The sequence below is a fragment of the Oreochromis niloticus genome, linkage group LG12 (genome assembly GCF_001858045.2).
Source record: "Oreochromis niloticus isolate F11D_XX linkage group LG12, O_niloticus_UMD_NMBU, whole genome shotgun sequence".
NCBI classification, from domain to species: domain Eukaryota; kingdom Metazoa; phylum Chordata; class Actinopteri; order Cichliformes; family Cichlidae; genus Oreochromis; species Oreochromis niloticus.
Window position 1 is genome coordinate 30,817,424 of NC_031977.2, and position 121,959 is coordinate 30,939,382.

General features: G+C 40.0%; 5 protein-coding genes and 1 long non-coding RNA gene across 49 annotated transcripts; 3 read left to right on the forward strand and 3 right to left on the reverse strand.

Annotated features, from left to right (window-relative positions):
• The first annotated feature begins 670 nt into the window (after positions 1 to 670).
• Positions 671 to 2,174, forward strand: LOC109204497 (nuclear factor 7, brain-like). The gene has a single exon (XM_019365499.1). It carries the CDS (start codon positions 720 to 722, stop codon positions 2,157 to 2,159), a length of 1,440 nt encoding a protein of 479 aa, XP_019221044.1. The 5' UTR covers positions 671 to 719; the 3' UTR covers positions 2,160 to 2,174.
• Positions 2,175 to 8,171: 5,997 nt separating this feature from the next.
• LOC109204384 (nuclear factor 7, brain-like) lies at positions 8,172 to 10,574 on the forward strand. The gene has a single exon (XM_019365212.2). It carries the CDS (start codon positions 8,394 to 8,396, stop codon positions 9,897 to 9,899), a length of 1,506 nt encoding a protein of 501 aa, XP_019220757.1. The 5' UTR covers positions 8,172 to 8,393; the 3' UTR covers positions 9,900 to 10,574.
• A 1,495-nt stretch (positions 10,575 to 12,069) lies between these two features.
• Positions 12,070 to 15,592, reverse strand: LOC109204518 (uncharacterized). The gene is made up of 3 exons (XR_002064011.2): positions 15,551 to 15,592; positions 12,907 to 13,067; positions 12,070 to 12,712 (listed from the first exon to the last, which is right to left on the reverse strand). It is a non-coding gene; the product is annotated as an uncharacterized LOC109204518 (long non-coding RNA).
• A 211-nt stretch (positions 15,593 to 15,803) lies between these two features.
• On the reverse strand, positions 15,804 to 33,470 carry LOC106096971 (uncharacterized). Of its 6 annotated transcripts, none has more exons than XM_025912042.1 (5): positions 33,186 to 33,470; positions 26,866 to 26,898; positions 16,645 to 16,862; positions 16,343 to 16,430; positions 15,804 to 16,258 (listed from the first exon to the last, which is right to left on the reverse strand). In XM_025912042.1, coding segments are annotated over exons 2-5 (687 nt in total). In that variant the 5' UTR covers positions 26,868 to 26,898; positions 33,186 to 33,470; the 3' UTR covers positions 15,804 to 15,879. The 6 variants fall into 6 exon arrangements, with proteins under 6 accessions (XP_025767827.1, XP_025767831.1, XP_025767829.1 ...); XM_025912046.1 differs by lacking the exon at positions 33,186 to 33,470 and adding an exon at positions 28,470 to 28,675; XM_025912044.1 differs by lacking the exon at positions 33,186 to 33,470 and adding an exon at positions 28,426 to 28,675.
• A 369-nt stretch (positions 33,471 to 33,839) lies between these two features.
• On the forward strand, positions 33,840 to 36,327 carry LOC109204572 (nuclear factor 7, brain). Its single transcript, XM_019365761.2, has one exon. The coding sequence runs from the start codon at positions 33,980 to 33,982 to the stop codon at positions 35,432 to 35,434; it is 1,455 nt and encodes a 484-aa protein (XP_019221306.1). The 5' UTR covers positions 33,840 to 33,979; the 3' UTR covers positions 35,435 to 36,327.
• An 835-nt stretch (positions 36,328 to 37,162) lies between these two features.
• On the reverse strand, positions 37,163 to 117,312 carry camk2b1 (calcium/calmodulin-dependent protein kinase (CaM kinase) II beta 1). 39 transcript variants are annotated; one of them, XM_019365733.2, is made up of 23 exons: positions 117,004 to 117,311; positions 108,250 to 108,344; positions 98,054 to 98,113; positions 97,480 to 97,534; positions 96,975 to 97,040; positions 81,809 to 81,881; positions 78,617 to 78,719; positions 78,128 to 78,211; positions 77,865 to 77,959; positions 75,541 to 75,663; positions 75,257 to 75,340; positions 72,778 to 72,820; positions 69,562 to 69,657; positions 62,678 to 62,712; positions 60,408 to 60,440; positions 56,598 to 56,666; positions 52,742 to 52,786; positions 50,588 to 50,636; positions 46,786 to 46,875; positions 44,372 to 44,447; positions 44,188 to 44,282; positions 43,738 to 43,971; positions 37,163 to 42,094 (listed from the first exon to the last, which is right to left on the reverse strand). In XM_019365733.2, the coding sequence occupies exons 1-22, from the start codon at positions 117,063 to 117,065 to the stop codon at positions 43,739 to 43,741; spliced, it is 1,764 nt and encodes a 587-aa protein (XP_019221278.1). In that variant the 5' UTR covers positions 117,066 to 117,311; the 3' UTR covers positions 37,163 to 42,094; position 43,738. The 39 variants fall into 39 exon arrangements, with proteins under 39 accessions (XP_019221278.1, XP_019221279.1, XP_025767814.1 ...); XM_019365734.2 differs by lacking the exon at positions 81,809 to 81,881 and adding an exon at positions 88,590 to 88,662; XM_019365737.1 differs by lacking the exons at positions 37,163 to 42,094; positions 43,738 to 43,971 and adding exons at positions 45,040 to 45,215; positions 45,987 to 46,130 and having other exon boundaries at positions 117,004 to 117,312.
• Between the last annotated feature and the right edge of the window lie 4,647 nt (positions 117,313 to 121,959).

The window sequence follows — 121,959 nt, forward strand, 5'->3', positions numbered from 1 at the left end:
CCTCACACTTTATAATGTCCTGGGTTCAAATCCATGCTGGGGGCTTTCTTTGTGGAGTTTGCTGTCACCTGTCCAGAGTGTAGCCGACCTTTAAACCTGACTCCTGGGATAGGTTCCAACACTCTGCCCCCAAATATATAAACAACTTCAGTACTACAGCTGTTGTATGAAACATAAAAAATGTGCAAAATACATTTCTTCACCAGTGTGTAGCTGTGGTAGGGTACCACAAGTGTTTTGATTTACAAAGAGTGAAAACTGATAACAAAAAGACCTCACAGTGAAATGTTCAAAGGGGTGAAAATGACACACAGTGAGGATAGGACTGAGGGAATTTTAATAAAAAGAAAATTGTTTATGACTAATTGTTGGCTTGAAAGAGGGGCTTTGAAAAGCTCAGTTAACAAAAATCATACGAGAACACATGTGAATATTATTTCTGCACAACTTAGGAGACACAGAGAAGCTATCAGCATGTCTGATGCAGTATTTCTTTAACACTGTGAGAAACTGCACCATCTAGTCAGGACAGAGTGAAACGGTGGGGTCACTGATTTCAGCTCCACCAGTAACAGAGTAAATGAAACCTACAGAGTCACTTTGTCGCTTTGAGCGGAACACATTACATTAAAGGTTGGGATCTGTACGGACGAATACAAATTAGCTCAAAAGTCAAAGGGACTGTATTTAGGTGAGTCTTGTCCTTTAAGTTATCAGGGATGGCTGAGAAATTGCTTTTAGAAGGTTACCTGAGCTGCCATGTGTGTTCAGAGACTTTCAGAGATCCTGTGTCTCTGAGCTGCAGCCACAACTTCTGTTCAAGCTGCCTGCAGAAATTCTGGGAACAAGCTAAAAACAAAAACTGTCCCATTTGTAAAAGAAAATCTTCAAGAGATGAACCATCTATAAACGTTTCTCTCAAAGAACTTGCTGACTCATTTGCTAAGAGGCACAGTGAGAGCTTACCTCAACAAGAGGAGGAAGAGAAGGAGGAGGTGGTGTGTGATAAATATCCAGACGTCCCTTACTGGTACTGTGAGGATGAAGACAGAGCTGTGTGTCCTGTGTGTGAGTTTTCTCTCCACCAGAGTCACAAAGTGGTTCCTGTAGAAGAAGCTGTCAGTGACCTGAAGGAGCAGCTGAAATCTGACTTAAAGTCTCTGCAGGACAAGAGGAACAAATACAAACAAGTGGAGGAAACATACAATGAAGTGATTCAACACTCCAAGAAGCAGCTGTTGTCCACAGAGAGGCAGATCAGAGCAGAGTTCAACAAGCTCCAGCAGTTCCTGAAAGAGGAAGAGGAGTCCAGACTGGCAGCTCTGAGGGAGGAAGAGGAGCAGAAGGGGAGGACTATCAGCAGAGAGATGAAGATGATTGAGGAGCAGATCTCCTCTCTGTCAGACAGCATCTCTGCTGTTGAAGAAGAGCTGCAGAAACACAGCGTGCCATTCCTCAGCAGTTATAAAGACACTCAGAGCAGAGCCAGAGCCCAGAGCTCAGTGTCAGATCCACAGCTGGTCTCAGGAGCACTGATAGATGTGGCCAAACACCTGGGCAACCTGTCCTTCAGAGTGTGGGAGAAGATGAAGGAGAAGGTCCACTTCAGTCCTGTCATTCTGGACCCAAACACTGCAAGTTGCTGGCTCTATTTGTCTGATGATCTGACCAGTGTGACACAAGGAGACACAAATCAGCAGCTTCCTGATAATCCAGAGAGAAACAATAAGTATGCCAATATTTTTGGCTCTGAGGGTTTCAGCTCAGGGAAACACAGCTGGGAGGTGGAGGTGGGAGACCATCCTGTCTGGGTTATAGGTTTAGCTAAAGAGTCTGTTGAGAGGAAGGGAGAGTTTTTTGTTTCACCAAAATATGGAATCTGGTGTTTATTCCATCGCAGTGGAGAATACAATAATAGTGATGGTAAAACTGTGCGAGTGAAGAAGAGTCTCCAGAGGATCAGAGTCCAGCTGGACTATGACAGGGGGGAGGTGTCCTTCTATGACCCTGAAGACATGACTCTGATCTGCACTCACAGAGACACTTTCACTGAGAAACTCTTCCCATATTTTGGTATTGGAGAGGCAGGAGACGCCAAAACCTCTGATATCAAAATCTGTGAGACTGAGATTTCTTTGAAAACTGCAACGAGGTTGTAAGAGTAATATTTTAGGATTGTAATTTGTACTTAGAAACATATAATCATTTATGTTTAGAGGTATACAATCGTTTGTATATTGATAGAATGTCTCATCCTTAGTAAGACTCTGTGTACCATGAGATTGTAAATCATGCCCCAATCTCAGTATGTTCAGCTGCCTTCCATCGGTTTGAACTGGCTTCGCTCACGACATTAAAAGAATTAATTAATACCCAGAAAAATTCAAACTCTTTGCTTGACACCATCCCTTCGCGCATAATTAAGGAGGCGTTCGATACTATCGGGCCTTGTATCCTAATTTTAATGAACTTATCATTGTCATCTGGCTGTGTTCCGACTGCCTTTAAACATGCAGTCGTGCAACCAGTCATAAAGAGATCCAGCCTTGATCACAATACGCTAGCGAACTACAGACCGATTTCTAAACTTCCTTTTTTGTCAAAAATCCTAGAGAAAATAGTGCTTCAACAACTTCAGACTTATCTAGAGAGAAATGGTCTATATGAAAAATTTCAGTCTGGATTCAGACAGCGCCATAGTACTGAAACTGCTTTATTAAGGGTTTTCAATGACCTGCTCCTAATTACTGACACGGGGTGTCCCGCAATCTTAGTCTTACTGGATTTGACGTCAGCATTTGACGCTGTTGACCATGATATTATCTTGACAAGGCTTGAACAAGTAGTTGACCTTAAAGGAACTGTCCTCACATGGTTTAAATCCTATTTCTCTAATAGGTCATTCTCAGTCATGATAGGAAAATATTCTTCCACACCTGCTCTCCTTCGTTGTGGTGTCCCCCAGGGCTCGGTGTTGGGTCCTGTGTTGTTTTCCTTGTACTTGTTGCCTTTGAGTTCCATATTTGCTAAACATAATGTCTCTTTCCATTGTTATGCTGACGATATTCAAATTTATCTTCATCTGACAGGACTTGCGTCCTCCTCATTACATCTTCTGCTTGATTATTTAAGGGATGTTAAGGAATGGCTATCACAAAATTTTCTTACATTAAACGAGAAGAAGACAGAAATTATTGTCTTTGACAGAGATACATCCCCAGGACGGCTGAATGACATACTTGGTCCTGCTGCTAGTCATCTTACTGACGCTGTTAGGAACCTCGGAGTCATTATGGATAGCTCATTTAAACTAGATAAACAGGTATCCAGTGTGGTTAAATCTAGCTTTCATCAACTACGCCTAATTTCCAAGGCTAAATCTTATATTCCCTACAAGGATTTGGAGAAACTTATTCATGCCTTCATTACTACAAGGCTAGACTACTGTAACTCCTTGTATATGGGTCTACAACTCTCCCTTCTTCAACGGCTGCAGCTAGTTCAAAATGCCGCAGCTCGCCTTTTGACTGGCTCAAAAAAGTACGATTCTATTACCCCTGTTTTGGCAAACTTACACTGGCTTCCCATTAAATTTAGAATTGATTTTAAAGTTTTATTGCTTACTTACAAATTCTAAATAATATGGCACCTGATTACCTAGCTGATCTTCTCTGCCCATATAGCCTCATAAGAGCACTAAGATCATCTGACCAACTGCTCTTAGTGCAACCCAGGTCTCGTTTGAAAACCAGAGGTGATCGTGCCTTCGCCGTTGCAGCACCTAGGTTATGGAATACACTTCCCTTTCATATACGCGCATCGGACTCTATTCAGTCTTTTAAATCACGTTTAAAAACATATATGTTCGATATTGTATTTAAGGTCAATTAGGGTAATTTTGCATCCGGATTGCATTGGATTATGTAACCATTTTATTTTCATATTTATAATTTTTATTATATATTGATTTTATTTGTACTTTGCTCTTATGGAAAGCACTTTGGTGTACTTCGGTCTTTGAAATGTGCTATATAAATAAACTTTGATTTGATTTGATTTGATGAGATGGGGAGACGTTTACTCCCTATAGTGTTCTGGCATAACTCATACACATTCCATATCTGTTCAGTGTCAAGTCTTAGTTGATTGCAGCAAGGAGGACTTCTCCCAGGAGACTCCTGGCATCAGCTCTCAGGAGTCGTTCATAGGGTCATATTTTGACCCACACACACACACACACACACCAGCACACACAGACAGGTACTCTTTGTTCACATATATGCCTGTTTAAGATGTCACATGTTAATGAAACTATACATATTCATGTAACCACATTAAAAAGCAGTGCTACAGGGGAGCTGACCGAGAGTGACGGGGTTCAAGCGGGGTTGGTTTCTCTTGTTTCAAGCATTCTCGCTTTTGTTACAGCTTTTTTGTGGTTATTTGTTTTTCAATTCAGGCAACTCCTGTTGTCATTTTTATGTGAGAAATTGCAGAAAGAAAAATTTAGCACCTGAAGCAATTTATACAATGAGATTGAAATTATTTTCATAGCACAGAGAGCAAAACTGAATCATAAGTGTAATTTTTTTATTTTGTTGCAAATTCAGTTTGAAGGTGTTTAAAATTTTACTTGTTCATCTTTTGTTGATTTTCTGCCTTTTCCCCAAATATACAGTGATTTTAAAGTTATTAGGTGTTCATGAAACTGTTTTCTTTGCTACTGACTGACCCGAAACATTTATTTTATCATTCTTGAACATTTGTACAGTCTGGCTGCATTTTGATTTGTCTCTAAACATCAAAGGAAATTTGATCTCTACACTCTTACTGTATTGAAACTGTCATTTTATTGATAACACACTAACACATCTTCATGAAGTTAGAGAAACATGTGCATCACCTAAGAGAATAAAGCAATAACCTGAAGAATCAGAGAATTTAAGGATTAATATTATTATACAGAAGAAATCCAAAGTGGCAATAAGAGACAAAAGGGAAAGTAAGAGGAGGAAACTTCATGTAGTTTATGTGTAGGGCTGCACAAAAAAACTGTGTTTATTATTTAATCGTTGATAATTCAAACAGAATGATGATTTATTAGAGGCATCAGTGCCATTTTAGTCCCCACTGTGCAGTCCTGATGTTGTTGGTCAGACTGTCACACTGAAGAAGAGTCTCCAGAGGATCAGAGTCCAGCTGAACTATGACAGGGGGGAGGTGTCCTTCTATGACCCTGAAGACATGACTCACATCTGCACTCACAGAGACACTTTCATTGAGAAACATTTAATATTGGAAAAGCAGGAGACGCCAAAACAGTTGATAATAACATGTTTTAGACTTTTAGAACTTTTCATCGTAGTTCAGTGAGATCTCAGTGAATTTCTTTCCTTTGGTTTATTTGAAATTTTTGTGTAAATTATTGTGAATGTATTTGTTTCATCTTTCAATCTTTGATCAATTCCATCAACTTCTTTCTATGTGAGAAAACACTAAAATATCTCTTGGAGTAAAAGAAATGTACAACATGAACTGCTGATGACTGAAACACAGAACAGTCATGTATTCATTTCTTGTCATTTAAGGTCAAGAGCTGTCACTACAGGCCTGCAGGCAGAAATCTGAGAAGCCTGACATGAAACTTTTCTGTTTGTCACTCCAAATCACAGTGACTATGACTGACCAAAAACTATTTAAATAACAATTTGACTTCTTAATCTTTTGGTTGTTTCAGTGGCTGAAACACTAAAAATAACGTTTTTTTCTCCTTCTTTTTTGTACACCTGCTGTATTTGACAGCAATTTGAGTCTTTTTAATTATTATTGTTGCATGGAGGATTTACAAAACTCACTGAAGATGTTATATTGAAAACACTGAACATTTTGAAAGCAGCTGATACTGAGTCTTATGCATATCCAGAGTCCCAATGAAAAACTCATCAGGTAAGTGATGATAACAAATACTGAAGCTGAGGACATTTCCTCTGTATTTTTATTTAATCCTAATTAGTCTTGCCAACTGTGGAGTTCAAGTTTTTCTCCTGATGAACAAATATTGTGAAAATATCAGAAAAACAAGTTCATTAATCTCCTGGTTTTTTTCTGTCAGTAAAATATATCAAAGCCTGGCTGCAGTCTGATGTGTCTGTAAACACAGAAGGACGCTGAACTTTCTATTTAAACTGTCATTTTATTGATAACACCTTAACACATTTTCTTGAAGTTAGAGAAACACGTGAAGCACGGAAGAGAACAGAGCAATAATCAGAAGAATCAGAGAACTAGAGGATTAATATTATTATACAGAAGAAACCCAAAGTGACAAAAAGAGACAAAGGGAAAGTAGAAAGAGCCAACTGCAGAGAAATGATGGAACAAGGTTGGAAACAGAGGGAGTGGGGAAAGAGTGAAAGACACCTTATGAAGAGAAGCCGGCTCAGTGTTGTCAGTGCAGCTCAGTCAGTGACTGTAAAAAGAAGATGGCAGAAGTTCAGAGTGGCTCCAGCTCATCTCAGTGATGCTTCATCTGACTAAATAACAGGAAGGCAGCAGAGCTCACACTGGCCTCAAGAGGAGGACACTTCATGTAGTTTATATGTAGGGCTGCACAATGAATCACTGTTCCTTATTTCACCTTTGATAATTCAAACAGATGATGATTTATTAGAGGCATCAGTGCCATTTTAGTCCTAACTGTGCAGCTCTGATCAATAATCTGAATGGAAGCTGGTTCTTCTTCTACACTGATGAACTGCTGATGTCTCTGACTGGATTGTCTGTTTGATCTAAAGTTATTCTGCAGCTACATTAGAAGCATCAAGCTGCCGTCAGTGTGTGTTTGTGCTTTATTCTGTGTGACAGCGCCCCCTGCTGGAGCATCTTTACTGTTTGAAGCAGCAGTGACTCTTGGTGCTGACGGTCACTCAGCTATGTACAAAAGGCAGCCAGTCTGCACTGGCAACACAGAGCCCCATAGAGAAGCATGCCAAATAATCATCATCACATCATCATCATAACTGTCAACTTCCTCATAGTCATCCTCAGTGCTATAATCTATATATAATATTCCTTATCATTATAATCATCTTCATTATATCATCTTGAGACAAAAATAGTTTTATGCACTTAAAAAGCTGAGAAAATAGAGAGAGAAAGGTCGAGTATACCAGCATTTAGTAGAAAATAAAGCAAAACCAAAGTAAAAACAAGTAAAAACATGTGTCCTGTTGACTGTTTGTTTTAGAGCAGGGTGAAACCAGTTTATGGGACGAGACATGAGTGCAGTACAACATGTCAGCTGCTCAGTGTGAAAAAAATAAAAACATTTATTTAACAAAATTTTCACCATCTCAACAAAATGTGATAAAAGCTGTAAGGTGACAAATGTTCTGCTTTATTAATTCTAATTAAAAGTTACATAAAGTACATTATAAACTGTACATGATACTTATTTAGGTCACAGCAAATATAAAGCCACAGCTTTTTTTCTTTTTTTTTTAAATAGCCTCTTTTTAAAGTTATGTGATTAGGTTCAATCTTGGTTGTTTAACATATTCTCAGAAGAGAGAATGGGATTTTAAAGTGGAGAGTGCTGCATCTTTCCCTATACATAAATTATTGGTCTTTAAATACTAATTTTGATAAACGTCAGTTGGAAAAAACTTCATGTCACCTCACACTTTATAATGTCCTGGGTTCAAATCCATGCTGGGGGCTTTCTTTGTGGAGTTTGCTGTCACCTGTCCAGAGTGTAGCCGACCTTTAAACCTGACTCCTGGGATAGGTTCCAACACTCTGCCCCCAAATATATAAACAACTTCAGTACTACAGCTGTTGTATGAAACATAAAAAATGTGCAAAATACACTTCTTCACCAGTGTGTAGCTGTGGTAGGGTACCACAAGTGTTTTGATTTACAAAGAGTGAAAACTGATAACAAAAAGACCTCACAGTGAAATGTTCAAAGGGGTGAAAATGACACACAGTGAGGATAGGACTGAGGGAATTTTAATAAAAAGAAAATTGTTTATGACTAATTGTTGGCTTGAAAGAGGGGCTTTGAAAAGCTCAGTTAACAAAAATCATACGAGAACACATGTGAATATTATTTCTGCACAACTTAGGAGACACAGAGAAGCTATCAGCATGTCTGATGCAGTATTTCTTTAACACTGTGAGAAACTGCACCATCTAGTCAGGACAGAGTGAAACGGTGGGGTCATTGATTTCAGCTCCACCAGTAACAGAGTAAATGAAACCTAAAGAGTCACTTTGTCGCTTTGAGCGGAACACATTACATTAAAGGTTGGGATCTGTACGGACGAATACAAATTAGCTCAAAAGTCAAAGGGACTGTATTTAGGTGAGTCTTGTCCTTTAAGTTATCAGGGATGGCTGAGAAATTGCTTTTAGAAGGTTACCTGAGCTGCCATGTGTGTTCAGAGACTTTCAGAGATCCTGTGTCTCTGAGCTGCAGCCACAACTTCTGTTCAAGCTGCCTGCAGAAATTCTGGGAACAAGCTAAAAACAAAAACTGTCCCATTTGTAAAAGAAAATCTTCAAGAGATGAACCATCTATAAACGTTTCTCTCAAAGAACTTGCTGACTCATTTGCTAAGAGGCACAGTGAGAGCTTACCTCAACAAGAGGAGGAAGAGAAGGAGGAGGTGGTGTGTGATAAATATCCAGACGTCCCTTACTGGTACTGTGAGGATGAAGACAGAGCTGTGTGTCCTGTGTGTGAGTTTTCTCTCCACCAGAGTCACAAATTGGTTCCTGTAGAAGAAGCAGTCAGTGACCTGAAGGAGCAGCTGAAATCTGACTTAAAGTCTCTGCAGGACAAGAGGAACAAATACAAACAAGTGGAGGAAACATACAATGAAGTGATTCAACACTCCAAGAAGCAGCTGTTGTCCACAGAGAGGCAGATCAGAGCAGAGTTCAACAAGCTCCAGCAGTTCCTGAAAGAGGAAGAGGAGTCCAGACTGGCAGCTCTGAGGGAGGAAGAGGAGCAGAAGGGGAGGACTATCAGCAGAGAGATGAAGATGATTGAGGAGCAGATCTCCTCTCTGTCAGACAGCATCTCTGCTGTTGAAGAAGAGCTGCAGAAACACAGCGTGCCATTCCTCAGCAGTTATAAAGACACTCAGAGCAGAGCCAGAGCCCAGAGCTCAGTGTCAGATCCACAGCTGGTCTCAGGAGCACTGATAGATGTGGCCAAACACCTGGGCAACCTGTCCTTCAGAGTGTGGGAGAAGATGAAGGAGAAGGTCCACTTCAGTCCTGTCATTCTGGACCCAAACACTGCAAGTTGCTGGCTCTATTTGTCTGATGATCTGACCAGTGTGAGACGTGGAGACACAAAACAGCAGCTTCCTGATAATCCAGAGAGAAACACTTATTACATAACTGTTTTTGGCTCTGAGGGTTTCAGCTCAGGGAAACACAGCTGGGAGGTGGAGGTGGGAGACCATCCTAGCTATTTTGTAGGTTTAGCTAAAGAGTCACTTGACAGGAAGGGGATGTGTTTTGGCTCACCAGACTGTGGATTCTGGTGTTTATTGTATTGTAGTGGAAAATACTTTAACCGTGACGGTCAGCCTCTCACACTGAAGAAGAGTCTCCAGAGGATCAGAGTCCAGCTGGACTATGACAGGGGGGAGGTGTCCTTCTATGACCCTGAAGACATGACTCTGATCTACACCCACAGAGACACTTTCACTGAGAAACTCTTCCCATATTTCAGTTTTGGAGAGGATGGAAGTCGAAAAACATTTGATATCAAAATCTGTGAGACTGAGGTTTCGTTGAAAACTTGGAGGTCTAAAATTATTATATATTATATTATATTAAACAAAGTCATGAACGTAGTTTGCCGTAGTTCGTCCAGTTTGTAGTTTTTAAACAGTGCCCAATGAATCAGATAAATATCTGTAACTAATATGATATTTTATCTATCAAGGCCAATGTCTCCCAAATATAGCAGTGCTTTAACAGATTCAAATGGACAGTAATATATTTATATGAAACTCTAATCTCTGTTTTATAGCGTTGGGGAAATTGTGTTATTTTTCTTGTTAAATTTGTAATAACACACTATGTGTTACTGTGCAAAACGAATCCAATTGTGGACTTTAATGCAACACTTATTCTGCTGTAATGCACATCTGTGCAGATTACTGTCTCAAAATCTTCTGTATATTTTTCTGTTTTCTTCATACAAAGTAAATCTGGATCTCTATTTGTCTCTGTTTTAATACAACATAAATGTAACACTGGGAAGCAGAGTTACCTAACTGTGGATGCACATTGATGGCTGAACAGCAACATTTATTTCATAAATCTGTAAAATTTGTACAGTTGGAGCTGTTGTTTGTCCCAGTGTGTTTCTGGAAACTCCCACTTCATATTCCAGATGTGAAACACATCAGCACATTCAGGATTTTGTTGTGTTAACTGTGGATTTCCTGTTTTTTTTTTCTTCTTTTTTTAATGCAGGTATTGCAAATATGATAAAATGTCAAAATCATGAGTTTATTGATCTCTTGAGTTTTCTATCAATAAAAAATATAAACTCCTGGCTATAGTCTGATATTTCTTCAAAAACAGAATTTCATACTGAATTATAATCTGATAAATAACACCACAATAATCAGAAAAAACAGAGACATAGAGGATTAATATTATTGTACTGAAGAAATCCAAAGTGACAAAAAGAGACAAAGGGAAACTAGAAACAGCCACCTGAAGAGAAATGATGGAGTGAGTTTGGAAAGACACCCTGTGAAGAGAAGCCGTCTCAGTGATGTCCGTGCGGCTCAGGCAGTGACTGGAGATAGCAGACAGCAGAAGTTCAGAGTTCAATGATGCTTTATCTGACTAAATGACAGGAAGGCAGCAGAGTTCATGCTCAAATTAAGAGGACAACACTTCATGTAGTTTATGTGTATGACTGGACAGGTAATCAGTAGTTATTCATTCGAGCCCCTTGAAATTTGAATTTTGTTCATTTGTGCAGAGAAGAAAACGCTGACTTCAGCCTAAAACCACAGATCTTTAAAAGTAAATATCATTTTGTCATCCTGGGAAAGAGTGGTGTTTTAAATGTCGTCTTATTTTGCATGTGTAGCCCCAGCCAACATGTATATATGGGCCCCACCTGGTTTTTGCTCGGGCTGGATAAGTATCATGTGGGCATGGGTTCAAACTGGGCTTTTTGTATGGGGCCTACTTGGGTTTTTCACATTAAACCTATATGAGCAATCCCAAGTGGGCACTTTTAGTAGGTCCTAGCTGGGTCAAACATGGGAAACACTTAACTTGGTCCAAAATGGGAAACACACGTAGGACCCACTTGGTTTTTCCACCTGGGATAGACATGGGCAAACACAGTCATTTAAGGATAGGCTGTTGTTGTGTGCCCCAGGTGGGGCAAAGTGAGGTAATCAATATATGTTTTAGTATCGATGATACAGGTGGGGCCCACCTGGTCAAACTATATGGGTCACACATGGGCAAATGCAAGTCAGACCCTGAAAACATGTCTATGTGGGCCCCATATGGGTTATGTTAAGTTAATATGGGCTTATATTTTATGTGGGCTCAAGATTGTTTAGTATATATGGGACCCACTTGGGTTTCTAACATTAAATCCATATGGGTGGGCATCCAATATAGGTCCTAGTCAGCGTTGGGAAGGTTACTTTTAAAAGTGATAGAGCCTTTTATGGAGGCTCTATCACATAGTGTTCTCATTTAGGATTCTTCTTCTGTGAAGAGCCTGAGAAAGTGTTATTTGAATAAAGGAGGACTTATTCGAAACAAGCCCATCACAGATTGCACACAATCCAGGGAGTTGTGAAAGTCAAATTTTAAAAAGAATCTCAAAAGAAAGTAAGAACATAACTCTCTTTTATAACCTGCAGACGGCACCCATGGGGTACCATCCCAGCCAACATTTATATGTGGGGCCCATATGGTTTGGAAATGGGCCCCATATAGGTTGTCCGCGGGTTCCGTAATGGCCCCATGTTAAATGCCCATATAGGTGTTATGTTAGAAAAATTTGGGAACTAAATGGGCCCCAACTGGGCAAAGTACACAGAAACCCACCTAGGCCCCATTTTTCAAGTTCTTAGTGGGTACAACATGAGGAAAACATGAGCTAAAAATTTGGAATGGCATTATCAGTGGGTTCTGTAGTTGCATCTTACTTCTTGTTTGAATTGGCTAATTTCTGGCACTGGGTGGGTCCCATGTAGAAAAACAGCCACAAAATCAATTTAACAGACGGCCAATACGGCTTCTGTGACACAAAGACACTAAATATATTAAAGCTGACTGCAAACAGAAACATCAAGAGGGGACACAAAACACATTTTGTTCACATTTATTTTGTCCAACAACTGTGGGTTTAAGTAACTGTATACCAAGGAGTGTGAACTTAATAAACTAGAAATGTCAAACTACATTCAAATTGCTTAGAGTTGGAACTGTAGCAACATGGGAAAAAATAAGAAGGGAAACTCAGAACCTTGTCTTGAATCAGCAGGGGTGTCTGTTATGTTTTTTTACAGAGCCGTTAGTCTATTTTGTTCCCTTGCAGCCCTCAGTCCTCCTCTGTCTCTAGCTCCAGTGAACCATTTGCAGAGAGCTTTCTCTGTTTCTTGCAGGTTGACTTTTGCTGTCAAAGAATTCTTCTTCAGTGCCTCTGCAAATGAAGACGAAAAATGGGTAAGCCAAAGTAAAGTTAACCTTAGCTTACTTCCTTTGGTGATGATTTACAAAGAACAATGTTTTCACTTTCTTGCCTCAAATATATAAGATGGCACAATAACCAATCTCAGTTACACTTTCAAACACTTTATTAAAAAAGTTCAAGTGTCTCAAGTGAAACTAACTTACCATACACAACATTAAAGAGGCGCAAATCTCAGAACTTTTTTTTCCCCATGTCGACCAAGCAAGTTGTACTCCATGGCCAGCTCAGGTGATATGAGGAATTTCATCATCCTTCTTGTAGCATCGTCTACACTTGTTCCCCCTATATCTGCTACCATGGCAACCTGAGGGGAACATACAAAAAGGACAGATTAGATACTGGCATCTGGGTAGGATGCCTCCCTGGTGAGGTGTTTTGGGCACATCCAACCAGGAAGAGACCCAGAGGAACACCCAGGACATGCTAGAGGGACTATGTTTCTCGGCTGGCCTGGGAATGCCTTGGGATTCCCCTGGAGGAGCAGGGCCAAGTGACTGGAGAGGGCGAAGTCTGGGCCTCTCTACTTAGTACCGGATTGGGTCGCAGGGGGGAGCAGCCTAAGCTTAAGATAATGGACCAGGAATGGAGGATAAATGGATGCTTTACATATTACTTAATGTTAATTGTGTGGTGATAAAAAAAAAAAATACATTAAAAAAAATATGGTAGTAACACAAGCTAAACTGTTAAAAACTGAATTGAAGTTCCTTAATAGGGCTGGGTATGTCACTGATTTCTAGAGTCGATTCGATTCCGATTCACAAGGTCCCGAATCGATTCAATTCGGGGAAATTTTGTCTCAGACAGTCAGAAATACTATAAGTCTGATCACGTATAAGTACATTTCCATATTTTTATATCTATAAAGGAAAGATGACACTTGCGAGACTTGATCAAAGGTGTAAGCATCACAGTAGATGCCTTTGTATCAAAGTAACTGAGGATAAAACACAGAAAAACATGAAGCCGATTTTCTGGCCTGGGATTTTATAGCAGATGACCTTAAAAATATTCTGCAGTAGATCAAAAACGAAAGAAAACCATTAATCAACATCTGAACATTACCTGATGCTGCTGAAGTGAAGCAGAGCAAAGTTACAGAGGTTTTATTAGAGACACAGCTAAGCGTTTTGCAATTTTGCATAATTTTAAAAAGTTTAAATTTGTTCAGCAGGCCTATTGAAAGGCAGAAAGGCTTTCTCTTCGTAAGTGAAAGGGGGAAAAAAAGCGACAGCACTGTAAATGCAGAAAACACTGATTTTTAGATGGGAAACTGTTCTTGAAGAACACAGAGAGAGTGAGAGAGAGACAGCGAGCTCTGCGTGAAGTGTGATTTTACCATGGTGGAAAACCAAAACAGCAAAAGAAAGAGGGAATTCATGATGATGTTTACATGAAGCGAAATTTTCAGTGTAGTTTGGATCTTCTTTTGCTGCTGGTTCAGTCAATATTGTTTGGAGAGAGATAAATAGAATAGAATAGAATAGAATAGAATTCAACTTTATTGTCATTGCACATGCACATGCACAGGTACAGGGCAACGAAATACAGTTTGCATCCATCCAGAAGTGCTTTAGCCATGATATAGATATATTACAATATATATTAGCAATAATATAGATATGTAAGTATATTACAGAAATGGGTCTATTATGGTATGTTATAATGTACACGGTACGAAGTATGTTATGAATATTCTATAACTATAAGTATGTACAGGCTATGAACAGGATATAAATATGAAAAACTATACAGAATATGAAATAAAAAACTATACAGAAATATGAGATATACAGTTATACAGAAATGTGAACTATGCAAGTATAAATAAATAAAAAATATATATAATATAATAATATAAATAAAACCTGCAGCGTCAGAATCTAGCACAAAAAACACAAAGTGCCGTCGGCTGAGAAAGGCCACATCTCACTGATTCTGATCCGTCGGCGGGTCCGCGCTTTGTGTTTACATCTTTGTGCAGAATGCGTGTGCCTGCTCTCATTTACTTTCTCCAAACTAAAATAGGTTTTAATTGATAAATCTATAATCAAAACCCACCCCTATTCCTTACCCCTTTATCATTTACCCATAATGTTAAGCAGGACACCTGGAATTATTTTGTTGTTTTAGCTTTAAAAGTGTCATAAAATCAGCTGTGAGTGTGTGTGCTTTTATCCCTTTTTTCAGGATTACTTCTACTTTCCACATCTGTATACTATAAGAGTGTAATCAGGGATTAATAACAGAAAAGGGCAAAAAACAAACTTGAAGTTTTACTGTTTTTTTAACTGAAAAAGGCACTCAGAATGTACATGTTGGGCCCCTGCTAGAGCTCTGGTTGGAAGAGACAGGTTGGAAAAACCTGTCATCGGCGACGGGTTGGGGGATAAAGGGTTAAAATAAATAGGAACTGGCCAAAATTTGTATAAACTATCATAGCAGAACAAAAATAAGAAATCTATCCGTTATCAAAATCAGAATCAAATGCTTCATTAGAATTAAAAAAATGTAACTTTCTGGAAGGTAAACATCTGGTATAAAAGTAACATCTCAGAAAAAAAACATCATAGCAACAGAAAAACATGGTAGCAGATGTGATGGTCTCTGGCCTGCTTCGCTGCATCAGGACCAGTAAGACTTGCTGTGTTAAATGAAACCAATTATGCTGTATACCAAAAAAAAAATCATGAAGAAGAATGTCTTTCAGAAAATATATCAAAGAATGTTTTCTGACTACTGTATAGAGAACAGTGGCAAGCAGAATGGGGAGGGAAAAAAACTTACTACAGCAGACAGGGCGATCGTGGCTCAAGAGTTGGGAGTTCGCCTTGTAATCGGAAGGTTACCGGTTCGAGCCCCGGCTCGGACAGTCTCGGTCGTTGTGTCCTTGGGCAAGACACTTCACCCGTTGCCTACTGGTGGTGGTCAGAGGGCCCGGTGGCGCCAGTGTCCGGCAGCCTCGCCTCTGTCAGTGCGCCCCAGGGTGGCTGTGGCTACAACGTAGCTTGCCATCACCAGTGTATGAATGTGTGTGTGAATGGGTGAATGACTGGATATGTAAAGCGCTTTGGGGTCCTTAGGGACCATAAAAGCACTATATAAATACAGGCCATTTACATGAGACTGGAGTCCTCCAGTTTTCCATTAAGAGCCTCAACATCGTCTTGGGTTTTAAGAGGTAAAACAACCCCTTCAGGGACCGCCGTAACTGAACCATTTTTCTGCTTCAGCAAGGCATTTAACATCTTGCTATGAACCAGTTGAGTCTCCTTCACTTCCTCTAAAATGGCAAGGACTTTCGAGAACATGGCTCCACAAGTGGGGCTGGCGGCACTCCGGGCAGCGGGGGTGGCAACTACACTATTGTTTTTTCCAGAGGGTTGCTTAAGGAGTTGTTCTGGAGGCGTGGGTGGAAGTTCTTCATCTGAATCAGAAGGCTCACTTGATTCAGTGTGGCTGCTCAGTTGATTCTTCATCAGTTTAACACTTGGCCTAGAAAGGTTAAGCACAGAACATTTATGACACTGTTTCAGAAGGAAATAAACTTCATCTTGTTTGTATGCTAGTACCACTTACTTTCTTTTTCTTATGCCATTCTCATTGTCCGTCAAGTCTGATGAATACTCTGCTTGATGCAACTTTGCCCTGGCATTTGCATAAGTTGCTATAACATAAATTGTACAGAATATCACATGTAAGATACAATGTAAACAAGAAATAAATCTGCAAAAACAATGACAATGAAAAAATGGTTTCCAGTAATACAGGGCCATACATTTACAAAAGCCTCCAAGTAAAAAAAAAAAAAAAAAAGTGCATGTATAAACTTTTAAAGAAAAGGAAATACAGATGTAGTGTACAAATAAAGTCAAACTTACCTGCATTTCCCATGACACGGACATTGCAGAGTATCCAGTTGCTGGTTGGTGGTGTTCCTTCCTTTACAGCCTTTGTCACATTCACCAATGAGGCAGGAGGCCACCAGCATAATTTTCTCTCTGTATCATGGAACCACTCTGATGGAACGATGTCTACCTTCTTGCAGCCATCAGAGTCAACTTCATCCACAAACTCGACCACACTGAATGAAGACATCCTGTAAACACCATTAAGTTACATGCTGTGTAGCTGGGGCAAAGCTACAAATGCATAACGAAAAGGTAACAAAATAATTGGTTTTGTAAATTTAGTTACAGGAGCACTAGCAAGATGACCTGACAGTTTTGACAACACATGTACACCCAGAGATGTTGAATCAATAGGGTCGTTAAAAAACGCTGTTCCAGTCTCAAACAGTTCATACAAAACATGTATTTCTCCGATGAACAGCACAATGTTCCGCACAACTGCAACTTTGCCTTCAAGATCAAAACAATTTGTTCCATTGGAGGTGGAGATTATTTGATTTCCATGTCTGTACTTCTTGTACTGAAAAGAATGATGGACAAAAAATTCAGTCATCATAGGTCCAGATGTATGTGGCTGTGTGAGTTCACCCTCTGGCATTTTGCAAGACCTGTGAGGATACAATTGCTTTTCACAAACTCGTCTGACAATTTGCTGTACAGGATCCTGTGGTCTTCTCACCATCTTTTTTAACTGTCCCAAATAATTCTCAAATGGAAAACATGAAACCAAATCCAGAGGGCCATACTTTTTAGCATCATCTGCTAGGTGCAAAAGACTGTGTGTATTGTTAACTAAGAATTTAGTCCCATAAATCTTAGCAAAGTTGGCAACAAAGCATCTTAATAAATTTTTGGCATAATAACAGTAGTCTTTACACAAAGGAGACAAAAGTATCCTCATAGCAGATGACAAAACCAGGAAGTTCTTGTACTGTGGATTGCACAGTTTCTGGAAAAGCACAACTGGTCCAGTATACAACAAAAATTGTCTTAATTCTGTAGCTTTCCATTGTCTGTACTCCATTAGGGACCGTGGCTTTCTGGAAAACGTGCGTGGCAGACTTTGCCTACACTGTTTTAAGTGATCAGAAATGGCAGACAGAGTAGAAGTAGGAACCCGACACTGCAATGGTCCCTTAATCCACAGGGCAAGTAATTTACGTACAATACCCAAGAAAATTAAATGCATATAGTCTAAGGGAAAGGCTGAAACCATGCCAATGCCTAGCTCTTGAAGAGGTGATTTGGAGTTGTGGTGATCTTCATCTAACATTTCTTCAAACTGAGAATCTGATCTGAGACTTGAATCCATATCTGGAAAAATAACTTTCCCATCAACATAAACACCATACTGTGTACAGCGCTCACAAGAACTGTAGCCACCATGACCTTTGATGCATTTTAAATAAGCTCTAGCTGGGGTGTCACAGATAAAAGCATCTGGAAGGGGTACATTGAAGTGTTTTCCATTGAAAACAATACCAGTTTTTGTGACCTTTTTTAAGTCTTCTATAAAATCATGCGTATAGTCGTTCACCGACTCAGGTTTGCAGGGACCAGCATATATGCCTATCATGAAAACATTTGCTTGTGGTAGTTCAACTATCTTACCTAAAATAGGCCACAGATGCATATTAGAGCTCTTAAAGAGAGGCAAACCATCAACATTCACACCAATGGTTAATGTATCAGCTTTCAGTTCATGTTGAATTATCATTTTCAGTTCTGACAATACTGCACTTTCAAGACCAAAATGGTAGTAACTTGCCCTGCCAATCTGTTTCACTTCACAGTCTTTTAATGTACTGAGCAAAGTTCTGGGATCCTTTGGCAAATCTAGACCAAGCTCCAAAAGTATGGTTAAGAGCTCTGACAACACAGAATGAGACACATTTCGTTTTGCTGCCCATTCAGCAAGTTTCCTCTTAGCATCAGAGTTTGACTCCACATAGAGCTGGGCGATAGAACGATAACGATATGTATTGCGAAATAACTTTTTCTCGATAGAAAAATTAAACTATTGCGATAGGCCTCGTCTCTCTTGTCCTCTTAAAAAAAAAAAAAAGAACAGCCAATCCAAATTAAGTAGCGCAGAGCCGAACCAATCACAGCAGCAGCGTCATGTCACATGACTTGTTGGTTGTGCGCATGCGCCAACCAGTGTGCAGCCTGTTACAGTCGCTCCTGCTTTTTCTCTTAGTTTAGCTGTTTTCTTATGTTTTCTTTTTTTTTCTGACTTGTATTTTCATCCGTTTATTATCTTTTACTCAATCATGTGGATTGAGAGAGTTTTTGTTCTTCTGGTGGCCGTGGAACTATTACTTTTATCAAGGAACGGGACCGCGGCACATCTCCTACACGCGCGGACTGTTTACTCCAGAGATCAGCTGATCGCCCTGATGCCGGCCGGCTCGCTGGCCAGACCCGCAGAAGTACCAGCTGAAATTTGGAGGAAAACACATCGGGGATGGAGAGGTCAAGGACAGAAGAGAAGAAAGAAGGAGACGGTGAGACAGCGGAGGCTCAAAGCGAGGAGGAGGTATAAACCGTGTCTGCCGTCTATCGTAATGGGAAATGTGCGATCGTTATCGAATAAAATCGACGAGCTCTCAGCACTGGTACGGAGTCAGAGGGAATACCAAGAGTGTAGCCTGATGTGTTTCACTGAACCATGGATGCACCGGGACATTCCCAACGAGAATGCTTCCGTGGAAGGCTTCCACACTGTTCGGGCGGACAGGGACAGCATCGCTAGCGGTAAGCGGAAAGGAGGTGGGCTTGCTGTTTTAGTTAACAACCGGTGGTGTAACCCTGCCAACATAACAATCAAAGAAAGGATTTCTTGCCCGGACATTGAACTGTGTGCTGTTGGACTCAGGCCGTATTATTTACCCAGGGAATTATCTCATGTCATCTTGGTGGCTGTTTATGTTCCTCCCTCTGCTAACCCCACAGCTGCATGTGACACTATCCACTCTGCCATAGCCCGGTTACAGACTCAGCACCCGAGTGCCTTTATTGTGATCTCGGGTGACTTCAACCATGTATCACTGGACAACACACTACCAACATTCAGACAATACGTGGACTGTCCGACCAGGGGAGAAAAAATTCTAGACCTACTGTATGCTAATGTCAAGGATGCATACAGCTCCTCCTCCCTTCCCCCACTTGGTAGGTCAGATCATAACCTGATTCACCTCACCCCCCCGCTATGTGCCAATTGTGAGGAGGGAACCTGTGACCACGAGGAGCGTTAGGAGGTGGTTAGAGGAGGCCTTAGCGGAACTACAGGGCTGTTTCGAGGTGACCGACTGGGAAACACTCTGTGAGCCTCACGCCGAGGACATCAATAGGCTTACTGAGTGTATCACAGACTACATAACTTTCTGCACCGACTCCATTGTTCCAGCTCAGACTGTTCATTGTTACCCAAATAACAAGCCGTGGGTGACTAAGGACATCAAAGCCCTCCTCAACAACAAGAAGAGGGCTTTCAGAGGGGGCAATAAAGAGGAGGTGAGGAAGGTCCAGGTGCTACTAAAGGACAAAATCAGAAAGGCTAAGGACAATTACAGGAGGAAGCTGGAGTGGAAACTCCAGCAGAACAGCATGAGAGAGGTGTGGAGAGGCATGAAGACCATCACTGGATTCAGGCCAACCAACAGCAGGGGAGCTGAGGGAGGTGAGAATAGAGCAAACGAGTTGAATCTGTTTTTCAAAAGATTCGACACCACAGTGTCTACTCACACCCCCACAACCTCACCTGTAGTCAGCCTGGAATCCAGAGCCACATCACTGTGCCAGCCTCTCTCTTCACATGGCGCTGTTGCCTCCTGTGAGATTCCTGACACCCCTCCCCCACCCATCACCTTCACTCAATACCAGGTTGAGAGGCAAATGAGGAGACTTCACTCAGGCAAGTCTGCTGGACCAGACAGAGTGAGTCCCCTCGTCCTCAAGACCTGTGCCCCCCAGCTGTGTGGAGTCTTTCATAAACTGTTTATGCTGAGTCTGAGTCTGCAGAGGGTACCAGTGCTGTGGAAGACATCATGCCTCGTCCCTGTACCAAAGACGCCACGTCCCAGTGGCCCCCAGGATTACAGGCCCGTGGCACTGACCTCCCACATCATGAAGACCCTGGAAAGGCTCATCCTGGACCAGCTGCGACCCATAGTAAGACCACATCTGGATCCCCTTCAATTCGCTTATCAGCCTCGTCTCGGAACTGAGGACGCCATCATCTACCTGCTCAATCGTGTCTACACCCATCTGGACCAGCCGGCGAGCACTGTGAGGGTCATGTTTTTTTACTTTTCTAGTGCTTTCAATACCATCAGGCCGACCCCTCCTGGGTGATAAGTTAGCAGCGATGCAGGTGGATGCTTCTCTGGTGTCCTGGATTGTTGATTACCTGACAGGAAGACCACAATATGTACGTCTCCCACAGTGTATGTCTGACAAGGTAATCAGCAACACAGGGGCACCACAGGGGACCGTCCTCTCCCCCTTCCTCTTCACCCTCTACACCACTGACTTCAGCCACTGCACAGAGACCTGCCATCTTCAGAAGTTTTCTGATGACTCTGCGGTGGTTGGATGCATCAGCAGGGATGATGAGTCAGAGTACCGGGCTGTGGTCGACTCCTTTGTCACGTGGTGTGAGCAGAATCATCTGCAGCTCAACGTGGCAAAGACCAAGGAATTGATAGTGGACTTCAGGAAGACCAGGAAACACTTGACCCCTGTTTCAATCCGGGGGGGTCAATGTTGACATTGTGGAGGACTATAAATACCTTGGAGTACACATTGACAATAAACTGGACTGGGCTAAAAACACCACAGCACTTTACAGAAAGGGCCAGAGTCGTCTCTATTTTTTGAGGCGACTGAGGTCCTTCAACATCTGCCAGAAAATGCTGAGGATTTTCTGTGAGTCTGTTGTGGCCAGTGCGATCCTCTATGCTGTTGCATGCTGGGGGAGCAGGCTGAGGGTAGCAGATGCCAACAGACTCAATAAACTGATCCGTAAGGCCAGTAATGTTGTGGGGATGGAGCTGGACTCCCTCAAGGTGGTGTCGGAGAGGCGGATGTTGTCCAAGATAAAGACAATGTTGGATAACACCTCCCACCCACTCCATGACATGCTGGTCAGTCACAGGAGCACGTTCAGTGAGAGACTGAGAGTACCGAAAAGCACCACTGAACGACACAAGAAATCATTCCTGCCTGTGGCCATCTCCCTGTACAACGCATACACTTAACACACTGTTTACTGCTACAGCTACACATGTTTCTTTTTCTTTTTCAGCTATTTATTAATAAGTGACTTTATGTGTGTGTATATATATATATATATATATATATATATACACATTATATATATATGTCTATATTGTACTATTCTTAGTTAGCGTATTGTCTGTCTTGTTAATGTTTGTTAATAATGGAGCACTGTAACAAAAAATAATTTCCCCCAGGGATCAATAAAGTATTTTGATTCTGGTACAGCACAAGTGCCAAGGCGCACATGTGTATTTGTTTGGGAAGCAGCCAGCCGGGCTGCCCAGGTAATGGAGGAAATGAGTGCGCCGACTAGAGAAAAATCAACCGAGAGCATGAGCGAAGGTTACCGAAGAAAAAACAGATGATGGTTCCAATGCCGGAGAGCTTGTCGAACGGAAAGGCCATAGAAGTTCCGTAGTGTGAAGGTATTTTGGCTATTTCAAGTCTGACAAAAAACAGAGTAGCGTGCACTGTAAATTGTGCCGAAAGCAAGTCTGGAAATACAATAAAGCGGTGCATGCTCAATCTCTGACTGAAAGCGCTAATTCGCCATTCGGCTTTTGTCAGACTAAAGTAACTGTTAAAACTGTTTGACAAGCTAAGCTATACAACAAGGAGAGATTGAGAATTTCCTTTTAGTTCTCAGTTTATTTGATACTGACAAAAGTTAGTCAATTTTGTCTGTTCTTCTGTAAAACAAACTAAGATTTATTTTTAGAATTAAAATTTTGTTTCTAAGTGGAATTGACAATTTAGTACTCTGTTTTGTTTGTTCTATTTTGAAACTTAAACGCTTTAGCGGCTGCCCTTTGTGTAGTTTGCAATATTTGCCTTTATTTATCTGAAACTGAAGTCTCATGTTCCTTAAGTACATCTACCCTGTTGAACTTATTATGGGAAATAAATATTTAAATCAAAACAAGCTGCTGATTATTTCACATTTTACTTGTGAGCAACGGCACATTTAAATCTTACAAATATAGTTATTTGGCTTATATCGTGATATATATCGTTATCGCCTGAAATGAAAAAAACATATCGTGATATGAAAAAATCTTATATCGCCCAGCTCTAACTCCACATCAGGAAAGTCACAGTTTGGTTCTTCATCCGCTTCACTATCCATGTAAAAGTCATCACTATTAAAATCCAGAGGTAAATCTTCATCCAAGCTGTTACTCGAATATTCCTCTGCATTGTCCTCTGCCTTGTTGATAGTCTCATCTTTATTTTCTATATCTTCAATATTTTCCACTGTTTCATCCACAATCGAATGTTTGTTCGCCACATCTTCAGTGTATTGCAAAGCCTGGTCCATGGCCTTCTCTGCAAGTTCCACAGCATCTAAAGCAAGGCTCTTTAAATGCTGCTGAACTCTAACTTTAATTCTTCTTCTCCTCGTCCGTGATTTGGCAAGAAGATAACCCATTTCACTAAAATACACAGAAGATTGTGTGCAGAATAGAAGTGTGAGCCATTTTCACACATACTGCAATCCAAAAAATTGCAGAAGATATTCTGAAGAGGAATACAGTGGCTTGCAAAAGTATTCGGCCCCCTTGAACTTTTCCACATTTTGTCACATTACAGCCGCAAACAGGAATCAATTGTATTGGAATTCTACGTGAAAGACCAATACAAAGTGGTGTACACGTGAGAAGTGGAACGAAAATCATACATGATTCCAAACATTTTTTACAAATAGATAACTGCAAAGTGGGGTGTGCATAATTATTCAGCCCCCTTTGGTCTGAGTGCAGTCAGTTGCCCATAGACATTGCCTGATGAGTGCTAATGACTAAATAGAGTGCACCTGTGTGTAATCTAATGTCAGTACAAATACAGCTGCTCTGTGACGGCCTCAGAGGTTGTCTAAGAGAATATTGGGAGCAACAACACCATGAAGTCCAAAGAACACAGCAGACAGTTCAGGGATAAAGTTATTGAGAAATTAAAAGCAGGCTTGGGCTACAAAAAGATTTCCCAAGCCTTGAACATCCCACGGAGCACTGTTCAAGCGATCATTCAGAAATGGAAGGAGTATGGCACAATTGTAAACCTACCAAGACAAAGCCGTCCACCTAAACTCACAGGCCGAACAAGGAGAGCGCTGCAGAGAAAGAGAAAGAGAGAAATGCAGCCAAGAGGCCCATGGTGACTCTGGACGAGCTGCAGAGATCTACAGCTCAGGTGGGGGAATCTGTCCATAGGACAACTATTAGTCGTGCACTGCACAAAGTTGGCCTTTATGGAAGAGTGGCAAGAAGACAACCATTGTTAACAGAAAATCATAAGAAGTCCCGTTTGCAGTTTGCCACAAGCCATGTGGGGGACACAGCAAACATGTGGAAGAAGGTGCTCTGGTCAGATGAGACCAAAATGGAAGTTTTTGGCCAAAATGCAAAACGCTATGTGTGGCGCAAAACTAACACTGCACACACTCTGAACACACTATCCCCACTATTGGTCTTTCGCGTGGGATTCCAATAACATTGATTCATGTTTGTGGCTGTAATGTGACAAAATGTGGAAATGTTCAAGGGGGCCGAATACTTTTGCAAGCCACTGTATGTGGAAACATTGTTTGTAAAAAACACTTCAGCCAGAGTGGAGATTTTCCATCAATCTACACTGTAAAATGTATAAATCAGCAAGTGATAAATTATCACTGTTGCTGGTATTTTCTCAAAGAGTTGTATGTGATAGAAATTGCTGTTTATAGTCCTCCTGTACATCTGCATGTTGCTTCCCGATTAAAATCTATAATTGTGGGGATTCATATTCATGTGATACTTATAACAACAGTTATCAAGTATACCAATTTAACTTTGCTGATGTGCTTGAAGGAAAATTGTTATTTACATGTATTTCCCTGTTCTGCCTTTAATTTTGAGGAGTTCCTTCTAGCTGTTACAGTGCACCTAAAACAAAAAAAATCTGCTGTGATTTACATTTGTTGAATGAGCAATTTTGTAAAATAACAGTATTTTTGTGTGCACAGCTTACAAAACTGTACTGTAAGGCATGCTCTGATTGCATGCTAAAATGTTGTTGCTTAAAAATATAATCTGTAATGCATGATAATTAATAACATCAGCAGAAAGACTTATTAAAAAGTAGATACACAATTTCTATAGAAAAACACCCAGTTGATTTTTGTTCCTATGAATACCAGCATCTTAAACAACTCCAACAACCATGATGAAAAACGCTTTCCTGCTCCCCTCACCATCAGCTGATTAACACTGAGCTGCGCAAAATAACTGCCCATGAACTGAGAAAAGTCAAGCGTGCAGCTGCCAAGATGCCACTTGCCACCAGTTTGGCCATATTTCAGAGCTGCAACATCACTGGAGTGCCCAAAAGCACAAGGTGTGCAATACTCAGAGACATGGCCAAGGTAAGAAAGGCTGAAAGACGACCACCACTGAACAAGACACACAAGCTGAAACGTCAAGACTGGGCCAAGAAATATCTCAAGACTGATTTTTCTAAGGTTTTATGGACTGATGAAATGAGAGTGAGTCTTGATGGGCCAGATGGATGGGCCCGTGGCTGGATTGGTAAAGGGCAGAGAGCTCCAGTCCGACTCAGACGCCAGCAAGGTGGAGGTGGAGTACTGGTTTGGGCTGGTATCATCAAAGATGAGCTTGTGGGGCCTTTTCGGGTTGAGGATGGAGTCAAGCTCAACTCCCAGTTCTACTGCCAGTTTCTGGAAGACACCTTCTTCAAGCAGTGGTACAGGAAGAAGTCTGCATCCTTCAAGAAAAACATGATTTTCATGCAGGACAATGCTCCATCACACGCGTCCAAGTACTCCACAGCGTGGCTGGCAAGAAAGGGTATAAAAGAAGAAAAACTAATGACATGGCCTCCTTGTTCACCTGATCTGAACCCCATTGAGAACCTGTGGTCCATCATCAAATGTGAGATTTACAAGGAGGGAAAACAGTACACCTCTCTGAACAGTGTCTGGGAGGCTGTGGTTGCTGCTGCACGCAATGTTGATGGTGAACAAATCAAAACACTGACAGAATCCATGGATGGCAGGCTTTTGAGTGTCCTTGCAAAGAAAGGTGGCTATATTGGTCGCTGATTTGTTTTTGTTTTGTTTTTGAATGTCAGAAATGTATATTTGTGAATGTGGAGATGTTATATTGGTTTCACTGGTAAAAATAAATAATTGAAATGGGTATATATTTGTTTTTTGTTAAGTTGCCTAATAATTATGCACAGTAATAGTCACCTGCACACACAGATATCCCCCTAAAATAGCTAAAACTAAAAACAAACTAAAAACTACTTCCACAAACATTCAGCTTTGATATTAATGAGTTTTTTGGGTTCATTGAGAACATGGTTGTTGTTCAATAATAAAATTATTCCTCAAAAATACAACTTGCCTAATAATTCTGCACTCCCTGTATCAGTAAAAACCTTCCTATAAAGTATAGATTTCAATTCAATTCACCTTAATGAGCTGCACTACTTACAGTCCTGTGAGCTCTGGTTACTGACAGCAGGTGTGAATGTTTGGAGTCCTAAACTCAGATAGAGATTAGAATAACAAGGGAATGTAAAATGGTTTGATGCACCTGACAGCAGCAGCTCAGAGAGAACTCCAATTGTGAGGGGAGGAGCAAAACTGTCAGAGTTGTGGGACAAGTGAAGAGACCACTGTTGGCATTATTGTTAGCACAAAACATTGAAATTTCAATAGATGTCTAATTATGAAATTGGTCATTGACTCCTGCAGCTAAATAAACATTTATACCGATTACCAGAAAAAAAAATAGTAATGCACTCCTTTCACAGATGTCCCATTAACCATCACTTTTCAAAATAATCTGTGCAAGCTATTGAATATGGCTAATAAGTAGTACAAATAATATGAAAATGACTTACATGTCCAAGATGGTGTTTGAGATCCCAAAGAATCTAAATGTCATAAGGAAATAAAAGAAAGTACATGAGAAAGAAAAAGTTGCAAACATTTCCATTTTTTCCAGGATAATTCAATATGAGAGATTTACTTACTAATGCACAAAATGAACAGTGTAATTATAAGTTTGAAATGCACTGCAAGTGTTTATATGGTAAACTGATCAACTCCAGCAGCAAACACTGGCAGTGCAAAAATGTACCTAACTAGCTGACAGACTTTAAAGTCACAGGAAGATATATATAAATGGTGACATATCCCAGAACAAATCTGAACATAAAAATATTATTAATTGTCTATCTTCAGCAATAACTGCCCTGGCCAAACATTTTTCAGTAACCAATAACTAGATGGAACAGCACAGCACTAAGGTTATGTCCACACGTACACGGGTATTTTTGAAAACGCAGATTTTTCTGTGCGTTTGCACCTTTCGTCCACACGTAAACGGCATTTTCGGTCACTGAAAACGGAGATTTTTTTGAAAATCATGCCAGGGTGGAGATTTTCGAAAACTCTGTTTTTGCATTTACGTGTGGACGAGGGAAACAGAGGAAACGCAGCATCAAAGGTGTGCGCCTTTTTTGACGTCCCACTGTGCGCCAGGGTATTGCTTCGGTGAAATGAATTTCTACAATGGCGGACTTAGACAAAATACCATTACTGTTAATTTTACTCTATGCAGTGTTTCAATGCTTACATAAACACACAGTTACTGTCCCTCCACACATAGGACTCAGTTCTGCTTCTATGCGCCATCTTTGTTTACTCTTTCCCACCCAGGCTCCTAGACTTCTGATTGGCAAACATTTCTACACGGTTAGGAATATATCGCCACCTGCTGCTTTGGCATGTTCCTAGCAGCGTTTTCCTTCGTTTTTGGCTTTTACGCGTGGACGGGATTTTTTCTTTTTTTTAAACGAAGACAGAAAATGTCCGTTTTCAAAATTACCCATGTACGTGTGGACGTAGCCTAAGAGAGTGATCCAGGCAGTGTTTAAGCTGAAAAAGCAGTGTGTTTCTTCCCCCCCCTTTCTTTTTGCACACCATAAATGCATATCTGGTAACATTACCGTAGACGTGACCGGTAGGTTCACGTTCAGATCATGAAACCATTTAAGCTGCAGGCATCTACTGCGGTAATTTAAACAATCATCTCATATTTTACACCCCTATAAAGTGAGCTTGCCACATTGCACATGTAAGATATACTTCACAAAACTAAAAGTGGCCAAACATATTAATATCAATTAAATATGAATATTACTATTTCTTAAGTTGTTTTTTAAATAAAAATGTACACACCAGCTATCATTCGGTCTTACTAGTTCCTCCGTCATGTCTCGCATTTTTTTTTAATTTATTAAGGTTTCATTTTAAAAACTGGAGACATGAAAGGTGTTTGCTTTTAGTGGCATCTAAAGTCCCCTCCAAAAATCAACAAGACAAGAAAAAAGTTTTTGTCTGAATCAGTCTGCACATCTAAGCTAGCTTCATGGCCAGATGTCATCAGTCTGAAATACCGTTCAAACGTCCGGCTCGACTGTGTCACGCCAGCGTATTGTACCTGCTTAATTTGGACTGTTTTCAAAGTATCTGAAAAAATTAAAAACAAAACAAAACAAAATTGTGCATTTCAATCCGGTTGTTAAGTTTGACGTCACTAGCCGTGTCTGGGCCTAAACTCCGCTGCAGGTCCATATATCCAACGATCACTATGGCATTACTGAGAGTTGAAAAACTGTCTAAAGTCATTCATCTTTAATAAAATGATCAGCGTTCTGCTCTACCAGGTGTAACAATTGAGTTTAACATCCAGGCATCCATGAAAACGGAATTTATGACATTTAACGGAGTTAGAAGTTAGCAGGAAGTTAGCTCGCTAGCTTCTATCTAAATACAATACAGCATGTCCTGACTGCGGGGTTTTGGAAACAAATTAAAACGTACAGCTCTGTTATCACTTCCAACATAAATGAAGACAGAAAACTAAACAGCCGTGACGTTTGTAGGGTTACTGAAGTTTGGCTAGCTGGTATATAATGATGTGCTACGTGACCGCTAGCGACACAGCTATGTTAGCATAATATAAACAAGCTAACTTTTTTTCCACTCGATAAAAGTTAACGTGAGTGTTCTCGGTGGTCAGGAACAAATGGCAGGATGCTGTAAAATGGCCAAACTTCAGCCAGGAGAACAACTGAGATAATCCATCCACAATACGAGGTTAGTCATTCATATACTGCTGCATGGGCTGGGCTGTAGTTACATCCTAAGGTTTTAAAAACTGAGCTTAAATAAATGATTAGCGGTAATAAAAGCCGGGGGAGGTCAACAGTGATCACTGACTGTTTTAGGAGCTTTTTAAGGTTAAATAGAAGAAAATACAAAACATTAAACATGTTAACAACACAACAATAATAATGGATTTGATTTCATATAGCGCTTTTCAAGGCACCCAAAGCACTTTACAATGCCACTATTCATTCACTCTCACATTCACACACTGGTGGAGACAAGCTACTGTTGTAACCACAGCTGCCCTGGGGCAGACTGACAGAAGCGAGGCTGCCATATCGCGCCATCGGCCCCTGTGGCCAACACCAGTAGGCAGTAGGGTAAAGTGTCTTGCCCAAGGACACAACGACCAGGACAGAGAGCCCGGGGATTGAACCAGCGACCTTCCGGTTGCAGATACGCTTCCCAACCCCCTGAGCCACGGTCGCCCCTAGCCTTACAAAAGCATTACTAAACGCAGACTACCTTAGGCCCGGAAGTAGGATTCGTCACGTCATCACTTAACAACCGGATGGCCATTATCGGAGCATGCGCAGATTTACGCACAGCTTTCCTTTGATCCTTTGATCCTTTGAGATCAAACAACGCTGACGTCAACGTCGCGGCCACAAAAGTCCATAAATACCTCCTCTTCACCTTTGCAAACACAGTTTCAGTTGGAGCATTTTCAGAAACAGTGAGTTGTAGGTGTAAGGACATGCACGAGAAGAATTTGAAATCTGATGAAAATATGGAAGAGCTTGAAAGAGTGACTCAACAGTCAGAAGACTTCACAGCTCTGCAGGCTAAAATGCAGGAACAAGTGAAAACCATTCAGACGATGCACCATGACTTTCAGCAAAAGCAAGCATCTCTCTTTGAGAAGAACAGCAGCATTGCTGCTCAGTTGTCCCAGATTGAAAGTAAGAGAAACGAACAAAGGAAAGAGATCGCAAATCTCAAGAAAGCTTTAGAGAGTCTTGAGTACCAAGAGGGAGAAGCTCATCATAAAACAACAAAAAAGGATGAGATAATACAAAAACAGAATAGGGGAATAGTACAAAACCAGGAACTGATAGTTGAGCTGAAAAAAGAAACATGTATTCTGAAAGAGCAGCTTAGGCAGAGGGACAGTGAAATCCTGATCCTGAAACAGGAGAAGGACAGTCTGTCTGCCGCGCTCGCAAAGCTTCAGAAACACGAGGCCCCTCTGAAAGAAACTCTGTGGAATCAGAAAACACAGACCGAAAATCTGGAGGAAGAAAAAGACAAAGTCCTGGAAGATCAGAAACTGGTGAAGGACACAAAAGAAATGCAGAACAAACTGGACACGCAGAGAAAAGAATTAGTGGAGGCTGAGACGGAGATAGAAGACACGGCAACCCCAGAGTCCTCCTCATTAGAAATGCAGGAGGTGTATCAGAGCGCCGAGAAGAGCGGAGTCAACACGAAAACACTGAACATGGGGGAAAAGTTGTGTGTCCACAGAGTTATTCAGTTGGTGGTTTCACAGGCCATAGAAAAAGTCTCTTCTAAATACAAGCTCTTCACAGAGCGCCTGACTCCTGACTGCATCAGCGATCGCCTGATTGAGAGAATCTGGCCTGAAATTGAGCTGAAACATTTGGACCTATCCCCAAAATGGCTGAAAAAGATAGACAAGGCCATTCTCAAGGATCTTTGCAAAACACACAACTGCAAGGAAAAATATCTGATTTTTAATCTGAGGGAACAGCTTGATAATATCACTGTCCCAACCTTCACCAAACACCTGTTGGCTTTACCAAGAAGAGTACTCAGTGTCTCTAAAAACAGGGAAGAGTACAAGGAAGTGGTGAAAAATTTCACAGAAGATCTGGTAATGCACATTATAAGCCAAGAAAATGAGACAGCGATATGGCATCCAGGAACATTAGATTTCATTATACAGAGGCTTTCCCATAAGATCTGGAACAAAGTTTTGTCCAAAAACTACAAAATGTCCTTAGAGAACATTGAACAGCTCAGCCTGACGGTGTGCAACGAACTCCATGACAGGTGGCCTTCTCCAGTCTTCTTAATGAAGTTAGACAACCCAGAGTTTGACGAAGCAATCGTCAAAAGCTTCAAAACACATGCCAAACTGAGGAGCCAAAATGTCATCGTTAGGGCTTTCTCATGTGCACGCTAAAATTGAACTGAAACGTGCAGTTTCTCATCCAAACTGCACGAGTGACAAAACTCTTAAATTGGCTTAAAATATGCATTTACATTGGGCAATCTAAATTTCATTTTAAAACCAGAGTGGTTAAAAATAACCACTCTTCTTTTCCCAACTTCCTTCCCTCATCACCAACTGGCCGAGGCAGATGGCCACCCCATCCCAGAGCCTGGTTCTGCCGGAGGTTTCTCACTTTTAAAAGTGAGTTTTTCCTCCCCACTGTCGCCAAAGTGCTTGCTCTAGGGGGTTGGAGTTTTTGTGCATTATTGTAGGGTCTTGACCTTACAATATAAAGCACCATGAGGGAAGTGTTGTTGGGCTTTGGTGCTGTTTCTTAACTCAAAATGTCCAATTACAACAGGACATTTTGAGTTAAGAAACAGCACCAAACCACTAAACAAAAGAAAATAAAAATTAATAATAAAACATCAAAATAAAAAAAAATGAATTTGTGCTTTGTTCTATTTGCTGTAAATTTGCTAAGAATGTCATATCAGATTAGAATTGTGTGTCTCAATATCATGTATCATAGCATCATTGTGTAGGCCAGTTTGAAGTGGATGTCATAGTAATGTCTTTCTGTACGTGTGTACAAACCAGTGGTGAAAAAACACAGGAGCTACGCAAAGAATATTTTCACCGAACTGTCTTTTCTGTCTGCCAGTGTGTCATGCAGTTTTCAACATTAAAGACCTTGGCAAAGAAAAAAGGTTCCCCACTCCAGCTCTTGGGAATCCATATACCCTTCATATCAATATTACTTTCAGACAACAATTAATTATTTACATTTTTAGTAAAAAGCCTTCAACCTGGTTATATTTAAATTTATTTAGATTGTGTTCACCCTCAGACTGACACATCTGAATTCAAACTGATAAACAGGATTTAAAAGGAGGGAGCGATGGACACTGAGCAGCAGATCAGTCCGTGTAAAAACAGGACATAAGTTTAAGGGACAGGGGGGATAATTTGATTGTGATCATTTTTGATCTGACTCAGTGGTGCTGGCTTCTCTCCCGGACACATCTTTCCTTTACATGAAGGTCACTGATATAGAATAGAATAGAATAGAATAGAATAGAATTTTATTAATCTCTATGAGAAGGTCCATTTATTGTTCATTCTTGAGGATGTGGTTTCTGTGTCTGTTCTTTCTATCCTCACATGCAGCTCAACTTTAAAAAGCAGTGCAGCTGCATGGTTGCACATGATTGTTTCCTATTGTGATGGCTGCAGTTACAGCCACAGATTTTGGGTAATATCTGCCAAACATCACAGTGCTACAATAGAGACTTATACATACCACTACACTAATGCAGGGCTGCACAATCAATCATGTAGATTCCTGATCTATTATGTTTAATGACATCAGTGCCATTTCAGTCCTAACTGTGCAGCCCTGATCAATAATCTGAATGGAAACTGGTTCTTCTTTACACTGATTAACTGCTGATGTCTCTGACTGGATTGTCTGTTTGATTTGACACTTAAGTTATTGTGTAGTTACATTAGAACCATCAGTCTGCCACCAGTGTGTGATTGTGCTTTATTTTGTAAATGGACTGGTACTTACATGGTACTTTTGTATTATATTTGCACATTTTAAGTACATTTTACTACAAGCCTCACTTACCCATTCACACTCTATGCCTATGCAGTTTTATCCTAACATGCACACACACACACACACACACACACACACAGTCATCTGGGTAAAATCAGGGTTCAGTATCTTGCAGGAGGAGGAGACAGGATTGAACTGCTGACTCTCTGATTAGTAGATGACTCACTGACACAAAGACTCACCATCCCTTTGAGTAACTGCACCCTTGCTGAAGCTCATTCACTCATTGAAGTGCCTCTGATAAAGTAGGTCTTACAAACGGTGACCATCTGAAGCTGAAAAAAAGAGTAGAAGAACTCAGGTTAGTGATGTGAAAACCTCTAATGTCACAAATCTGTCAAAGAGGTGGTGAATGCTGTGATGCTGTGTAATTCATGGGTCAGACTCATGTAAACTAAAGGAACATCTAAACAATTTAAAGATACAGGGTACACACACACAAAAAAAGTTTTTCTAACACATTACATGATTAAATTCAATGCTATGTTCTAAATATATTTTTACAACAGAGACACATTATGCATAAAAAAGAAGATGTAATTCATATGATTTGTTGTTGTTTGTTTGATTTTTGGTTTACAAGCAATTAACAGAAAAACATTGGACCTCTGAGAAGAGGAGCTAAAAGTTCTTAAATATATATCAGTTTAGCCAAAATTGTAGCATAATTTATATAGTCACACTTAAAATTTCACCACAGTTTCACATGGTTCTTCTTTAGCATGGAATTTTCCTTTAACATTTATAACAAAGAAATAGCAACATCTAGTGGGGACTGAGTCAAATGATAGCTTCATTACTATCAGTTCCACCCATTACAGAGGAAATGAAACTCACTTCTTTATCACAACGGAGACATTTTTGAATGCTGGGATCTGAACTGACAAACTGACAGTGAGTGGATTATAACTGAAAAGGACTTTGTTTTGGTGAGTTTTGTTATAAACTAAACTAAAATATCTGAAAATCAGTGGAAATGACTGAGAAACTTGCAATCGTAGAAAATTTCTTGAGCTGCCACGTGTGTTCAGAGACTTTCAAAGATCCTGTGTCTCTGTGCTGCAGCCACAGCTTCTGTTCAAGCTGCCTGCAGAAATTCTGGGAACAAACTACAAACAAAAACTGTCTGATTTGTAAAAGAAAATCTTCAAAGGATGAAACATCTATAAACGTTTCTCTCAAAGTACTTGCTGACTCCTTTGCTAAGAGGCAGAGTGAGAGCTCACCTGAGACAGAAAAAGAAAAGGAGGAAGAGAAGGAGGAGGTGGTGTGTGATAAACATCCAGACGTCCCTTACTGGTACTGTGAGGATGAAGACAGAGCTGTGTGTCCTGTGTGTGAGTTTTCTCTCCACCAGAGTCACAAAGTGGTTCCTGTAGAAGAAGCAGTCAGTGACCTGAAGGAGCAGCTGAAATCTGACTTAAAGTCTCTGCAGGACAAGAGGAACAAATACAAACAAGTGGAGGAAACATACAATGAAATGAGGGAACACATGAAGAAGCAGCTGTTGTCCACAGAGAGGCAGATCAGAGCAGAGTTCAAGAAGCTCCAGCAGTTCCTGAAAGAGGAAGAGGAGTCCAGACTGGCAGCTCTGAGGGAGGAAGAGGAGCAGAAGGGGAGGACTATCAGCAGAGAGATGAAGATGATTGAGGAGCAGATCTCCTCTCTGTCAGACAGCATCTGTGCTGTTGAAGAAGAGCTGCAGAAACACAGCGTGCCATTCCTCAGCAGTTATAAAGACACTCAGAGCAGAGCCAGAGCCCAGAGCTCAGTGTCAGATCCACAGCTGGTCTCAGGAGCACTGATAGATGTGGCCAAACACCTGGGCAACCTGTCCTTCAGAGTGTGGGAGAAGATGAAGGAGAAGGTCCACTTCAGTCCTGTCATTCTGGACCCAAACACTGCAAACCGCTGGCTCTATCTGTCTGATGATCTGACCAGTGTGAGACAAGGAGACACATGGCAGCAGCTTCCTGATAATCCGGAGAGAAACACTAATTATACCAGTGTTTTTGGCTCTGAGGGCTTCAGCTCAGGGAAACACAGCTGGGAGGTGGAGGTGGGAGACCATCCTGACTGGATAGTGGGTTTAGTTAAAGAGTCAGTTGACAGGAAGGGAGAGTGTTTTGCATCACCAACATGTGGAATCTGGTGTTTAACACATTACAGGGGAAAATACACTAATGGTGATGGTCAGACTGTGACAGTGAAGAAGAGTCTCCAGAGGATCAGAGTCCAGCTGGACTATGACAGGGGGGAGGTGTCCTTCTATGACCCTAAAGACATGACTCTGATCTGCACTCACAGAGACACTTTCACTGAGAAACTCTTCCCATTTTTTAACATTGGAGAGGCAGGAGACGCCAAAACCTCTGATATCAAAATCTGTGAGACGGAGATTTCTTTGAAAACTGCAACGAGGTCTCTGTGAGTTTTTTGTTACAGCTTGTTTTGTGGTTGTTTGCTTTTCAATTTCGGTTACCCCTGTTGTTATTTTTTTATGTGAAAAATTTCAGAAAGAAAAATTTAGTACCTGAAGCTTTTTATACAATAAGATACAAATTATTTTCAAAACACAGAGTAAAACAAAATCATAAATGTAATATTTTCTGTTTTGTTGTAAATTCAGTTTGAAGGTGTTTAAAGTCATTAAGTGTTCATGAAACTGTTTTTAAACATTTCATCAGTATAAAATAGATGTGACATTGATAAACAAGCACTGATAAATGTCACTTTCTTTATCTTTATCAGGTATTTAGATCCATATCAGCTAATAACAGCATCGTGACAATTTGTGCTTCTAATGTCTGCTTTTAATACTTAACTGTCAGTGATTCATTTAAATGTGTTTCTTATAGCATGTTCTCCATTATGTTGCAAAATAAGCCAAACTGTGTACATTGGTGTAATAGTTCAGCCATGTTTTTCTTTAGAACGTGTCATTGCAGAATAATGTTGACTGTCTGACATTTATTCAGTTGTATTCATACAAACTAAAGCTCATTCTTTGTTTTTTAGATTGTTCCTAAGTTCTGTATAAATTGCTTTGTCAGATACAGACACTGTTTTCTTTGTTACTGACTGACCCGAAACATTTATTTCATAATTGTTGAACATTTGTACAGTTGGAGCTGCTGTTTGTTCCAGTGTGTTTCTGTGAACTCTCACTTCATATTCCAGATCACATCAGCACATTCAGGATTTAGTCTTGTTAACTGTGGATTTCCTGTTTTTCACCTGCAGAACAAATCTGATGAAAATGTCGGAAACACGAGTTCACTGACTTCCTGGATTATTTTCTGTCAATAAAAATATCAAAGTCTGGCTGCGTTTTGATTTGTGTATAAACATCGAAGGAAATTTGATCTCTTAATTTTTATTGTTTAATTCTTACTGTATTCAAACGGTCCTTTTATTGGTAACACATTAACACATCTTGTTGAAGTTAGAGAAACACGTGCATCACCTAAGAGAATAAAGCAAAAATCTGAAGAATCACAGAACTTAAGGATTAATATTATTATACAGAAGAAATCCAAAGTGGCAATAAGAGACAAAAGGGAAAGTAAGAGGAGGAAACTTCATGTAGTTTATGTGTAGGGCTGCACAAAAAAACTGTGTTTATTATTTAACTGTTGATAATTCAAACAGAATGCTGATTTATTAGAGGCATCAGTGTCATTTTAGTCCTCACTGTGCAGTCCTGATGTTGTTGGTCAGACTGTGACAGTGAAGAAGAGTCTCCAGAGGATCAGAGTCCAGCTGGACTATGACAGGGGGGAGGTGTCCTTCTATGACCCTGAAGACATGACTCACATCTGCACTCACAGAGACACTTTCACTGAGAAACTCTTCCCATATTTCAGTATTGGGGGGGCAGAAGATGCCAAAACCTCTGATATCAAAATTTGTCAGACTGAGATTTCTCTGAAAACTGCAACGAGGTCTCTGTGAATTTTTCGTTTGTTTTTTTTTTCCGCAGATCACATCAGCACATTCAGGATTTAGTCTCATTAATTGTCTTTTTCACCTGCTGAACAAATATGATGGAAATGTCAGAAACATGAGTTCACTGATTTCCTGGATTATTTCTGTCAGTAAAATATATCAAAGCCTGGCTGCAGTCTGATGTGTCTGTAAACACAGAAGGACGCTGAACTTTCTATTTAAACTGTCATTTTATTGATAACACCTTAACACATTTTCTTGAAGTTAGAGAAACACGTGAAGCACGGAAGAGAACAGAGCAATAATCAGAAGAATCAGAGAACTAGAGGATTAATATTATTATACAGAAGAAACCCAAAGTGACAAAAAGAGACAAAGGGAAAGTAGAAAGAGCCAACTGCAGAGAAATGATGGAACAAGGTTGGAAACAGAGGGAGTGGGGAAAGAGTGAAAGACACCCTATGAAGAGAAGCCGGCTCAGTGTTGTCAGTGCAGCTCAGTCAGTGACTGTAAAAAGAAGATGGCAGAAGTTCAGAGTGGCTCCAGCTCATCTCAGTGATGCTTCATCTGACTAAATAACAGGAAGGCAGCAGAGCTCACACTGGCCTCAAGAGGAGGACACTTCATGTAGTTTATATGTAGGGCTGCACAATGAATCACTGTTCCTTATTTCATCTTTGATAATTCACACAGAATGATGATTTATTAGAGGCATCAGTGCCATTTTAGTCCTAACTGTGCAGCCCTGATCAATAATCTGAATGGAAGCTGGTTCTTCTTCTACACTGATGAACTGCTGATGTCTCTGACTGGATTGTCTGTTTGATCTAAAGTTATTCTGCAGCTACATTAGAAGCATCAAGCTGCCGTCAGTGTGTGTTTGTGCTTTATTCTGTGTGACAGCGCCCCCTGCTGGAGCATCTTTACTCTTTGAAGCAGCAGTGACTCTTGGTGCTGACGGTCACTCAGCTATGTACAAAAGGCAGCCAGTCTGCACTGGCAACACAGAGCCCCATAGAGAAGCATGCCAAATAATCATCATCACATCATCATCATCATAACTGTCAACTTCCTCATAGTCATCCTCAGTGCTATAATCTATATATAATATTCCTTATCATTATAATCATCTTCATTATATCATCTGGAGACAAAAATAGTTATATGCACTTAAAAAGCTGCGAAAATAGAGAGAGAAAGGTCGAGTATACCAACATTCAGTAGAAAATGAACCCAAATAAAAAGAAAAACACCAAAAAAACAAGTAAAAACAAAAACAAGTGTCCTGTTGACTGTCATGCAAAGAAAAAAAGGCCAGCTGCTTGTTAGTTGCAGTTTGTAATACTGTGAACTCCCTCATTTTAAATATGTGAATCTCATCATGATTTTAAAGTTTAGAAACACACAAAGAAGAACAGAAGAACGACACCTTTGTACTGTACATGCTGCTTTTTCTTCTTTTTCTGGAGGGGGTCAGGGTCATGTTAGCACGGTCACGCACATATGTGTGGTCAAAGATAACCTTTGACCTTTGAGTATTAGAACAGGCTGAACTAGATATGAACACGAGTATGATACAACATCTCTGTTGTTCACTGCAGGAAATAAACAAAACGTTAATCTGACAAAATCTTCACCATCCTATCAAAAAGGTGAAGTGTTTGGTGGGAGAGTTCACACAAAATACAGTCCTGCATCATATGAATTTCAAAGCAAACATGTATCCCACTCTGTAAAAGTGGTAATGACATTAAGTAGAAGGAAAAAATGGACAACATAAAACAGCAAAAAATGTAAATCTGCAGAAGAAAAACAGCAGAAAAAGCAAAAGTCATTTCCACCATGTTGGTCGTTACACAAAAACACATGCAGAATGCAGATTGGGTGTACTATCCATTTAAAGCAGTCATGTTTTTGACATGAAGCATCGTCTCTTTAAACAACTGCAGACAGTACTTGTACAAGTGCATGATTTGTACAATAGGAAACGAAAAAAAGAAACAAAGCACAGTAAAAATGTCGACTACAATAAATAAATAAATATTCAAAATAAATTAAAACCTGAGGACTGTTCACCAAGACGACTGAGCGGTCTTTTTCTATCTTGGTCTGACCAATAGGGGCGAGACAAATGTGAAGGCAGCCAATGGTGGATGAGCAAAGTAAAGTGGAGCTGATGAAAAGTCAAACCTCCACAAAATCAGTTTTCAGTGCTGCAAAGTCCATCCGCTCAGTCCTGCCACCTCTGGCACAAGCACTTTATGTCATAAAAAGCTGATAACACTTTACTGTAACACAAACAAACCAAACTAACAGAGTAAAAGCATGAAAAAAAGAAAAAAAAAACACATTAAAGAAAGCAGATGAAAACAGAGTCCTGGGCTGAAGGCAGGGGACTGATGTGTCCTCCGAAAAATAAAGCCTTCTCATTTCATCATCCACACTGCACACACTTTCAAAATATCCTCCCAGGCTTGTAAAGAATACACACTGAAAGCAACCAATGTACATGCGTGCAGACACACTCACACAAATATTGCACCTGTGGCAAAAGACTAGCGAAATGCACACGCCCAACCAAACGCAGCCTTCATTCTTCATCGCTGATATGGGCGTTAAGCGCCTGTAATCTGCGTGTGCTTCGTTTAGACAAAGCTGCAGCACCAGCTTGCTGTGCTGTGGCTCTGGAAGTGAGAAAGGTCAAACATCTACCGGGATCCTTTCTTCAATGTGCTGACTGCTTTTGTCATTTTGAGTGGGGAAAAAAGGACTTGCTGTTTTTCACTGAGATTTTTGGAACTTAAAAATACCTCACATGTTCAGAAAAGACCACAGAGCTCTGGTATTCAGCTGTCGCCTAGCAAACAGCAGGACTCGCCAAACACCTTTTTTGCACCACTGACCAGAAAATAAAACCATCTCCAGGTGGGGTGAAGGCTGAACCAGCATTCACAGAGATTCGTGAGAGAGGCAAGGTTTAGGAAACAGCACGTCAAAGCAACTCTGACCAGACTGTTTCAGAACAAATTATCTGTACGCTATAATATTCTGCATATCTGATTCATTATTGGTTATAACAAAACACATTCACCTTCACAAGATGGTCACTGTAAGATGAAATACATATATCTGATATCGTTTAATAAATTGTGGTCCTTTCTAATCTGTTTGAAAGTCTTGAAATCCATTAATAATTTAATTTAGTACAGCACTTTGTTCCAATTCACATTGAGTTGCTTGTTGTGAGTTATTCTCCTGAAACTCTACAAGCGTTTCTTCAACACTATAAAGTTTCAGTCGCAGGAACATTATTATTATTTGTCGTGCAGCAAATTAATATTTTTTTTAATTTGGAGCTTTTTGGGGCAAGCATCTCACCTCATTTAAACAGTTTAGTTTGCTTCAACAGGAGTTGTGTGGTGGTATTTCCATAGTCAGTGTCTTTCATCAGTTACTTCTAGCTTTCACAAGTTAAAAATAGCTGTTTTTGTCAAGGGAGTCTTGTGGTTTTGTATTAGATGGAGCTGTCTGACATGTAAGGTTCAAGCTTGGAAAAGGTTTGAAAATATTCTAAATTATAATGCAAATTTTAATTTCTTTTAACTGGGTTTTGCTGTTAATCGAGCCCAGTACAACACAGCCTCTATAAAAGTACTCCTCCCTGCTTCACCAAGCTAGCCGCCTGCTGACCTCGATCTAGTGTAAGTAATATACTGAATGTGAATAAATGCCTCATATAATTCACCTGAAAGAAGCCAAATTATCCCATCAAAAGAAATTATTTATACAACCTAAGAGGCAACAGGCACTATGATGTACTCAGCTTCAGTTACTTTATAACCATTCCTAATCATCTGTGTTTTTTCAAATACCTGCAATGAATTGTCTTCATTGGAGCAGAGGTTTCACTGTGACACATTTTTCTTACAACAGCTTGATACATCACTCTAGAATCAAGCATCCTGGTCACAGAGACAAACGTATTCCCCTCTTCATATGCATGTTCTTGTGACTGCTTTGTTTTACACCCATCAGCTCAGACATTTAGAGATCAGGGCGTCACCGGTGCTGGAAAGTAGCACTCCTGCTGCACGCTGTTTGCTTTGATTTGAAGCCGAGTCAAGTGAACCTGTTCTCCTGCCTTTTACTTTGCAGCAAGGGACAAACGACAGGTTCCTCCAACTGTACCGACTTATCGTGACTGGACTGACATGCACTTACTCAGCACACTCATACACACACTTCAGGGCTCGATCTCTACATGGACGCCCATCAGACGCACCCCTTCCAAAAAAAAAAAAAAAAAAAAAAAAACAAAAAAAAAAAGAACAAAAAAAAAGAACAAAAAAAGAACAAAAACAAATAAAATTAAAATAAAATTAACAAATAAAACTGCAAACGCACAATCAAAAACATGTTAACCATGAGTTTGGGCACACTGTTATAGCTAACATACAAGAAGCAAATTACAAAAACTGCCAATATCATATTCCACTTAATAGCCACAATAAAAAACAGCCACTGTAAATATGGGGCAGGGGGACATGCTTCCTTAAAAAGATAGAGAAAAAAAAAAGATTTTCTTTAACTCTAAAAACCACTGGCATCAAGAATTCTGAATTATACAAATTACATATACAATTGCAAATGTGTAATAATAATTATAATAATAATCATAATAATAGAGTAATGATAATAGATTTTACTTAAAACTTTACATACTGTATTTCCAGTGCAGTGTTTATGTCACACAAGTGTGGATTCACAGGAGGACAAGAGGGTTGGTGTCACAAAAGACCACAGGAAGGAATCACACCCATTGCTGAAAAACACCCCCACCCCCATCAAACACCCAGCGTGCCGGAGGGAAGAAGAGGAAGTCGTGGGGGATGAGGGACGCTGCTGCTGTTCGGCGGTTGTCAGAAGGTGCGGTAGGACAGGTGACAAACAGGGGGCAGTAGTAGTAAAAGAAGAGACGCATGCTGGGAGGGGGTTGAGGCCGGGCGTCCAGTTTGTTGTTGAAGGACAAAGAGCTCCCAGACCACCACTGGACGTGTTCTTTCACCCCTTCCTCATCCTCCTCCTTTGCCTCCTCCTCTCTCCAGCAGAGCACTCCTGACAGACGAAACTACAGCATTTAACCCTGAGAAGGAAAAACAACAACAAAAAAAAACCCTGAACATTAAATAATTACACAGTTCACAAGTGTCACACACATACTGCCCATTCAACATAATTAAAAAAAATGGCTTTCAAACACTGGTAAATGGGTTTAGTGGCTTCACAAACACTGTTAGTTGAATCGAGCTGGAATATATTTCCTCAGCTGTTTCTCACATGTAGCACACAACAGGAAATAGCCACTTCTGATGCATCTGCCCTGAATAATATATGGATGTAGCACGCAGGAGGCAGCATACACGATGCCCACGTGCTATCAGTGAATGCACCAGCCTGTTACTACTATTGCCACATTGATCCAATCGAACATCACACTTTGTTCCAGGAAGCTGTGCGGTTGAAAGGCGACTAACAAGCATGCACATCTTGCAGTTTCGACACAAGAATGTTTATAAATTTTAGGAGAATCAAGTTGGAATATTTTTCTTCAGACGTCCTTTCTCACATAATGTGTAGCCCACAGCAAGAAATAGCCTGCTTCGGATGTGTTCACACTAATGAAAATACTCCAGAGAGGGAGCTGCCTGGACAGAGCGTGCAGAAAGCAGCACACATTACACCACTGCACTTACTTTGGACATCGGTAAATCTGACATGATGTGGATTCTCACATGCACCTCTCTTAACTAAGTCCTGGAAAACATCAGGGCTGGATTGTATGTGTCAAAACGACTTAGTACAGAGAGACAGCTCTCAGATATAACGTACAGACTATAAAAGCAGCTGATTATGCTTAGAATAGCCAAGCTGTTTACCCTTTCTACTATTAAACAGTATAAACAATCAAAGAGAACAAACCAAAATGCACCCAAGGGTTAAAAAAAATCAGTCTGGTTATATTAGGGGTGGCTGTAGCTCAGGTGGCAGAGCAGGTCAGCCACTAACCAGAAGGTCGGTGGTTCGATCCCAGGCTGCTCCAGTCTGCATGCCAAATATCCTTGGGCAAGATACTAACCCCACATTGCTCTCCGATGCGTCCATCGGAGTGTGAATGTGTATGAATGTTAGATAGTTACTTAGCACTTAACCTTAGAAGTGCTGGTGTGATTGGGTGAATGAATTAGTTGTGTAAAGCGCTTTGAGTGCTCGGACAGAGTAGAAAAGCGCTATATAAGAACCAGTCCATTTACCATTTATATAAAGAGCTGTTCATTGCAGATTTCATAGCAAATTGATTAAGGGGCTTTTTCTTTATTTCCAGTTGAAAACATACAGAGGTGGGTGCTGATATCAATTCACTTTGGCATAACAGGTTCAGCATATAACAGGTGAGCAAAAAGGTCAGGAATGCTTTGAGTACTCAATACTTTTCTGCTCTTGGCTCTGCATTATTTCAAAGAGAGTGTCAATGAGAGCTGTGAGCATCTACTGTTTAAACTTTACGTTTATGAGGGGCAGCCAATCACAAGGAATTTGGCTTAGAGTAAGAGAAACAGCTTGATTCAGAGCCCAGGAGGTGCACCAAGATGCAGTTTTTAAAAAAAATCCTTTTTTAACTTAAACTATCAATCATGTAAAGGTACACTGGTAAGGTCCAAGAAAATACACATGGAACTGGAAATGAGCATAACAGATCCTTCTGCTTTCAGTTTACTCAGTCCATACCTCACTGGAGTGGCGCAGCTGGTGCGCCTGAGCAGTGGAAGTGGATGTTCTGCCACTTGCTGTCTCTGCGATGCCAGACACGAGTCTCCTCTGACTGGCTGGACCGCGGCCGACCCTGGCCGTCAACAAACTGAGTCAGGCGGATGTAGGCGATGCAGGCTGCATCCTCGCCGATCAGGTGCACATGGGGGTTCAGGATGGTGGTGTGGATCGGCTTGCTGTTCTTAGCCAAAACTGAAAGGATGATGAGGACAACGTCATCAAATACGATGGCACAACTACAATAATGACAGGACCAGTGTTACTACTGATGATTCAATTTAGTTATATCAATGGAAATTAATTCACAATACCAGGAAGCAGGAAAAAAGTAGGTAAACATACAAGTATTAATCTCGGTTTGTGGTTTAGGCAAATATGCTTTTCATCAAATGTATCTATTAATCTTACGGTTCTCAAAGTAGAATCTGTGGAAATCCATTCCCTCTACCAGGTTTCCCAGGGCCTCCGGCTCAAATGAAGTCAGTCCAGGGTCGCAGATCTTACTGAAGAGGACACATGAGCGCATGTTAAAGATGCCAAACACTAACTTTAAACCACAGAAACTACATAGTACATTCAAAAAGAGACTCACGCGTATGCCTCAAAGTCTCCGTTGTTGATGGCCTCTATCAGCTGTTCGGTTATCTTGATAATTTCTTGCTTGCGTGCTGCAGTGAACATGTACGAGCAAAAGTTAATCAGAGGCAAACACAAGAGCCATCAATGTTAGCTCATTTAACTTCAGTTCATTTAAACACAGTTTTAACTGATTTACACCAAACAGATGCTCAGGCAAAGGCAGTTAGCGCAACAGCTACGCTAGAAAAACTGAGAAAATGTGTAGCAGCAGCAGGTTAATTCATACACGCCACAGAGACACATACAAGAGGCCGGGTGATCATGTGATCCTGGACGCTGTCAAACACACCTTAATGTGAGCACACACAAGGCTTCTCCTTATATCACCATAAACCGTGTCACCTATATATTTAAGGGCATAACAGTGAGTCAACACACACAGAATCCCTGTGCTGTTAGCGGTGCTCTCTGTGGTGCAGCACACAGGAGGTTAATAAGGCTCAGAAGTAAAGTGCATCACATTAAACACAAAGTACTTCACTCCATATACACCTGTTCGCACAATCAGAACACTGTTAAACTACCAAACAGGCGCCCTCTGAAATCCTAACACGTCATTTGATAAGGGCTCCTGACTGGATACCATGCGCAGGGTTGGGGTTTGGCTCACTCAGTACTCACTCTGGGAGGAAGACAGGGGAGGGCTGGAGGGGGAGTGAGGGGAGGTGGGGAAGTGGTGTGTGCATGTGGAGGGGTAGGCCTGGCACTAGGTACCGGCACCGGCGCAGCATCGACTTCGGGCGCAGGGGCCACCGGCGCCCTGCGAACGCTGCTTACCAGGTCTGTGAGCCGAGACACTGAGTGCAGTCCAGGCAAGATGGATGGATGGGTGATGGAGGAACGCATAGAAACAGATTAAAAACATTGTCAGAAGGTGGTAGAGACAAGGAGAAGAGAGGAATGAATAAATAAGGAAATCCCTTCAGGAACTATAGTTCACTATAACTGTACAGTGAACTTAAATTATACAGAGTAATTTTACAAGTAATCATAGATAGACCATCATAGATCTGCAAGGTTTAGCTGCCTTTGTACAGCAAGATTACATATAAAGTCTTAAGAATAATTTATCCTCAGCCTGACACGTTAAAGTGCACATTTATTTAAATAATTAATTAAATGTATGAAATGTAAGAAAGCTCAAATTTAAAAGAATGTAACACTGAACTAAAAACATGTCAGAATACAAAAGTAATACTATGTGATGATTATGCAATAAATACTGAAATCTTTTAATTAAAAAACCCTATTTGGACTACATATATTTTGAGACTGCATTTGGAGGTAGCTTTAGAAGGATAAGCTTTATTTATATCTCTCCTGCAACTATAAAGGTTATTTTAAAAACTGTTAAAGGGACTGCAGAAATATCCAGAAAACAGCTGTGAAAAAACTGCAGTTTTTTATATTCCTCCTCATCTTTCCCAAAATAGCACATGAAAATCAGATCAGTATCAAATCAGTATCAGTGCATCTTTTCATGCATCATCTTGGCAATAAATGAGAGCAAGAGGAAGATATATTTATCATTTAGTTCTCTCTGTCTGTTGTTGCTCTTTTCTACTTACTCTGCATGGGGACTACCGGGGTGTGTGGAGGGGAGGGGGCAGAGAGGGCAGAGGGAGGTGGAGTGTTGGCTCTCCCTTCTCCGTCAGCTACGGGCCCTGATCCCCTACGCACTGAGCCCAGCAGGTCAGCGAACTTTGCGGCAGCTGAATTTAGGAACGGAGGGACATGAGGAATGACACTTAAATGTAACCGCATGAATGACAGTTTGTCTAGGTGAGCACTAAGACAAGCAGTCCTCTCAGACTAATGTGAAGAAAATGATTTATATTTTATTATTTATATTTATATTTATTTACATGAATATATCAAATGACACATCATTTGAAGTAGCGCTAAGGTGCTGACTACATTATCAGAGCTCTTCAAGACAAAGTTAAACTCAAACAAAGACAGTGAAAGAAACATAAGACAGGGTTCATGCCAAGAACTGGAATGCAGTCGCACTGTGTTGTTATTCCATGAACATCCAATAGAGGGAGACAAAGAGTTGTCCTAATCCCATGTGGTGTGGGTGGCACAATGTGGGAGGATGGTAGAGGAGCGATATGCTATAGAGCACTCTGGTGGTTTATAGAACTTTTCCCTTTTCTGTATTTAAGTTGTTAATTTCAGACTGATGCAGAAATAGAGATAAGGCTGTCTAAGTCAAGGCATTACAGGGATTTAGTGGCTCTACACGGCAGCAGATGCATGCTTTTAATATAAGCGAGGACTATTTAATACAAGCAAAACACGCAGAAAGGGATTTAGTCAACTTTTTGAATGTGTTATAGGCATTTGGCGGCCATGCTGACTTACAGTGCACAGCAGCTGAGGAGCTCTGAGAGCTATCAGGTTGGGAGCTTGTGCTGGACTGCGCCTTAAGCGAGCTGTTGTCTAAGCTCTTCCCTAACACACACACACACACACACACACACATATATATATGGAGTGACACCAATCACAATAGAGATGATAGCCATATTCATACTTTGCACACAAAAACACAGAAATGTCCCAGTGAGGAACGGTTGGAACGACATATGAGATGGCATGAAGGAGGCAGATGAATGTGATGAGCGCAGTCTGTCTTTACTTTTTCAGAAAAATTACTGCTACTATTTGGCACAGCCGTCTGTCAATAGATTGAGCAAGAGAAGAAAAAAAAGAGGAAAAAAAAAAGCTTTTTTTCTCGTTATCTCAGTTAATGACTCCATTTTGGCAGGATTTACAACTGCGGCTGCCGCTGCATGAGAGGTTTTACTGAGACTTTAATGGGAGTCTTGCCAGTAAGCAGAGGATGGATGATGACAACAGTGATGGCCATGATGATAATGAGAGAGAGTTGGATGTTACTCATTATCGCTTGTCTGTTTAATCAGCTGGCACGCGAACAACTCATTGACAATAGAGGGAAAGAAAAGGCCCCTGCAGGGAAACAAGGAATTTGCTGCCACTGGAAGTACACCCACTCAAACACAATTACATGAAATTCACAGACCAACTATTAAACAATCCACACCTTTTGCAACAATAATTTTGACATTTTTCTGTTATCACTAAAAATTAATTGTGCTAAGTACAGAAACCAAGTATAATGAGGGAAAACTGTCAGTGTGCAACCAACAGTGGGTGACTGACAAGCGATATCTGGGAAGTGCAGTGCAGAAATATCCCAGCGATGGACAGTTAATTCAACAGACGTCAAATAAGAAGAATACTAGGAATATTAAATTAACACACAATCCTTCAAATTCTGACACAAAAACATGTAAATTAAGGGCTCAAAACAGCAATCAGCCCTCAGAAAGCTGCATGCAACATATTCTCTTCTACAGACTTATTGAGGCTAACAGAACAGATATGTACTCAGATGCTCTGAAAGCCAGTGCAGGTGTTGGGTTACAAACCAGCTGTCGAGCACTGACCTCACAAGAAGATCCTATAAAGCCAAGCAAGAGACAAACTACTCTAACCAAACACACCACACTCACCTGGTTCTTGTAGTTTTCTCTGAGCAATCTGAGTGTTAGCTCCCTAAGAGCCCTCAAACTATTGCTATCCCAGGGTGGCGCTAGCCGAGCGGTTTGTCTTTAACACCTCTCTGGGAGCTCCGTCTCTGTTTCCTGCCACTGGTGCTAAGTTTAGACACCTCTCCCTTTAGCCCAGACTTCCATCCAAAGGTGTCCTAGCCCCCTCCACTTCTGCCAGAGGGGTGAGGTGGTGGTGCTCCAATTTAGAGTAGGGGGGTGATGCAGGAAAAGTACAGTAGTATACAGTACTTCCTTTGTGCATAAAGTTTTTCCAGGCGATACAATGTTCTTTCAAGATGTCCTACCTTCATAACGTTTGTTTCAATGCTAACGTTTAGGCACATCATTTGACACTGGATGACAATTTGAGGTGCAGCACAGAAATACTTCCAATCAGTTTGCTGAAAGATTTCAGATAAATGAATCAAAGCGCCAAAAGTCCAAATTAACTGGAACTACATCAATTTTTTTTAAAAACTGATAGATTAAAAAGAAAAAATGCTATTTATAGACACTAAACCTGCACCCTTCTTGACAGCCAGCAGGGTGCAACACCTCTGTTTATAAACAGAGTGACTGGAGAAATGTATGATAAAATTACTTCTCACTTGATTTATGACACATAAATCAATAGACACATTTCTACTGATTTTATGGTCTCAATAATAAGTTAGTTTCATGTATCATTTAGTACAACACATTAATTGACTTCAGTGCCATCAAAGTAACATGAATCCAAAACCGCACACCTCTGTACGAACCGAGCTCCTGACTCCAGGAGGATATCTGGATCAGGATCAGTTTTTGATATTTTCTTGAGAACATCGAGACAATGTCTCCTAACTTTTCTTATTTCAACTTAATAGGTATTTGTGAATATATGAAGAAAAGGTTAAATCTTCTTTTGAAAAACTTTTAGGATGCATTAACTGAAACACTAATCACTCCCAACTTGGTGCTAAAATTTTAATTCAAATCCAGCAAGTTTGAGCAAGTTTTGTGCTGGCAAACGCCCTGTACTGATCACATCGCCTCCTTGGCAGAGGTAATAAGCAACTATAATAAAAGCATTTGGAGTACTGTTTCCAACACTGGCTATTTTTTTTTTCTAAGAGACCTACATGATGGCTCTGCTGCGGTTGCTAGGGAATTTGTGACATAGCAGCAAAACCTCTATAGGGAGGAGGAGGAGGACGATGAGGAGGAGGAGGAGGAGGAGATGGAAGCGCACATCCTGTTCTGTATGCTTGGCACCAAAATGAGACATTCATGACCCGATTTAGATGCATTGTACTCAGCTGAGATGTAGAGAACAGGGGTGTTTGAGTGTGTTGGTATAGATAAGCTGAAATTATGCTTTCACAGTAACACAAGACAAAAACACACACCGAGTGGACACAAAAGGCTAGACACAAAAACACTTTGTGGAGTTATTTGCTGATATGTGTGATACGCCTTTGAAAGAGTGTTTTTTTTCCTCTCTCGCAACTCTAGCCAAGTGACACACGCACACACAGCTACACATGCCACAACTACACAGCTCCAAAAGCTGACACCCCACACAGGCATGTTGGTATTTAAGGGGTGTGTGCTCCTCGGTATTAAGATTTCAGCCAAACACTTTTGAGCCAAACCACAACAGCATTACAAGGCCTCTTACATTTCACAGCCCTCGTCTCACCTCTCAAACACACAAAATCATAACCATACATGTCTTCATTATAGAGCTCCGTGAGGAATCAGTAAGAGGTTAGATGTGAGCCAGATGACTAAATTAGAGCCACATCTACTGCATGTGCACCATGATGTGCATATAGGACTCTTTATAAACAATAACCCTTTTAGTACATATAGCATGTGCTGCTCAGCCTTTTGCAAAGCAGCTGAATTTTAAATAAATCCAGTCGTTACGCTCTTCATTCCACTCGAAGCCACTATGAAGACAAAGCCGGTCGCATGAGAGTTTGTCAGCAGTTGGCATCAAAAAAACATTTCTGCCCCAAGGCTCGTGATAATACAGTCTAATAAACAAGAGAAGCTCATGCAAAGCAGAGCATGTAAGTATTAAGAGCCTCCCTAGATCCTCAGGACATTTGACTGTAATTTTTAAGCTTTTAAAAATTGTAGCAATTTCATAAAGAGGCATTCATTCAGGTACAATTATGTCAGTAACAAAGAGCAGCTTTCACCGCAAGCAGAATCCATTTTCCCATGTGCAACTAAAGAGCAATAACAGAGCCTGTCAAAATCCACCATTATAAAGCTGAGAACTTAACAACTGAAAGGCAATCAGCCAAATCTCCAACGTATTCCATTAAAGTGCGCTGTCGCACGACTGTCATCGACTTGTAATGAACAGTTTTAGTGTTTCTGTTGTTTAAAAAAAAATTACATTTCTGGCTCCTAAAATTTTTGATTACAAGATGCACATTAAGTTCAGCTGTCACACAAGTTGTTCACTGACTGACTGCAGTGACAAACAAAAGCCTGGAAATGTCAAGTGATGAACCAAAACTGGTCAAGACCCCTGGAGTGTTGTGACTTTTCATTCGGAGCAAACAGCTTCTCCTTTTTTTGGGAAGTCTTACCTTTCACATCTTCGTCCTCCACAGTGGTGTTGCTGCTGTCCGACGATTCCTGGAGATCAGAGATAAACGGTTAGCTAAAGTTCGGCCATGATAGTGCACACATTCGCGCTGAATGCACATGAAGAGGGACGTCACAAGAAGGGCAATGAGACTTGATTTACACAGACACAAGACTGGCCAGCAGGGGGCACCCTATGTTGCCATGTCATGTCTTTACAAACCCAAAACAGACATCATAAAATACACCAAGACCAGTTACTTACTGTGGATTTAGTTCATAAGCAAAACACAAAATCAAACTGCAAATACGTTAGTCACTATCATCCAGCCTTTGTAGTAACTATTATTTGTTTACTTATTTTTGCATTAACGATGCAAAAACTAAGTGTCAATCTATATTTAACCTTTTTACCCTCAAAGCTCTTTTCTTCTACTCAAGCCAAAGCTCCTGCAGCTTCATCCTATGTGTGTACTGCACCATGTGGACAAATGATGCCTTTGCTTCAGTGGGAGCACTTATATCGTGCTGAAACTGACAGAAACTTAATGGAAAATGCTTTCCATTTCAATAATGCTAGTAGACAGAACAGATTCTCACAGGGCGATATGTTGTCATCTTAATCGGGGGCTGCATCCCTCAAATCTAATCGTCTACCTGTCTGCCTGCTTGCCTGCCTGCCTGGCTGTCTCCCTCTTCTTAGGCTTTTGCCAGAGGAGGAGTTTCTCATTTCCAATTAGAAGATTAAATGGGCCTAAATTCCCCTGCATGAAGAGTTGAGAGACTCTGTGACCTCATTAGAAGCATGCACGTGTGCTAACAGCATCACGAGCACAAAGCACCAAAGTGGTTTCATACATCGCCTTTTAAAGAGCAGCTGGTGGCCTGACCGGAGAGGAAGAGCGAAAAGAAAAACTGTGTGTACATGTGAACGCGAAGGACAGAAGTGTGGAAAGAATTGTCAACTATTTGAAATATAATTAAAAGTGTGATTACGCCTACAGTTTGTTTTCTTTGGTTTGAATCATTGAGATGTTTCCTGTGACATTCTGGATCTTATTCATTTTGTTTGATCCTCCTTTGAAAACTATTCATTGTGTAAATATGGTGAATTTATTTTCTTTGTTCTTTTATGCGACATTCATTTCTCGGGTCACATTTTGAAGCCTCCCATTTATTTGATCTCGACTCCTCTTTATTGTTGGCTCACAAAGTCCAGAATCTATCAAACTTAACTTGCCAGATGGACAGAGCTGAGTGAGTAAGTGCTAAAGAGGTCAAGTGTGCTTCTTTAAACCAGGCGGGTGTGAAAACAAACTGCACTGAAGACTAATCTTCCAGATACTTTCATCGCCTTCCTGCATAGCCTCTGTTTGAGCTTGGAGTGAGAATTCAAAGTCATGTACTGTATTTCACACATATAACTGACCCACAATCAAAAGATCACTGTGCTTTATTAAAAACATGAATATCTCTTTCAAACAAAGTTCTGCTACTTTTCACTTTGGGTATCACAACTCGGGAAAAACACCTCAGTCATGCCTATGAGGAAGTGATCTTACTGCAAAGGCATGCATGTTCATGCACAAGCTATAAACACATACACAGTCACACCGATTACACCAGAAACTTTTAAGATATTATAAAGACGGTAAGAGAGGGTACCACAAAACACCATCAGTCAGTATAATGCAAATAAAAAGTTTTACCTATATCATATATATAAATACATTACAATGCTGAATGCTGAATATAACAGTCCTAAAGATCCAAAGACACCTGTCTCAGTTTCCATTCACATTGGCTAAAATATAACATCTAAGCTCAAACATGACATCTAAGCTTATAAGGACTGCCACTATTCTCACTTGAATAGACATTAAGTATAGTTAGAATTCCCTTAATCCTAATACATGCGTGTGTTGAGGTCCCCCTTGGTGGTAAACAACATTCGCTACCTAGCACCTGTTCCCTTCAGACAGACTTTTATCTGAGATTAATATTTAGTTACACACATAGACAAGTGCACAGAGCCATGTTGCACTCGCACAGATGCAGCATGAAAAGAAATATCAAAGGAGAGGAGAAGATAAGGAAGAGGAGGAGAATGACAGAGGAGGAGAAAGAACAGGTCTGGACTGGGGAATGACGTATACCTTTGTCCCGTCCACCGGATTATGGATGACAGTTGTCTGAGGTTCCTGGAGGAAGAGGAAGATGAGGAGGGGAGATGAAGGAAGATGAAATAAAAGAGAGCAAGTAAAGAACAAGTGGAGGAGAGAGAGAGGGAGGGAAAGGAAGAGAGCAGAATTTGACATAAACGTAAATATAAATGAACCAAGTGTACCAGAAAGAGTGACATGAATGTTGTATGAAGAGAAAGTGCTTGTTAAGGATGGCAGAAAAGAGAGGGGGAGAATCCTCCAAAGTCACAGAGTGGGTGGATGAACTGAAAACTGTAATTTGGAGTCCGTTCTGTTGCTTGTACACACACACACACACACAAATGAATCTGCAATGAGCACATCAGTGCTCACGCAATTTCACACACACAGTGTTTTTTTGCATCACTTCAGAGGACATTACACTGACTTTTCTTCTTTTCCTAAAGACTTGACCCAAACTGCGCCCCAACTACTGCGACCATCATTTTATCCAACATCCTTACACTAAAATCTAATGACTTGTTTTTTTAAATCTCAAAATGGAGGCGAGTCCCCGTAATATAAACAGCTCTACGTATGTCCCCACAACATAAGTAATACAAGTGCAAATACACACATACACAGAGTAAGTACACAGCCTAAGGGAAGAGATGGCACAAAGTTGCACTCAAAGCTGTGACATCTTTTTGAACCTTAACTTATCTAGGCTTTTGTTTACATGGGTACTCCTTATTTCTGCACCACCCTGCTGTGCATGCATAATTTCAAACTGCTTTCTATGCCTGAAATGATGGAAATGCATGCCAAAACACAAAAATAGCAAATTGAAAGGGACAAAGGCATAATGACAAAAATCAGCCAGCTCATACAATATGCATAAAATGTGATGTGACACAGATTTAAAAAAAAAAAAAAAAAAAATGGCCTCAACATCTTGCAAAACATTGGCATACCCAGCAGAAAGACTCAGATGCCCCACAAGATGAAAACGGGTCATTCTGTTCTTTCACACTCGTCTCAACAGAAACGGCGATCACTGCCGGGCAGACGCTGGCATCATTTCAGGGTCCTTTTTGAAATGGAATTTAATCAGAAACAGCTATTGTTGTTCAGGACTATGTGCAAAGAAATGGCTCAATCACTCAACAGGATTAGCCATATAACAATTTGTCATGCTAATTTTGCTGCTACCAACACCCACTAAACTTCATGCTGAAACTAAGCTGTCTTTTAAAGTACAGCAAGGCAGGGGTTCCCAACCTTTCTTCAATCTGACATACCCCCAAACCCTGTCAGGTAGACCCAAACTACTCTCAGCTCACCAGTTACTCAAAGCATTCAGCTTACCATTTCTGATTGATGACCATTTAGGCACAGGTACTGTCATGACTCATTATATGCAGGGACCACTTCCAATCGTCTATTTTTAACCTGCAATTTTCACTGCTAGCTACACTTCTCACTAACACTGTATTTAGAATTTTAGCCAGCTAGTTTATCTGTTTATACACATTACTTAGCTAACAATTTCAATTTATACTTTTAATCTAGCAATTTTACTTATTAATTTATACTTTTAGCTATTTTAATCATTTTACTTGTAGTTACGTCTAGCTAATAAATTGCAACTTTTTATCAATCATTTCAGCTTCAGTATATTTATACATACTCTATATAGAATGAAGTTTAACTGCTTGCCATACAGTTCCTTATAACCAGTCATTCATTACTATATATTTTTCCATTTTCTAATTTGCGATTTCAGTAATTTATCTGGACTATTTTCTATTATTTCATCTGGTAATTAATACAATTCACAATTACTTTATTTGAATCCATGACAGTGCTTTTATCTAGAGCCTCACTTTCTGCTGTTTATCAATGCTATCTTCTGATAAAAGGTGTTCAAATCCACCCAAAAACAAAAAAACCCTAAATTACATTGCAATTTTGTTTTGTTCTACAGATTCACTGTGGAATTCTGTCCACGTACACCTCGATACTGCAGAAGTATCTCCTTTGGCACTTGTACTGCAGCTTGCAAATCACCACATGAGGTACAAAGCTGTACTCTTTCTCTGCCACTTTCTGCTATAACAGTTATAGTTTTACCACATTTACACCAGTACTTGACCTTTGTCTTGAAACCCTCAAAGGCTTGCCTCCTCTCAAGTTCACACAGTAGCCACTGATTGCTGATGACTCAGACTTTAGACGGATATATTTTCTCCCTCTACTAGGAGCTGTCACTCGATGTAGAATATCCTGTGTAGCCCCCCCCCCCAGGAAGTGACACCTCTGTGATGACCAATCATCAGCTGTCTCCCTGGTGATGATGGTGGTGTTGTCAAGGCAACCATCTCCTAGGGCAACAGACACCGGTGGCAACGTGGGACAAGACGATGAGTGAGAACAAAGTACCTGGGGTTTGCAGATTAGGGGGGGGACAAGTGCTGATGGCATCATCAGATGGGGGAAGGGTTCGATGGTGACACGTCCGTGTTGACCCTACATTAACACTGATGCTTTACTAGGGATGCTTTTGCTGTGCAGCTAATTAAATGATTTCACTTTTTTCACTCTAGATGGTGTTCATTTAAATGAAGCACTAATGTATTTATATATATAAACATATATTCATGTGGATTTAACACCACCTGCCTACTGCTTCCAGGTGGGAAGAATGTCAGTCCCCTGCTGTAATTAAGGAGATAATGCACCAAATGGCTGAACACAAACTAGATGAAGTCCCTGGTAACAGTGCGATTATCGCAGCCGCCCTCCTACTCTTTATTCCCTTCAAGGATCAGCAATAAACACCTCTCCTCCATGCTTGAACCCACACTACCAAAAAGACTCTGAAACACGTAAATGTAAACTTCCCTTCAAACCCTGAATGTGAGTCACTGTACATGTGCCAAGCAGAGTGCTAAAGTTAGCATCACATGTAGTCAAACAGAAAACACACATTGGCAAAAAGAAAAACTTTCTGTTGTGGAAAAAAAAAGCTCATATGGCTACACATGATGCTAAATGGTACTGGCTCACTTACTGCTGTGTTACATATCTACTTGCCAACCTGCTGCCCTGTGTATATATAGTAATCAGAACAATATAGAGTCCCAAAGGGAAACTAGAACTCCCCATTTCTGTTCCATAAGAAAACCTCACTTGCAATATCGCTGAATTTTCCCAACTATTTGACAATGGACTTATCATCATTTTTTGACATAAAAGACAAATCCATAGGCAAGAGAGTAGCTGGATTTAGTTCAAACATGTTTCTTCTAACAAGCTGAAAAACAAGACTTTGTACTGTGGGCCTTTTTAGCTTACAGGTTTTTATTCCAAAACATCAGCCAATTTTACAGAGGAATTCTCTAAAATCCACGGGTGTAATTTTTTTCGCTGGAAGGACAATCTGCAGACCTTTGGACTGACACAGTGGGGGACAGCTTCAATACAGGAGGAAGGGGGTAAATCGCAGTGACAGTCCCTGCAGGCACTGGCTGTCTATTTGTCTTTGGCAAACTTACACTGACAGAGAAAACAACATGGCGGTAGACTATCAACCCAAGTCCAAGTCACAAAGCATTCCCACCTGGCATGGGAAAATGCTTCCTGACATGACTGCTGGTTTACGACCTACCCGACTGCTTTGGCCATCTCAGTGGCTCGATAAAGACCAAACAAAACCAACAAGAATGGACAGAAAGGAAAAACACACAAAGGTGAAGGAATACAGGTGTGGGATAGGGTGAAGGTAAGGGTCTTAAAGGACATAAGGGCGGCGGGAAGTCGGGCACACACAAACACACAGGTGAAGGGCGGGTTAGGAGATAAATACCAGAGCGGGTGAAGGGATGTTTCCTTTGGGGCTGGTGACTATGCTGTTTTTGGTGCTGTTTGTCTGGGGCTGTGCAGGAAAGGAAAGGAAAGGAAAGGAAAGGTAAGGAAAAGGAGGAGACACAACAAGAGTGTTAACAACAGCAAGAGGTGGGCTTGTGAGTGTGTGTCCATGCTTGTGCTCGTGTGTTTTTGGAATTAGCACATATATATATATATATACATACTGTGAGGGTCTCACCTTAGTGGCTCTCATGTAAGGTAAAGAGTTAGGATTTATCTTTTCATTCAGAAAACATTCAATGCAACATTTTGATATTCATCATTCAGAATTTATCTGCTGTTCTGTGATACATTTATTTAATTTGTACCGTGCGGATCAGAGCAAAGTAGTAGGATAAATGTAGGTGTGCATCCCAGTGAGGCCTGAAGGTGGCAGGCAGACGCAGCAACTGTGAAGGGATTATTCTGAAATGTTCACTCTCAAGACTGATCTGTAATTCTCAGGTGACACCATGGGGTGAGGGGTACTCTGACATCATCGTGATGTCACAAGTGACTTCCCCTGCTTGGGATTCCACATCGAGACGATTCAATTGTGCCGTTTGGCCGTAGTGAATCACCTTTAGAAGCCTGGATGAAATGCTCTTTTGAAGATCAAACATCAAAGAGCGGCCGGCTCTTTGGAGCGTAGATTGATCTAAATTATTTTTGCATTGAATCTACATTACATTTGTAATCCTGCTGGGGGGAAAATATCCAGTTTAAACCCTACAAAGGATCAAGCCCTGGGTGTGACACTGAATAAGCTACAATTACGTCAATGGTAATTATGTGAGTTGATACAGTAAAATGCAAGCAATCTTGCTTGTAAGTGAAATTTCAAGAGGTCTTAAGTAATCAGGAGGATTACCTAATCCCCTATTAAGACTTGGCTAAGATATGGCATGATGTTGGTGTGCTGCCAAGCTAGTGAATGATTCCACCTAACATTAATTAGATAAGCACAATTCCCCAAAATATGAGAATTTAAAAGTGCACATTTTAAACAAGCCCAGAAGATTCAATAAAACAAAATGTTTGGTGCTGCAGCAGTGCTGAATCAGAGTGACTGTAATGGTGACTGTTTAACACTGACTTTCAAGATGGAAAGATAAAGACTGATGTGTGTGTGGGTGTGTATGTTTACCATAATATGAATTTTTTAAGCCACTGGGCTTACTCAGAGGAGACGAGAGGAGAGGAGAGGAGTATAGGAGAGGAGAGGAGAGAGGAGAGGATGCCAGCACACATATGGTGCGAAAGCACCACATAATGCAAGAACGCACTAAACAGCAATGAAAGTAAAAGCTGGTGTAAGCTGACAATAAGCTGACATATAGAAATTTTAAGCACCCATACAGTAATCCACACACAGGCACTCCCAAACAAATCTCCACACTCACACACAAATTACACCAAACAAAGTGGCTGTCACTCCGCTGCCTTTGTGACGATGAAATGCATTCCTCAAAGCAACGATACCATTGTGAGCCGTCTTAGTCAGAGCGTGTTTGCAGTATCAACTCAGGGCCTTAGCATTTACGTCATGTGTGTTTGCGGAGAGAAAACTGCTAACACTTCAGGGAGGCATTGAGAAAAAAAAAAAAAAGAAGGAATGATGACAGCAGTGCTACGGCTCGCCAGTTGTGGAGACGACTGTCAATCATTGCCATCTTGAAAGCAAAATGTCCATTAGATCATTTCTAAATTATTAAACAGAACACCGGACATCAGGAGTGATCACAGACAATTATAACCATAGATGAGGGTTAAAAGGGGGTTAAAGTATCCACACGAGGTTACCAGGATGGGCACAGGAAGAACAAAGGAGGGAAAGGTGCAGAAGAGATGACAAGTGTGGTAGATACAAAAAGGATGAGCCAGATCAGAAGATCAGAGAGAAAAAAAAGGTTCCTTCTGCATAACGGCAGGGCAAGAAGTTAGGGGTGAGAAATAAGTGAACTGAAACTAGTCATTCTGTGTGGTTTAATATTTTTATGCAAATTCTTGTTTTATTTTAAATCCTCCAAGTATGACACTGAACATGTAGGGTACGCGGACCATTCACACAGTGTATGTGCCCTAGATCAGACTTTTTTAACATGCACTGCAGGTTGTGTTTAGTCAGGCAAAGCCAGGCTGTTGTTTTGTGATCGTGTATTCAGCGTTTGGATGCAGTACTGTGCTGTAAACCTTCTTTTTTCTCCCAAGTTTGTGTAAAACAAATAAGTAAACATCTAAACACTACCGAAGACTGTGTAAAGTCAAGCTGGTACTGGTACAAAATAAGTGCACATGCTGGAGTCATTTCCAGTATACCAGAAGCTTAATTTAAAAACTGGAACACTTTTTGACCCATTTCTGTGTAAAAGGAACATGCGCGCTTTGCTTAAAAGTAAAAGACTGGTCTATTTTTACATTTGCAGAGGAGAACTCAGTGGCATATGTGAACCATATACTGTATATTCTGCTCTCAAGCCTCATATAGCCATGTTCAAAGGTTAATGTGGCAGTAAATACATAGATACACTGTGAGTAGTACAATGGTGCAACAAAATTGCACACTAATGTTTATCTACAGTAAAGTATGCTGATCCGCTGTAATGGCTAATTCTGATGCACATGCATGTTGGCCTCTGCAAGCACAGTGAGTAACGAGTGAAGTGGGGAGTTGATTTCCCGTTTACAGCCTGTAACAGCAAGAGAGAACCAAGCCACAGCAATCAATGACCTAGCCTACTGTAATCAGTAATTACTGGACATTAGTGCATGAATATCAGCTGAACAGTATTAGGTTATGATATTTTCCTGCTTCTTTATTCATTTGTAATCTTATTATAGTTTTTTTTTTTCCCCTAAGTTGTTTTTGAATAGATGAAGTATAGCTAACAGGAACAGTAGGTTAATAAGAGTCCTGAGCTAACTGAACTCCGGTGCCTCGGTGGGGAGTCACCTTAGGCCAGGTGGGCTGCTGGGCTTGTAACACACTGGATGAAACCCTTATTAAACAATATTTAATATTCAACATGTTTTGTATGGAATTTCATATGCTGCCCGGGTGCTGCAGCATCTGCTCTGTGAATGGTCAGCATAGGTAACAGATTCAGCGTAGTAGGTGAAAACTATAGCGTTTTTAGAGGTGGAGGATTAAATAATTATACTTTTACTCTTGTTTGAAGTATGTACCTTGTTACACTCGAGGGCTCTGTCTCAAAACTACAAGTACTGGCTCCGTTCTAAAAGTGTGTGCCTGACAGATCTGGAGCAACATCCCTGGAGTAGCTCTGATGGAACTAAAACACCCTGCTTCCATTACGTTTTCAGAGTATTCTCGTGACGCCGTACTTTGCAGGGATCATCCCGGCCTGTCAATCAAGCGAGTGAGACCATTGCTGTGACTTGTGCCTGGCTTTTTCTGTCAATGAAATATAACTTTCTGTATACGCTGTCATTTTCTTTATGTGACATGGCAGCTGTTGCCGCTCAGAAGCTACTCAGCCTCTGTAGCTCCTAACAAGGTGCTGCTGTTGCCGTCATGTAAAATGCATTACCTCGTGTACACCAGAGCATTTTTAACAAGAAGTGCCTACATGACATCTGACTGCTGCTGAATAAAAATGATTTATGAATTGGCACCCACTGTGCCACAGAATAAAAAGTTAGTAAAGGAAGGGAGTCTCGATTCTGTTACACAGAAGGAAGAAAGGAGACCATAAGGGATGGACCAAAAAAGAAGTGACAGGGCAAAATGCATAAATAGCATGCTCACCATATACTGGACAGTAGAGCTGGACTTGCGTTTCTGTCCTCAGGCAATTGATGGATGGATTTATTGATGGATGAGCAGATGGTAGAAGAAGGAGGGATGGGAAAGAAAATAAAGTAACCAAAAAAGACAACAAGTGAGTGTACTGTCAAAAAAAATTAAATTAAAAGACAAAGAGCAAAACAGAACTTGTCAGCATAAACCAAAAGCTGTACACTTTGATGGCAAGTGAAGAGAAGAAGTTCCTATACAGCTTTGAAAAGGCGAAGGAGGAGCAGGTCCTTCAAAGAAGTGAAAGGAGCAGTGGTTGAAGCGAAGGCCATCAGAGAGAGAAAATTAGAAGAGGAGTCAGCTCATGGAAGAGTCAGAAGGCAAAAATTCAACCTATTGCTTCGGGGACAGTGAAAGGCAAGATGGCACTGTAAGAAAATAGCATGACAAGGAACTGCAAGATTTATTATGTAAGCGTTTTCCCAGACTTCATCTTAAATTTAAAATCAGGACTGGCTTGAATTTTGTTGTTACATGTTGTATTAATGCATCAATAATTTATCGGCACAACAATGGAGACCAAAATAAATGTTCTGAATGTTGTTATTTTACATTCTTCTAAAACTGTTTTGCAGCTTTTAATCTAAAGAAATCTGCACATTATGTATATAATAACTAGTGTAAACTTAATAAGGATAAACAGTGTGTGATATAACAACACTGTTTAAAATGCAGAATATGTTGGTTCCTCTGAGCAGTAGCTGGTGTCGAAGGAGGTGAAAGGTGGTGGATAACCAGTGCCAGAGAGAGACCGCTTGCTTGTACTGGACAGGTGCTACAACTGAAAAGCGTCAGGTGTCATTAGGCATAAATGAGCCAGCGGGAGAAAAAGCAGGAAGAGGAGAAGGCGATGAGAGGAGCTCAGAGTTTCAAAAGGAACAAAAGGACATTTGGAGATTATAAGAAGAAACAAGAGAAGAGGGAGAAAAAGGAGGCAAGCAGGGACGGCAGCAAATGAAGAAGACGCCTTTAGAAATGGTTTGGGGCGAGTGTGTGGGGAGCCTGTTGCTAGGCAATGAGTGCGCCGCAGTGGAAGTAAGCGTCTATTTCTGTCGTCTGAGTTTCCAGGGTCCAGACTGGCAGCTATTCCTGGAACCGGAGTCACATTCCCTGCTGAACCGACTGCGCAGGGAGGAACGGGGGGGGGACACATTCACGCACACACACTCACACCAAATCCATACATACACACACGCACGCACGGACACTCGATGCTGCACATGAGCGTAACACACGCGTGGACACCCACGCTTACGCACACTTGTGTGCAGGCATGCTCACAGCCCCGTTTGCACGTTCAGTCTCTTTTCAAGCTGATAAACAAACGGGATGTTTTCACACACACAGTCTTACAAACACACACATACCTCCATGTCCACGTGCATGTGCCCAAAGCTTTGCCTAATATAATGTATAATGCTGAGAAGCATGAATAGCACGTTGCATGATCTGCAGCACGCTATCATGCATGCACGCGGAGCAAACAGACACATTCATGATAGCTGTGTGTGGGATGTGCTACTGCAGCGTGTGCATGTGAGAGCGTGGGATGTGAGAGAGCTTCATTAAATGGATGAACAGAAATGTGGGGTTAAAGACCAGATGGGGTGAGGAGGAAAAAGAAGCACTGAAAGAGGAGCAAAAGGCAGAAATGGAGGGATGAGAGAGAGGAAGTGATGAAAAAACAAAATGTGAAGGGCTGACAGATGGTTAGAGTTAATAATGGAGATGAAGAGGTGGCGATGAGCTAAATAATGCTAAATCAAAATAAGAGGTCCTTTCAGGAGGATGCGCTACTCGAGGCTTGTGCACTGGCAAGTGGCATGAAGGCTGATACGCATAGCACACACACGGAGTCGCATACATGTAGACACACATCCAGATGTGTGTACAGATGTGTATCCAGAATGGGCCACTGACTTTAATAAAATAATCAGAGAATAACTTAAAAATCCAGCAGCTCTCATTCTGATACACAACATCTCAAGCCAAAAAACACAACTTTTACATGTAACACTAGACAAACATCCAATGACAGGACATACATGACAAGAAAGCCATTGTAGGCAAAAGTGAGACTAGCAAGATTAAGAAAGAAATGAACAATCAAGCAGAAAAAAAAATGGGAAGAAGAAGAAGAAGCAGAGTTTCTAGCCCAAATTTAAGGAAGGAGGAAAAGTCAAGGAAGGAGATAGGTAGAGAAGTAAGAGTGTGCCCCTTACCTTGACATCTGCCTTTTTGTTGAGCAAAGTCTTGGCTGCTGCAATGACAAACAGGGAAAAACAACCAGTTAAAGGTGTAGCTGAGCAATAGCAACTCCATGTTCCTCAGCGATTCTTGCTATGAGCTACATCTTTAGCCTACATTGAAGCCTTCAGAGATAACGTAATAATGTTCTTTAGTGACCTTAGTAGTAATAGTCTTTTTTTAAAGTAATGATAAGCAAAGGCTGCCTGAGGCTGAAAGAGAAAGGGAACCTTTTGCACACTGAACTTAAAAAAAAAGTGTTTTTACAAAATGACTCTGAGCTAAACAACTACCACCTCCTGAATTTACTAGTCTAGGGATGGATACAGTGTGAGTATATGATTCATCTATTAGTCAAACAACTCGCCTTGATCCCCCCCCTCCAATTTCAAAACAGGATGCACCTCAAATTGTGCTCTGCTGTAATCAGTAAAACAGAATTCTTTGACTGCTGGAAAAGTAAAGTCCCTCCTAAGACACTAGTTTTTACATCTAAATGTTAAAACCAAGCTTTCTTAATAAGGCTTACATAGAACTACGAATGCACAACAACTCAAAGATGTTTAACACTAATGTCAAGGTAGTTTTTCAAACTGCAAAGTGCCAAGATGAAAAGTTAAGCCAATGCAGAAAAGCCAGTACTTAAAGATGGTCATTGAGGCTGGCTTTAAATACCAGTCAATCCCCATTGACTCTTATGTTAAATGCCCACCATAATATGAGTCAACTATGTGCTTACAGCCTGGTAAAAAAACAGTTTGGGTCTTTATGTATAGTTTCCCCCTTGACAGCAGCTGTTTGATGGGAGGTTTTTGGGTTTTGTTTTTACTCATTCATTTGTTAAGGCTTCAGGGTTGGGGTGTGACCGCTTCGATGAACAGCTGAGTTGAACCAGGCAGCTGTAGCCGGTGACTATCTGCTAGCATGCTGTAGCTCTATGCTTTTAAACAGCCACACAAATCTCACCGTCTCCCTGGGAACAGTTTTGCTCCCAAAGAGATGTCAGCATACAAAGCGGAGGAGCCGGGGAATTGAACTACCAACCTTTCAATTATAAGCCAGCCCACTCTAGTCCCTGAGCCACTCAAACAGGCTACAAGCAGACAGACTAGAAATTTTCACATCAGTTTGTCTTAAGAATAGTTGGTACAAAGACGCTGTTGTCAGTGAAATAAAAATATTCTCCATTTGCATTGTTTCACATGAATTCTCAGGCTAAAGTCTCCCTGAAGCCATGAGGAAGTCGAAATAAAGATGGCTGCCGTGTGAGGCAGCCATAAACCCAGCAATAAGCCCTGCCTTAAAGAACTCCACGGAGGCCTAAAGGAGGATTAGTGTTCAGTCTGCTCTCTAATGAGGGGTAATGAACAAGGGGGGTGAGGGAGGAAGGCAGGAAAGAAAGAACGATACTATAGAAAAAGTCCACTGATGAGCATAATACCCATAATCCTTTACAACAGTGGAAAGTACGTGTAGTCAACAGAAGACAGTCCGCAGGGCATTTACCGTGACTGCACTGCTAATGCCCAGAAAGTAAGGTGGTCTGATTGCATTAGATAGCTACATGTTCACCCAGAGGGCTCCAAAGTAAGAGCCAGACTCTGGGATGCTGGTGTCAGTGGAGCCTGTGGCTGCATCTGTGGGGATGTGGACAGAGGATTAACACTAACACGACATCAGATGATGAGATTGGACGTGCAAATTAGTGCAATTCTACAGCTTTAAAGTTGGTACCAAAATGCACTTTCTTGCTTGTTGGTATTTTACAGCTGTAAACACCAACACAAGGATAGAAAAATGACTTCAGGAGAGCACAGTTATGACTTTCCTAGTTCCTATTTTGGTTATCATTATTATTTTACAATAGGAACATTGTTTTCTGTCTGTGATGTCTTAATTTACCAAAGAAAGTGAACACTTAACTCAGTTAATTTAATTACTCAATTACTTCTGAAGACAATAGCTGGAGCATGATATAGAAGGCACAAATCTACCTTCTCAAAAGGCAAATAAAATATATTTAAACATGCTCAAATTGTGTTGTTTTTGAAAAAAAAAGATTCTCAAAAATATTGTTTTGCTTTAGTATAGATGTCAGTGCTATACATAGATCTCATACAGATTACCTTGTACGAAGATGTTTACATTATCACTGCCATAGTGTGCCTATCTTATAATAATAATAATAATAATAATAGCTGTGATCACCTGGGAGTTAAAGTGCCAGATTCCTCTCAGTGTTACTTCCATAGATGCTTGCTGTGACTTTTTGCTAAGAGCCCGAGTGCAGCTTCAAGTCTAATCAGATGCAATCACATCAGTATCCAGCCATGTTACATAAAACACTATTTATGGCAGTATGGCTGTTTTTTCTTTTCTTTTTGCCTTTTCCTCTTTCCTTCCCTCTCTCCCTCATTCCTCTCTCTCTGAACATCAAGTTCCTGTTTGATTTCCCCACTTCCATTTCAAAACATGTACCAAAGGAGCTACACTGAGTGAACAGAAGCTTCCAGTCGATGAGAATTCGGACTATGTGCTGATTTCTTTGGGGGAACAGAAGTCCAAACAGAGAGCGGTCACTTCAAAGACCACTGGAGGCCATGCCAAATTTAAACTGTATCCTTATAAGAGCACATTTAAAATAGCCATTAAGATAAAATTCAAGAGAGAAAAATACATGGAAGATAGGGTGTGCACACTACATCTTTTTTTCTTTTCTGCCTCAGTGATTCAGTATATTGTGCTTGAAGTGGGGTTTGCATATTCAGCAGCCAAAAAGGGAGCAATAGGAAGTGATAAATAAGCACTTTGTAATCTGGAGGGATGTGAGGATGGCATGAATGTGCATGTTTAATTGTTGTGCTGTTCTTCCTCAGTCTCCTTCCAAAGGCCGGTTGTTACTGAGGAGAAGAAATGGGGTCAGAAATAGTGTCAAGTTCATTCTCTCGTATTCTCTGACGGCTTAGCAGAGAATGAGAGGATATGAGAGCAGAGAGGAAGAGTAAGGAGAACATGAGTGGAAGTGATGAAGGTATTCAACTGTGCTTTCCAAAACGACATTTTTCAGTCAAACTGGATCTTCCAAAAATGTCTTTAAGTTCCAGGCATAGCTGTGGAAATCTGAAAAGAGGCAACATTAGCTTAGTTCAACCCAAAGGTTTAGAAGCAAGGGGTGCTCCTTACCTTGCCACAAATTACACATGAAGCAAGAAGAGAGAGGAGGAAGAGATTAAATCAAAGGCATCACTAATAAATTTCTATTAAAAACATGCAAGATGGACCACTGCAAGAACAAAGCAGGGATGGGCATTGAGTCACATGAAGTCCCACGTAATGGAATAAGCTATTAGAGAGCTATGCTTGTAATTAAGAGCCCCTCAATATCTTCTTCATATAACACAGTCCAGTACAGATTAAAAGACTGTCCGCTGCTGTCCTGCAGGATGTTGGAGTGAGTTTGAGTAGATTTCACTTGTATTTTTATGTATGAATACGTGTAAAAGAACAAGGCCTCTAGTAATCCAGTGAGGCAAAGTGAGGCTGATATGGGGAGGCAGTCCACTATAAATATTTGATCGGAGTCTCGTGGAGGCTGAGGGACACAGAGAGGACGGTGGAGTCCCAGTAGATTATAGAAACAAGGACACAGCCACTGTTTCTGTCTCCTTAGCTCAATGCTAGATAGTCACATGAAGTTCTTTGCTGTTCATAAACGAGCACCCTACTAAGCAAATGTACAGTGATAAGTGGCTTAAGAGCATTCCCCGATGCACAATGGCATCAAGGAACAATACGGTAAAAAATTTAGGTGATCCGTTGGTCTGTGAGGGGAGGCTTTTAAGCTTACATTTCAATTTAACAGACTTAACATCTTTTAAATAAAGGAGGAAGAAAGAGACATTTTTCTTGAAGTGGTTGCTGAAGCTACACGCTAAGTTACATTTGTCAGGAGGGAAGATATAAAACTCATAGGAGTTACTCAGGCTGTTGTGCATCAGCTGGATGTGCAGCTGTTTGGCAGCGAGGTCAACCTGAACCACTTGATACAGCCAGTGCAGAGTTTTATCATTTTGTTGTCTTAATGTGTTCAGACAGAAGATGAAGTCATTTTTTTTCTTGGCTTGCATAACTTCTTCAAACATGACCACTGTGTTGATTCACCACATAGTGGGCTTGAAATAGGTTATGGTGAGTGTTCTGTGGTCTGATGTGGGGGAAAAAATACCGCAACACACCTGAGAACAAACCAATATATGGTTGAGTTTTGACTGAGTTAAAGGAGCCACAAGTTAATGCCTGAGTCAAGGCCACATGTAGACCAAAGCATCATGCAAGTATGGGCCATAATGGGCCAAACATTTATTGCTATCTGGCCTAAACTATCCAGAAATGCATGTGCCAGCTGCAATCTGGGAACCTGTGAACTTAGCTTTGGAAAGTTTTTGGAGTTTTTCTTAGTCAGGATACCTGGATAGGGCAGATGTAGATGGTTCAAGATTTCCTGTTTTTGGATTCTGGAAAATACTTCTTGCTCTCAGCGTGGACTATTATGTACAGGCAACTAAATCTTGCTCAAATGTGACTGGTAAGTTTACAGGACTACAAATACACATTTTTTTTTGTAAAGCACTTTTCAGTTTCACCACTGAAAAAATTAAGCTGCAATTAACAGACTTTAATTAGATCTGGATGTCTAAAACAAAGCCTTCAGCCATTCAGTCTGAAAAGTAAAACAACAAGGCTCCAACATTTACAATTAAAGCATGAGTCCAACGACCAATGACTACTTGTTACAGCAATACAGCTACATACGAAGCTCACTTCACAGCGCAATTACTGAATAACTACTAATATGGGACTTATCTTTAAAAAAATAAAAATAAAAAAAAAAACTTTAAAAGGTTTTGACTTCATGAAAACAAGCCCAGCCTTGCATCATTTACAGTGTTCATCATGCACCAGAGTCCCCTTGTGTTGCAGCGCATGCACCAGTCCAGTGCCCCATGCAGCATTCACCGACAGCTCTCAGGCAGTTCCATCCTTAAAGTTACAGGGGTGAACTTTCCAGTGTCATTGTCAGACAGAGAAAAGAAGAGAAAGGGAAAGAGGAGTGAGGGGAAAGGTAGGATGTGACATTTGAGGAAACAGGGAAAGTGGGAGTGAAACTGGTGAAGTTGTGGAAAAGTACTGGATGACTCAAGACTCAACAATGTCCAGAGAAGTGAAAATGCCAGAACACAGAAAAAGGGAATGGGGTAAAACTGAGTGATGACAGAGATGGCAGGAAACCAGTGGAGAAAAAAAGAGAAACTGAGAGACAGGACAGCAGTGTGTTTGGGCCATGCTCGGTGACTCTGTGCAGAGATGAAGATAATAAGATGAACAGGGGTGCGTGGTAATGACAGAGCAGTGATGGGCTCTGAAGCAACTCTATCAAATCCCAGACAGGAGATGGGAGATGTGCTGACATAGTAAATGACAGCAGTAGCTGGGCTTCCACTCTTTCAGTCCTTTTCAAATTTAAAAGCCTAAACATAGATTGAAAAAGACGGAAGCTGTAATATTTAGTTATCTTGCGGATATTAATTTCTGGTTTTCTCGTTAAACAAAATGTTTTCGGTCTTTTTTACCAAACTAAATTTAAAGTTAGTCGTGTTTTTAACATCAAGAAGAGACTCCACAGGTGATATGTATAAACCAATAGATCAGATCACCACTAATACTTCCTAGTTATATTAAAAGAAACTTACATTAAAACATTAAATAGGCCTTATATATCAATCCTGAGGCACTGATCCCATTCTGTTTAAGCTTTTTAACATACTTTGAGTAGACAGAGTTAGTCATAATGTTGGACTATTTATTTTATGTCTTACGTGTTTTCACTACCAGCAGACGCAGAAGGTGTGGGTTTGTAAAGTGGGAGAGAACTTATGTGTTTGTCTTAATGTTACTCTGCTAGTTGTTCTTGTGTCAGTGCATTTTTAATGATATTTTTAAATATGTATTAATATGATCCTATGTTTTGTATTTGAGGATCCTCTAGAAAAGGATACGGGGCATCTCAAGGGCTTTATTCACCAATTAAAATTTAATAACTAAAAATCTTAACATTGTATATAAGTAAAAATCCTTGTTTTATTAATTAATTTAGCTTAAATTAAAAGTTGGGTATCTTTCTTTTACAGCATATACTGCACATTGACTGTAAATTGATTTTAAAAATGTCACGTTTGGTATCATGTGGAAACATTTGGTGTGTGTAAGTGCTACTAAAGCTTGTAAAATTCCAATCATTTTTCTAAGAATATATTGTTACGTGTAAAAATATATCATTATTGCTATACAGCTTCTTCAGTTTATTTTTAAAGTGACAGGATTTTTTAAATGTATTGCAATCTTTTGAAAATAGAATATGCAAATATTATATCTTTAATTAAAAATCTATTAAATAGTCACTAATTTGTATAAATGTCCAATAACAGGATATCAAAAAGAAACTAGATGAGTATTTTAAACACATGTTTTAGAAGCAAAACTCTTTCACATTAAAAATTATTAACATAATAGATGTGAAAAGGAAAAAGCCTAAATTTCTTTCATTTATCGTATGTAAAACCCGGTAATACTTAGCTGGAAGCATAGCTAATACTGCAGCTGTTGAGATGAGGGGAGGTGTAGTTAGCAATGTTGTCAGCCATCATGCTCTGAACTCCCATGCTCGGAAAGGAGGGAGGGGTAGCAGAGAAGATTGAGTAAAGGGAAAACAGAAGAAGAAGAAGTTCAAAGAGTCAAAGACAGGTGCAGACAAGGGGCAGGATGGGAGGGGTGGCATGCCCTGGGTGAGCCACCGTGATACCTTGTTCCACCAGCCCTGCTGTGGTGCCGGCGGCTGCAGCCACAGCTGCTGCAGCTGCAGTGACAGAGGCTGGAGCGGTGGTCTGCCTGCTGCCCACTGTTAAGAGTCAAATACCCAGTCACACGTGAAGAAAGAGTTACAAAGCCAGGAGGAATGCGAGAAAAGGGTGAAAGAGGAACAAGGGGTAAAGATGGAGAAAGGGTGGAGTGATAGACGAGGAGTCGGATACAACAGGAGGTAGGCAGGTAGGGTGGGGGAAGGAAATAACAGGTGAGAAACAAAAGGGGCGGAGACACACGGGGCTCATTAGTTTAGAAGGAGGATTAAACAGACCACTGAAAGCATTTTTATAAATGGAGTCGCTGCTTTGACAGAAGAATCCACAGGAGAAAAACATCAGGCAGCGACACAAATCTTTACTTCCACGTGGGACACTTTAAATCTTGCTATTTGTCTCAAAGAATACCTGAGAAGAGTGTTAATGTTAGGATGATGATGGCAATGATGATGCAGGCCGCTGTTAGTATGTGTTAGATCTGTAGCGTCTGTGCTTTTAAAACTAAACTAAAAAACATCATCTTTTCCTGACAGCATCTTTATTCAGTACGCTACATTGAAATGTGTTGAGAAATAGAACCACCTCTGTATCAGCACAGACACTGAAACTGATTTGTGTAACACATGATTCATAATATATGCTGAAAATACAGCAAGCCATTGCATAAAGCACTGACGTTGGATCCTGCCTTGATGTAATGTGCCACAGCTATCTTTCACTGAAAGCCTATCTCTCACTTTCTACTTTTTAACTCTGTCTCATTTTCTCTCTGACTCATTCACCTGCTGACCTCACTCTTATATTTGAGTACTGCCTTCTCACAAGAGGAAAAAGGGTAGGAAAAAAGGTCTTTGAGAGTGGTCACACAGGCAGGCCACACACCTCGGTCAATGTGTGCATGTGTGGGGGGGTTTAAGAATTGACCGATTGTTTAGTGGATATTCAGACTGCTTCCCATGCCGAAGCTTGCAGTGTTAAATCAGCTGCTGTGAGTCATGTTTACTAAAGCAGCATGCTTATAGACAGACGTATACACACATTTATATATGCAAAATACACATTTGTACAAGAATGAAGACTCAGTGGGTATAATTCCTCCAGAGCGATTACCCTGAATGCATAAAAGCACTATAACGTTCTTCCATACACAGTAAATGACAAAATATTTTGTCATTGTACAGTGGATGAGCTCCCGTTTCACAGACCACAATAGTGCTGATAAAAATCAACCTAGTAAGTTCCTATTTAACCATCTACTGTATTTAATACATTATAGGTAAAAGAAAATCTCAGTTTGAAAAATTAATTTCCCAAAGTTTGGGAGGGGAAGAGGGAGTGCTAAAGTACAGCACGTTGAGATTCAAGATCATGTAAAACTTCAATAAAGTTATTATTACAGAGATATACACAAATACAAAGACAAGTACACAGACATACACAGACATCAACAGCTTGCGGATCAATTCAGTGTTTCCCCACATTTTGTTGTTCCAGTTCAGCGTGGTGCAAAAGACACACACAGAATGACTGAATCATTTTCCAAATATTGTTGCTGTACTTTAAGATTCTGGAGTGGGTGATTCACTTCCTGTAGTTGAAAAACTGTCATTAAATGTTAATGTAATGTCAGGTTGAAATGGTCTTATGTGTTGTACCTCATATTTGTAGAGTGTGAAAATATTCTCAGGACATCGGGACGTGAGAGCAGTGAAGAAACAATGTGCAGCTGTTTTTATTAGACTAAATGTGGTTTTAAAATGTTAAACTATTGGAAAAATATCACATAAAAACAGCTCTTTTCATAAAAACATCCTGCATTACATGTTAACAGCTACATACACAAGAAAACCAAGGGAAACACTGAAGCTGCATCGAAATGAAATGGAAATGTGAATCTGAAAGCATGCTCTTTAATCTTTATATGAAATATAACTGTTGAAACAGAGACAAATGAGTCTGTCATTAAATATTTACATTTACCTGTGCTTACAAGGTGCATGCCACCACTTTTTAAACATCAAAAGCCTCATTTTATCTGCTTTGCTTTTCTCACTGTAAGAAATAAAAACTGAGTTTCCCACAGAAATACCTTACTCGAGTGGGCTGCACTGATATAAAATAACAACTAGCAATGTGTTTTCTTTTTCACCTGTCCGGGAGAATGACGCCAGCTACCAATTTACTAGTGGACAATCTTTTCACACTTCCTTTCACAGTTTAAAAGTTTTGTCATTGTTAACCAGATACTAATGGCTTTAGCCTGTCTCGTATTTCCATACCGGCAGGCTGACCAGGTCACTGATGTGGCAGCCCTTGATATTGTTAAGCTACCTCTTCAGAGGTTTTTCTCCTGGAAACAGACTCCAACTCCACCGACATATATCCACTCCAGAGATCTGCTGTTAATGTAGGGTCACTCTAACCAGAACCCACAGTGAGTAGTTCACATGCCACTACATTCCAGTTCATCAGTGCTGCAGAGCAAAACTAGAGCAACGCTCGCCAAGTACAGTTTAAGGTGGAGTTAGTCTACTCAATGAGTGATTTATTGGAGGCCGAGCCAATTATTGGTCCTTTATTTACCTGTCACAAACTGTATATAGAGCATAATTTACAGGATTTTTTTGCCAATTAATTTTCTTCTTAGGCTCTACTACAATAGCTTTGCATGAGAGAGTTTACTCCTTGTTCATCCTATACTGAGCCATTGTGCAACCCCTCATTTCATCCTACTACTGTGCTACAGCCAGAGCTGTGTGCCTGAGATGGCCAGATATGAGATCCCCCCCCCTCTCTGACATCATACAGAGCGAAGACTTTAGAGATTTTAGAACAGCCTACTTTTACTTACATACCCTAACCAGATCCCCCACCCCGTCCTCTGGCTATATTTTCACAGACAGAACGTAATTCTGTGGGAAACACCGTAATTTGTTTGTGGCTGAAAAGATGTGTGGTGGAAGGCACCAGAGATCAATAGTGAATACACAGGTGGAGTATTTTTTAAAGAACGAGTCCTCCAACATAGTGGCATGTCCCAAACAGACTGTAACAGGTTTGCATTTAAAATTGCTTCTAGAAATTTTAATACTGGCAGGTGTTGGTTCACAGATATGAATGGTAGGTTTACAAAACTGGAGGATTCAAGAAGCACTTACCGGAGAAATTTCGAGAAACCAGCATGGTAGTAAGAATGGCCCCCTGAGAAGAAAACAAAAGGACATAAACTTCATGATTTTGGTATTTTTATGGAAATTAAAACCCATTTTCCTCTTCTGTTAGCAATTGATGTGCCACAGCCATCATTTTACCAACATTCAGGTGATTTAAGTGTTATATTTGCCGCTTGAATCAATAAAACTGTCTTCATTTGGAACAATCCTGATTTGCAGCAGGTGAAAGTCACACTGGAAGCCTCCAGTGCTACCCCTCCGCCTCCTAGTAGACACATCTATGGTATCAAAACCTATGTGACCTTGTTCTCAAGTTATCACATTCAAGATTTTCGGAAAAGTTGGCCTCTGACCTTTGACTTTTAGGTCGACGTCACTGAAATTTGAACTCTAAATTTTAGTAGACACACCTATGGTATCAATTCGGAGCTCCTACATCACTGTATTCTCAAGTTTTTCACAAATGTAGGTGTCTACACCACCCGCCCAGCAGGGTGACAATAATAACCCATTCGTCTTTTACAGCTGAGGAGTAAAAGTCAATTGAAAGATGCCACTATTCGTGTTTGATTTATAAATGATTTCTTAAATGTGGAGTGTAAAATACACAGTAATTCATCACCAATAAAGATATAACACCAAATTAAGATTCAAATTATAGAGAGAAAAAAAAAAAAAACTTTCCTCCACAATAACAAAGAATACCAAGCTGCACCTGTAACCCACTCAGACCTATTCACATCTAAAGTGCTAACAAAAGGGCCGCACTATGAAAATCAACAGCAAAAACACTACTTGATAAAATGCAGCATGACTGCAAAGTGAGTCTGTATAATAGCCTGGCACACGAAAATGTTCTGCAGTATTGTCCTAGTCAAACAAAAATGTGTGAGATACAAAGACAGGAGACAAAGGACAAGCATAAAAAGAAGAGAGAGAAAGAAACAAAGAACAATGAGCAGCTCGTCTTAGCACTTTTTTTTCTCTGGAGAGATCATCTCAAACTGGAGGCGAAAACTTTTTAAAAATGGTTCTGAATTTCAAATAGACAATAGGATGATGATATGCCTAATATCAGAATAGAGAACATAACACATCTCTCGCTCCCTGTAATCAGAGCGAATAGAGTGGCAGTAACAAATGTCTAAAAGGTCAGAAATAGCAATGAAGCGCATATCTGAAACATCCAGCTCAAATTCTTCAAACATGATTCAGAATTAAAGAAAAAAGAATTGCCAGTAAGTGTCTAAGAGATTTTTGCATCTCTAAATGATTTTATGCAACATAATTACAAAAAATTGAAGCTACACTAGTGTTAAATCTAGAAAAAAAAGACTTAAAAAACAAAGCACACAAAAAAAGCTTGAAAATAAACAGCCCTCCTCTTGATGCTCTCCACTCTCTCTCTCTCTCTCAGTTTTTTAGCCTCTCACCAGACAATGCACACTACAAAGAAGTCAATTTTGAATTTTGGCTTGACACACAATTTAAAACCCACTCTCTCAGCTTGAAAGGCATCAGCTTAACACTTTGGGCCTCTCTTCTTATTTCCTGTGTGGACTTGTTAAATCTGGATATCAACTCTTTGCGATTGGCCTCCTGTCACGGAGTAGAGTTTCTAAAAGCTACAAACAGTAGATTGGTTTGACTTGAGACGGCAAAAATTAAGTGTGCTGAAAAGTTATTGTAGATTTTTCTATTGACCACTAACACATAAAACATGGCCCTGCTTTAGGAAGTATCCATAAGACCATAAGTTAATCATAGTATGCTAAATTTTAGCATAAACCTCAAGAAATTGGATTTCTTCAATTAAAATTTGTTATTGTGTTCATTTATATTTAAATGCACTAAATCACAAATTGATTGTCTGTACATTTTCTGTCCTTTTTTCATACTGTGCATGCCTTAATTTTATTATCTTCTTTTGTTGTTTTTTGCAGTTTCTGTTCACTGTGTAGCAAAACATCTAACCTTGCCACTTGACTTTAAATGTGAAAAGCCTGAGACAATGGTTTGACGCTGTTGGCATGTTAGTTGAATGGTGCAACATTTGCCTGCAGCCACCTGCACTTCAGCTTGCCATGTGCTGGTATTTAAGCCATGCCAAGAGTGGCCAAAAGCAGCAGGGTAACAGTGTCATGCTCCAATGGCTAAGCTGTTACATCCACACAAAATCTGAGCAATAAATCAGTGTAAAAGGGAAACCATGCATAACACTGAATCAAATTTTGAAATGACTTTGCATATGTAAATATCATATAAATGCAGCAAATGCTATATTTTATACTTCAGGCCAATTACACCCACTTATGTTTACCCACAGCAGTGCTAGTTTAATCTTGAATCACTTTGGTAAACCCTAAAGTAATGAGGTAATAAAAGTGAGTGAGGACAGCAGCAGAAGGACTGAGAGCTTATTAGAGCAGAAGGGGAAGAAGTGTAATAGGGTGAGCAAACAGACCTTGAGTTTCCTCCTGGCATTGAATTTCTTCAGGCACTCCACGGTCTCCTGTCTGTGCATCATAGATGCCACTGTGGATCGTTGCTGAGAAAAGGAAGAAGAGACGGAAGAAGAGGAGTGGGGTGGGTAGAGGAAGAGGGTGACAAATACAGAATTATATTTAGGGAGAAGATAAAAAGAACCTTGTCTGCCTTATTTAGACTTGCATTTAAGGCACCCAGTAGTGTATCCAGATGTGTACAAATAACTTTTGTCTGCTTGTCTATCAAGCAGAGGACACTTACGCAGACCCATGGGTGCTTGAGGGCCTCTTGAGCAGTGATCCTCTTGGCTGGGTTGATCGTCAGCATCTGGTTGATCAGGTTTTTGGCCTCTGGGGTGACTGTGTCCCACTCTGGGGATGGGAACTAGAGGCAAAGGAAAAAATAAATCTCATCACATTTACAGAGAGGATATAGAATGTATTTAGATAGTCACTTTAAATGCAATAAAACATATTTTGATATTACACCTGCTGCCTATCTTCATCTAAACACTTCACATAAGGGGAGCAATTTCAACAATTTTCATGGTCATTTCTAAGATTATAAAAAATATGTTCAAAATTGTCCTTCATAATCACCATCTGAAAATTAACACGTATCTGACACAAAGCCACACTTAGCTGATACCCTTCTTTTTGTCCAATTGGCTCTCTAAGTTATCATATCCTTTGCACTGTAGGCTGCTTTGCAACCCACCTCTACCCCAGCTCCTTCTTTTCTTCCCGTTTCTGTCTCAATAAATGCCATTGCTGATGCATGCTCTCTTCTACACTGTCTCTCTGCTGCTCTCCTCAGCTCAGGCTCATCTTCTTTAAACATTAGTGGTTCTGACTACCTTCTCATTTCCAGCTGTTTATGGCAATCTTACATCTTTCCTAAATGTATGCTGCAGTCAGTAGATTTTAAATAGCAAATCTAACTATGCCTTGGCCTGTTATCATGACTTTATGTAGTTATTTTCTTTGATATTACATCTCTGTAAGTATTTCACCTGTACCAGTTACAAATGTTCTAATTTTCAGGCATGTTTTGCAACTTTTTGTCTTTTTTACAGTGTGACTACAAAATTTAATCCGTGTAGATGAACCAACATTTGTTCTCTTGTTTAACAGAGTGAATGTGTTTGTTGTACTATACAACGAACTACTTTACATTCTGATGGTTACAGTTTATAGATCATGAATAACAGAAAACCAGTAAAATAAATAAGAATATAAATAGTAAATATTTTATAAGATTAAAAGAAAAAAATCCAAACTCTCCATTTTAATTAGTTAACTGATATACTCAAAACTTTGTTCAACCTCCTTTACCATAAATAAATGCAGCGAGGCATGTAAGCAATCAGGCTGTGGCACTACTAAGGCTGCTTTGATCACAGCCTTCACCTCAGGTGTTTCTCCTCATCTTCAGAGAGTCTCTGTGGGGTTCAGGTCAGACCAGTTGGCAGGCCAGTCGAGCACAATAACAACATGGTCAGGAAACCATTTTTGGTAATACTTTTGGGACTGTGCGGAGATGCCAGGTCCTGCTGAATAAGAAAACCAGCATCTCCATAAAGCTTGTCAGCAGATGGAAGATTTTCAAACGAAATGCTAAATTTACTTTTATCTGAAATGAGGACTTTAGAAGACCGAGCAACAGCCCGGTTCTTCTTCTCCTTAACCCAGGTAAGATGCTTCTGGTTCAGAAGTGACTTGATATAAGAAATGTGACCGCTATAGCTCTTTTTTTGAAGACGTGTGTGTGGTGGCTCTTGATGCACTATCATCAGCCTCTTTGTGAAGTTGTTGAATTGACTTTACTTGAAAATCCTCAAGGCTACGGTCATCCCTGCTCATTGTGCACCTTTTCCTACCACACTTTTCTGTTCCAGTCAACCTTCCATTAAAGTGCTTCAACACAGCACTATGAACATCCAGACTGTTCAGCAATGAAACTTCTGTGACTTACCCTCCTTGCAGTGCATCTAGAATATATTACAATTTTGAAATGCAACTTTGTCTGTAACACACCCCGATGTGTTAAAATAGCAGCTTTACTTATAGCTTATATGTCTTTGTTGGAAATCTGCAGAGCAGAAAAACACAGAGGGACTAACAAACAACCCAGCTCCCTGACCACACATGACCTCAGGATGTTGCCAGTAGATGTCCATCCAACATTACAGCCACTGTGGCTCCCTGCGGATGTGTTGTTTAATGAAACCAAAAGGCCAGTCCAACACAGCCCCAAGCAATTTGTTAAGAAATTCTCGACCCATCAGGTCCCGTTGTGTTTAGGCATAAACACTGTGTCCTATGAGCCCAGAATCACTGCCAGACTCAGGAAGACTCTCTCTCTCTCTCTCTCTCTCTCTCTCACACTGCCTGTCTGACATGGAGCTCAATCTGATCTCCATGCCATGTGTTCTAAGGTGAGGCTCATTCCCTTGCACCCCCTGAAATATGAATGAGGTGACTGAGTTATGTAATAGCAGCCAAAAAGGAAAGAGGGCAGTGGGAGGGGAGGGGAGGGCATTACAGCAGGAAGGGAGAAATGAGAGAGCGGGAGAGGAGACTCACATCATAAGCCCCAGCCTTGATCTGCTGGTACAGCTTGTGCTGGTCCTCGTCCCAGAAAGGAGGGTAGCCCACCAGCAGGATGTAGAGGATCACCCCTGAGACACACACAAAAACACATGGACAAACAAGTACATAGACACACACACAAACACACAAAATACACAAATTGTTAGAAACTGGATTTCAGACAGTTTGTGTTTCTCAGTTTTTATAATCTAGGGAATACCATATGTGTCTTGTGTACATTTCTCTGAACAACTCACCACAGGCCCAGATGTCCACAGGTTTGCCATATGCCTCCTTCCTCAAAACCTCAGGGGACAGATACCCCGGTGTGCCAGCAAATCCTGCAGAAAAAAACCCAAACAATTGATTGACATGCTCAAGGCAATAGACTGTGTTGGTGCTATCTGTGGATCAGCTTATATAGGAAGCAACATAATCTTCAGTAAGATATGACCTATTGGTCCAAACAGGACTGAGATCTTGAGGATTTAAGATGAGTTGATTGTTAAGCACTGGCTAATCTCTTGCCTGAGAAATGCCACAGACACTCACTGATCAGTACGGGTGTATCAGCACTACTAATCTTGAGATTGCCAGACCCACTTGTGCAAATGCCCCTGTTCAGTGGATTTTTCAGACCTGGAAGCTACATTTATCTTTCATTACCAGTCTACGTTTCTATCACTGCGGTCATTGCGAGCCCATCGATAGCTTATGGGTTAAAATGCAGGTGTGACTGTACCCACCAAACCAGGCCTGCTGATCCCCCTGCACCTCAATGGCGAGGCCAAAATCGGCCAGCTTCACTGCAGCATTCTTACACTTGCTTGCCAGGAGCAGGTTCTCTGGCTGAAGAGGGAAAGAGGACAGAAAAAAACTGCCATTAAGATTTCGAAATGGAGGATTGGGTACAAAACACATACATTGTCCTAGTAGGGAGAAAGAGTTGCAGGCAAATAGCTTTGCATGCTTGCAAAAGTTTGTACAAATTCTCACTTTTTTTCAGCGCGTGCACGCCCACACACACACACACGCACACACAGATAGAAACAGATGTTATTTCAACAACATGCATGGAAATTATACAATAAAGGTTAGTCCGCATTTCTGCAGAGTTAAACTCTGTTAGTTTGCAGTGTTTTTTAGTCCCAGGCTCATGTGATGAGCTGTGGCCCTGTAGTCTCCATCTCTGTGGCCCAGATAATACAGTCAGCCTCATTATTCTCTGTCAGAGGAGGGCTCTAATAATGGGCTGCAATCCCCACTGGTCCCTGCTCTTTTTCACTTTCACTCACTACAACTCTCTCAATCTCACTTAATCAGTGCCTACGTAAAAGCAACTGACAATCTTGAATGTCAAATAAAGCACTCTGGTGGGAAATACAGTAACTTTTCCATTGACGTCCATAGCAATACTGTGTTATTTCAGCCGATAACCAGAGGCTTGATAATACTAGGCTTTACGCACCAACCTGTACACTGAATCTGAGACAGAAACAGTTAAGTCCTTCCCTCTGTACGTTTAACTCCACCTGTTAAGTCACTCTGCTCGTCCAATTAGCCGCTGTAGTTGTTTCCTTAAATAGTAGACAACAACACTAATCTAAACTTTGTGAGAATGAGGACAATATATTTAGACTGCATTTCTGTCACTGCCTCCCCTGCAATGCAGCAGCATGTGTTTTTGCATCCTCTGCCTTCCTCTATCTGTTCCCTCTGCTAATATGTTTAGAGGCATACTGTGTATTTAAAGCACAGATAGTTGAAAGTGTTCTTTCACAGCCTTTGAGGCCATAAGTAAAAGAGAGCGACTGAGTGAGTGAAGCAGTAATCCGAAGGCTCTGAGCCTACCTCGTGTCATCACATTCTCCCGGCTCTACCACTTCGTTAGGCTTTACTCTTTTGTAAATGGGGAGTTAGAACTTGCCAACACTGCAGCACTAAGATAATCCATGAAAACGGATGTGGGCGGAATTCACGATGAAGCATCCGCTTCCATCAAAAAGGTGCATAAATGTGATGCAAAACAAGCAGGCCAAACGTTCAGACATAACAGCAGCAATCACCATCAGCATTTGGCAGTAGCACAGCTTCCTTTTCCATCTCTTTAGCACACACATACACTTGGACATCTACACACAGCTCAGCACACAGATGACTAGCAACTGGTGTAGTTGAGGAGGGCAGAAAAGGACAGAATACAGCTGACAGAAAAATCTGTATTGAAGAGCAGGTCATGAGTGGGTGTTTTAAATGGAATGATTCCCAGCTTTCTCTCATCCCTTTTATTTCTTTGCCTGTAGAGGATCTGGAGATGCTTTGGCATTCCTGCCATTAGATAAAGCAGCACGGATGTAGACCTCTAATAGGAAGGCTCACCATTTCAAGTATGTTGCCCTGGTGTGGAAGGAAAATTGCTCCTATTTCATTTTACAGTGACATAAATGCTACTTAAAGAGATTAATATGTACAGATTTTTTTGCACTAGACACGCAAATCCTTATCTTATAGATGGTTTAAAAACTAGCAGCATAAAAAACAGTCATCCAAGAGTAAAATAACAAGGTTATGTCTTATATACCCAAGTAATGAAGTTTGAGGCTGCAGTTTAATTAATGCATCTTATAAGACCTGCTACCTTTATTACTTTTGTTGCTGAGGTTTCCAGCAACATAAACATATAGCCTTGGGATCAGTACACATTTAATTTCTGAGATGTCAAAACCACTATATAGCATCTGCTTTACAGCCTGTATATAGATTTAGGTTTTTGGGTACACACGTGAAAGTGCACAGTGTGTTGTCATCTCATTTTCTGTATCCCATTTCTCCAATTTGAGGGTTCTTGTCACTCAGATTGTCCTCAGCCATCACACTATGACCTACTGCATGAAACACTCTCCAATGCTTGGGTGTGAAACCAGATAGGTGTGTCAGCTAAATAAAGACATAAGCCACAACAGTTCTGATAAACACAACACGCCTTTACTGGAATGCCGGGACTGACATTTGCATACAGGTCTACTGGACAGTAGAGGTGCATCACGTAAAACAAGATGCAACATAAAGGCATGCAAATGCAAAACACAAACAGGTAAACGACTTGTTTCTATTCTGATGCTTATTCACACATGGTTTATATTTAAGGTGTTGCTTTGGAAAACTAAAAGGCATCTTGAGAAAAGAAAAAAAATCCCTGAGAGCAGTGAGAACAATGTGAAAATGCATTAACTGTTTCCAGCTCTAAAATGGACTGAACTAGCTGACAGTCAGCCAACACAGGCAAACTTCAGAACACTACAAGTTAATTAACGGGCCTTTACAAAAAACGAGCTGTCAGGTTTAAGTCATTAACTGATCTACAGAGGCAATCTAAACCTCACAGGGTGCCTGATAATCAATAGTTCACATCCATCTCTATCTGGTAAATGAACCAGAGATCAGATTAAGTATCCTCTTGGTAGAACTTAGATGGATCTATCGATAAAAATGGGACAGCTGTGTAAATGACAAATTCCTGCTCCAAAAAGGTTACAGAGAGAAGGCGCAGGTCAGCTGGAGTGACCTGCGTGCATGTCTAAAATCCTCTTACTCCAGGGAAAGTCATGTTTATACAACAAGAAGGTGACTGCAGAGAGCTGGAGGCTGCGTATGACAGAAGAGAGCCAGACAAAAGCTGGAAAAAGCATTTAACAGTCCCTCAGTCATCACCACAAAGCCTAAAGGGGCTGTTAGAGTGCTGACTGGGGGCAAAAGCTTTTACCTGAATCTAATCAGAAGGCAGGAGGCTTTGCGAGCGACATTACATCAACAAATAATACAGACAGTCTGTCATTAATAAATCAGACAAACCAGACCAGACAAATAACACACCCACAACCCCCCTGAACACAAATATATAACTCTCAAGGGACAGCAAGGTGATCCTAATTACTCACCTTCAGGTCCCGGTGCACCACGCCCATTTGATGGCAGTGAAGCACCGCCTCCAGGATCTGCTGGATGCAATGACTGCATGCAAACACCAAGGAGGGGGCTCATGTTAGTCTCAGCAGCGTTTCACTCGCGTGCACAGGCCAAGGGAATAGGGTGTGAGGTGAGGAGTGGGGGTGTTATGGAAGGTAAGAGGGTTAGAAAAGGGGTAGAAAGGGCTCTTCTGTTGCTTTGACCTTTTACTAGCCAATCAGGGTTCAGTTCTATAAATTTCCATTGGATCCAAATGTAATGCCGAGCTCAGACTACACAATATTTGTGATTGTTCAAGGTGATTATAGAGTCATAAAGTCTTGCATCTGTTTGACCGAGAGACACCGTAGACTGCTCCACTATCAATCATGCTTGGTCTCATACATACTGTGCATGATGTCATCAGGAAGGAGGAGCTGGCTATTTCCAAGTAAAGAATGTAAACTGACAGTGGCAACCACTGCCACAGCGTGTGTGATACTAGCCAGCTGGCATTATTCTACTTCCTCTTTCATTTTGTGATGTTTACAGGTGCACACACAGCTGGGAAAAATAAATAAATGGTTCAATGGCTGGTGGACCTCTCTGTGCTACTTTGGTCAACATCACAGAAGTTAAAAGTGGACATCATGAAGTGTCCATAAAACATCAACAGCATGCATGCTGCAAGACTCCAATTTAGTCTTTTTTAATGTCTGATGATATCTATAACATTTCAACCACTCCTGCTCTTCATCAGACAATAACGGCATCTTAAATTACATGTTGCTGCTCACATGATCACATCATGTCCAATCATAACACACATACCAACCTAGTGTCCAGATGCAAGAATGTTTTTTGTCCATTACGACACACTACACAAGATAAAATGACTGACTATCAGGCACAAGAACCCTTTTCATGCTTTACCCAAACTGACGCCCCTGGGCTGTGGCCATAACTAGGCTGATATCATATAGGCTGAACCCGGCATAAGACCTACTATAACATTAATTTCTTAGACTGCATGACTAAAAAATGGATTGCTCAGGCTTGCTCATCTGTGGTGAGCTTCTCACTTAAAAGGTGACCCAAGTTTTAGGTGGCGACTGTGGCTGTGAAACAAACACCTTCCAGCATATCAGACGTCATCATTGACCTTCATTAGTGAAGTTTTTGGGGGCTGGCTGTAGCCATGAGTTTGACTCTGTGGACTGCAAGGTCAGAGGTATGCAACAGAAGACTCCTTTGAGTCAATTTAATCTGCAAATAACCAATGGATACAGCCGATGATCTTTGTCTTAGGTGGTCTATTCTTGGTAGATGACAACCCAATCTAAGAAACACATTTACTGTTGGCTAAGGGCGGATTCTCGATACCCCACCTCCCTCCATGAACTAGCCAGCAGGCTTTGAGTGATGAAAGAGGGGTGTGAGGAAATGGCTGGCCAAGGGGGGCTACAGAAAGCGTTGATGAAGGAGGTAAGGGAAGGAGTGAGTCATTGTGCAATTAATAACAAGATGTGTCTGGGATCAATGCCATGTCTACTGCCAGTCTAGCTGGCCTATGCTGACAAGAGTAGTCATTCTGATGTCAGCAAGCCTCCAGACACTAAAAATAAAGCCAAAAACTGTACAAGGGACGCTGAGGGGCGATCGAGGTGTGAGTGTATGCAAAAATTAGATGATATACCTGAGCAGGGTGAGGTGTGAATTAATGCAGAGCCGCAGTAATACACACTCACAAATGTACTGTTGGAAATGTTTTGCTGTGACTGTGCATATATGCTTCCTGTGCACTGACAACTTTTTTCCACCTTTTATTTATTTATTTATTTATTTATTTTTAACAAAAATTCTTTTGAGGAGAGAAAAAAAAAATCCCTGGTTTACTCCCCCCCCCCCAAAAAAATGGTATTATTAGAAATGTAATGCAACATCTACTAGATTCAGTTACCAATATTTTAGGGGGTAAAGGGAAAGGGCTTTTGTCTCTACTAACAACCCTGATTTCTTATTCAAAATGAAAAAATTGAGTCATTATTGAAAAGCAATAAAACTAGCGGGGGGATTATTTTCTAATAAGAAAGTTTCAGTTCTATTGTCTGACAGTTCTTGCAATATGAGACAAAAGAAAAACAAGTAAGACCGAGATATCTTTCCAAAGCAGTATGGCATTTCAACATCATTGATTCATTTTAATCCTGAGTTATATTTCACCACCTCACCTGTGTCACGTCCTACTAAGCAGCTGCTTACATTTGAAATCAGGCTTGTTTTCAGTCTGAAGGCAGTGGAAATATTGAAAAGTTACGCTCACTTGTTCTCACCACTAATACCTGGGAAATGAAACTGAAGCATATTTTCTATGGCATAGTTAAAGCGACTATGAAAATGCAAAAACTCAAATTCCACCAAGTTATTTTATCTATAAAATATTCAGTGGACATAAAATTTGTTATTGCAAACAATCTTAACTGAACTAGAATTATAAGTGCCTTGCCAAAGGGAAGAAGGTGCACCTTTTTTACCACTGCACAACCAGTCAGAAGGTGAAAATGAACTCCCTTCATTGGAAAAAAAAAACACTTGATCCTTGTGGATAATACAGCGTAATAAATACATTATGAGAAGAAAATACCTTTCCTATATTTCAAAGCATTCAAAAGTCGGAAAAAGCATGAATTATTAATTTCTCAGCACAGAGAAACTCAAAGCTTCACAATGGAAATTTACTTGCTAAGGGTTAAGAAATGATGTTTGTTGAAAAGTCAGACAGAAATTAGCCGGCCTCATTTTTCTTTCTAAACATTTTTTATTTCGTTAGTTTTAGGACAGTATGTTCTAATGGCTTGGCAGTTAATCAACAAATAATTTGTCACACATCCTGGATTTTTCTCTCTACTGCTCTCAGGGTCATCCTCAAGAATTAATTTTGACTGGTGCGAGATGTACCAAACATTTAAAAAATAGCTTACAGATGGCATTTATTTTGAAGCTAGTTGCATTAAAAAAAACTGAACTGAAGACCACAAGCATCATCATTATTGAGTTTGTGGGATTTTCCGTTACACAAACTCCTTTAGCAGCCACAGCCGGATGGATTATTTCTTGCGTGCGGCCTTTAAGTCTACATTATTTATACGGTTTAAAATCCTGGAAACCGGATATGTGTAAGTGAAGACGGAACCAAGTCAAGTATTTTTTAAAATGCTATCTGATGTTTTATTCAATCCCAGATGCTGTAAACAGTGCAACATTGTGAAAGTGTACTTGCACAGGTAGGCAAATTAAATTTTCAGTTAGTTCTTGCAAATAAACAATGAAAGAAAAAAAATCAGTATAGCAGCAGCTGAAGATTTTAACTTTCAGAAACTGAGCTGTAATGAGGGAGATGTTTTGATACTGCAGTCATGCTAAACCTCGAAGGCTGAATTACAGCCATAGAGTGCAATAAAGCACGAGTCGGGCCAGTCTGTGAAATATTATAACATGAGAGAAATAAGAGATAGGGAGAGACAGAAACAGAGAGAGAAAGAGAGAGAGAGAGATGGACTGGCAAGACTGTAAAGTTCAGGGCTATAAATTAGAATCCTGTGTCTTGTTTCTAAAGGTCTCCCAATGAATAAATACTAGGCAGGTCACACCAGCATGTGGCTGTAAACGTGCGGTCAAGGCTAAAACAACTTCTCTCCATGAAATGTGCGTGTGCTCTTTTGTATTCATGTTCATGGATAAATATGTTGGTATGTAAGCAATTCAAAATGAGAGACTGTGTGCATATGCACCTTTCAAGCTTTCTCCAACACTTTTGTCAGCTGTTGAGCTCTCTTACTTGTCTGTATGTGTGTTTGTGCGTCCAGTAAGCAAAACCAGATGAGCCCAAACACTGAATTGGGTATCAGTTAAGAGCGGTCATGTCATGCAAGTCATGCCCAAGTTTTGCAGCCATTCTGCAGCATTTATTTCAGGTCATTGAAACATCATATACAGACTCCTATTCCAAGGGAAACCCCTTAAGCGTCATTTTTCGAGTGAAGCAACAATGAAAACTACAAAAGTTCACTTTGAGAGGTAGGTGGTGTGCCAGATGGTACAAATCACAAGTGTTTATTGGGTATTTTACTGGGTAAAAATACACCCTTTCATAGTGTTAAGTACGTGTTTTAAAGCAAACTTCTCCCATTTGCATTTCTTTTGTTTTTATGTTACTCGCAGTGACAACAGAAGCAGAGCACTACAGACTACTGGCTCAATAGCACTGCCCTGCACTTTGTAAAATGACCGTACACGAGTAACCAGCATGCTATAATATGATACCTACAGGTCCATAGCAAGTGTTAGTATGTTACAACTTGAAATTGAGAACAGGCTGTCTTCTTCATCCTTTATGTCCATTAAAAGCCATCCTTGTGCCTCAAACAGAATAGATGTGTAAGCATTTGTATTTAACGTCACTATAAGTTGGAGTTTTTGCATATAGTATTATCCTGGATTCAGAAACAAACACAGCGAAACTTTCTGTTAAACTGTAAGACAACACATAAGGCTTTCTGTACACTTTGTGTATAAGCAATGCAATCTGCTCTAACAAGCTACATTTGCTTGTAGTTCTGCTACAAACTAACAAGTTAGTCCAATTTACAATATTCTTCAAAGAGGAAGTGAATAATTAGGTCGACAGATCACAGCAGCAGATGCACCACAGGACAGGAATAATTTGTGCTTGTTTTTTTGTGTTGTGGTTCTAGATAGAAAACATTACTGTGACAGTATGTGACAACAAAAACAGTGTTTCAGTTGTGTTGTAAATTGTACATTTTCAAGCAGGCGTTTGATAAATTATTAGCTGGTCAGAATTATTTTTGTTTCTGTGCCTTGAATTAAAGGTGCGGTATACAGAAGAATGCCTTCTGTTGTCTCAACCTGAGAAACATGAGCTCAAAACAGCAATCAGATGCCCTAAATGCACCAGTCTATAAGCAGCAATACACATTGCCATTGCCACTACTACTTTAACATTACTAATACTAATAACATATTCCTATAGCTGTTAACATATTATCACTATGTGTTAACAGCTAGAGGAACATCAATATTCAATATTGCAGTGTTTAAATTTTTAAAGTCTAATCTCTAACTCTCCCCCAAAAAGGCAACGTTTGACAGCGACTCTAACAGGTGTCCAAGGGAAAGAGCAAAGAAAACAACATCTTTTCTTCCTTTTTGTTTTTATATACACAGGTAGACTCAACCGTGTGGAGATCTCACTGCACTGTTGCACTGATTGTTGGTCTTTTCCTGCAGAGATTCACAGATCAACATCTACAAGTTGTAGATTTTTCACAGCCACTTAGAGGCAGTGTAATGGGACTAATCTTGTTCATACCGTGCCTTTGTCAGCTCTTCAGTATTCCTCCTTTAGATTTTCAAATAATCACCATTCAACCCACGCAGTGAACTGCACACCTTTGGCACACTGTTGGCTTACTGAAGGACCATACAAGTTTGTCTCCAGAGCCTTTACTCTGGTGAATTCCTATAATCCTTCTCTTTGCATAGCCTGAGAATTATGCAGATGGTCACGGATGCATAACCAAAAATCCTCATTTTAAAATACAATGAATTCAGTGTGTCATTCTACAGCGATGTATGTCTCGTTAGACTAAATATCACAGTATACTGCACTGTTATCTATTACCTGAGATTGAATGAGCGGTAATATTAATAATAATGACTCCTGCATCGTACTGTACGGCTGTCATAAAACAAGGTCTAGAATAAAAGTTCTTTTTTTTTTTTTTTTAAGGCACTACACTTGTTTATGAAATAACCTTTAAGACTTCATATCAGAATGAAATTGTGTTTAAAATGAGTTTGCTTAAGTGGGTTTAATTTGCGATATCTCTGATGTTTTAATATTATCATATGAGTAATATTATAGCATCATCCTGTGATACCGTCCTAAGGTTTCATTTTATTATATTAGAGCTACTTTGAGTCTGACTATGGTGACGTTAGGAAGAGACAGATGGAATATTTAATAAGAAAATCAAAAATATTAAAGAAAATATTCTTTGTTTTATAATCTCGGCTCCTATTTTGCTGTGTCCATCTTCGAGCCTAAGATCCCTTAACACCTCTATAAAGATGTTAAATGAGGCTGTCCTGAAAATTCAAGGATCAATACAAGAAAAGTAGGTATTTTAAAGGAAGAGAAGATAGAGGAGGAGGAAAGAGGAAAAAAAAAAATCAATGAAGAAGACAGTAAATATAGCTGTAGATTTTTTCTAACTAGCCTGGTGGGAGAAATTGATGGTTGCATGGCCTGGATATTTAATGCACCTGCAGAAAGTTGTGTGCTCGCTGCAGGTGACTGTGTGTACATTTGTTGAAGTGCATTCATTAATAAATCTGGCTGACAGTCAGTGCAACAGGAGCTTTTGTTATGTGGGTGCTGTAAAAAGAAAAAAAAAAAAAGTTGAAAAGAGAGGGGAGGGCAGATGGATCGGGGAGGGTGAGTGAGGTAGGCCAGGGTCCTCCAATTAAAATTTAAAACACAACACAATAAGAAAGCAAAACATAAACAGCATACCAAGAGACAAGTCGGACAGGCGGACATTAGACCAGTAACTGACAGGAACGACACCACGAACTGACGAGATCGAGGAGGAAGGAAGGAGAAAAGAAACGAAGGAAGCAAGCAAAAGGATGGGGGGAAGGGGAAGTTAGGAGGGTGAGGGATGCAGATGCTTCTCTACATTTACTAACCTTCAGGTCCCTGTGCACTATGTCATGTTGGTGAATGTGATGGACACTTTCTAGAATCTGATGGATACAGTGACTGTGAAGACAAAACAGAGAGAGGAGGGACGGTGGGAGTGGAGAGGGGAGTGAAAGGATGGATGGAGATGGATGGACCGTAGGAATGTATAGAGAGGGGTGAAGGTGGAGAAATGATAGGGAAGGAGTGGAGGAGAAGAAAGAGGGATGCCAAATGAGTGACAGAGAAAAGACAAAATGAAAGATGAGAACAGGGCAGGTTAGGAGGAGGAAGAGAGGTCATGTAACAGGTGAGAGGGAGAAAGGAGAAGGCAAGAGAGATTGATGCAGACAGAGGTGGAAGGAGAGGGATGGGTGAGTGAATGCAGGTGGAGGAGACAAAAACGTTTCGTTTTGCTTCTTTAAACATGATGAGAGACAGGGGCAGCCACAGTAGAACAACCTGGCAGACAAAAAAAAACATCAAACACTGACAGAGGAGAGGAGAGGAGAGGAGAGGAGACCAAAAAAGATGACAGATTTTGAAAGTGAAGATAAAAACTTTCTGGGGAGAAAGAAAATGATAATAATACATAAGAGAAATGGAACACTTATGTATAGGATGAAACTGAATCATAGAAGACTGGTGGGCTGTTGTCAGGCTATTTTTCCATCACTAAAAGGAAAACACATCACCATGTGTGTGCACTGCAGAGAGACACATGAAACTAACTCGCTATAATGTGTGTGTGTTTGTATTTTAATGTGTGTGCATGTAGGCTTAGTGCAATGAGAGAGTGTAATGTGCAGAATATGTGACTAATAGCAGGCGCAAGGAGACAGGCAGCCTGCAGGATCCACACCCACACAGTGTCTAATGAGTGGGAGGGCTGAGAGAGAGAATCAGAGAGATATAAGGTACGTATGTGAATGCTTGCTCAGACACACACACACACATACAGAAAAAAAGAAAAGAAAAAAAAAACATGGCTAGCTTATGATTTGATACTCGTCAACACCAAAAGGCATATTTCTGTTATAGTAAATCCTTCTGACTGCACTAATTTCCTGATCCTGGAGGCAATCTGCAGCCACATGGTAATCCTACCATTAAATTTAATGTGTTTCAGAACAGAAACCTGAGTATGTAAAGTAAAGGTCTCAGCATATAGAAGATGTAATATAATGCTTTTTTTCGAATCTTAAAGAGTAACTTAAAAAAAAGCTGCAGGCTCAGCATTGCACCGTTGCTGCAGTGAGCTTCAAAATGAACCAACTGACCATCATCAGCATCAAAGATCGGTGCAGCACTGTTTAAAATTTTACCCTAGTCACAAGTTCCTGACCTTAGCTTACTGGTGTGAAATCATTTCTAACCCACAGCATACTAAAAGGGAGGTCAGTGGTTTCCAAACTCCATTCGTGTGGCACCTGGAGCCACCCAACATCAAGAGTTGAGTGTTATGATATATTAAATATAGAAAAGCCAGATGGTACCCTGCAGATTTACAGATTAATATTTACTTAAAATGTATTTTCTTTAACCTCCTAAGACCCGAACTCTTCCACGACATGCATTTTTAATTTCTCTTTGACATTTGGGCATATTGGGGCCCGATGAATGTAAAAACAAAGAATTACCAGATTTTTTTTTTTTTTTACATTATTTTTGTTTTTAAGAAAAATAAGAGCCACATATGAGGATATTAGTTTAAAATTTTGATAGAACAGTAGCAGTATAATGTCCTCGTAAGTGGATATCAGGCCCATGTAGAGCAAAATTGAGTATTTTGGTCTTAATAACCCAAAATGTGATGTTCACATATGTGGACGCCAGGTCCTAGGAGGTTAAAAATAAAATCAGTAAAATAAAAATATTTTGTAGGCATTTCACTAGCTGGGCCCACGTCCTCATTTTAGGTTTGACAGCATTTTAGTAGGTAATGGTAATTGGACATGAATTGAGCTGCGGTTTGGGGAAGGCCTCGAAGGGGACTGACAGCAGCTCCCGGGCCTGGCCGATCCCCATGTACTAAATAGAAGTGAAGAAGTTAAAGAACTGAAAAGGTCAGGGAACGAGCATGTTGGAGGTGTGGTCCCGCTCCTGAAATTCTGATACTTAATCTCCAATTAGATAAGACAAAAAGATGTTGACAGGTCACTAATAGGTGGTTTTTGGTCTTGTTTGGAGGGATGATCAGACATATAAAGCTGAAAATATACAATATAGTGGGCATAATGTAGCCAAAGTCTGTTGAATAATAATCGGTTATATTAACTTGTGAAAAATCCATCTGACAAAGAGTCAGACAGTAAAAGTAAACAAAGTAAACATAATATTTATTCATAACAATCAAGGAAAGTTACTTTGCAGTAGCAGTTAGTGTAATTTTAATGACAATCAAAGGGAATTAAAAAAAGATTTTAAAGTATTATATTTTTATAATTATAATCAATTAAAAACATGTATTGTTTTCCATATAATGTTAAAAAAATGTTTTAAGGGTTTTCCAGCTTCTACACATGATAGCTGAATGGTTGTTGAAACAAGAAAAAGAAAGGCCGCTACATGTAGTAAATCCACCCTAGAGTAAGGACTTAACAGCAGCACCGCGGAAAAGCATAGGTGGGTGTACAGCACAGATAAAGCTGTTTTATGAGTCACAAAGTTAACAGTTATCATTAAGTGGTTATGATAACTATTTGTGTTTGACTGTTTCAGGAAGGACATGCCTGTGACTTACTCAGATAAGAGGTGAAGACCTGCACAGAACACCACACTGTCTGGCTTCTTCTCTTCAATACAACTGCTTTATATTTGCTTTTTCACACTTCCTGATGCTGCTGTTTGGGCTGTCAGTTAATATAAAGTGACAGTGATTTGAAAGTTTACTGCATGCATGCGTGGACACAGGGTTTGGCCTGACAGAAACCCACTGAGTATGGCATTTAGAAATAGGGGAGCGTCTCCATGCTGCTCCTTTGTTTATCCATTTGTGCATGCCTCTAATATCTCACTGTCCAAAACCATTTTGTCATTCCGAGTGATTGTTTATGGACTCCTGGCGGGGCAAAGAGGGGGAAAAAAGTGCCACGCTCATCTTACTGGCTAAAAAAATGTGACTTGCTCAGCACTTTCAGCTATAACGTCCCACTGTTCTCTGCAGGAAACTGAAGTGACACTCGGAGGAAAATCAAATACAGCATCAGTGAACGCGTCAAGCGTGGGGCACTTTCTGTACCTCTCATATGCCTGTGTATGCTTTCAATACTACACCAAACTTTTTCTTGTGAGCATGGTTAAAAAGTTTTTTTTAAAAGAGGATCATAGAAAAAATAGATTAGCACAAAAAACATGGCAGCCAAATAAATATGAGGATAAAAAAAAAAAAACAAGTAAGAACAAACAAAACAATCTTTCAAAATGCTTCACCATGGAAACTAAAGCGCAAACCATTCATGGCAGTGCATCACTGTAGCCACGCAGAAAGTAAATTCTCAGAGCAATGTTTTGCATATTAAACACACAAGACAGAATCAAAGTTCACAATATATCTAATGTCTAATGCTGTGGGGTGGTGTGAGGATGCGTAGTCCAACGCTGATCTACAAATCAGGACTAAACTTACCTTCTTGTGCCAAGAACAAATCTAGATTAAACACTAAACTGAATCTCTTTTAATCTCAGGCTGCACAGTCTGAGCATGTGCATCAGATTTCACTCCACGGACAGCTTCACTAAATTGCTGGCTGGTATAAAAAGCTCATATAATCTGTCTGCTCAAAAGAAAAAAATTAAATTTCACTGCACTACTTTTAAGCTTTTTTAATATTGATTTCCATGCAGAGTTGTGTTATTTTTTACTAAGCCCCTAAAATCTACTTCAGCACAGCCAGAAGATTCTCCCACACCTTATATATTTTTTATTTTTAAGTCGTTTCAGAAAGTGTGTGGGGGGAAATGGTTTGCTAACCTTTAAGGCAAAACAACTTAATAAATCAACAACGTTTGTGTGCCACTGCTCCTGCTCCCTAAATATTCCTGAATGCAGCTTTATTTGTAATCAAATAAAGCACGATGGCCTCAATCCAATCAAACGCTGCTTAAGAGAAACTCGGTTCTGACGGGGGGCGACAAGGTGTTATGCTGCACAGTTTGGGGTCTGTGTGCGAGTGACACTAATTATCGTAGCTAATTAAAGTCCCACTTCTTGCTGGTCTCCAAGGGAGCGAGGGTGGAGGACTGGGGTGGGGGTGGTAGGTGGGGGGTGGGGGGTACTGGCCTGGATGAGTGACATTCAGAAGGGAGGGGAAAGGAAAGTGAGTCTGTGTGTGTGTATGTGTGCATGAGCAAGGGATGAGGATTTCAAGGGTTACAAGGTGGGTGGCAAATGCTGTAGGGTTTATGTGTACTGTAGGATAGAGCAGGTGCCTGGCGGCCTACACATAAAGAGTAAACCACTGCATCGCTGCTGTCAAAACAGATTACAAATTCAAAAACATATACAAGAACATTTCTTTATATCCTGTTATGGAAGTATAGTTCAGCTGCCTTTACTTGGCCACTAAAATAAATAAAGTGCATTTTGTTTTATTAGTTTAAAAGGATCACACACGCAGTGAGATGCCAGTATGCAATAAATGAGACAGTAGCCTCTGATAGAAAATGCCCAGTAGAAGGACAACATTTAATCCAGACTGAAAAAAAATCACACATGTTTAATTTAGAAGCAACCATCACGACAGAGCTACATCTAGTATTTCATCATTCTTTTCTCTGACCCCATCAAAATGGTGATTTAGTGAATGAAAGTCAGATTTATATATAGCAGATCTCTCTCTGTACGTCTCGGATATGCTGTCACCCTCATTACATAAATTATAGTATGCGTGGGAATCAGAAAATCTCACAAGATGATACTATTACAGTTAGAGTGGCATCGTGACATAGAATGATTCTGTGATGAGACAAGATATTCATCACAAATTCTGTGTAACTGAGTAAAGAAAACCACTAAAAAGGCAGTAATTATGTATACTTTTAATTCACTGTAGCATGAGTATGTATGTTATCGTTACTATCTGATTCAATATGCCAGCTTAACAAATTAGTTCTTGGATTTGCCGTCCTGTGTGTTCCTTATATTTCACTGCAAATACTTTTTCCATCCCCTTTATCAATTTTATTTGATAAGCACCAACAAAAAGAGTCAGGAAGTAGTTTTAACTGCCTGCATGGATATTTATAGGATATCGATAAATATTTCCCAGAAATATCCATATTTGGCGCATATATATATAACCATTGTAATTACAGTAAGTAAGGTGTTTGCCTTTTCATACAATTTCTATCGTACTTTAAGTTTCTGAAAAGCAAAGAATTTTAAATGCATTTGAAACAGCATAAATCGTTTCATGAGATAAAGATTAAAAAAAATCTCTAATATTTTAGACTTGTGAGTGGATACATTTGCATTAAAGTGAAAAAGTTACAGAGCACTGTGGGATATGACCTTTCTGCTGTGAGTGATATAAGTGCCTCTTAGCCACCTGTTGTAACTGCTGCAAAAGATGACATTAGCAGCTGACATCTATATGAATGTTTTCCTGAAAAACAAAACAATTCACCCACAAAGACAACAATGTATATCCAGTCCATCTTATGAGCTAATCTTGGACCCAGTGCTAAAAATAATGACTGTAAGGACCAGGCCATAACAGGGTTGGTTTACCTGTTGACGGAGCATAGTGTGATTAAAAAAAAAAGATTATTGTGGTTTAACTGACATATTGATTGAGATATATGGTGTCAGGGAAGAATAGTGCATCTTACTTTAATGGAAAATGTTAACAGTTACTGAACGTTGATGATTCATGACTTGTTTTTGTTTACTTTACTGTCATTGAACAATGACAGTAAAGTGTGTAAACAGCTCACTGGTCTGGGATGTTTTACCCAAGAACATCAAAGAAACAAAGTTTCATGATTACCTGAACCCTCACCATCCTCGTTAACTCGAAGAAACCTCCGAAAATAAAAGTTAGCCTTTTCCATCAGTTACACAGTCGATGTTAAAGAGTAAAAGCACTTTAAACAAACTAAAAGTCAAAGTCTGAGTGGAGACTTGGGCTGAAATTGGCCATTTACTGTGCCAAACTGGTGTGATTTTCTACAACAGCAGACTATTCAGTTCTGCTTTTAATGCTGCTGAATGGACTAACACCCACATCACAACTGTCAGTTTCAAGCATCTCTCTCACTCTTCTCTCAGCCTATTGTCTGTCCACCCCCCTGCTACTCCATTTCCTCTTCCGCCATTGGTTAAAAAGCAAACTGTGTGTATGTGTGTCGATGAGTCAGCACGAGTGGTGGGTGTGAGATATAAAACGGCATGGGTGGCTGTGGGGGAAGGGGGAGGGGGGGGTGAAAAAGAAAGTAAAGTGGAGGACGGAAGCAAAAGAAAAAGAAAGAGAAAAGCAAGAAAGTAGGTAAGACGCACACACACCAGGTGGACAGGGTCATGCTTATATTCCTGTTTTCATCTTTCTCAGTGTTTAAAGGAAAAGCATGTGAGGAATATGAATGAGCAACATAACAGTGTAAAGGTGTACCCTGAACCATCCACACCAGCTAAGCTAATTGAATCATTGAAAGAAACATACCTGAGGTTTGACCAATTAGAGTTCTACACAGAGTTACAAACACCAGCAACCTATTATGTGAGAGATACAATGCAGTTTTTTGTTCTTTGTAGCAAAGGCTGTCATTATCCTGGGGTTTCGATTTTCCTGTGCCAGCAAATAATTACTGCTTTTGAGGCTATTTTAGCACTACACGTTGCACTTCAAGTGAAATTATTTATTTTCTTTTTGAGAACAAAAAAAAAATCTAACAACGTAATCATCAAAACACTTGTGCCGAGTGCTTCTTGCTGTGACATGTTTCACGCTTTGCAGACCATTTATAGGTTTACAACAAACTCCACTTTGTTTCTGGCTTCATTTTTTTTTTTTTTTCATTTTCCCTTATAAGACTCGATGATGCATTTTGAGAGGTTACTCACACAGACGGCTTTTGATCCAATTTAAGAAAATGTTTTGAAAGACATTAAGATTTATACTTTTTATGTTAAAATAATATGAAATGAAAACTACCTACTTTTTTGTTTGTATAGACCTGAATAGGTTAAAGATGATCATCTGACTTGGTGCGAGTCCTAAATTAAGCCACTCCTGTATTCTGCGTCGACTGATCGCCTTTAAAAGGCAAATTAAATGTCTGTCTAGACTTGGACGTCAGACAGCTACAGCTTTCTGACTGCACCACGTCATGTTTGATTGCTGTGTTGTCAGTCGTGTTCTCTGCTAAAAGTCACCTGGGGTTTAATGTATGGCTGTAACAAACAGCTGTAACTAAACAGAGACAGAACTCCAATACAAACGTCCACAAACGACATCACGGTTTAATTGTCCTGTGGCAAAGTGTCTAAATGAATGTTACACCCATAGCTGGTTTGTGTCCACCTGCTCTCTGTATGCTTTAGTACTGATTTAAGATTTTGCTGAGCACGTCTTGGTCCGACTTTAAGCCACTTAGCAGGAAAATCAACTCCATTAAAACAAGTTCATAGAAGAAAGAAACAAAACAAAACAAAATAATTTATTGCTTTTTCATCCAAAAACTGTGTTTTTAAGGATGTTATATCAATACAACAGTAGTTATTGTTGTTGCTCAGATATTTTTCAGTTATATAAACATCTTAACACATATATTGTGTTATGCATGTGTTTGCAACTTCTACCCTAACCACAGGTGACAAAAATACAAGTATCTTAGTCACCACATTATACTGTGATTTGGTACTGAAAACACATAGTGGTCAAACCTCAGTCTGGTCTTGAAGGTCAATCCTGTGTCAGTGTGAGAGGTGAAGTACTGTGGCACTGATGTAAAGGAAGAGGCAAAGGACAGAGGAGAAACAGTGTAACAAAAAAAAGAGGGGGGTAAAGAAGGAAAGAGGAAAGAAAGTGGCGGTGGTAGTAGTATAGCGATGAAAACAGGAAGTAGAAGGAATACCACTAACAGAATAGAAAAGGCAAGAAGATACAAAAGAAGACAGTAAAATACAGAGAAAGAACAGAAGGGAACAGCAACACATGCAGACAAAGGATGTAAGGGGCAGAAAATAGGGGACAAGATAAGACAACACAGAGCAAGTAGTAAGAGGAGAGGACAGTGAAGAGGGGAAGGAAGAGTAAAGCAGAGTCACAAAAGAAGAGGAAGAACGTGTACAATCAAAGAAAAAAAAAAACAGACAAGAAGACAACAGAGGACAAAGACCATTTAAGGGCAAAGAGAAGCCCCACATACAGGAGTGAAGGCTGCGCTCCTACCTGGCATCGGCCTCACTGTAATACTCTCTGGCTACGATGTCCTCAAATAGTTCACCTCCGGTCACCCTGTAAAAGCAGACAACACACACAGACAGATACACACACACACACGTTCATTTAGGAAAGCTGGAATGGTTGGAGTGGAAGGAGGAGGTAGTGATGATGGTGTGTGGTTATAAATGCTTCAAATCAAGGATTCCTACTTCAGTTCTTATTTTCTACAGCTCCCCCCTTCCCCCCAATCCTCCTTCTCTTCATCCCCCCTTCCCACACCGTTACCATGGAAACTAGAGGGAATTGCTGCGAGATGGATGTGGAGAGCGTGGGTGGTGATAGTGGCAGTGGTGGTGGTGGGGCAAATATAAGAGAGAGTTATGCAATCGTATATGTATATGGAAGAGCTGGGAAAACTGAGAGGCAGGAGCTACAAGAAAAGGGGGGCAGAAGATGAAAAGGGACGAGGAGGAGCAGAGAGGAGAGGATGACGACGATGACGATGACTTACAAGTCAAACAGGAGGTAGTGGAAGCCCTCCTCTGATATACTGTCATGAAGACGAACTGCGAGAGAAAAAAAGAGAGATTGAGAGAGATAAAGTGAGACCTGGGCTCTGTGTAGCTGGAGCGTTTATGCTATCTGATGGTTATTCAAAGAGTTTCTGAAAATGCTGGGGATGACTGCTGCATTTTAAGACAAAGTTTTGGTTTGTTTTTTTAAAAAGAAAAAAGGTGAGATAAAGAGATAGTGAGAGTGCGCGTGGGGTAGAAACCACAGGGAGTCGAAATAATTGAGTCTTACATCATATGTGTTTACAATAGGGTAGGAGCTTCTGCCAGGGGTTCGATTTAATCAACAAATGAATAGGAACAATATATTTTTATTGCATCTTTTAATAAAAATTGTTAAGTGTGTGTTTTGGCTTTAGCAAAAAAAAAAGTTAGAAAAATGTGACTTATTCTGTATCAGGAATAAAAGACTGTTAATCAAATCTAAACTGTTCTTCACTTTTAAATGGATCCAAACTCATTTAAAAAAAAATTATATTCAGTGGGTTGAAAATAAGAAAAGCATGTCCTCACCAATGTTAGGATGTTTCAACAGACGACAAATACGAGCCTCTCGCTCCAGCTTCTGGTGATCTGAGGCGCAACAAAAGAGAGAGAGGTACGTCAGTAAATATGTTATCTCTATATTGTAGAAGGCTTTTTAGGACAATAAGGTTAAATGTGTCAAAAACAGTTTAGAAAATGGTTTCATGCCACAAAGGAAGAGGAGTATGCAAAGGAACCCAGTGGGTGTAAAATATGGAAAAACTGAAACATAATAAGGCGTGTTGTTCTTCCAAGTTTTAAACTAAAAAGACTAAGAAGAAGAAAACAAACAAACAAAAACACATTCTTCATCTACTCCATAGTTTAATGGGTCATGTTCACAAGGTTCAGCAAGTTTCTGTATTGGCGACTGACAACATAACTGTTTATCATTTTTCTAGTCATTTAGAGCACAAGAAAAACAATATTTCCTTAAACATAAAACTGCACTTTAATCAAGACATGATAAAAAAGGTCAAAAAGATCAAATAAATTTCCGTCTATACAAAGCATTTTGAAACCTGCATTGTGTCCATGAACCCAAGAGTCAAAGTAAAAACACAGCAAGAATATTTAGCAAAAATACAGCAAGTTGTTTAAATTATAAACCTCATTAAAATAATAACAAAACACCAAACTGGATGCAAAAAATGTTGCTGATTTTTTGTGTTACATTCTTCTCCATTATGCAGAAAATATATAAAATTATGAAGCAACATAAATGTAATATATTATGTTTAAGTGGCTTTGAACTTTGAGTATTTCAGAAACTCGTGATCTATGGGGATTTTCCCACACAACTGACTCTGGGGTTTACAAAGACTGGTCCAAAAAAGAGAAAATGAGCCGCAGTTCACTGGGAGAAAAATGCCTTGTTATTCCGAGACTTCAAAGGAGCAAAGCCATAATCCTTGCGCCCAAAAGGAAGAGAAGAGTAATTCAAATAACCACTTATTACAACCAAGGTATGCAGAAGAGCATCTCTGAATGCAGGATGGAATATAAGATCGCACTGCCTGCCACTCCTGGTTGCAAAGAAAACTACATTGAGACTAAAATTTGTTGCCTGGTCTGTCTGTGCAACATTTGGTGCAAACAACATGAAACAGTGGATCCACAGTGGATGTCTTATATCAATAAAGCAATGATGTGGAATTATTTTATAGGGATATTTTCTGGGCCTTAGTACTAGCCGAGCAGCATTTTGACACCACAGCATACCAACTACTGCTGCTGACCATGTTTATTCTTTTATGACCACTATCTACACAGCTTCTGATGACTACTTTAAGGATAAAATACAGTGTCACAAAGCTGAAATCATGTCTGGTGGTTTCCTGAACATGACTAAGAGTTTACTGTACTCAAATGTCCACCACAATCACCAGATCTCAATCCAATAGTGCATCTGTGGGTTGTGGTGGAACAGCAGATTTCAACTGTGGATGCTGAGATGAAAATATCTGCTGGAAATGTGTGATGCTTACATGTCAACACAGAACAAAATCTCCGACTTTAAGCCAGTTCTGAAGACAAAAGAGGATCCAATCCGGTCATAGCAAGGTGTAACTAATGAAGTGATCGGTGGGTGTAATTAACCATGAGTGGAAGTAAAAATATATGAGCATATATACTTCAAGGCAAACTATGTATGTATGCAGCTAAAATATTTACATCTGCATGTCCCTTTACATAACGGATTACTGATGCTAGCCAACATGCATTACAGGGTTATTGTGCAAGTCACAGCAGGCATATAAAGCACACACACATACAGACACACGTACACACAGGGGGTGGATCACCGGATCCACAAAGCGTGACTGTCAGCACAAACGTACATATGCATAGGCTGCACCCACACGCGTACAATCTGTACGAGTTTAAGAGAACACAGACTGGCAAAACTCAAGTGCACACATTCACACTGGCACTGTGGAGTGACAGTGAAGTGTAAGCGTGGTGATTATAGTCTCAGAAGATGAGAGGAGTGAGGCGGAGAAAGGAGTGGAGGAGTGTTGAAGGGGGACAGGAGAGGAGGAGGAAAAAGGAAGGAGAGAAAAAAATACACGGACGTTTAATATGCACAAAGCCTGGTTGCTGTCTTTCTGGTGAAACAATAAGACACCGCTAATCACTGCCTGCTACTTTTTTTTTTTCCTTTTTAACACTAGTCATTTATTCTTCACATTTGGTTTTTGTTTGAGGCTATGAACTCACTGAATATTTTTTCCCATTTATTTGTTTGTCCATGTGTAACAAACTGCATTTTGATGGGACTGAATTTCATCTTTTCAAAAGATGGATTCACATCTGACCTACTCAGAAACACACCGATTACAATGTTTCTGATTTACTGGGAGAGACCTATCACAAATTAGCACTTTAAATAAGGCTACCACTCCTGCACGATCACGTTACTGTGTTTGGTATCCAAGCTTTCACTCCAGCTGAACTCTCCCTGACTGACTCTTAAAAACTACCAACTCTCAGCTTGTGTTTAGCACTCCCAGATGTTATCTGTCATACTAATGTCAAGTGTTGGAAAATTTGTCATGGGCACTTGCATCACATTTCATTCTATCAGTGGCATCTGCTAATATTACTCTGCAAGTACAGAATTGTCTCACAGTAGCTGCTGTGGTGCATCATCTATCGTCTACCATCTGTGCCTTTGTTATCAATCCATCATCTACGTGGGCCAGTTTTATTATTAATATTGTGATATCAAGTATTGAAAGATCTATTGAAATATAACATATATGTGATTACTGGGCTTTTTTTTCTTGCCTTGCTTCTGCTTAAAACTCCTTTGTCATTGTGAGGTGAGGTAATAAAAAAAACTCATCATGGGATTTGCAGATGAAGGATAAATGAGGATGAGATATATGACCTCCCCTGAAATGAACATGGTTTCCATCAGGTCTTTTATCAGAGCTTTATCAGACTGGGAGATAACACTACAGCAAAAAGATCCTGTATGATAGAGGACCTTCTCATGGCACAACACTCATAACAGATGCTCTACTCAACTGCCCTGCATAAAAGAGGACACAACTGATAACTGTCTATACAGTCTGCAGTGTGTGTGATAACCTTGTGGTGTGTGTATGTGTGTGTGTGTATGTTTGTGTGTTTGTGTGTGTGTGTACCAAGGAAGAAGTCAGCTATCAGGTTCAACTGTAGGACAGTATTTTTAGTACTGCCTATGAGGGGTCAGCGTAGTTTAACAAGAACTATGGAGATTAATGTAATTTTATTTAAGTTTTGCATGTAGTGCATCAGAATAAAACTGAGATGTAACTGACAGTTAAAAAACCCAGTTTATAAAAGGTCCACCTTATTCGACAAAAAGGTACCTTTAGATAAAAATTACTGCTGATTGTTACAACGACATATTTTGGGAGATTTGCCAGAGCTACTGCAACACTAAACATTTACTTAAATAGATTTACTGTAAGACCACAGAGCACCATTTGTTTTCATAGTCGTTTTTACGTATTTAGCTAGGTAGAAACTATTCTAAGTAGGGATAGCTGATGAAGTGGCAGATGGTATTATAAGATTATCATGTGCATATTTGTTATCTAGTTACAAGTTTAATATATTCTCACTCGCAATTTCATCTTTTGCTCAACTGCTCATTAATGCAAATCAGCCAATCACATGGCCGAAACTCAGACATGTAAGCTTGGTGAAGAAGACCAAACCGAGCATTACAATGGTTAAGAAAGGTGATTTAAGTGACTTTGAACATGTCATTGTTCAAATGATGCCAGACAGACTGGTCTCATTTCAGAATCTGATGATCTTCTGGGATTTTTCCCGCACAACCATCTGTAGGGTTTCTCTGAATGCACAACAGGTTATAACCTGAAGCATATAGCCTACAGCAGCAGAAGGCCACATTAGACACCACTCCTGTCAGCTAAGAATAGGACACTGATGCTATAGTTCGATTGGATGGCCAAAACTAAACAATAAAAGATTAGAAAAACGTTGCCTAGCCCTCAGACTAGTCCTGCTCTGTTATTTAGATAATAGGATCATAATCTGACATAAATAAGATAAAAGAACAGAACCATGCTGCCTTTTATTAACAGGGTTTAGGCTGTTGGTGACGTAAATATGTGTAGCGAATTTTCAAAGAAAGTTAACCAAAAGGAACGGACGAAGGATTTGAGACAAGTCGTTTCAGATAAAGAAACAACCAGTTATAAGATAAATGAAGATTAGTATGAAATCTGAGTTGTGCAAAGCTACTATAGCAGAGTCAAAATACAAACATGGAGCAGGACATGAGCATAACGGGACTCATTTAAAACACCAAGAATTTTTATTCCACAGAGAAAAGGAAAAAAAGCCTTTTTGGCCTTCCACCAAAGGAAAATCACCAGGACTCCCATATAATTATTCTAAGCTTAAAGGTTTTGCCTATCAATGTAAAATGCACTGATTTTAAGTAAGGCGCTCCGTCCCCCACCCCTTCACTCCCAAAGTCCCATTTCTAGTCAGAAGAACCCTAAACACGTATCTTGAAACGTGTCCAACATTAAACTTGTTTCTGGACTTTAATAAATTATTGCAGTTTACAGTTATATGCTGAAAATTTAACAGCTGGTCCAAAATGCATTCCCTCTGGGGTTTAAAAAAAAAAGTACTCTTTTGTAAAAACATGACACACAAACAAGATCAAATGAGAACTTCCTTGTGTGGTTCTCACTGTAATTACTTTACTGTCAGCAACTGCGGCCATGCGGCTCTTTTAGTGCAGGCTGCTTAAAATATTCATTTAATGAGTCTTTCAAAGTGCCGGTCAGTCAGATGCCACTCTTGTGCCTCTGAAGCAGCAGGGTAAATAAGAAATGAGACCAGGGAGTGGGGTAAGGAAGAAAGGCAAGGACAAGAACACATGCACAGAGTGAGATAACCCAAGGACAACATTCAGTGAAATCAGTGGGAATCTTCATGCTGAAGGAGAAAAGAGCAGAGGAGAGGAATATATTTGGGTTAATCATCACCAGTGAGGACTTAAGTCTCTAGAGAGGGAGGAGATGTTAAAAGACAGCCACAAAGACAGCCAGATATAACCACTGTTCGGAACACTTGACTCGTAACAGCGTGAGCCCTACCAGCAGGGAAATGTGGAGAGCGGATTGAAAAGTTTCCTATATCCTATAGATCCTACAGAAACACAGCATCAAAAAGCAGCCTCTGAGTTTAAGGTGAAGCATGATAGTGGTGGTGCATGTATATAAAAATCTAAGTGGATTCCTGAGAGTAATATGATAAGAAAGCATAATTTTTCCAGTGAATGAAAGACCTGAACATGTAAATAATGGGTGAAAATACCTCCATATAAACAGGGTGTGAATTGACAGAAAAAGCACCAACACATCTTTAATTATTTACATTTGTAATTGCAGCCACAGTGATTTGATTTCACACTTGGGTTTAGAGCTGGGCGATAGAACGATAACGATATGTATTGCGAAATAACTTTTTCTCGATAGAAAAATTAAACTATTGCGATAGGCCTCATCTCTCTTGTCCTCTTAAAAAAAAAAAAAAAAAAAAAAAAAGAACAGCCAATCCAAATTAAGTAGCGCAGAGCCGAACCAATCACAGCCGCAGCGTCACGTCACGTGACTTGTTACGTACAGCACAAGCGCCAAGGCGCACATGTGTATTTGTTTTTGCAGCCGTGCAGCCTGGGTAATGAAGGAAATGAGTTTGCCGACTAGAGAAAAATCAACCGAGAGCGTGAGCGAAGGTTACCGAAGAAAAAACAGATGATGGTTCCAATGCCGGGGAGCTTGTCGAACGGAAAGGCCACAGAAGTTCCGTAGTGTGAAGGTATTTCGGCTATTTCAAGTCTGACAAAAAACAGAGTAGCGCGCACTGTAAATTGTGCTGAAAGCAAGTCTGGAAATACAATAAAGCGGTGCATGCTCAATCTCTGACTGAAAGCGCTAATTCGCCATTCGGCTTTTGTCAGACTAAAGTCACTGTTCTCAGTTTATTTGATATTGACAAAAGTTAGTCAATTTTGTCTGTTCTTCTGTAAAACGACCTAAGATTTATTTTTAGAATTAAAATTTTGTTTCTAAGTGGAATTGACAATTTAGTAGTCTGTTTTGTTTGTTCTATTTTGAAACTTAAACGCTTTAGCGGCTGCCTTTTGTGTAGTTTGCAATATTTGCCTTTATTTATCTGAAACTGAAGTCTCATGTTCCTTAAGTACATCTGCCCTGTTGAACTTATTATGGGAAATAAATATTTTAATTAAAACAAGCTGCTAATTATTTCACATTTTACTTGTGAGCAACGGCACATTTAAATCTTACAAATATAGTTATTTGGCTTATATCGTGATATATATCGTTATCGCCTGAAATGAGAAAAACATATCGTGATATGAAAAAATCTTATATCGCCCAGCTCTACTTGGGTTTAAGCCTCATCACTTTAGTTGACTATATCTGTCCTGGTTATTTGACATTGACACAAAGCTCACTGGCCAAAACCAGGTCAGATCACTTCTACTGCATTGCAGGTGAACATCAAACCCCACACACATACAAAGGCACACCTGTATATAGACACACACTCCCACACAGACACACAAGCTCTACTCTATCATGATATAATTACATGGCCATACAGGAACCTCTGGCATCCACTGTCCAGAGATCATTGCCAATAAACAAGTCCTATGATTGGCTGGAAACCTTGCTCAGCAGACCTGCCCTATATTTCCTGTTGACATGTGTTGGATTGGCATTAACCGTTTGTCGGCTGGAAAAGGGAACGGCAGGGCGGGGTGGTGGGAAGATGTAATGAGAAGCCTGGCTACTACTCTATTCATAAATATGAATGTTTAGTATGTGAACCAAGTGTTATGACTACAACAACCAACAAATTTTGACACTTTTTTGTTGTAACTAATAGTTTATTGATAGAGTTCACTGTTCAGTTGACTGCCTGCATCACAGACACTGCTTCTCTGCTGCGGCTGTCTGAATATCTGCCCGTGTGTGTGTCTGAGAGAAAGAGAGGGAGAGTCAGATGAGAGTCCCGTGCTAAAGGCATGTAGGCGTACAGGCGCATGGCCCTCAGCTGCCAAATGCCTGGGGTGCCTTCGCTCTGATGACCCCACCCTCCCCGCAGCTACCATCTCCATCTGCCGATCCTAAACAAACGCTCCTCTTAAGTTGTTGCAACCAGGGCTGTAAACTCACCGACCCTACCTGCTGCCTGAGAAATATTACAACATCAAAAAAGGCCTAAACCAAATCCCACTTCTAAAGTAGAGCAGCAAGCCATCAGGGCTGCCATAAAGCGTGGCTGCAGCAGCAGCCCATGTCACATAGGTCATGGAGCTATAAAAAGGACTTGGAGTAGGAGTAGTATGCAGCAGCTCTGCTGGCTCTAGGCCTGCTATTTCACAGAACATGGCTCATCCATTAGTAAGGAGCGCAGCACAGGCCTCGCACACCGCTCAGTCAGGTCAGATCAGTCGCCCTATCAAATGTTGAAGCAGAGAGATTACGCTGTGCCTCCGAAATATGGTGGAAAGCAGCTGCACTCCCCGATAAAGCAGCTGGAGCGAAATTATGCAGAAGTCCATAGCATTACCTATAGGAAGTGTATTTATAGTCTGTGTGTCTGTGTATGTGTTACTTTAAGTCTCATTAAACCAATCTCTAGAATTAACTGCTAGCCTCTTGAAGTTAATAGAGGCCGGATAATCAAGGATGGGTTTAATCTCATTAAATGCTGCACAATGCAATAAAAGGGAGGCAAAAAATGTGATACAATTACTGCGAAGAATAACGTGACACCACAATAAGAACAATGTTTTTTGCAGTCCACTCCTTCTATTTTTTATAGAAACTTACATTTTTATAAAAAGCTTTTCTGCAAAGTTTAATATTAAACTACATTTTCGTTACGGCTTATGATGAAAGAAAGATAAATGCAGACGCTCAGATCATATACCCTCTACCACCCTCATAATGTTTGAAATCAGAAACACATTTGTATTTTCACTGCACAAAATGTTATGAGTTATGAGTGACAGTAGCAATGCTCATTTGTGTCTGATGCCTGCTGTAGCTGGAAATAGTATGCTGAAATACAATCCTAAAAGTGCATTACAACATCATCTCATTTATTTATTACACTGCACTGTTTCCAAGTGTCTGCATAGTAAAGGAGATGAACACACATGAGTTTAACCTGATTATATAAACATTCAAGTCTAATATTTTCAAACATTATTATTGAATTTTGTACCCAGGAGCCTGACCTTTAAGACGCTCCCGTTTCATCACATAATCATGAACACACAAAGCATAATGTTTTTAAATTGTCTTCATACGGCACTGATATTTTAACAATGGTTTGGTAAGAAAATTATTACCTACACACTGACAAGCCGAACTGAGGGTAACAGTTGAGAGAGAAGGCAGATAAGGACAGACATTTCAAGATCAAGCCCTCTGCTTCATGCCTGTTAAAATGCCTTTTCTACCACACTCAACATTTTAACACACAATCCGTTTGTGAGCGTATGTCAAGGCAGGGTAACAGTCAAGTGACAGTGTGGTGCCACCTGGCAGGGCCACGGCAGTGGGTCTCCAGTTACGAGGCTGCAAGGGCAGCAGGAGATTTACACTGGGCAAGTGGTGGTGTAAATTGCCACGGCGACCACAGTGGTGCTCGACTGGCTTTGGTGGCAAAGGCATTTAGCCTTGGCTTTGGCTTAAGTCATTACTGGCTGAGTAGCATGTGACACTAATTATGGTGGTTACACAGTCTATGTTATTCAGAAGAAACAAAATCCCAATATATAGAAAAACCTTTTCACTTTACATTATTATACAAGCCAGTATTTGAAGACTGACTGATTTATTGGTACACCCATATTATCCTGCAACACATGCAGCAGAATATGAATTGCAGCTAAACAACTAAACAAGATGGTTTCAAGAAAAGTAGTGTGTATAGGATTGGTTGCTAGCTAGTGTGTGAAACACATTGCTGAGAACTGAATAATAATAGCTGATATAGAGAAGCTGGGTTCTAAATACATCACATTCTAAGCATCTGACATTTTCAACAAGATTTTTTTTTAAGACACTGAAGAGGAAGGAACTTTATTCTATTACACTATGAAATAACATGGGAGGACTGGTGCCTTTATAATATTCACATCTTACCTTTTGCTGAATGTTTTAATGGACTAAATATTTCAATCAACTCATTTAAGAGAAAATCAAGCACAGCATTAGTTCAAGCAGGCTGAAGCAGATCAGCTGACTTCAGTGGCAGCCACTGGCTCAGTGATATGAGCTTCTTTAGGTTCCCCACAGTTGCTGCACATCTGCACGCCACTTTGCAAATCACCTCCATTGCATCTCCTACTTTCACTGTGCATCTGATTTACACAGTATATGTGTTATTAGTGATGCCTGCGCTGTTCTCTGCTGTGCTGAGTGTTACTTCGCTGCCCGCCTTTGCTTTTCACATTTGCATGTAGAAGGGCAGGAAGATCCCAGAATAGAGCATACAGCTAAATAGAAATTACTGCAGCTGGAAATAGCTTCGACTTTAATGGTCCTGACTGATTTACGTTGCACTCTTTGGACTTTGAATGATTTAAAGGCAATTACTGCTACGATCTTTCCTGCAGTCATATATAGGGCATATGAACAATACCATATAATTTGTTCTCCAGGGGTTCCTCAACACAACTCAGAAACAGGGTAGTGTAAAAGGTGAACCAGTGTTGAGCAAACCTACTGTATGACTGTCACATCACCATACCAATGCTGTTTCTACTGCTGCTAGGACTTTTCCAGCTTCCTCCATTTCTAATAACAGACATGAATGTAATTAAAAGATTGTCCTATGGAGTGGCATCTGAGAAGGAAACCAAATTTTGCTGCTACATTTTGCTTATATAACTGTCTACACTACAGGTGGGGGTGGTAACCACTGGGACAGAGAAGCTATGAACAAATTATTCATTTCTGAATGGTTGCAAAATGTACTTTTAGCTCATGAATTAACAGTTAAATATAGCAACAGTGGTGTTGTTTGAGATCACACTCCCGTGGAAGCTGTGATTCAATACAACTGGATGTATGTGATATAACACTGAAATGAGTTGTGCTTACCTCTTGCAGATAACTTTTTGGTGTTGATTATTTTAGCAGCATACTCCTGTCCTGTGCACAGCTTAACACATCTGCGCACCACTGAAAATGCTCCCCTGGAAAACAGAAAAAAAACAAACATTGACTAACACTTCATGCACTGCTATCATAGGACAACTCTATCAGGAAAAAATAACTAGCAGCTGAAACACTTGATTTCTTCATCATAAAATAACAAGTTAGGACCATTCCTCTCTTGCTTCTTGAGTGGTTATGGACCTTGGACAATAATGAGTATGGTGAAGGTTTTGCTGAGTGAACAAATTTGCACACAACTTTGCAGAATGAGCATTTTTCAGACTCAGAACATAACAGAACTGATAACACTTCTCATGTTCACTGTGGATACATTAAAACACTTTGCTGCTTAGTTAATAAGATCCTGTGAGACATCCAGTCAGGATACAAGTAATGTGAACACATGTGGGATGTCAGAAAGGTAAATTGGTAAGATGTAAGAGCTAAACTGGGCTCTCAAACACATTAGCTGTACAGTCACACAGCCCATATTATCAGCCAACGCTAGCCCATCACGGATTTATCAATATCCATATTATGTTGTTTGATACGTATGAATATGATTTTCTTCTTGTCAGGACATAAAGCTTAAAATTTGTTTCACTTACAACCGTGTTTTCCACTGTCTTGTACCTGGAGCCCATAGAGACCTGCTGGTGTAGTTTTGATGACAAAATGTTTTCTTATTCCTGTGTGATATATGTTTTATTTCTTTATTTTGTAATGTACCAAATGTTTTCAGTGGGTGACAGGTCTGGACTATGGACAGGTCTCTTGCTTAAATTGTGACATTTAAGCATGATGTCTTTGCACCTTACGTTTTGTAGCTTTGTTACAAATATTGTCAGTCTTACTTTAATCCAAAATTAATAAATAAATAGCAAAAAGTAAACAAGCAGAATATTCCCCCCAAAACTAATGATAATACATTTTAAAAATGAGAGAGATAGAGTGAAAAAGTCGCCCCAATATCTGAATGTTTTTCACTGTGCTGTCACAGATGTTTAGAAATGTTTTTTTTCCTTTAGACCCACCAGTATAACTTAACACACTATATATATTTGACATACCAGATTCAAAAGTTCAGTATTGTTTAGGCACGTTTAGTCAAACACAAAATCAAATCATAATACCGAACTGTATTGTGTTATTGTAGGGTCTGTACCTTATAATATAAAGTGCCTTTAGGCAACTGTTGTTGTGATTTGGTGTTATATAAATCAAATTAAACTGAATGAAAACTGAACTACTGCTAACTCATCTAAACCTTCATTTTAGTGTCCAAAGCCAAATTTTGCTATTACAGCTATGCATTTCTGCAAAATATAACCATTAATTTCAATAAACGCTCAACCAAAACCAAATGTTTGAATATTCTTATACAAACCAAGGCTGGACAAGACTTCATAGTCCTGTCCAGCCTTGGTTTTGATTTAGCTGGGTGTGAAACAGTCTGATGTTGAATGGTGCCACTAGTCTGCCTTCACACTGGGATAGTTACAGACAGGCAACAAGGTCAGTGCCAAATAGTGCTGGGCGATGTGACGATATATATCGTGTGAACGATAGAAAAGTGTCTATCGTGCCATTTGTCTTCTATCGTTTCTAACCCAAATTTTATAAATTATTACATAAAATATATAATTAACCCTTTACAACCGGTCGGAGCAGGCACGCTCCGTTTTGCCTAACTATTTTTAAATCCCTGTAGAACTGGAACCACGTAAGGTAGCGCAATATTTTTTTTGCATATGAAACCGGAGGAGTTGTACTTACATCTTATGCCATTAGCTTGCCCTAGGTCACGGTTTCCTTCCACATATAGCTTTGCAAAAATTGCATAAGAAGCACTTGCAGCAACAAAAACATAATATTCCAGAAAGATCCTTTGCCGATGTTCATAACACGTCCTACGTTGGCATATACGTCAGCGCGAACTATCGCATGTCCGCCATTACCTGCCCAAAACCGGAAGTGACGTCATTTTCGCGAAAGGGCCTTATAAGCCTATGTTGGTGTTTTTAAAAGTCATGTTTGACTTTATGCTTTTCTGTATCGTTTCTGGGATGCTTAGAAGTCAAATTACACTGTGGGAAATAGTTTATTTTGATGCATTATAATATTTATTTTCATTTTTCCTGTAGTATATAACAATTTGTGTATCTCAAAAATAAAACTATGAAGACACTCAAAATAAATTTCTCGTGGTTGGAAACTATTTTGTGCAACTTTTTTGTATTTACAGTTTTGAGGGATAAGCCTCTTAAATTTTTCTAACTAGAAATATATGTAAAAAAACCAAAAACGATTATCAATTTTTTTGTAGTTTATTGCACATAATTTTTTTGCAATTTATGTAGTTACCATGAACTTAATGCATACATGTTATTAAAATTTGGGCTATAATGGTTGTATTGATGTATGGAAACTTGAAATGCTCCCACAAATGGCACTACAGCATGTAAAAACATAAAGATAAGCTCTGGCGGACTTGGTTCTATGGTAGGTCTTAAAGGGTTAAATAGCCTGTGGCAAATATATTAGTGTTGTCTTCTCACTATACATGCTCTTAACTTCATGCAAGAGAAAATAAAGTATAAAAAAATGATATTTTTTGCAAAGAAACTCCGTCTTGTGGTTTGCGACATGGTGCTGCTGTACGTGCACCCGGATTTGCGACATACTTTACGGTAAGTCAAAACAAAGACTGCACCCTCTCCACTCGCTGTTTACAGACTGCGTACTTTCCAGATGAGCACAGGTCAGGTGGTATATCGTGATATATATCGTTATCGTGATATAAAATGATTCATATCGTGATAAATATTTTTTCCATATCGCCCAGCACTAGTGCCAAAGGTGAAGGCCAGCTGACCTGACACTGGGGTAAACGTCTATATAAAGGCATAAACTCTGTAGAATACAAAGGGCATTTGGTCACTTTTTCAACAACAAGCTGAAGTGCATTTAATCCCCCAACGTCAAGGTCATTACTGTCCAGTCAGAATCCTGATAAAGAATCAACTCGCCTGTCTCAAGCATCATAAGATCCAAAAGCAAGAAACTCACTAGTCACACACACAAACAAACACATATGCTGCTGACACCAAACTCCACAGCTGTGCTTGGAAAGTTCATACTCCATGAGGTACGTATCTAACGTCTGGGCTAAATACGCTTTAACACACATAGACGGTTAAATGGGGTAACAGGTCATGAATCACAACTGTGGTCTGACATCCAGAAAGTTGACATGGAGAGATTTAAACATGCCTAAAACTATTTTTGAGGGAAAAACACTGGTGCCTTCAGAAGTGAAGGGTTTTGTAACTGGATAAGTCTGAGCTTCTGGTATTCTGTTACAGTCTCCTTCTGATGTGGAAGAATTAAATACTGTGTGATGTGTAAATCTATACTCTAAGGCTTCAAGCCTAACTGAGACAAACAACAAAAAATGTGTTTAAAAAGTCTTCAAAAGCCTTTCTGCTGTTACAGATTTCTTTTTAGCAGCTGTGCAGCAGAAGGACAAACACAAGCTACACTCAAGCCTGTGCGATTGTTCACATTATTGTTCTTCAAGCTGTTTAGCTTGTTATTTGTGTTCTAATTGAGATGAATTTGACCAATTTAAGCAATGTGCATTACGTCTGTGCAAGAACAAACATATATAACATTATCTAACCAGGAGCCAGTGTTCAGCACACCTCAATCGGTGCTGTGGTGTTTCTATTAAAACAAACCTGGCAATATTTGGAACAAACGGGCTAAGCACACTAAAGCAAAAGGACCGAGCTTAAATGTCACAAGTCCTGCTAAGAAAGTGACACCAGCAGAGAGCGAGCACACAATCATTAGCTCTCCTCAGATGTTGGATTAGTATTACAAAGTTCCAGTGAGTGTTACCGTAGGGATGCCAAGCCACTCACACCCGCACCCATTCCTCCAAGCTTTATGTGCCTGGGTGAATAATAAGATAGGCCTACAGAAAAAAGATAGTTTTTGCATACCAGGGGGTGCAGCTTAGACCCTCATACACCGAGAGCTTCAAAGCCGGTAGTTTCTGGTAGAAGTTGAAATTTATCCCAACACAGCGAAGCCAATGCATTTGATAAGTTACAGTTTTTGGGGTTTTTTTTAATCAACAGCCGGGACCATAGAATGAAATCTCATAGGGCTCGGGAGATATTGGAGCTACGCTGGCATAATGATGCCTGCGAACAGTATTTATTACTTATGGGGATGAAAAGAGAATGGGAGGGATGCAGTGCTGTAAATTAGTCTGATCCCCGTGTCTTCTACAGCAGTCAGTCACATAGACGATGACTATGTCTATTTATGCTCGCTCAATAACAATAACCCACCAAGGAAACAGGACTTGAGCATATACACTCCCCCTCCTGTAAGTGAAGACTCTGAAGAATTCATAGATTGCACTTCACTATGGATGGCAGCCGTGGCTAGATTAGCTTCACAGCAGTTGCAGTGCATGAAATTGAAATGGCGACCTAGATTCATGATTTAAAAATATTCATATAAACTAATTACTAATTTACCTCTCTGATACAAGTCCCTGCATTAACTGTGCTTTGTAAAACCCATCATCACCGCAATGTGGTAATATACCAGATATGCTTTTTATCTAACTTTCTGTTTCTCATAATCAATCACAGATAACTGCCATCTCTTTTCAGCCAGTTTTAAGTTAGCAAGTAGTGAATGTAAATATTCAAAAACAAAGCTTCTAGTGACGCATCTTTTCAGTTCCTTTTATTAATCCTTCAATGAATCTTGACTTTTTCTTGACATATTTGCATATTAGGTGCGTATTTTACCAGCCTTTGAAGAGAGACATCAAACGAGCTGTCACAAACACCTGTTAACACTCCAAATGTACAAAATAGTACTATGCCGTCATGTTTAAAAAGTCTCTCAGCACCTATGAATAATCCTGCTATCTTTCCACAGGCCTGTAAATAATATAAATCTAAGACAACACTTAATAGTTTAAAAGAATACTTTAACATGGCTCGTGTTCCATTGTTTTTAAATAGATTAAAGATTCAAGCCAACAAAGTACAAGAAAAACATAATTTCCATGTTTATACATCATCACACAACAGCTAATAAAACTTCAAGAAAAATATCTGTCATATAATCTTTGGAACACGGAGGTGGATTACATTAGAGCAGGGACGTCAAACTCATTTTACATCGAGGGCCACATACAGCCCACTTTGATCGTAAGTGGGCCAGACCAGCGAAACTCCCCTTTCTGTCTGTGTAAAGAAGATTAAATAAACATTTATTCACTGAGAGATCTTAACATAAGAAAAAGAAGTGCAATTTCAACAGCACATCTCAATTTTTCAACATGATAAAAGAAATGCTGCTGTAGTAAATTAAAGAAATCTGTCAGCACCACTTAAATTAAAGAAATGCTGTTTTTTTTAACTATGGATCCATTGTAAAAAAAAAAATTATATGGTCAATAGTGGAAAAAAACAGGACCTTTTTGTCATGTAATTGTTTATCTATTATTTAATTACTTTGTGTAGTATGAGTGGTAGTAGGACAGGTCTTTATAAGTAGGAAAAGCTGTAAAACTGATCAAAATACAGTTAAAAATCCAAAATGTATGCCCTCCTTCACATTTCCCAAAACTGTAGACCAGATTAGAGTCTTTGTCCGACCAATTCTGGTCCTCGGGCCTTATGTTTGACGTCCCTGCACTAGGGTGTTTTCCAGTGTTTCTCAGTGACAGCATAGTTCAGTCTCTATTCCGTCAGAGCCGCAAAGCTAATACAACATTAACTGCACTTCACTCCAGATAACTTGGCTGCTTCTGTGTTCTCATTGAAGTTGTCATCCCTGTGGTGGCTGGATAAACAGCATTAGGCAAATCAAGCTAGCAGTACATAACGAGTGATATGAATGATAATCAAATAATGCCAGTAAAAGATGCATGACGGGCTGCAGCAACAAAGTAAACAATAGACACAGAAGGATGACTTGAAATTGTCCCCTTTAATCCTTTGCCCTGTGCCAAGTGTAGATCACCTACTGTAATGAAGACACCGAAAGTTTTGTTTGCCTCTATATTAATTTTTTTTATCTCTCATAATAATGATCAAATTGTGATTATTTAAAATGAGTACTGATTAACTAATTATCATGCATTTGCTGAACTCTGGAATCCCTGAAACAACCACCACCTCATTAGCTACACCTTAGTAGCACCAAATTGAATCCCTTCAGCCTACAGAACTGCCTTAATTCTTCGTGGCATAGATTAGACAAGGTGGTGGAAACAGTCCTCAGAGATTTTGGTCACGGTGGCATCACAGGTGGACATCAATGATGCAAATCCCCCGCTCCACCACATCCCAATGGAGCTATCTTGGATTCAGATCTGGTGGCTGTGGAGGCCATTTGACCACACTCAGCTCATCGTCACATTCAAGTAACCAGTTTGAGATGATCTGAGCTGCACTGACATGGTGCACCATCCTGCTGGAAGCAGCTGTCAGAAGATGGGTACACTGTCGTCCCAGAGTGATGGAAGTGGTCAGCAACAATACTCAGATAGCCTGTGGCATTTAAAGGATGCTCAGATGGTACTAAGGCGCCCAGAGTGTGCCAAGAAAATATCCCCCTGCTCCATTACACAATTACTGAACCGTTAATATGAGTCGGGATGGATCCATGCTTCCATGTTGTTTACACCAAATTCTAAACCTAACGTCTGAATGTTGCAAGAGAAACTGAGACTCATAAGACCAGCCAGCAGCTTTCCAGTCTTCTGTTGGCCAATTTTGATGAGGTTATGAACCGTAGCCTCAGTTTCCTCTTCTTAGCTGGTTAGACTGGAACTCTGTGTCTGCCCATCTACTTCAAGTCCAACATGTTGTGTGTTCCAAGGTTCAGAAGTTGTAACAAGCGGTCATTTGAGTTGCTGTTGCCTTTCTGTCAGCTCAAAGACGTTTGTTCATTCTCCTCTGACCTCGGGCATCAACAAAGCATTTTCATCCAGAGGAATCCCGTTCACTAGATATTTTCTCTTATTCGGACCACCCTCTGTAAACCCTAGAGATGACTTTGCCCAGTAGCTCAGCAGTTTTTTCCCCCAAACAGTGAAACCAGCCTGTTCTGTCACCAACAAACAAGCCACATTCAAAGTAACTTAAATCACCTTTCTTCTTCATGCTCATGCTCGGTTTCAACTTCAAGTGTAGTTCAAGTAGCTGCCATGTGATTGGCTGATTAAACATTTGGGTTAACAAGCAGGTGAACAAGTGTACCTAACAAAGTGGCTGATGTGTAGAATTTCAATGAAATACGAAAATATAACAAAATTTATACATAACAACTAAACTAAACATGCTTCTGGGAAGATGCAACAGCCACTGCTGGACAGGACAGGGTGTGCTGGATTTATAAATGACTAGAAAATGAGAGCATCGATGCAAAACATTTTTTTTTTTTTTTTTTTTTTTTAAATCACGCATAACTTGTTTTTTATAATTACAGGACACCACAACCATGACTTAAAATAACATTTAATAAACTGCCCAGCCCTTTTATGGGCTACACACTACACACCGTGTGTCATGTTCAAAGATTAGGTTCAGACATATTACATACCTATTCACATTTCTCCATCTGTTATTATACACAGAAGTATTTAGTTACACAAATAATGAAACAGTTTGAGTTCAGTTTCCGTATTTACTAATTTTAATTCCCTATGGTATCAGAACTTTCCACAACAACAATAATACCTAGAATATATTTTGCATATGCACTGCCATATGATTTTTTTTTGCTACAGTATGATAAAGTATGATTCCTATGGTTTTTACAGATAGGGCTTTTATCGGATTGATTTTTTTTTGCCTGCTGCTGCACTGCAGAATATCTTATCTGGTGTTATCTGCCACCATCGTGCTGCAAAAAAATGTCTTCTAGGGAAAAAAGGCTGTTTGTTCATATAAAGGTTAGTAAAGCTGTGCACACACACTTCAAACCAATGCAACAAAACAGGACAAAATGGTCTATCAAGATGCAGTCTTAAAGGGTTTTTTGGATCGGATATTTATTGCATAGCTTTGCAGAAGACAGGAATTTGATATTTGGTCATACCCGCAACTGTCATATGTGAAACCCTTAGTTTTTCTCTGTAAACTTTGACTCCCCGTCTTCGAAAAATAAAAAAAAGCGTGCAACTGCACTTTCCATAAACCGCAGATGTCTTCTTTTCATCTGTGGTTCAAATGGTTACACCACAGGACTCTGCTGACACCCCACGTTTCTCCGTGTTTCACCGTGAAACTAGCGAACCCGTCAAAAACATCGGCAACGTTTGTGCAAATATTGTTGCCTCTGACGTCCGTTTTTTCGTGATGATCAGGAAACAAACAAAACACTTGGTGAGCTTAAACAGAGGGGGGGGGCGTACTTTGAGAGCTGTCATCCCCGAAAAGGCGCACACACACACGCACGCGCGCCATCAGAGCGCGCACACGCTCAGCACTGCTGGCCTGCAGACTCGCTCAGCTCTGCACTGCACTGCCTGGAAACCTGCCCTCCTCCTACATTTCAACTACACTACACTTTCTAGCAGACAGCTGTGCCGCAAACATGCACAACTAAAATAATAAATACGTAAATTTTGACAGAGAAACAGCGACAGATACTCACTTCCCCAGCTCCTCGTACAGCTGATATTCATCTGTGAATCGCGTACAGGTTGTCGTGGCCATGTCTCTCCCCTGTCTCTCGCTTCTTCTTCTTCTTGTTAATGAACTCCGAAGATTAGCGGTTAGTTCGGGCTGAATGTGCGTAAAAAAAGTGCAGGTCCGCCCAGCAGCGAGACGGCCGGTGGAGCGGAGAAGTGCCTTTTAGGAGGCGCCGAGTGACGGAGGGTTTGATATAAAGAGTCGAGGCAGCCTGGGTGGGTGTTCACTCTTTCTCTCTTTCTCTCTCTGCACTATCTGACAGCTACCGCGCTCTGCGGTCCTATAAACAAGCCAGTTGAGCTACGTACAGCCACTTCCTTTTGCGATTTTCACAATAAAAGCTTTGACATTGTCTACGTTCACAAAATGAACAAGTTGCAACTTTTGGTTTTCTATTAAACGGCCATTTATTTAGCCTAAGCACTGCCTTAGCATTTTTCCCCTGATCAGCCAACTAAGTGCATAAAGTTGGTTTTATATACATTTTTTAAACAAGATGCCAGTTTATGCAATAGTAAGAACAAACTGACTGGAGTATTTCAATGACTTAAATGATATTCTACTCATCTATATTTCTATTAAAAGTTATTTGAGTAAGAATGTTTCCAGGATTCAATTCAGTTCAATTCAGTTTTATTTATACAGCGCCAAATCACAACAACAATTGCCTCATGAGCTTTATATTGTAAGGTAGACCCTACAATAATACATACAGAGAAAAACCCAACGTCATATGACCCCCTATGAGCAAGCACTTTGGCTACACTGTCACAGTGTTTTTTTTGTCTCTGCTGATGTTTGAAAGCGGTCTGGCAGAGATTTTAAATGTCCCGTAATTGGGCACCAGTTTAGCTCACTGGTTGAGCAGGTACTCATATCTCCTATAGTTAAAACAAGGTTTTAACTATAGGAGTTCTTTGCTGTGTCTCTTCTTTGCTGTGTCTCTTCCCCTGCACTCTCTCATACTGTTTCCTGTCTAGTCTTCACTGCTAACCTGTCTATAAAGGGAAAAAATGCTCTACTGCTACAACTTCCTGTGTCCCTTCACCCTCAGAGGAGAACATTACATTTGGGTTTTCTGCACCTTATACACCTCATCATTCTGCTCTGCATAGACCTGTTGCATCCCATGCATCCCAAACAGGACCTTAGGGCTCAGTTGGTTATGTCACCAGAAAGTATATTTTTCAAGTTTTCCAGTACCACAGAAACAATTAAACTGTTTATGTTAATGCTGTTCATAATGTTATTTATGAAGACCCTAAAATATTATAGTTCTTCCTGGTGTGCAGGAAGAACTCCCTTTTAACAGGAAGACTCCTTCGGATGGACCAAAGAGTCAGGAAGGGGTATCGTTTTGTGGTTGTGTCTGTTTGAGTAGGTATTTCTCCAACATGCTCCTGTGCAGTCTTCTGAAAACTCAACAGTGTGTAGTGCTGTTTGTAGTCTGAATACTTATTTGTTGAAAGGTGGAACCAGAGCAGGGACAGGAATCAGGCTTTCCCCCATTCCAGAGTCCTCCGTGATTGGAAGAAACATGAAAAAACATCAAAGATAGACAAAAAATACAGGAATCCATTGTTTTAACAATCAGTTGCACTTGAGCTCTTTGTATTTCATAAAGTGCTCTTCTCTGTGGCTGATGGACCAACAACAGAACAAGAAAGACAGCAAGACCAGTTGTACCATATACTTTGGACACAGCCTCCATCTGGGAACAAATGCTCTCTGCAGGCAATCAAACTATCCTTAGCTGCCTGCAATCTGTCAATATAATGCCAACAGAGAACCGTGTTCAGCACCCATATATGTAACCAGCTGAGGGTGAGGGGAGAGAAGATAAAGCAGAATAGCAAAGAGACAGGAAAGAAAAATTAAAGGATGTTTACACTAACCTGATTCACCTCTAATAAGCTTATATAGAAAAAAAAGTCTAATCTTAAAAGTAGAGAGGGTCTGTCTTTTTCCTGAGCCCAAACTGGGAGCTGGATCCAGAGGAGAGGTGACGGCTCTTGTCTCCTGTTCTATTTTTGGAAACTCTAGGAGCCACATGTAAGTGTGCAGTGCAAGAGCAAAGAGCACTGTTAGGATAAATTGGCACAATGTGAAAAGAAGGATTTAAAAAGGAGCAAAAGAAGAGAAGCTAATATGGGAGAAACATGACTTCTCTTTCTGGTGTTTGTTCTTTCAGCAGCATTTTCCATCAGCTGAAAGCTTTTTAGAAGTTAACATATTGTTTGATTCCTACACATTTTCCAAGCTGATGATTCCTATTGGTATATCACCACAGGTGGAAGATTCCGGTCGGTGGAAAAGCACAAATGGAAAATATCACTAGCAAACAGCCATTGTTTCCATGAAATGGGTTGTATGCTAAAATGAATTTTTTTCATGATATTTTACAGTCTTATGAGAATAAAAGCATTTTAGCTATTTGAAAAAGAAGACTGCCCAGAGTTATTTGATTTTTAAACATTGCTATTGACTATTGACTGGTTCACCTAAAATATTAAAGCTCACCTGAAAAGTGGGATAAGCCTGGCTAGGGGCTAGGCTATATAAACAGATGGACCCTTTTCCTGCAGGAAGAACTGATCAGGAATTCATTACTTATAAAATATTACTTTGAAGATTTTTGAAAAAAACGTGCATTATAATGACAAAATAAGAGAAAATGCAAATTTGCCTTTAGAAAATAATACCATTATATAATATGATATATATATATCAAAGTTGTAATACCATAACGTTATCGTCACTGTTTCCTTAAAAACTTTTTTTTTTTTACAGAAAATCAGAAAAGAATACTGACTATATATTTTGATACTAAGTCCTGACAGCAAAGATTATTTTGGGGTTGTAATGCCCCTGGTGGTTAAATTCAGCAATACAGCTGTATTCTCTCTGCATGCATTTAAGTGAGTATTTGGAGCAATTTGAATATGTGATGATCAAGCTTTGAATCATTTGAACATTAAGCACAGCCTACATTTCCTCATCCTTTATCTAAAAAATAAGTTAGAAATGTAGTATTTGGTATTATTTTGGCATTGTCATTCATTAATATTTGGAGGTGCTCAATATAGTTTGTATCGACGTGTGTGCATAAACCACTCCTCTCACCATCGCTTTGGTCATGCCACCACATCAGGACTATTTTTAGCTACATGCAAGTTGACAGAAAACAGAGCTGCGTAGCATATAATTTATCCTTAAATCTAATAATTTTATTCATGCACCTTTGTGAAGATTAGTAATTAAATGTCATAGTTCACCTATCTTATCCAAATGAGTGCATCCGTCTTTATTTTAGTCTAAGAAACGATGTTGGATTTATTATGAAAACAGCAATAATGAATTTCCGGTCTCGTGCTGATCAGCTCGGCTAAATTGACGCAGTCAGCTTGAGTTGGTTTGCGGCTTCACTTCTGAGCGGCAGCGGCGCTCCGACTCTTTGTCGTCCTCTGGTGGACAAACAGTCCAACGGCAAAGCGCGACAACGTAATCGAACACACCTCCCGCCAGCTTGGTGCGTATTTCCAAATAGGGGCAAATATGAGAGAGCTTGTTTCTGCTGTCAAAACGTGCCGCTATGTGTGCAGTAAATATAAGTTTTCTCTTCAAGTTTGAGGAAGAGTTACATCAGCATCGTCATGACTTCCACAAAACAACATATGTGTCAAGTAATGGACACAGCTGTGCAGGAAATACAATAAAAAACTCTCATTTAATATATAAAAAGTGCAAAACTGTATGTAGTACTGGTTACTTTAATGTGAAGCGTATGTAAAAGTACTTTTACTAATGTATTCTACCTCAGTATATATTTCATAGCTTATTTCTAAAGCGTAGTTTTGGCACTTTAACTTAGGTAAAGGATCTGAATACCTTCTTCATCACTTTGTTTTATTTTAAATTTTGTTACTTATTTGTGAGGATTCAGATTAACCACAGTTTGGTGTTGTCGCTCATCACCGTCTGGACCCTCCCAAGAAGTCAAGTTTCCTTTCAGATAGTGTTGGACAATGACTGACTGCAGTTTAAACTCTGCTCCTGAGGTCCACATCCTCTTTAGTGAAAATGGTTTCACTGATCTGAGCTCTACCCAAAATGCTTGAACAGCCTATACACTGCCAATAAAAACTACAGACATCAACTCAGCAGCTAGCAGATTTCCTGGAAGGACACGCTGACTATAAATGAATGTTGAATGTTCTATCTGCGTCTTTTCTTTTTCTTAATGAGCTGGACTCAAGACCTGGACAGAGGACAACGTGAAATTGGCCAGCAAAGCCTGAAATGGGCTAGAACAGAAACTAATACTTTTCAGAGAAATGCACACAAAAAAATAACTGTGATTAATCGTGAGAGTCTGGGAGGATAAGAAGGTAACAAGATCTAAAAATAAAAGCTGTGAGATCAGAGACACGAGGACTAAGAATGAGACAGAGTTTGATGCAGGCCCAGATGACTGCTGGTAATCAGATTACCTCTGAAAGAAACCATTCGCTGCAGGACAAATAATATTACAGCACTGACCTTTTAAACTCTGTCGTTATGAGATCAAATCTTCATAGGTTATTTAAAAATAAGCACCTCTTTCTACTTAAGCACTTCTGTCAATAAAACCTTTACTCACAAGAAGAGATTACAAGAGGTGTTGGTCTGAAATAACTTTAAGTACGTTTGTCTTTTTTTCCCTATTTTTTTCTCAAAGTCTTATCTTAGATATTTCAAAGAATGACTCGTGGATGAAGTAAATTTACAGTTCCAAAAATATATGAAGACAATACCTTCAGTAATTCTATGACACTGTGTAGTTCCACCCCAACCACAAAGTTTATATTTGCTGTTTTTTGAGTGAGATAGTTTCACAGCTGCTGGTTGGATTGCCATGAAATTTGGTTAAGATAAACAT

What these genes read in the sequence shown, in the direction of transcription:
- camk2b1 (XM_019365733.2), bottom strand. Translation starts at nt 117,065, where the DNA reads ATGGCCACGACAACCTGTACGCGATTCACAGATGAATATCAGCTGTAC. An exon ending in CTGTACGAGGAGCTGGGGAA is followed by an intron (nt 108,345 to 117,003) that starts GTGAGTATCTGT and finishes TCTGTTTTCCAG; the next exon opens with GGGAGCATTTTCAGTGGTGC. An exon ending in TCAAGGCTGGGGCTTATGAT is followed by an intron (nt 75,664 to 77,864) that starts GTGAGTCTCCTC and finishes CTTTGCCTCTAG; the next exon opens with TTCCCATCCCCAGAGTGGGA.
- LOC106096971 (XM_019365762.2), bottom strand. Translation starts at nt 27,661, where the DNA reads ATGGCGCATAGAAGCAGAACTGAGTCCTATGTGTGGAGGGACAGTAAC. An exon ending in TCAAACACCATCTTGGACAT is followed by an intron (nt 16,863 to 26,865) that starts GTAAGTCATTTT and finishes TGGTGTTTACAG; the next exon opens with GATGTCTTCATTCAGTGTGG. An exon ending in AATGGCATAAGAAAAAGAAA is followed by an intron (nt 16,259 to 16,342) that starts GTAAGTGGTACT and finishes TAACCTTTCTAG; the next exon opens with GCCAAGTGTTAAACTGATGA.
- LOC109204497 (XM_019365499.1), top strand. Translation starts at nt 720, where the DNA reads ATGGCTGAGAAATTGCTTTTAGAAGGTTACCTGAGCTGCCATGTGTGT.
- LOC109204384 (XM_019365212.2), top strand. Translation starts at nt 8,394, where the DNA reads ATGGCTGAGAAATTGCTTTTAGAAGGTTACCTGAGCTGCCATGTGTGT.
- LOC109204572 (XM_019365761.2), top strand. Translation starts at nt 33,980, where the DNA reads ATGACTGAGAAACTTGCAATCGTAGAAAATTTCTTGAGCTGCCACGTG.